The sequence below is a fragment of the Pseudopodoces humilis genome, chromosome 9 (assembly GCF_049639895.1).
Source record: "Pseudopodoces humilis isolate 2021_Gansu_Grassland_sample_001 chromosome 9, ASM4963989v1, whole genome shotgun sequence".
NCBI classification, from domain to species: Eukaryota; Metazoa; Chordata; class Aves; order Passeriformes; family Paridae; genus Pseudopodoces; species Pseudopodoces humilis.
The window spans coordinates 28,056,138-28,166,038 of record NC_142208.1 but is presented as its reverse complement, the minus strand read 5'-3'; the positions used below and the strand labels follow the sequence as shown (position 1 = coordinate 28,166,038).

The following is a 109,901-nucleotide window of genomic DNA, read 5'->3' as shown; positions in this document are numbered from 1 at the left end:
TCCTAAAAATCAAACTGACAGAATCCCATTGTTCCTCTCATGCCATCTGTTAGCTGCTTCTTTTCAAGAAGACAGCATTGCTTCCAAATTTATAATGTGATCCACCATGGATAGCAGAGACATTGGAAATGGATGGATGGAGAGGAGACTCGAGGAGAGGAGACTCGAGGAGAGGAGAGGAGACTCGAGGAGAGGAGAGGAGACTCGAGGAGAGGAGAGGAGACTCGAGGAGAGGAGACTCGAGGAGAGGAGAGGAGACTCGAGGAGAGGAGAGGAGAGGAGAGGAGAGGAGAGGAGAGGAGAGGAGAGGAGAGGAGAGGAGAGGAGAGGAGAGGAGAGGAGAGGAGAGGAGAGGAGAGGAGAGGAGAGGAGAGGAGAGGAGAGGAGAGGAGAGGAGAGGAGAGGAGAGGAGAGGAGAGGAGAGGAGAGGAGAGGAGAGGAGAGGAGAGGAGAGGAGAGGAGAGGAGAGGAGAGGAGAGGAGAGGAGAGGAGAGGAGAGGAGAGCTCTGTAATCACCAGCAATCACTGACTGGCAGTGGCACTGACTGGCATCTTGCTGAAAATGCTTATCCATTGCCATCTGGTCACCACAGTCAAATTAGCAGACCTAGAAATGGCTTTTTTCAAAACATCACTGTATTGCTATCAAAAAAGTGGTCTGGCAATGCTTGCTAATTTTCAAGAGTGTACTATTAGAATTGGTTGTGGGGAATTTCTGACTCAAACTGTTGATGAAACTTCTATTTTCTTTTCATGTTGGATCCTGGCATTCACAAAGAGAAAATTTGATTCCTCAGTGTGTTGCAATACCTTTCTTAAATACATGTTAATTTTAATGCAGTACAAGGTGCCAGATTTCATTTTCAGAAAATCTTGCTTGTTTTCAGTATGGAGAAAATTAGAAATATAGTAGAAATAGAAGGAAGTACCTTGCTTCAGGGCATGGAGTTGTTGCCACCTAGGAAAGGGTCAGGAAGGGAAAAAATTCTTATGTAGAATATGGCACAGATGGGAGCATGCATTACTGGGTAAGGGGAAGAGCCAGCAGTGTGATACCTGGAGCATCACTATCCTTTGCCCTGGAGACTCACTCTCCTCCTTAAAAACATTAATAATGGAACTGGATATTTACATTGGGGAAAATAAGTGTTTAACCACTGCATGCAGCTGCAGGATGAAAATGGGGAGTGCCTTTGGGAAACTGAAAGGTGAATGGTACAAACTAGAAGGCTCGAGGCAACTGAGTAGTACCTGTCTGGAATAATAACTGTGTCCTGTGTTCTGCACAACATCTATGAAAACAAGGCTGGGGTTTTGTGAGACCTGGGAGCAGGTGTGGGGATACTTTTAGGATGGAGGATTTAAATGACACACAATGAGTTCCCTTTTAGACAACAGTGGTTAGCTTTCCATGTATTTTGCAAGAAAGGATGGATGGTTTTGTTATGCTGTGAGGAACATGAGGGTAGGGCAGGGTGACTGGGCACACCACAACTTAATGGAATTCTGCAGAATAATGCATCTCAGTTGGTTTGATGCATGGGTTTGTTGGGATTTCTCTGTAATCAGGCAGAGATGATCTGTTTGCACACACTATATTTTATGAGTTTTAAACTTGAGGCTTATTTGTGTTGTGATACACAACAAATGGGTATATTTGGACAGTGGTGCTCATGTGGGCTATGCTCTACATGCTTTTCACAATTTTCTTCAAGCTTTTAGCTTAGATTGTAGCACATCCTTACCAGTTTTTTCTCTGTTCTCTAACAGTGATATCTTCTTGGCCCCTTGGTTGTTTTTTCGATTTCTCTCTTACTTTTTCTCACTCTGTTAGAAGCATTTGCAAAATCCCTACACTCACAGGTTTTTCTTACACAAGGGAAAAGTGTAAGCGTAAATCCTTTAATCATGAAATGTAAACAGTTGTTGGTTGGTTTCCATAACAGCAAAAATGGAAAAAGCAACTGTACAAGAGGTTGGTCCTTAGGAGTTTTTATTAAAATCTTGGGAGATTTTGGTGTTGATAAATATTTTCCAGTTTTCTTTCAATATTTTTTCCAAGCTGGATTTGTTACTATGCTGAATTTGATTAGCATGGAGAGACTGTATGAGGCAAAAGGCCTTAAGCCCAGGTAACTAATTAACCACAGGGTTCAGAGAAGGTGAACACAGATAAGGCTGGCTGAGTGCTTGAAATTTTACAGGCAGCTTTTACCAGTGGATAAAACTCCCCCTTTGTGTAGTGAATCAGCACCTTTGGGGCTTTTTTACAAACAGAGGGAAGATAGGCTTGCCATAATTTGTGCTGTCTGGCTTCCTGTTCTTCATGTGGTTGGAAGGGCGCAGTTTCAATTCAGGAGTGACAGAGGAGATGACCCTGACTTGAATGTCCCTAAAGAGGTTACTTTGTGTAACTAATATGTGCTTTTTTTACAATCAGATTGATGATGCAGATGTGCTTCAAGTTTTCTGTGCAGTTAATTCACTGAATTTAAGGAGGCTGGAGAGGTAACAATGTTTCTTCCCACTAATTTGCACTTTCAAGGTACTGTCTCCTTGTACTTTATGTGTAACCACAGTACTTTTAAACCACATTGATTAAGGTTCTACTGTTAAGTAAAGCCTTTTAAGATTTTCCTTGATATCAAAAAGCCTTTATGAGGCCTTACTAAAGGAGGAAAAAAGCCACAATGAGCTTTTAACTGAAGAGAAAACGTCTTGCTAAGATTTGTCAAGATAACAAACTTGCACTGGTTTTGTGATTTAATTCCTTGCATGATCAAAATGCAGTGCATACTTTGTAATGAGACCATTCAATGTTTATTTTTTAATAAACTCCCTTTTCTGTTATCAGCTTGGCTTTAATCCGGGGTGGTGAAGAACAGGACAGTTTTGGGGTCCTCAGAAATGGGAAAATCTTTAAGAGACACCAGCAGAACTGGTGCTCAATGGATGTGAGGGGAATAGTGTGGCTGGGAAAGAGAGTAGCTGTAGAGGACGTTGTGTCTTACCACACTTTTCTTGAGCATGCTGTGACTTGGGAGAAGCAGGAGAACTTGGAAAATGCATTTGCTGACTTCCAGCCAAGCTGGTAGTATCTATCACTGTGAAAAAAGAAAAGCAGGCTTTGTATATCTTGAAATGAAGTAGGATTTGTCTGTGAAATAAAGGGTTTTACCTGTCTGAGAGGCCTCTTGGAAGGAACACATGATCTCATTCCCTTCAGGGATGTCTGTATGCTCTGTGGGTGATGATGCATCCTGGAGTCCTCTCCAGATGATCAGTGCTTGGGTGACTCCTGGATGAATTATTTGTTCAGTAATTGCCAAGCCTTTATGGTTTTGTGTGGTTCAGGGATGTCCTTCTTTAACCACCTCTCTGAACTCATTGCAGGAGAGTCTTAAGCAAAGCAGGGACAGGAGCAGGTCATGCACCCTTATTCTTGCTGAAGTGTGCGACAAGGGCTCCAGCATGGCTTCAGACAGCACGGAGACAAAGACTGTCTAGAAAATATACAGTATGGTGACTCTTGGAGAAGATGAACACAAAGAGGAGACAACTGGTAGTGTGCCAAGTGCTAAATAAGGAAGGGACCACCCGGCCAGTGTGACCCTAATACAGGTCACTTGCATAAACAGAATGGCAATCTGGAACAAGATGCAAAGCTGTATAAGAAGGGAACTGGAAGCCTTCCAAACTATTTTGGTTCACAGGTGTGAGCAGGATAAATATTATTGTGATGTAACTTGGTAGACATAAGTCTTTCTTGATCCCAAAAAGAATAACATGAGGTAATTCAGCAGTTATTTTAATATAAGAAATTATGTTCTGGGGACATTTTTAAAAAATGAAAATGCATCTGTTTATATACTGATATTAGTTACTTTGAAAGGCCTTAAGTGTTTCCAGGACTTTGTGCCACTGCTCTTCAGATTAGAGACTCTATTTTTGGCACACCAGTTGCTGACAGTACATTGTGCCAATACATTGTCAGCATTCAATAAAAGTAGCAATAATAAGTTAAGCAGAACTGCATATCTCAATAGAGAGGTGAATAGGAGGCTCTCTAAGCATACCTAGAAGGTTTAGACAGAAATTATTTTGATGGAATTGTTGGCAATTTATAGAAAAGGGAAGTGCTCAGCAATATCCCAGGACTGCTGCAGGTAGTGGGTCACAGCTAAGAGTTATCTCAATCTGAGTAAAAGTCTGCTTAGCTGTGTCCCAGGGTTATGGAGCCCTGCAGCTGGAGGTATTATGATTTGGTGAGATGTAAATCTTAAATCCTGACCATTTGTAGCTGGTAGAATTTAATAGCTTCTTTTGTTCAGAGCAGACTTCACAACCCTAATAGCTTGCTTGAATCCTAATATCAGACATTCCTTATCATTTTTTGGTGAAGGAATTTTTATATTCTGATCTATTCCAGTCTGCTCTTGGTGAACACTGTTAAATAGCTGCTTTGTTCATTCAATTCAAAAGTAAATGGTTCTTTTCTGAAGTTTTTCCTGTAGGAGATAGAAGTTTGGATTCGTACCCATCATGTTTAGAACTCTTTGAGATAAGAGGCTCTGCCTCTTTCACGGTGCATCCTCCTACACCTGGAGATGGAGTGACAGGTGGATGAAAGAAGAAGATAGGAGAAAAGAGTGTGCTCTGCTCTGCTGATGTAATATACAAGGCGAAACTGAGCTGGCACCAAGAGAAAAAAATTAATGACTTTTTCTGGCTGTGAATTTCTACATCCACCCAAGGGCTATGAAGTTTCATACCCATCTCTGGCCTGTATCTCTGGTGGTACCTCCTTCTGCTATGAAGCTGCTCCTAAATACACAATACTCTCCCGTGAGTTTATCAGGGTGAGGAGAAACTAATGGTAAATTACTGCTGCCGTATGTACTTTTCATCCTGGGTTTAGGACAGCAAAACTGAAATACAAAATGATCAGGCTCTAACATTCACATGGATGTGATTTGTTTCTGTGAGTTCATTCTTCTATTTAGAGAAAGATATTGCTACCCTCCCTTCTGCACTGACACAGTTGCCAAAATAACCGCTCTTACTAACTGGCAGCTTTAAAAGCCAGCCTGCAGCTGACTTTGAAACAGAAGGTCAGCAAAGGGAGCAACAGACTTCAATTCAGAGCTTTAATGGGAGCCATTGACCACAGCAAAAGGCCTTGACTGGAGTGTCTAGAGTGTGCTTTGCACAGGCCAAAAAGTCACTTTCATATTCTTTGAACCTTTTGTATAAACCTATATATTTTTCACTCTGTGGATTTCAAGATGAATGTGCAGCCGTGTGCTAGATGTGGCTATGGGGTTTACCCTGCTGAGAAGATTAACTGTATAGATCAGGTCAGTTCTCTTTCTTTATCATTTTGGACTATAATAAATGTACAGATTGGCACTTTTAACACTGTGCAAATCTCTCAGTTCCAAAAGTTCTTTGCTTGTGACTGGGTTCAGAACTGAAATGAATTAATCACATGTATATATTTGAAGAAAAAATTAGTCAAATTCATTAAATGGATGGTAAGAATCAATAGTGAGATTTTAAACTTAGCAGAATAATAATAATGAAATACAAATCATGTCTGTTTGGTTTCTGTTTTGTGGCATTTCCAGACATGGCATAAAGCCTGTTTTCACTGTGAAGTATGCAAGATGATGTTAACAGTAAACAACTTTGTTAGCCATGAGAAAAAACCTTACTGTCAAGCGTAAGTGTATTTCCTTTTTTTTTTTTAAGCAGAGGTTTACTTTGCCTAGTCATTTTAACATAATGGAAGATCACTGTTTGGACTCAGTTTGTCCCATGTGTGATGTGAGATTAGGTATTGTCGGTGACTTAATGCGTATCTTTGGATTTACGTGAATCACAAGTAATGGGAAACTCTTTTTACTATGCATAAATCTTCTTCATTTGGCCAGTGTGCTAAAATATACCAAATTAAGTTCCATTTTAGTATTGTGGGAAGGAAATAAAGCCAAACACAAATTTTAGTGTTTTCCAAATCAGTGGTTAAGAGTTAACAAGGTTGAGCTAATCATAAGGAAAATGTATAAAATGCAGATTTTGGTGTTGGTTTGTTCTAGGAAGTTTTTATTTTATAATGATCAATTCCTGTCAAATTTTTCAGCAGAAAAAGGAGAGATGACAGTTGTTTTTTATTCTATTATTCTCTTTTGTTGTTAGAAACACAGCATTGATATGATGATCATTAAAATTAATTTTGCTCTAGGCCCCTACTCCCTACAATAATAACTTGAGTGTAATCTAAGATCTCTGTGTGAGTGGGGGAAAAGTCGTGTATAGAGGGGCAGAGGCTGATATTGTGTTTTTGAGTGCTTGAAGAGAACCTTTCTGGTGGGCTGTCTGTACATCCCTAATATCCTTTTACACTTTCCATTTTCTAGGCACAATCCAAAAAACAATGCATTCACGAGTGTATTTGAAACACCGCTAAATATGAATGCAAAAAAGCTGTCGGAAGTGGTAAGTGAGGTAAGAAGCTTGAGGGTTAAATGTGTTTGTTCCATATTTTGACAACATACTTATGGCTCTTGTTTTGTAAGTATAAATATGTGGTTTTTTACTTACCTTCCTGTGTTCTTTTAGATCAGTAAGATCTCAGCTGCGTTTGAATCATATTTTTTTTCAATATTATTACTCATGTGAAAGAAATCTTAGATCTGGATTTGCTTTTGCTCTCAGAAGGAAAAACCGATTTGAGCTCCTCACCTGTATATCTGATAATCTATACAGAAGCACAGTTCGCCTAAACTGCTCAGAGCTGCGTAAACTTAGTGACAAAGCAGGGTTGCACAACCTCTGGAAGCAATAACAACTCGCTTTGTGATCTCATCAGAACCCGTACCAAACAACAGATAAATTATAACTAGGTGGGACGCAGGCAGAAGTTCCCTTTTTACCTTGTCGAGTATTCCCGCCGAACCCGAGGTGGGAGAGCGCCGTGTCGGGGGAGCTTTGCAGGGTTTTGCGGGAGGTTTTTTTGGGGATGGAGGCGCGGCCACCCTGCGGGCGCTGCGGTTCCGAGTGCGGCCGCCAGGGGCGCTCAGGGGCCGCGGTCACGGCCAGCGCCGCCCCGGGATGTCCCGCAGCGCTTCCCTCCAGACCCAGCACCTTCAAACCCGCACTTCCAAAAATCTGGGGAAATAAAAAATACAAGGAACGACCAATAATCGACACCTATCTCACTTCTCTGCGTATTGCTGTGTTTTTGAACGTCGCGTCTTTCTACACTCTAAAATAACATTACCCATTGTGAATTATTTCACAGGCAAAGCAGTGTGTTCTGATGTGATTAGCCATCACTAAAATTAACAAAGGCGGTTGTATTTCATAGATTATGGCATGCTAAATTCATTCTGTTGTCCCGTATTAGCTGCGAAAACTTGATGCACATGAATAGCCTTTGTCAGACGCTGTATCATTTATCATTTTGTACAGCATTCTTATGCCTCAGTTTTTGCAGTATCATGGGCTGTAACAATTTCAGCAATGACTGTCTCACTTACTTTAAACTGTGTGTGACGGATCTGCTCAGGAATGAGTTTGGTATTACTGCAGGTTCTATTTCTGGTTTAGGCAGTGATATGAGACTGATACTTCCAGTGCATGTGAGTACACAAACCAGAGAAATTATAGCTCAAAGATCACTTTCCCTTGTTTTATACACCTTAAACACCTTTTGCCCTTTTCAATCACATAATGAGGTTCTGTTCCAGAGAGAAAATTGCTAGGGGTAGTAAAGAAGCTGATTCTGCAGTACCTGCTTAAAGGAAGTACTTCTGTAAAAGTTTTGAGAGCAGGAAAATCTTTCACTAGTAAACATATAAAATAATAATAACTTGGGAAAGTTTCACTTGCTACTATGAAGGTCTGCTGTTTTTATATTTAAGTTTATTTCTGATGCAGAAAATAGAATGTTTCTTCAATCCCAACATGATGTTCTCACATAAGTCTTATGTTGAGGCATCAGCTGGAATGCAGAGATAAAAATTAGGTCTCTCTATACAGAATTTCTGTGTTAGCAGGCAAATCAATCAGCTCTCTGCACCTCTGTGCTTAATTTATAAATGGGAATAATGGTACACGTGCTCAGTGACATTTCTGTCCAGTAGTTTAAACTTCCTACTCTGAGTTTTTACATCTGAAGAGTGAGTTCTATAACAGAGCTGTGATTTCAGTTGGATTTCTACATGCTTTCATGATAAAAGTGGCAGTAGGAACATAATGATCCAGGACTAAATATAGTAGTCATTTACATATGCACAGTTAGGATATGACACTGTGCAGGGAAATAGGAGAGTAGAATATTGCTCATTGGTAATAGTTTTTTCATCTAATGCATTGACACATCCTGCTTAAAATTTCTTAGGGATTTCAATTCTCATAGATTATCTCCCCCAAAGTATTATCTAAAGATCAAATTATTCTTTCAGAATGTCATTCCAGGTTTCAGGTGTAATATGCTTTACATATTTCCTTTATAGATGTGCAGCTCCTGTTCTGGCAGAAATCTTAGGTAGAGCTGGGTGTGGACTAGAAAGCAGAGTTTTGGCCTTAGGGCTAAATGCAATCATCACCTTTTTTTGTCTCCCCTCTCATTCTTCTCCAAAGGGGACGTGTGTTAGTAAGTACTAGCAAACTACTAAAACGAGTGTTTTTTTATCTTTTTTTTCTTTTAGATAAAATATCGAGAAGAGAGTGAACAATTCAAATCAGTCTTTCAGTGGGATGCAAGGTCCAGAGAAATTGAAAGTGTCTATAAAGCCCAACAGCTGGCAACCCAGGTATGAAATATCCCTCCCAAGCCAGCAGCCTGCAGGACAGCAAGGACTGGCCCTGGCTGTCCTGATTGTTAGGGTTTTAACCACCGCAATTCAATGATTAAAAAAACCCCTTTGCTTCTCATTTGGCTAAACTTTTCAAGGTGAAATAGCTCAATTATAGCTAAAGAGAGAAGAATCAGAAGGTGAGGGAGGAAGAGGGTGTCTAGAGTCAGCTGTTGGGGCTGCTGCATGTACAGCCATACTCTATGTGTCTTCTCTCTACTGGCACTGGAGCTTCACAGCAGGTGATCTGATCCCCAGGGGGTGTTGTTTGAGTTTCACTCCAGGATCCTAGATCCTGTCGTCTTGATGTCAGTTCTTGCTATACAAGTTCTGCCTTGGCACTCTGAAGGGATGTGGAATGTAGGCCTTGTGCTGTACAATTTCACTTCCACAGCACTGTATATTTCTTTATTTCTTTTTTTTTTTTTTCTGTCAGATCAGCTGTTTGAGTGTTAAAACCAGGGTGAAGATAGGTAGTTATTTAGTTCTTGTTTTGTAGAATGCTTACTATGCTGCCTATGAGGAAGGAAAGTCGTGGTACCCAGGAACAATCCCAGATCCTGAGATGGTCAAGATAACACAGGCACAGAAGGCTCTGAGTGATGTAAGTGGACTGATATTTGGCTTTATTTTCATGGTCTATCATATTCTGAAGACTTACAAATGCATCAAAAGCCAAGCCTTGGTAAAATGTCACCTCCAGCTTTTGCAGGAAGAATATCTGGAGGGTCTGCCTACACTCTTATCCTTGTTAAGATTTTGCCAAAGCAGAGACTGACATGTTTATTTCTGTCAACAACAATACTTAGCCATGTAAGCGATTAAAGTCACTTAAGAGTTCTATTGCCATCATGAATTTATATATTCATGTAGCTCAGAATCACTTCAACTGCTGACAAAACTGAGGTGATCTGATCCAGCAGGAAGTGCTCTTTCTCTCAGTAGAGCAGAACTCATGATGGAAAACGTGTCATATTTTCCACCTACCAGATATTTCATTGGCTGAATTTCCATGACTGATGAAAATCATCTCTGAACTATGACTGTATCCATGCAATGGGTTAGTGACCTAATCAATATAGGCAATTAACAGTGGATAATTGAGACGAATGAGAAATACTTTCTGTTGTATGTAGGAAATAGTTGTAACTAGCAAACTTATAAAGTTTGTTCTTTAATTGGTTTATTTTAAAATAAAGTAATAGATACCTTTAGGAATCACATTAAACTACAGTGGATTCTTCTCTAATGAACAAATCCATCTTCTAGTTTCAATATACAGAAGAATATGAGCCACGGAGAGGCAAAGGCAGTTTCCCTGCTATGATCACTCCAGGTTATCAGGTTGCTAAGAGAGCCACCCAACTAAGCAGTAATGTAAGTCACACGGGGTTTTAATTATATTTTACACCTCTGGATTTGTAGAATCCTGGGTTCAGGCCATTCACTTGAGATGTTAGATTCTGTGGTGGATATTTGTTATACTGTTACAAAGTGAGAAAATGTTAACATGATGCAGAAAACAGGGTTAATAAACTACTTGGCCTGGGAAGACAATTATATAGAATAAATTACAATGTAGATATTTCCTGGAAAATGTGGCAACTTTTGCCATAATTTATCACAACCTGAAAAAGATTGTGACTTGCTCTGAAATGTTCTTTAATTCATTACCTGTGCTTTCACATTATGGCTTTATTAATCTAATTATTTACATTTGACATTTTTCACTTTAGTATTTGAAATCAAATAGCTGTAATATTGAAATTAATTCATATGCAAGCTACTTTAAATTTATGCACAGAAAATTGATTATTTATTAAAAGAACAATTTACATGAAAAAGAAAAGTAAAAATAAATCCCATAAAAATTATTTTAAAGTATTGCATTGCTTTCTGCAGATACTATCTACATTGTCACTGCAGCGTGATCTTGGGACATTAATGACTATTCTCATTGTATTTTAATCAAATGCATGGCTCCCATAAATCAATTGAAAATTTGAATATCTGGGTCCATTTCTGTCTGTTTCTGGTATTCACTTTAAGAAAATTGGGTCTTGAATATATGGTAGCTTGACTGTGGAGAGTGGAGAGTGTCATGACTGCTGTTGCTCTTTTTCCCTTGAAGCCTTCTGATAAGAAATAAACTTTTGCTGCTTATTGTTTGTAATATGGATATATATGTTTTCCTCTTCAGGTGGAATATAAGCGTGGACATGAAGAGAGAGTTTCAAAGTTCACCTCTGTTGTAGACACTCCAGATATACTTCATGCAAAGGCTGGAGCACATCTTGCAAGTGATGTAAGTAAAACAGAGCAGACTGATCTCTTTTTGGCTCTTCAAGTGGTTCATAGGGTATTTATAAATTACTTGAAGATATGAACACAAAGAAAAACAAAAAAAATAATATTTTAAAGGCAGACTCCTTTTACCATTGAGCATTTAATTCTCTCAGTTACAAAGATCACATTCGATTTGAGGCCATTTTAAGCTATCAGAACAGAAGCTGAGGAACCAATCTGTTCCATACCCAGCAAGTGGTTGCCATGCAAAGTAAGGAAAGAAGCTGCCTGACTAATGTAAATAAAGCAGGCATCTTGCAGACACCTTAAGTACTTTCTTTAAGCAACCCTTTTCATCCCGCACCCTGAACAAGACAAAGGGGCCATGCAGAAGATGTGATTGTGTAGTTAAAGACCAAATTGCAAAGATTCGGACTCTGTGGTTCATCTTCCTTTTGGCAGATGACAACCATTGAACGCCTGACTTTGCAACTTTAAAGATTGATATTGTGTGCAATCAAGATACATTTGCTCTAATTCCTCCTGAACTGTCTTGAATTTTTACAGTTGAAATACACAGAAGACTTTGAAGAACAGAAGGGAAAAGGCAGCTTTCCTGCTATGATCACTCCAGCTTATCAAATAGCCAAGAGAGCAAATGAATTAGCCAGTGATGTAAGTGTCTAAAGCAAAGTCTCTTTTGGGGAAGAAAATTTTAAACTATCACACAAATTTTGAATGAAAACATACTGGCAGCAATTCCATGAACATGGCATACTGATCTTTATTGGCTTTCTTTTCCTTTCCAAACATAACAAAATCACAACACCCCTGTACTCTTTAATAAACACCATAAAAGGACATCAGTATTCTTTCAAAGTGTACAGTTAATTGTGCTTTGTTATTGGAAACTGAAAGAAAAGCTCTTTTTGTTGGAGAAGATAACATATGGAAGAACATATAACTCAAAGGAACTGAATTTAAAACATTGTTAAGAGTCAATGAGGAAAATAAGAGATCTGTAATTTTGAAGGTAAAAGCAACTGACTCTAAAACAATTACATGCCTTTGTTTGCCTTTGATCTGTGGAAAACCCTTCACTTTTGTCAGCAAACACACATGGTGATTAAAGGGCAGCATCAGGTTACAGGCATTGTTTTGACTTAAGTAAATGTAGTGCAAATCTTGGTCTAAACTTGAAGGTTGATTGCCTAAAATTCCCTTTATCATTGAAGATAAAGCATCTTTCAGAAACAAACCCATTTATTGATGGGGTTCAGATGACCCTGTGGTAAAAGTGTGCTCTGTGGTAACTGTGAATTTGAATTACAATCAGTCCTACTTTTTTAAACTGCTGGAGCACTGGGTATTAGCCACTGTCAATCAGGTGGTGCTGAACACACTGAACCAAGGGTCTGGGTTGAAATGGTGAGTCCCACGTTCCTAGTGCATTAATAAAAATACACCACTAGTTCTGTTTTTATATTGTCAAGCGGGCATATTTGACTTGTGCAGGTTGGTGGCAGCGGGAATTTTGACAATCCTTTATTGACAGCATGTGCATGTCATTGGTTGCTATTTATTGTGCAACATCTGTGTACCAGACTAAACTCACCCAGATTATTCGTTTCCTTTTTTCCTGTTAGGTAAAGTATCATCAAAGATATGAAAAAGAGATCAAGGGAAAAGCCAGCCATACAGCTGGAACAGATGTTGCTTTTGCAAGAGAAAATGTAGATCAATATGGACAGGTAGGCAACATCCAAGAGATAGCCATGCTGATGTTGATCATTACTGCAGCTGATTGCTCAAGGCTTTAGAAACTGGTGACACCTATTTTCACTTTGTTTTCCTGTGTGAAAAAACAAGGTTTCAAGGGAAAGGATGGTGTGCAAACAGCACTGTGCTCCTAAAGTGTCATGTATCTGTCACTGGCACCTAAAGATGTGACTACAGGGTGGCTGCACTGTCACTGCATGATCCTTATGGTGGGGCCATTCCTAAAGACTGACCTTGGCAAATTTTATCTGTGCATGTATGCACTCTTCATTTCTATTGTGGTGTTTTTATGTGTCACACTGAAATGTGCTTACTCAAGGAAATATTCCCATTCCATGAACAAGGAAATTCAGTCAGGAGAACTATGAAAGGGCTGTGAAGTGGTAGAAAGTTGGCAGATAGCTAGGTGTCTTTTTACTGTGGGTATTTTCACAAATCTCAGGAGCTTTGCAGCTCTAAATATGTGTTAGCAGCACTGAACCTCTTAGATACGCAATCTCTTGGATTTCACCTCTTCTACAAAAGGGGTATTATAAGCCTGACAAGCTGTAGCTCTGTATTTGTGGAACCAAATAGGCTTTAGTTCTGTTTGGTCAGTGGCATTCATTTTGCTTATGTTTCATTTTTTAGGGAATACGATTGGTTTTGTGGTCATCCAAAATGCGCCCAAAGTTATATTCCATTTAGGTTAGGGAGATAGCACAGATAAATACACCTGAATGCAGCTAAATGGAATTTGAAAGGAATTGAATAGTGTTGCTGCATAAAGAAAACTATATGGTTGATCTCAGGGGTTTTTGTTCTGCTCCTCAGTAGCTCCATATCCTTTGGAGAAATAAAGGAACAAGGGCTGTATTTTCCTAAAACCTTTGGTATTTTACTTTTCTTCACTTCTTCTGTCCAAATCTACATTTAATATTCTGTGGAAAGCAAACTATCCTTGAAGAATATGAGTTTAGAATTGTAGCAATGAAGCCTTCAATTAGTTCTGTCTTTTGAACTACTACAAGTTTTAATAGGAATAAACAAATAAAATTAATTTGAAAAAGCACTAATTACATTTCCAAGCATTAGAATGTTTCTGTTTTAGAATTAATTTAAGTTTTCTTTCTTTGAAAGTACCTTTGAAACTTTAGTCATGGACTTCAAATTCAATTTGAGTTTTAATCTTTATAGATTGGATACTGATATTAGTAGTCAAATAACACAGAGTCACTGAAATTAATGGATCTTTCTGAGTAAATTGTGACTTAACATGGGTAAAGGGATTAGATTTCTAACTGTTGAGATCATCAACAATGAATTGAGTGTGTATCAGACAGATATATATAGATATAGACATATATATGTACATGCATATTTGTATATAAAACATGAGAAAATTTAAGGAATCTTACTGTAAAATTCCTGTGGTGAACATCTGTTTTGTTCATGTTCAAAAACCTTAAGAGTGGCTAAAATAGTTTTATGAAACTTTGAATATATGCAAAATATTAGAAATTACGTTAAAATGTATTTAAGAGGGAAGCAAAAAACAAGCTAGTCTGGAGAATTCAAACCCTTTAATGGCATTTTAAGGAAATAACTAAGCTGATTAATCAACTATATTTTTTCTTTTCTATGCCTATTTATAGAACAATTTAATGCCATTGTAACTATGGCATCAAATTGTTCGCAGACTTGTGGCCTGACCTATTTTAAAACATGACATTGATGGTGCACAAAATGGCCTACAGTGGATGGTTTTGCATTGAGAACACACAAAAAAGATATCCCAGATATTTGTAGACCTATCTGTACTCTCCATGGCATTCTTGACATGCATTCTATTCATGGCACATTCTATTTTCACTCAAACTGCCTCTTTACTACAAAAGATTTACAAAATATTGCAGAGAAGACACATTACACTTTATCTCACTTGTTTGTGTTCTTGTTTGTACTCCATTTCCCCCTGATATTTTGTCATAGAAGGATTTGGGAGGATTATTGTCCATTACAATTAAAAAAAAAACTCCAGTACTTTGCTGTTAAACAATCTAAATGGCTTTCAAATTGTCAAATATTTACACATGACCTTATCTGTAGATGGATTTAAGTGTGTTACTTCCACAACAATTCATTTTTGTTTTTTAATCAGACAAATGGAATTTTGTGATTTTGTTCACTAAGGAGTTTGGTATTTTGATATCTAGGTGTCTCTGCTACATTTATTAATCCCTCTTCAAAATACATCACTGCACTGGAGAAGTATTATTTTTGATCAATTATGATGTGAAAAATGACCATGGAAAGATCAAAGAGCTTCTGTAACACCACAAAGTTAACGTTAAACTTGTTAACTTTAAGCAAGTCTCCTGGCTAACCAAACCATTAGGTATTTTTATAATATTCCAGGGGAACATGTATTGACAAACACAGAGGAAGCAGATATCATCTCTGTATGAGATGAGGTGAGATCAGAAGGGTATATGTCATTGTACACTTGAATGTCATCTTGACCACAGCTAATAGCTACCTAAATTTCTCTTGGAATGCAGGTAGCTTCAGAGGCATAGGTAATATAACAGGTCAATTTATTCTTAAATTTCAGTCATTTTTTCATTTAAAAAAAATAAAAATTATTGAATCCATGAAACTCCCTATGAACAAGGGTTGTCAGGCTTTGTAAAATAACCCATGGCCCTACCTGCTCATGTGTGATGAGTAAACACTCTGAATTTTCTTCAGGGATATATGGATGAGTTTGAGGAACGCAGAGGGAAAGGAAGCTTTCCTGCTATGATCACTCCGGCTTATCAAAATGCCAAGAAAGCAAATGAATTGGCAAGTGATGTAAGTATGAAACCTGAATCAATACAATTCATAAACAATTAAAACCAGCAGTTTGTCAGAGCAGTGCCTGGGAGGAGAATGCTAAAACTGCACTTGAGAAGTAAACAAAAGTGACATTTCTCTGCATTGCTGGGAACTGGATGGCTCAGGGGATTAATAATATCCATTAATAGAAGGGGGCACAGCTTCAACTTGCATGAGGGAGGAGATGGATGTAGCAACTAATGGGGATCCCTACTGTTAGGTTAACCCTCCTGGCAAATCTGCACCTGTATTATTAATGAAACCTTCAACTGCCTTAATCATCCTGTGGACTACTGTGGTATTCCCAGTAGTGAATAAATGGAGGATGAATGAACTGTACTGGTTTTGATATTTTGATGTATCACGCCTCTAGCACAAAGCAAGTCATATGGAGGAGGTGAAGCATAAAGTATGACACTGTCACTTCACAGAAGTGACCTTATTTCTGGGATGTGATTTTTGGTTTTGGGTGGTAAACTAAAGAATTGGCAAAGAGGTGGTGGTGTGTGATTCCTGCATCCAGCCCATCCATTAGAGGGCCTCATCCCTGTTTGGGGAGACCATTTCTGGCAGTGACAAAAAATGGGTCAGTCTGTAAGTCAGTACCCTGTGGCTGCTCCGAAGGGTTCCTGTGAGTGACAACTTTTGTAGTGTGGACACCTGTCCCCGATGGGGCTGTCTGAGCTGATGAGCTCAGTCTGTCTTCTGGAGAGCTAACAGATGGTTGAGTCTTTCAGCTTGTATTAGTCTGGACAAGACATGAGCAATAAACTGGAGTGAAAGGATCAGTCATGTTCTGTTACCTGAGCTTATCATTGAGAGAATATAAAACACCTCAAATCCTCTGTGACCAATCCCAGTTTGATGACAAACTCAGTGGTCCCCTGTTTAAACACGAAATATTTAACCTTTCCAGATAAAGATCACAGTTTCATAGGCTAGGTTTTGAAAATGCTAATGGTCAGTAGTTTCTTCATTAATTTATAATACATAGAGTGAAGAGGAGGATTGGTTCATGACAGTAACATTTGCACACTGTAGTACTTACCAACCTGCCTTATAGTTCCAAAGCCTGAGGAAATGTGTGCAGACTTGAAAAAATGCAAAAAAACATTGTAAAATGAAAAAAAAAAACCAAACCACTTTGCAATTCAGTTAATGTAAAATAATTTATAAAAATCCAGGTACTACCTCTCTTCACCCATCCAAATCCAAATTATGTCAATAACCTGATGTCTAAATTAAATTTAGAAATCCCTTATTTCAGTCTTGATTTTGTAGAATCAAAGGAATTATAATTCCCTTGAACACACTAAGAGTACAAAAAAATACAGCTTTTTAAGCAAGCTGGTTTTTACAAAAGGAAAATTTTGCAGAGGACTTGATGACTATCTGTAATTCTCTGACTAAAATTAAGGACCAAGGATTAACTTTGTTAATAGAAGAGCACACAAGCTCCAGCCAAGAATCTTCTAGTAATCTGTTCAAGCTATGAACAACAACCAGTGATATTCAGTCTATGTCAAAAATTTATAGAAAATTCTATCTAGTAAAATGCTTTGAGAGGGACTGTGAAGGGCTATGGGGTTATATTTGGGTTATTCAAGGTAGTAAACACAGTGTTTCAGCTTGGCAAGTTCCATTTAATTATCAGAGAAAGCACAGGGAAGATATTATCCTGACTCATGGAGCCAGTCTAAATAGTAAGGATGAAAAGGTGCACATCTATTTTATAATTCTCCCTATTTCTTTTCAGATAAAATACAGGAAAGATCTTTCCAAGATGAAAGGTGCAGCTCACTTTCACTCCCTAACAGCTGAAGACAACTTGGTCCTTAAACAAGCCCAAAGTGTTAACAAGCTTGTCAGTGAGGTAAGGGCTTGAATCAATCTCTTAACAAGTTTGGGAGCAGCTCATACAAACATTTGTGTTTGATGAGTAAGGACTGCAAGTTTAAAAAAAGCTGTTGTTCTTACTGCATTGTACATAACAAAAATCATCTGTGTGTAGCACAGCAACTGGAGAGAAAAGCTCAAGAGCAGATCTTCAGGTGCTGCATTCTGGCCCTTCCAATCATCTGTATGAAAGTGTGGGAAATTAACCCCAGGAGAGTGATTCTAATTCTGACCACATGGAGAATTGAATCCTGGAAAAAACCTTCCCCAAACCTGAATTGTACTTTTAGTATGATATTACGGTATAATGCTTTAGGATGAATTGGGTGTGTACCTTACAGTGTCTCAAAGGGTATTCTAATAATCAAAAAATAAGAACAGAGACAAAATTTATACCTGGTTATACATAAACCATAAAATATATAGCTGTTTATACAAATTTCTGTTTTCTTCCACTATGTTAAAGACTACGACTCACTGATAATTGATTCTTTTTCTGCTTGGTAAGGGAAGATTGCAAGAGAATTCTCAGTAGATTCTGAATTATTAATTTATTTATAGTGTCATATCAGCTATAAAACTATTAATAAATGTGAGTTTCTAGAACTTCCCCATGGCAGTTTCAAAACCTATACTCTTGAGATGTCAAAGTATAAAACCTTCAATAATGAAAAACCCCTGGAAGTAGGGCTGGAAGGGGCCTCCCGGGCCAACGATTCCTGGCTCCTGCTGGTTCGACACAGCATCGTATAATCCCCCTATTCCAATTTCTAGCCTGCATTTATTCCTGTCCACTTCATTATCAGTGTGTTTTGTGCTAGTGTTGCCCTTTAGTTTAAAAAGTTCTTCTCCCTGCATGGTTACTTTTCAAGAGGTTTACAAATACATCATTTTTCTTTTTCTCTGCCTTTGATTTCCTCGACTAAGCAAGCTGAATTCCTCTCATCTCTCAGTCTTTCACTGCAGCTGTTACAGGCTGAGTACATGTTCCTTAAACAGGAATAACTGTAAGAGTGCAAAAGCTCTTGCTGAGGTCTTGCTGGAATCTGGTGCATGGCACATTTGTACATGTTCATTTGCCCCACACCCACCTTAGATGTCTTTCTGTACACCTTCTTTGTATATCGTTGTTTTGTTAATAGTTTTTCTCCTGACACTGTCCTGTATACTTTGCAGAGGATGAAACTGTAGGTTTTTTGCCTATAAAATAAGAACTGAGTATATGAAAATTCTCTTCATATTAATTTTCATCATATGCCATCTGTTGAAAACCAATTATCAAAATCTCTGAACAGTGGGTCTGCCTAGTAAAAAGTGTGTGAAGGAACTTAATAGACCAGATTAGGGGTTTACCATAACTTCCCATTGTGCATTTTTGTCACTAAGGTGGAGTACAAGAAGGATCTTGGAAACAACAAAGGCTACAGCATGAATTACTGTGACACTCCACAATTCAAGAATATGAGCAAGATCTCAAAATTCACCAGTGATGTAAGTTTTCAGTTCTTTGTGTGTAGCTGCTGGAATCACAGGTCACTGTGTGTATGCTTCAGATAAATGTGTGCTGGTAATGTGATAATAACTGATTTTAGCCTGTTTTTGTACAACATTTTTCCTAGTGTGTCCTGATGTATACCTGGGGCTCATTTTATTTAGGGTTACCAAAAGAACCATTTGGAAGAGAGGTTACTAACCATGGACTGCTGATCTAGAGAAGTCAGTTATTGCTCTTGTCTGTCATGATTATTATTTATTTTATTGTGCATGTCCATTTCCTGACTAGTTAAGCAGAAGATACTTCACCAGAGTTCATGCTAGAGAGGAACATAATTACAGTGTGAAAATAATTAGTGTTAATAACTTTACCTCTTGGTGTGAAAATAATTAGTGTTAATAACTTTACCTCTTGTTTCTCATGAAATACAATTTTCTTTCATACTGCCTCTTACCATTCTCTGAAATCCCAGAGGAGTAAATATTTTGTCATACAGTAGAGATGGTGGAATGATCAATTTTTCTTGTCAAATCCCCCACTCTGGGGTTGGTGCACCAAAGATGCACCAAAACAATCCAATTTTGTTAATTTTTGAATGCCCAAATATTGGCTCCCTGAGACTTTGTTCTAGTATTTATTTCTGATGAAATGAAGATGTATCTTCTTTTTGTGGCACTCAGATGATATGAAGAGCAAGTAAATGATATCTTGTAGAGCAAGAAACTCATGGAGAGTTTTAGCTTATATTTTTTAAAGTACCAAGGCTGATGTGGCCTAAGGAGTTCCTGTATTAGGGCAACAATAGTAGACCAGAGCTATAATAATTTGTGTCTCTGCTGTAAAATATGGAAACTCTGAAAAGCTGAAACTTTAGAAGGAAAGTTGAATATATTTTCTCAGAGTATTTTTTTCTTTTTTTTTTATTATTTTTTTTTATTTTTGTGTGTTTTGTTTTTTTGTTTTTGTACAGCTTAAATACAAGGAAACCTACCAGAATGAGATGAAGGGTCACTATGTGGGTATTGGCATGGACAAAAGGATGCTCCATGCCATGAAAGTTGGCAGCTTGGCAAGCAATGTGAGTCCCTTTTAATCACACTTGTGTGGTTGTTGCTTCCTTGTTTTTCAGTTTTTCCAGAATTAAGTTGATAGAAGACTTTAGATCATACTGTACTGGGGATCTGATGGATAGATGTGTTGAGAAGAGGGGAAATTCTGGAAACCCTTTTGTACTGTTTTATGGCTCACAGTTTAAGCTGTTACATGGCTGTTTTATGGCCCACTGTGGAAGAAGTTAAAATAAGAAATTTCAGTGATCTGGCAACATACTGAGATCCTTCAATTTTCTTTGACATCAGTAGGATGCTGAAGGTTGTTTGCCACCACCCCCAGGGTCAGACCTTTGCTGAAAAAAACAGTCCTTAATGAAGATTTCTGGATTCCAATTTAATTTACTGGGTTAGTCAAGAAGCTATTTCATTACATACCATTCCTTCAAGTACATTATTTACAAATCTGTAAGAAGCTTGAGAACTAAGCAGAAAGATAAAAGAGATGTGTCATAGGTGGAAGTTAAGTTAATGCTCCCACTGTTGGCACTGGATTAATTGAGAAGCTGAAAAAGAATCAATTAGTGGCTAAACTATGCAAATAATTTCATTTTCTTTGTCACTCATGACATTGAACTTACTTTGTTTCTTGTATTTAATATTAATATTATTGTTTCTCCTTTCCTCTTGACTGATAATTATTCAAACAAATGACAGCTGAAAAAAAAAAAGAATGATTTTTTTTGTTCTCCTTGTGTTTCAGATAGCCTATAAGTCTGATTACAAACATGATGGTGTTGACTACAATTACCCAGCTACTCTCACTCCTTCATACCAGACAACAAGGAAGTTGGTCCCTTTGAAAGATGTAAATAATTTTATGTTTTTGTTTTTGTTTCTTTTCCCCTATGACTTGCATAGCTCATCATCTCTCTGTAAGAGAGATTGTGATAGATTGCATGTGTCAAATGATGATTTAATGGAAGGACCAAACAGCCATTGCTAACAAAGTTAAAGCAAAAAAGTGCAGTGTCAAGAGATCTCAGAGCAGTAGGAAGGGCTGCCACGTCCTGCTGCTGGCTTCAGTTCAGCACAGATTGTAGAGTGATGTGAAATCTGTGACTTCTGCCCTAGCCCAGCTCTGTGCTGCAGAAGTCCCACCGTCCTGGGGCAGCTTCAACAGCAGCAAAAGCACTGACAGCACTGAAAGGACAGGGGGGCTAAAACAGCTTTTGTGAATCCTTTGTGAATTCCCTGAGGACAGGGAATGTGAAGCTCCTTGGAGGGGAGCTGGTTGGTCACAAAACCGTGCCAAGGAGGAGCCCCTGTGCCTGGGCTTGAGTTGCTGCTGGAGCAGTGTGAGGAGGTTTGTGTACTGCTGTGGCTGTGTGTGTCCTTCAGAGAAACGAAGGATGGCAGCCTGTACAGCTCATGATGCTTTCATCTCTCACAGGCATTAAAAGCTTGACTGATCTCCTCTACCCTGTGACTCAGTTAGGAGCACAGTCACCAGGCATTGCTTGTAAAATCATCAGGAGGAGAAGAGCAGCTCTGCAGGGCATTTCTGACTTCCTAAAGTTTATACCCCCTGTCTTTACACTGAAATTGCAATAAACCAGCAGCAGTATGCCTTAAAGAGGTCATTAATATTATGTGAGATTTATCTGGATCTAAACACCTCTTCCAAGACAAGGATGGCAGCATGAAGAGCTACAATTGGGAACCCTGGTGTTTTTGAGGAAGTATTTGGCATACTTCAGCTCTAAGATGAACTATTGCCTCTATAGCAGTAATTTCAGCTTTGCCTTTGTAGAAGCTGAAAACAGTATAATTCAGTGTTTGATTGCTTACTCATGCTCTTAAAGAGTTTAAGGTAAGCATAAATTCATGTCCAAAATGTAAAAAACATTTCAGCAATTCCAGTGGCTTTACAACTGATAGTCAGCATCAGGGTTTGAAACACATAATTCCACTGGCCACAGAGACTCAGTTGCACCAGTCCTGATCTAGGATTTTGAATTAGTCCCAGGACTTGTGTGCTCCCAAATAACCAACATGCTTACTCAGAACTCTCTTTGGAATACAACTCCCTCATACACTAAGAAATCACAAGTAGCAAGAAATACACAGTTAAAAAGAAATGATCCCTTTCCGTGGAATTAAAATTCTCTCTGTCTCTGAGGAAGCAAATGCTCTGTTTTAAGTACTTTGATCACTTTGGACCTGTGAGATAATTCAGGCCTTTTTTCCTAGCTTTTATCATTCTGGCAAAATGAGGAAGTTTATATGAGGATATGGGAGATAAGAAGGTTTGCATTGAAATAGTTTCAGTAACTCAAAGTCTCTAGAAATATGCTCCACTTTACTGGAAAGAAGTGTTCTTAAGAAACTAGTTTTAAGCAATGTGATTTGCAATGTTTGCAAAGTGGTGATTAACTACAGTGAATATTAATGAGGGCCTACAGAGAATAATAATTGTGTTTTGTAGTATAGCAATGAGTCCTTTTGCAGCAACAGGTTTGAAAGGAAGCTTCATATGATTTTTTTTATCATACATAATTTGGGGCTTGAACATATTTAATAACTTGTTTTTTCTGCTACCATATTAATGTGCTAGTAATTTAGTAGGCTCCAGTCCTCTTCATGGATGACATTAAAATGACTTTTTTTTGGCACTATAAGTACGCATTTTTCTTTTTTCAACATCCTCACAAAACTCTGACCACACAGGGAAATTCTGTGGTTAATTTATTACATTAAAACTCAGTAAACAACAAGTATAAGAGAGTTCATTTGTGTCAGTGGTACACTGGACAGACCTCTTCATAGTTACAATAATTCTTGTCTGATAAAGATAAAAATGGACAAAGTGATGGTTAAGAATATGAGTTTTATAGCAATGATTTGGAGGATTTTATAGCAGTGATTTGCAGCTGTTGCTGCATCTTTGTAAGAATTTGTGGGTTTGACAGGAAGGGATTATAAATGAAGTAATTTTCAGAGTGGAATAAAAACTGTGACCTCAGACAGGGAAGCTTTCAGAGCACTAACTCAGATCTCATCCAAGAGATCCTGGCATTTTTCCTCAGCTCTAGTTATTATGGTTTAAGTAATATTTTATCCAGAGTATTAGTTATCAAAACGACATCTATTTTGATGAAGCTTTGATAACTTCTAAACTTCATTTATTTTGATAAAGTTTGACCATTTCTTCCTCTACTATTTTTTTTTATTATTTTAAATCAGGTAAACTACAGGCAAAGCATAGACAAGCTGAAGTACAGCTCTGTTGCCAGCACACCACAAATTGCTCAAGCCAAAATAAATGCGCAGCAGCTCAGCGATGTAAGTTCTGCCAATTTTGTTTACTAGAATGATGAGATAATTTTATTTCATAGCATTTGTAGCCTTATCTGTTTTATTCTTGATAGTTCTTCAGCAGATTCATCCCCAAACCAAGAATACATATTGAATGAAATCACTTTCAAAAATGTGGCAAGCATACCAGTAGATCTAATATTTGTGTCCACTTTTAAGATTTGTATCAGTGTGCTTTTTTTAAGAAATTATTTTCTGTGTATTTATTAAGGGAAGGTTTAAATTACATCTTTTTGGGCTTAAAGATAATCAGTAGCTCCTTTATTTATAGAATAAATTTCTAATTCCTAGTGCTTAAGTTAGCCTTATTGCCTTCATACTTGCATCACAAATTCTTATGTGTATTTATAATTTATGGCAACAATAACCTGAAATTTAACAGCAGTCAATTAGTCTAATGGTTATATTTTTACTAAGTTAAAAATAACTGAATTTCTTGCTGACCTTTTCAACACATGCAGCTGAACTACCGAGCCCAGTATGAGAAGACAAAAACAAATTACACTCTACCTCAGGATGTACCACTGTTAGTGAAAGCAAAAGCCAATGCTGAGTTATACAGTGAGGTAAGTCAAGCCTTGAGGAAATACTGGCATTCATGATGCTGTTTTTAGACTGAAATTAATATAAAGATGATGGCACTCTTTCTGGAAGCATTTAGCATTTATCATTCATCCTTGTACTAAACAAGAATAACGGTACCCAGAATAGACAGAGATCCAATTTCAAGGACAGTGAAACCCTAGACATTTTTTTCCAAGATATTTTCAGATTATCTGAATTTCTTTAAATCAGTAAATCAGTATTCACTCCACAAAACTAACTGCTTCTGAGGTGACATTTTAATGAAGCACCAACATTTGCACAGCTCTAGTAATTCAAAGTCCAGTGAAGTCATTTGGAAAGAAACAATGACTTCAGCCAACATGGATCAAGCCCACTATTGCTCCATTCCTGGCAGGATTCCTGGCAATAAATAGTGATTAATTTAAAGTCTTGTGGGTTAAAACCAAGTGCTTGCAGGAAAAGTTGAATTTCTATTTAATTTTTAGAGTATTTTTCAGGCCTCCATTGTCATAGATACTTTTGGAGGAAAAAGAACCCAAGACAAATAAGGGCAAAATGAGGAAAAAACCTCCAGATATTACTGGTGTAACTTTTATTTTTTAACCAGTTTCACGATTTTTTGTGGTGTTCAGTTGTCATTACTGCAAGTTTTTTGTGTCTTGTGTTCTTCCCCTAAGTTTTATTTAAGTTGCATTGGCAGAGTGTTGTGGAGGAACATTTTTTGTGACTGTAGATGTCGGGATGTATGCTCTTTATTAGATACTGGTAAAATATAAACATGTGAAAAGCCAAATCCAGAAACTGGGGTTTCCTGAAAACCTTCATTAGGTGCATGCAAGGTATGGATGAAGGCATAGCTGATCTTGCTTTAATGGAATTTCAAGTGGAATATTGAAAAACAGCTTAAAAAAACTATTACTTTAAGTTCCACTAACTTTCAGGAGTTAAATATGTGTTTCTCATGTGTCCCATCAGTGTTTGTGAGATAGTGAGTTCATGGGTGTGCTTTTGAAGGCAATCTCCTGATCATAGGGGCTGCTTCACTGACCTCTGCTTCACACTGTGGGCTGGTCTCAGAGCACACCAGCTGGATTCCTTTTGAACGCTCTCCAGGAGCTCATGTAAAGAACTGCAGCTTCAAATTCAGTGCATGGGACTTGACTGATATAATTTGGGGATGGGAAAGAAAAATCCTGAAATGAGTGCTGTGTTGTCTGGTTCTTAGCACTAACTGTTCTGCCTATAGATCAGCTCCTATAGATCTATACTATTTGCATAGGTAGACATAACCAGAGGCAATTTTTAAAAACCCTCCCTCCTGCATGTCTCTCTGAAATTGAGAATTATAGATGGATGTTCTGGGACATTACGTGCCTGTGAACTCCAAGAATAAAATTTTGACTCAATGCTAGACAATTAATTAGCTGAAAAAGACAATGAACCTATGACTTAAGAAGGTCCCAGTTTGCGGACTGAGCATATTTATGCTTCTGTTTTTCTCTGAGTCATTTCCATGTTTGTTTGAAAATCCTGTGTGTTTATGTGTTAGTGACATGTTGCTGTCTTTCCTTCCTCAGATTAAGTACAAAGAAGGCTGGGAGAAGAGTAAGGGCCGGGGCTTTGAAATAAAACTTGATTCTCTGCCTTTACTTGCTGCCAAAGCTTCAAGAGATCTTGCCAGTGATGTATGTTACATTTAGTTACCTGGGAGTTACTCTTTGTATAAGTAGCTATAGCACAGGGAAATAAAGCATAGCTCACTTCATCTGGATTTTTAAATCCTGCATTTGGCTGTCCATCTTTCTCAGTGGCTAATGAAGAGTTGGAAACTTTCTCAGATTCTGCTGTGAAATTTCACTCTCCAAAAATTATTTTTTTTTAATCATGTGTACAGGGTGAGGCAAAATTTACACAATAAACCCATAGAGAAATTCAGTGTTTTAAATTGTTTATAGCCTCAAAAATAGTATTATCATCTCCTACAAAGAGAATGCATATTTCTTTAGTCTGCTTCCTTATCATAAATACATGTATATAAAAAAAATTCCAAACAAAATCTTTCTAAACAAGTTATATCAAGATTTTTAACCTGTGGAGAGGCAGAAAAAGGAGACACTTTTTCTGCAGCTGGAAAGTATTCAGCAGTGGTGGGGATTCTAAAATCCCACCTCATTAAAAAATTCAAGCCTTGAATTCCTTGCTTGGATTGATTTCTTATCTTTACCTCTAACAGCCAGATAATTTAGCTAATCAGAAGAATTAAAGTTTGTAAGCATATTCACCTCAGAGGGATGAGCCTTAAAGAATGAGGTTAAAGACCTCATAAATGAGACTGACCTTGCATCTTTGTAATTTCTAAGAAAATTTGGGAAATTTGAAGTGACAGTGAGAGAATCAGACTGAGCTGTTCTAAATTTTGATCATCCAAATCACCAGTGAAAAACATATTGCTTATCCCATGGGTAATTGGAAATAATCTTAGATTTACGCTGTTTTTTTGACAGATTAAATATAAAGAAGAATATGAAAGAACAAAAGGAAAAACAACTGAAACCAAGGATTCAAGACTTTTGCACTCTCTGAAGGTGGCCAAGATGAGTAGTGAGGTAAATTATTTCTCTTATTCAAAAGGTGTTTTTCATAATTAGGAAACTTTCAGCAACACTATGTGATCTACCACTGTTACTGCTCTCACTGTAAGGAATTATTGGAAGCATTTAACAAAATTAGCTTCCTTCACCATCTGTTAATCTGCAATGATTGCACAGCAGGGGATTTTGGGCAATGGTATCCTTATTTTGGGGCAGGAAAATAACATCCTGTTAAAACCTCAATATGAATAAAATATCATATTAAAACCTCAATATAAACACTTCTACAAAGAGCTTTCAAGTCTGTAAGGGTATGTTTAAAAGTGAGATGTACTGTAATAGGAAAATGTTTCTAGAATCTAGAAAATTTATCTTGCCATCTGTTTTGTCCCTTATAGGACCTGATTTCTACATGTGCTTGGGGTTTTTGCCTAATCTGTGTAAGAACCCAAACAAAAGGGGTGACTTAAGATAGCTTTGAAATATCTGACACAGACAATCTATTTAAATCCTCTTTCTAGATTGCCTACAAAAAAGGTTTTGAGGAGAGCAAGGCCCGTTTCCACCTGCCCATGGATATGATAAACCTGAGGCATGCTAAGAAGGCTCAGGCACTTGCCAGTGACTTGGATTATAGAACCAGACTCCATGAGTACACTGTGCTCCCAGAAGATATGAAGACCAAATGGGCAAAGAAGGCCTATGATCTCCAGAGTGATGTAAGATGATGTACACCCAGCTTAACCATTAAAAACAGTACAAGAGATTATAACTTTTTCTATTTAATGTTAGTTCTTGTTTCATATGAACACTGTCTGATTGTACTATGGCTTTTTAAAATGTCTTTGCAATGCCTTTGAAACTGGAAAGGGTGCACATGCTCACTTGCAAACATTATACTTGTGTTCCCTGTGCCAATAAATGTAATTTTCCTCTGCAGCTCCAATATAGGGCAGACCTGACATGGATGAAAGGAGCTGGATGTATCACAGAAGGAAGTCTTAATATACAACAAGCCAAAAAAGCAGGAGATTTAGTCAGTGAGGTAAGCAAAGTTCTGGGGCTTCTGTCTCTTGTTTGTTCAAAGGTTCATTTACACTTATTCATTCCATTACATTGTGTGGAATAGGTAAGGGATTCATAACAAGGAGTATCTGAGAAATGGAAAAACTGACGGGCATAATTTAGTTATTCTACAGTTTAGAAGATCCTGGGTTAGAGATTAAAATTATGTTTTCCCTTGGTATAATTATAAAAATAATCTATGAGGTAGAAATCTCTGTAGTTGTGCTTCCACCTCTTTTTGTTCTCCTATTTTGCAGATCAGCATTGAATTTCCATTTTCATGTGCTGCATGATGTACAAAGAGGCTTTAAGGAGCAGTATTTAAAAATTAGATATTTGTTAGCCATAGTTGAAAATTTCCTTGCTCCTTGGCAAGTAGGAGCTGTGACTTTACTGGCAGCTCCAGCTTTTCCTGCTTTTTATTGCTTTTGCTTTATTAATTCATGGCTTTGCACTGCCATTAACCTTATGGAAGTGAACTTTCTCAACTTCTTAGCTATGGTTGAGCAGTCTCACTAATGCTAGGAAAACCAGAGAACATAAAGAATAAATTGGGGGAAGTTTGACAAGAAGGATAAAATCCCACTTAGTTCTGGAAGGAGGAACAGAAGCCAGTTAGTTACTGGCGATCACACTCTCTGACACCTTGGGTCTCTGACACCCTCTCAGTACTCTTACAAAGGGGAGAAAATACATCTCAGAAACAAAAGAAGAGCAGCTACCTCAGATCTGGTGTCTTGCTACAGGTAGAGTGACATCTGCTTGTGAGGTGTGCTGTAGTAATAATCACTTCCACAAATATTTAATCCATAATGATCTGCCTTTTCATTCCAGTGCTGTGCAAGGCCAGGAGATGGCTGACAGTCACTTAAACTGGAGACTGGTGGATATTATTTTAGAGATCTCTGTTGCCATACAAAGCCTGGTGTTTTGTCATTTCTTTGCAGGATGTCACTACATTGTGTTCCATGCAATGTGACAAAACATGCTGTTTTTAATCTGCCTCCCTCCCTTCCAGGTTTCTAAAATAAAGCGATGAGCACCTCTTTGAAGTGCTGCGTGCTTTTTTAACTTCTATTTTGTGTTCCCCTAGCAGAGACACAGTGTAAACTGATCTGTTCACCCATCAGTTCAAACAGAAGAATTTCTCTCCTGAAATGCCAGATAATGGAAAAAATACATTTACACCCTTTCTGGGTGGAGTGCCCCACTTCATGACTGTACTGGTAGAATAAGAATTCAATTAAAGTGTACAAGAAGTGTTTGCTTGGTCTCCCCTGTCACACTGAGGTCTTGAAACAGAGTCCTGCATTCCTTGTACTATCTCAAAGAAAGAAAGAAAGAAAGGATGCTTAGCTTGCTCTCAAATGAGTGGTGCAATAGGCTGAGGCAAAGACAGTAATTTAAAACAGGCCTGTTCTAAAGCCTTGTTAAGTCAATTAAAGTTTTCCATTCACTTTGGTGGTTTCAGATGTAAAACAAAATGTAAAATGGAATGAAACTATGGACAGTCTTATTTACCAAACTAAAAATATTAGTCTCTATGCACATTTGTCCATTCAAATGGATTTTATGTAAGTAGTGGCACCAGAGGATGAATCAAGAACAATACCTTTTCCCATATGTGAGACTTGAACCTTGTAGAGGCCTCTAATAGCTGTTCATCCCAGAAAGGATTAACTGCAATGTCTATGCCTAGCTCTGCTTTGAAAAGAGGAAGATTTTGAGAGGATGGGGAAGATTTTGAATTCAAGTTAATTTTCAGGACTCCGAAATTGCTTTCTCTAGTTTAATTATCATTTTAATAATTTAAAAATATCTCAGTAACATATGTTCAGTGATTTGAACCACCCTTGAATGTGCTTGAGAAGTCTCTTGTAAGGAAATGAGATAATAACACTGACTGTGTGGCTTATCAGCTCTCTTGGGTCCTGACCTAAGTCACACTCAGGTTGTGAACACCACTTGCTGGTTGGTGTGCAACCTAGGTCCTGTAAGATATGTAGACAGCACATCTGGCACCAAAGATATCCATGCCTGCAATGTCAGCAACAGTGCATTTGGCACACAGCTGCGCACTGCCCTCCTCACCTCAAAATATCGGCAGTGGGCAGTACTTGGAAGCTAATCTTGTTGATACCTGTGTTAAAACTATCTTGGGAATTTACAGGGCTCTTTTGGCTCTATCACTCATGTATTTTTTAAAAGTGATACATTTTTGGGGGAGGGCAAGTACTGTAGAAAATTTTGTGTAACTTGCTTTCATTTGCTGTAGAAAAAGTACAGGCAGAAGGCTGATGCTCTGAAGTTCACCAGTGTGGCTGACAGTTCTCAGATCAAGCATGCCAAGAAAAGCCAGGAACTTCAAAGCGATGTGAGTCCTTGACTGAATTTGTCTCTTTGCAAACAGCTTAGGCATAATGTGGTCATTCCTGACATATGTACACCAGTGTGATGGCAAAAGAGCCCCCAGTCATGAAGACTTTCTATATATAAAGTTTCTTCAGATTCATTCTAACAGGTTTTATTTGTAAATTTGATTAATTTTCTCCTTGAATTCTTTGAACAAGAACAACAGCAACAAAAATCAAGCACCATTAGGAATGGGCTCCTGACTCTTGTTAGTTGTCTCTTGTGTGCTGGACAAGCTGCCTTTCTGTGTGTGCTGAAATCAGAATAGTAATCATAGATTTAGAGCTTTATAGTAGGGGCTTATTTTTCTGTGGGATGTAAGAAAAGCAACACTTTGTGGAATGAGGCATATTTTCATAGTTTTTGAACAGCTCCTCCAAGAACTTCATGGGCTAAAACAGAGCAGTTAATCTCTCTGCTGTGGTAGCCCTGGGATATAAAATGGGGATGATTTCTACTCGGATCATAAAAGGTCCTTGATGTTTTCATTCAAAGTTGTAATGTTAGTCCTCACTGGAGTATTGTGTCAGCAATTACATTTAGGTCACAAATGTTCTCTGAAGATTCACTTGCTTAGTGTTCTTCATTTCATGCCTACAATTCTCTATGTCCTATTAAAGACTTTCATTCTACCCAGGAAGTAAATGCTGTTTAACATTGGGTGAAATATATTCTTGCATGCATTTTGCATAGAGTATGAATTGCTGTCAGCTTTATAGCTAGATAAGTAGCTAACTTTGGGAAATAAAATGAAAGTATCCTGATATATGTGCTGTTTCACTGCTTCCTTGAAATTTAACCATGAGCAGTTTGATCAACCTCCCTCTATAAGTCAGTTTTTACCTCCATATTTAACACAAAAGTTCAAGATGCTAAAGAATAATTTTCCCAAATAAGTTAACCCTTACAAATCCTTGAATATTTGGGGTGTTTTAACCAGTATTCCTTCAACATTAAATATGGACTACTGCTTGTTGACCCTGTTTTTCTTTCTGTGGACAGGTTGCCTACAGGTCAGGGAAAGAGCAGTTTCTTCATCAGTACACCATCAGCAAAGACGACCCTGTCTTCATGCTGGCCAAAGCAAATGCTGCCAATATCAGTGAGGTACTGTGTCATTCCCTCACTTCTGTGAATAGTTCCAGCTGCTGTGAAATACTTGTTCTGTAGGTAAAGGTTATGCTCCTTCTCAGAGAATGTCCTCATGTTTTAGATAAAAATACTTGAAATTTAATTCCATGCTCTTAATAAATTGTAGTCACATCTGCTGTTCTGAAGACTTGCCACTTCTAGAGTTTGAAGCTGTGCCTTTTTCACATGCTTCCAGGTGAGTGGCACACTGACAATTTCACTGGAACCAGTGAGATATTGGGGTTTCAGTAACCACAGTGTCCACAGTTAAAGGGTGTAAAGGAAGAAACCAGGAGCTGATCTGTAGCCATGTGGCTTCTGGGCATGGAATGTAGAAGGGACTCATTACTTGAGAGCTTTCACTGTGACTATAGAACAAATAGAATGGATTGATAGTAATAAAGAAACGGTGCTGTTGTCTTCTCTTTAGAAACTCTACAGGAGTAGCTGGGAGAAGCAGAAGGAAAAAGGATTTGTGCTTCGCTTGGATGCTTTGTCATTCCTGACAGCTAAGGCAAAGAGGGATCTGGCAAGTGATGTGAGTATGGACTCCATCAGCCTTCTTTTTCTTAGGACAGCTGACAGCCCAGGTTGCTGCTAGTGTTGGGGATGTGTCACATCTGTTTCAGTGCCCTGAGCCATCCTCACTCAATTCATGCTAAGGAGCAATGGAGGAGTTGTCTGGGTGATTGGCATTCTGTAATTAGACAGAGGGTTTGCTCTGAGCAACTCAGAACTTTTCCCCACATGCTGACTGTGTTTTCCTATTCTCACTTTGACCTGAGGGTGAATTTTAGAACTCAAAATGAAATGGAAATCTCCTGTGAAACATCGTAACTTAATACATCTATGCCTGGCCAGAAAATTCCTGAAAGAACCTTCTGACCTCCATGCCTGAAGAATGTTGTTTTTGCTAGAGAGAACCAAAAAGAAAATATTTCTTGCAGGTTTTTGTAAACATATTATTATCAAGAAAGGACTTATTCTTTATAGACACTAATTTCTAAGGCATTCAAGTTCTCTTTTGCAAACGATCTTCCTACTTGCTTGTACTGAGGACCCAGCATGCCACACCACTGACAGACCATTACTTTACTCCCAGTAGAGTTTTCAGTTTGGCAGCTTAAATCTCTTACTCTTGGTCTGTTTTCTTCTTCACAGGTTAAATATAAGGAAGGTTATGAGAAGATGAAGGGTAAGCTCATTGGAGTAAAAGCTGTGGAGGAAGATTCGCAGATGGCTCATTCCCTGCAGATGTCAAAGTTGCAGAGTGATCTGGAGTACAAGAAAGCCTTTGAGGGCACAAAGAGTCAGTTCCAGATCCCCATGGATATGGTTAACCTTGTTCATGCCAAAAAGGCTCAGAATCTGGCCACAGATATAGGATACAAGACATCTCTCCATCAGTACACAGCTCTGCCTACTGACAGGAGGGTGGCATGGGCCAAGTGGGCCTACGGATTGCAAAGTGATGTAAGTCCAGAGCTTCACTTATTTCAATACCCTCTCATCCAGCCCTTTTTCAGCCCCACTTAGGGCTGACTTTCTTCAGACATTTATGCTTGTAATGGCATGACATCTTTATGCACCTAATTTTTCAGCTATTAAACAGTGAATATTACCAGTAAATATTAACCATTTATTTCCTCAAGAGATATATTTAAGTTGTGCAGTGTTTTTGAGGAGGGTTATAACTCCTCATACAGGCATGGCTTCTTCAAAGCCTACTTCAAATGCTAATAAAACACTAGGATTCCTATATGATGTACATTTATTTTTGCTTCCTAATGTGCAGGGAGGTTAAATAATGTACGGTGCTAAAATTGGTGATAAAATTCCATATGGAGACCACATGTTCAGCTGTAACCGTCAGATGAACTGTCTGATACTGTAAACAGTTAAGTTAGACTTTCCATTCTGGGACTGTAAGTCTGAACTTTTCAAGGAAACTGAGATAGAAATGTGTGCAGGCCTTGTTGAGGTATGGCTGCTGAAACTTTTGTGACATCTCTGAGAAACCTGAGTTACAGCCAAGCATTTGAAATTCAGTACTGTTGCTAGGACAGATTTTGTGAGGAAAGTGAGAATTGCTCCTGTACTCTTCTTCCTTAAAGACAAATGGAAAACCAAACAAAACAAAACACTTTCTCTCCAGTAAAACAAAAGGTTATGGCTTGGGAAATGCTAAGTATCATTTTCTTTTTATTGCAAGTCATGGATGATCTTTTAAGGAGTGTTCTGAAGTTATAGAAAAAATTGCAAATATCAGTAAGGTGTAGACCACTTTTTAAAATTACCTTGCAAGGCATATTGCACAAGTCCTGGTGAATCCTTATACTTCTATTTCATTTTGTATTTTTTTCGTTTTCCTTGCAACTATGCAATAGTGAATAAAACAAAAGCAGGTGCTAATTTGACTTCATTGTTGTTCCAGAGGTGTCTGAATCCTTTAATGGCATTTTAAGTGTATGAACACCAACAATAGGACATTTTCTTTCCTTTGTCAGAACCGATACAGAGCAGATTTGAACTGGATGAAAGGAGCTGGATGGATAGCCACTGGGTCATTAAATGTGGAACAGGCTAAGAAGGCAGGAGAACTCATTAGTGAGGTGAGATTTCATGACAGCATGTAACAGAATTTGCTGCATAATGCGTGCAAAATGTCTGTATAAAATTAAAATAATTTCCACTCAAAGGGGAAAGAAAAAGGCATACCACATAAAAGCCCTCAAAACCAGGGATAGGACTGGTAATTAGAGGGAAACCGGATACCAAACACATACCAGTAGGAGTCCATATAGCCTTTGCAAAAACAAAGTAGGTGACAAATGATATTATGAATAATAATGGCAATCAAACAGTGCTCAATTGCTACCCACTAGCCTACCTTTTTAATGAAGCAAAACAGGAGAGATGATGAAAAGATGGAGCCATTGGACCCAGAACTTTCTTTTATAACAGATACACGTTTCCTTCTTGCTCATATTTCATATATATTCATGCTAGCTATTGAAATTCATATAGATATCTGTCTGTAGCTATCTATCAGCCCAAGTAGTTTTCATCCTTATTTCTCCCTAAACCAGTATCACTTAGAGGAGAAGGCAGACTCTAGAATACTTTGTGCCTGTCCCATGAGGCCTTCAAATGAAGTTCTGGTGGAAATGGTTAAAAGGTGCATAGTATTCTGTTTCTGTTATTTCAGATGTAGTCCTGCTGGCCAAATCTGTTATTGTAAGAGATTGAATCCTGTGATTTTTCAATAAGTATGATGCAGGTATCATGTGTCCATTCAGTCTGCGGTGTCTCAGAAAAGTACAGTCATCCTTGCACAACTGATTACTAACACAGTTTTTTTCCCCATGTAATTATCCATTGTGAAGAAGGATGATTTTTGAGACACAATAAATGAGACCATCAGCTAGTGTCAAGCAAGGTAGCTTTATAAAAATTGATACAGTAATGCCATCTGGAATAGTAACTGTGAATCTGTATAGGTATTCCATTTGAATGTTACAGTAGTGAGAATAGCTGAGTAGAAATTTGACCCCCTAGATTGTTCATCTCAACCTTTTTGTGAGTACTAAGTAATGTTGGGTTTCTATGAGCTTTGTCCTTTCTTACATATAGTGACTAGTCCTTCTAATGCTGCTGCAAAACAATTACCAGCATACAAACTCTAGCCATTTTATGCAGAGGTGTTCTGGTCAACTGCTTTGTCTCCAAATCTGATTAAGACAAGGCATAAACCACTTTTGTTCCCTGTTAAACTCAGTAAGATTGCTCATTTTTAAGATATTATTTTTGGAAACCAAAACATTACTTATAAGTAATTATTAAATATTACTTATAAGTAATAATACTTTATTATACTATATAAGTATAATACTTTAAAGTGCTTATGTTTTATATTGGTATTTTTAGTCTTTGAAGGGTCAAGATGTTGCTTCAGATAAAATTCTGTGGGTTGCAGCTCAGTTTAAAGGAAAATGACGAGCCATGAGTTTTTCTCAGGCATTTGGAAAATTTAGTATGTGCTATTTGGAGAACTGGTAAGGGTATTGATGGATTTAAGACAACTCTTGCAGGAATGGAAGCTTTTAGTGACCTGGCCAAATGGAAAAAGTGTAATTTTTCCATTGAACTGGCTACACTTTAATTATGTATATATAACAAGACCAAGAAGATCTCAGAAGCTACTATGAGTCCTTAACAACAAGCAAAATTAATAGAATTTTCCAGAAGATGTGCCATAAAAATTAGGTACAGTTTCAAGGACTGCACAGATTTGCTGCAGGTTTAAGGAGGTAACCTAAACCCCTAAACAATAAGTTAAATAGCAGCCATTTTTAACACACTACAATTGTCTATTATTTTTTGCTTAAAGGAACTATAAATTAAAAATACAATCGGTCATACTCTATTTGAAGTAATGTAGAAATGATTTTAAAATCCTGAGTTCTGGAGTATTTAGGTAAGCAGAACCTGATTTTGAAATATTTTTCCTATATTTAAAGATTAATATTAATTGGCAAAAGGTTATTGTTAAATTGAAACAAATATTAATTTAAAAGTACCTAGGACATAAAGATGAGGAAAGAGGAATAATAATTATGTTCACAAATTCACTCTAATCTCCAGCAACCTATGATTTTTCTCTTTCAAATAGCATGAAAGAGCAGCACAAAATTCACAGCTTTGATCTTTTTCTGCTCAACAGAAGAAGTACCGTCAGCATCCATATGCTTTGAAGTTTACCAGTATTAAAGACACTCCTGAGATGATCCAGGCTAGAATTAGTTATAACCAGGCTGTGGATGTAAGTTATAATGTATATACATTATGATTATAAGAGTGGTATCCTCTTTGAACGACCTGATTGAAGCACTGGCTTTCTCTCTCTTTCTTTCTCTGAGATTATCCTTGGAAACTGTGAAACTTCTGTATTCTGGTGTGGTGCATCCCACAAAGAGCATGTTTCTAACTTGGACTGGGAAGATATCCCACAGAAGTGAATGGGATTTTCATACAGAAAGAATTCTGTCCCATTTATTTTCAGAAGTAAAATTTAGGACTAAGGCTGACCTTTGGCCTTTAAAGAATTTTGGCCTTTTGATATTCATTAAGGAAGAACATGTTTGGGGTTCTTTCCCCATTTCAAACAGATCTTTCAAATTTCAGTTTCTGCATATTCTTTGGAAACAAAATATAAGGCAGCATGACAAGGAAGGAAAAATAAATTATTTCAAGCTGTCATCCTGCTGAGAGAGAAATCCAGGAGGGGAAACCTTAAAGGGAAGAATTGAGTCTGTTTGGTGTTTAAACATGTTTATTTTTAATAGAAGAGCGATTTAAAAATATTGTAGACTTAACTGGGATAATACAGAAGTGAATAATAAGCAAAAGTCACTCAAAAAAGACAAGTTTCAAACATGAGAGGATGTTTTATTGTGAAAATAGATATTTTTAAAGTGAAGGAGAAGATGAAAGACTTTGTGTAAAACACATGCTATTGTAATACTTTTGGTGTCTGTGCCTTTGGTTTAATTAATAAGATCCAAAAGGCTTACATCTCAGGCAGGATAAATATAAGTCATTTTGTTTCACTGAGCCACAGTCAAAATCAGTCTGGTGCTCTACTTCTTCACACATGGAGTTCTCATTAATTTTCCTCTTAGAGAGCTGCAGTACAAGTGGGCCCAGCTGCTAAAGTAGTGTCAGACAGGTGAAATGGAGGGGTCCATTCTAATCTAGAGGGTCTCGGGCTCCCCTGCAGAAATAATAGCCTGGGAAAGGCAAGCCAGGGGCTCCAGACATAGGTCATCTCTAAGGCCAAAAAAATGTGTCTCTCTGTTCCCATTTGAAAGTTATGGTGTCAATGTAAGAAGAAAACCAGGCTAGCAAAGAAAAATAATACGGAAAGGAGAACTCTGCACGGCCATTACAGAGGAAGGTCCAGTTCCAGTTAATTGCACAGAACTCCTCTTACCTGTCTGCAGACATCTGAAAGTTATCTGGTCCTGGGCCAGCTCTGTGTTCCTCCTCCAAGGGTTGATATGAGTGGCACACACAGATATCTCTTCTGTGATGGGATAAATCACCTTCTGAGATGTTTAAATCTCTTCCCATTGACAATTGAGAACCCCTTTGCATCTAACTCTGGACATAGATTTGGAGTAATTGCAAAGATAATTACCATCCCATTTATCTGCTAAAATTGAACACCTTTGGAGGAGTGTTTGGGGATCTTCAGCTCCCTGTATTTTTCAAAGTGGATTTTCGAAGTGTTAGTGGGCTAGCTAATATTACTACTATCACTACTAATGAGCAGTGGGCTACTCATGGCTGCACACCCTCAATCACTACTGTTTATTTTTCTTCTCCCTGCTCACATATGTTAGAAGTTTTATCAAATTAATATTCAAATATCTGAATTTTCATATACATTGATTTACACACTCAAAACTTCAAGGAGCTCTTCTCTAGCATACTCTAGATGATAAGTATATCATACTCCCAAAGGCTTTTGAATCCCTTTTGACTGATACAATTACCTGTATTTATTAATGCCTCTGCTGCTTTTCTGTAGTGTTTGCTTTCCATAAACTTAATTGTTAGTGTTTTTGTTTGAACTAATGATTGAACATTTAGAGAGTACTTGCTACTGAAATTCATCTCTGTTTGCAGAGGCTGTACAAGGAGCATGGAGAGAGTATAAAGCATCAGTATACACCAACGACAGATCTTCCTGAAATCCTTCAGGCCAAATTAAATGCTATGAATATCAGTGAGGTAAAAACCTGACCTTTAATATTTTAAAGGAAAGTGGAAATGTTGATAGTGCTTCACTGTTTGTTTTAAACAGGAATTCATACTTTCTTTCCTTTCCCCAGAATATGATTATTCTATGTTCTAAATATTTCTGAAGTAATGTGGGAAACCAAACTTATCCAACATTAGAATGTTCTCACCTACATTAGAAAATGAACAAGCAAATAGTCTTTTATAATGGACATTTGTCTTGCAGTAATTCCTGTTGTGCATTGCCAGTTTCATTTGTGTTTGCCCTCTGCCTCAGAACAGAATGAAAATCATGTGGAAACATTTCTAGGGTCTCAATAATGCTGTGATGTCAATCCTCTGAACAGCAACTATTCTTTATTTCTCTCCCATATTTCCTAGGCTCGTTACAAGGAATCCTGGAGAAGGATGAAGGATGGTGGCTACCAGCTGAAACTGGATGCCATCCCCTTCCAGGCAGCAAAGGCTTCGGGTGCAATCATAAGTGATGTACGTGAACATACTGCTGGTATTGTCCAGCGGGGCATGTCAGTCACTCCAGGCTGTATCTGCCCTGCTGAGTGGCTCTTGATGGAAACAGCATGTCCAGCCAGCTCTGCATCTGGGAGACATCTGGTCTCGGACTAGCTAGTGGTTCTTTTGGAGGTGCAGCCACAGCGAGGGGTTATTGGTAAATAAACAAAGGCAGGTTTGTGAAAGCAAAGATGAGCAGTTTACCTGCTGCAGTGACTGGACAGTCACAGGGATTGCAGTTGGGTGAGGTCTTCCTAGAACCCACTAAAGCTTCATTCAGATTTATTTTCACACAGAATATTGTCAGAATTTACTGTATTATGAAAACACTCTCATTCAGATTTTAACAACTGGACTAATAATTCTCTTTACTCCTATTCACATTTCTCTTCCTACTTCTTTTTTAGCACAAATATAAGGAGGCATTTCAGAAAATGAAAGGGCAGATGGCTGGCTCGTGTGGCCTGGATGGTGACATTCATATTGCTCATTCAGTCCATGCAACATCTCTGCAGAGTGATGTAAGTACAAGGAAAAGATGGCATTCTTGAATTGATTTCCTAACGGAGCAGTTCATCAAGGAAGATGCATTTAGCTGTGGACTAGCTGTGGAACAGCCTACCTATTTAAAACTTAGGGCTTTCTGTCCCACTTTCCAGATATTTTAATATAATCGTGATATCCTTGCCATTCGTCTACGTTATTTACAGTAACATTAATTTGACAGTAAAAGAAGCCTGTGTTCTAGCACACTCCCCTGCTTCATACCACTGCTGCCTATCACAGAATATTTTACACTGTGAAAGCACCACTTAGAGGCAGGTATAATTGAGAATTAGCAAGTAAATTAAATTAGTTATTCAGTGTTTATTTTCAATTTATTGTTTTTCTGAAAGACCAAAGGATGAATGAGTTTATGGAATTTCAAGTTGGACTTTTGTGGCTGGGGAAAGACCATGTTCCCACCTGGTCTTGACATGTGCTAAGAATCACATAATTTGTTATTTGCTTATAAGAATTGTAACTTTTCAGTGCATTTTGAAGACTGTGGTTTGATCCAGAAAGAAGTGAAATATACGAGAGGGTGTTCATGGTTCTCAGAAGTGCTGGTCTTGTAGTGCTGGCAGGCTCAGACAAACAGGTAATAGAAAGTGTCTGAAGAATTCATACATCTGCCAGGTTACTCTAAGTCATTTGATGACCACCAATAACTGTGGATGTTCATTATCCTGATGAACAGCCTGAATATATCAAATTTGTATAATCTGACTGAGAAATGTGAAAAATGAAAAAGATTTCTGCACCGTTCTTCTCCTGGACAGAGACAAGAAGTAGAAAAAAACCACAAACAACCCAGCACTAAATATTAGTCTAAAATTATGAAACTAAACTGGCCAAATCAACAAATATTTTGACCCAAGAGTTTGTTCTAATTCTAATATAAATAAGGCTGCTTGCATGTTTTACTCAGGCAGCAGCTGCTTCTTTATGTGGCACTTTCTAAAAATGAAGTGCATTAGGACTTCTCTTGCCACTTTGCTGAATTTTATAGATTCAATGTATCAAGTTTTAAGAAGAAACTAACTAATCTCATCTTAATTCAACATAATATAGATGGCTACTTTTTGATGAAGAACAGGCTGCCACATATTCTAATTATAATTATTGATCTTTCACAGTATGGTTAAACAAGTTAGGGAACTTATTTTAAAAAGAATAATTTATACTACAAAATGGAAGAAATATGAGGAACATCTCTTCTGATCAAAACCTGAATTTTAATTATTTTGCTGTGATATCCATGTGATCTGTTTCTCATTTGATAGGTGAAATACAAGCAAGGTTTTGAGGACACAAAGTCTCACTTCCACCTGCCACTGGATATGATACAGTTGGTCCATGCCAGGAAAGCCCAGTTGCTGGTGAGTGAGCAGGAATACAGGCAGCTGCTCCACCAGTACACGGCTTTGACTGACGATGTGAGGCTGCGCTGCGCCAAGAACGCCCACAAACTGCAGAGTGAGGTAATTGCAAATTGGAATTGGTAATTGCAAAATGTCCAGGGATATTTCTCTGCTGGCTCTGGTGCAAGACAGTCCTGCTCCAACTCGTGGCAGTTGGCAGCATGTGATTGAGCGGCTGAGGAATAAACAATGAACAATGGCTGTTCCCCCTTAATTGCATGGAATGAGACATTTATCTTACTGGGCAGTGGAACAAAGTGTTGACCATGCTACACCAGAGATAAAGTCCAGTAGGCTTTGATGATTGGGTAGGGAAGGGTTTGCAAGTGAGGTAAAAATGATTGGTAAAAATACCCTTGTTAAGGTCTTTCCAACAATGCAAACCCTTTACCAACTGGTATTTACAACTTAGTTTGGATCTGGGTGAAATTTCATGTGTACTCTCACAAGACAGATTTGATTTGTAAGACACTTACAAACTCCAGCCCAAGGTGTAGCCACTTAAATTCTAAGGATAAGCTTAACTCCCTACCTAGTCTTGAGTAAAATTAACTAAATAATGCTTTACAAATCTGTAGGCAGAGCCTTGAGCAAAGGGCTTTTCATAGATCACACTGCCCCTGCAGACCTCAGGAGGGGCTGTATCTTAAAAACATACCTGGCCACAAAATGCTACTGTATATCACCTTAACACTTTCAGCCAACAGACTTAGAGGTGACAGACTGTGCCCAAACTAGTGCAACATCAGATGCCAGTTGTGTTGCCTTAATTTGGGTGGAACACACATAATCAGAGATTCTAAGGCAGGTTTCCATCCATTCTACTCCTCATCCTTCTCATTATAAAATGAAATAATATTTTTATAATCTATTCATCAGGAACCTATTGGTAATTTTTGAAAAACTAATATTTTCAGGGAGTCACTGCTAGCTGTGGTGGTCTGAAAAATGTTTTAATGAAGTATATGCAGTGGTTCAGTGCTACTTTTTGTTAGTGTTCTTTGCTTACATTATGACCATTCAGAACTGTTAAAAATCAAGGCTAGTTTGTTTGCAGTTTATCTTACTTAAAAGAGAAAGGATGTTCTTAAATACTGGTCTTATTTAATGTATATTTATAAATCAATAATATCTACCTGTGATTTATGTATTATATATGAAGAAAATGCATGTACCTAGAAAAGTTTTTTCTGAGGTTACAAATGAAGTTGGGAGCTGAAGCAGGATTTGGTGTTCATGAGCCTCGGCAGTCCTCAGAATCCTGCATCGGTGCTGTAGATCTGTTAGGGCTGTATTCACACAGACGTCCATAAACACAAGATCTTAGGGCAATGTGTACAAACTCTCTGTGGTAGATACTAATTTTAATGGATTTATTGTATATTTTTGGGTGAATAAATATAGGGCATCTCAAATGCAATCTTGTAATTACTTCTGCTTGGTTTTCCTTAGAATTTGTATCGGTCTGACATGAACTTTATGCGAGGCGTTGGATGTATTACCCCAGGGGCCCTGGAGATTGAAGGAAAGAAGAAAGCTTCTGAACTCATCAGCGAGGTAACAAAAGAGGGTTTTGATTTCTCCACTATGAACAAGAGTTTGCCAGATGTCTTTCTATTAGAGTGGGCTGGCAAAGTGACTCACTGGATAATGCCAGACTCCCTCCCCTTGTGTTTGATCATTCCACTCGTGTCCTAACTGCAGATGGGTGAACCTGATGGAATTTTAGTCTTTGCAAACTTTGTTAACTTATTTTTCAAATCTTTTCTCCAGTGTTCCAGACCCAGGAGGTGGTAATTTTATGTTATTTATTTAGGAATTTGAATGGGCTTTTTCAGCTAAAAATAAAGCTGTGCCTATCTGTAATAAGTACCTTGTACTATTTCTCCAAATATGGAATGAGCTGTGCAGTGCCCAGAATATTACATGGTCCTCATCTCTACTACTTCACAGTCAGTTTTTCTTCTACTGTTTTTGTGTGCTATTGTTTTTTTGTATGTTATTGTTCTCTCTGTAACTGGACTTTCATTTCATCTGTCATGTTCTCTTTGTACAGTCTCTCCTAGTTTCAAGTCTTGCATCTTTTGCCCATATTCACATAGATGTGAAATAAGGAAAAGTAGGTGTTGTGTTCTAGGGAACAAATCCCTGCTTGCAGTGTTCTCATAGTTGTTTTATTCACAATTCAGACATCAGGACACAGGCCAGGTGAAATCTTTTTTTTCCTCACGAAAAAATCCAGTGGGCTTGTGCAGCTCCTTCTCTCTCTGGACTGCATTGCCTTTGCTGTAATTCCACTACCCTGGGTTAATGACACCAAGGGATGAAATAACCTCATTACTGTTTTCAGCATATTCAGCACAGCAGCGTCTTTCACGTCTTATTCCTTATTTACTTTTCATTTCCCCTGTGAGACTTGAATGCACCTAACTCAGAATAGCAAAAGGTAAATTAGTCTAAGGATTAATAGACAAACTAGAGTTTTAAGCACAAGAAGCAGTACTAGACCAGTGGAACTGGAAAAAATTCCCTTATTTGACAAGGCAATTTACTTATTCTGCTCATTTTTCTTTGTGTGTGAACTCAGAGTAAATATCGTCAGCAGCCACATTCCTTCAAGTACACATCGGTGACAGACTCTCCTGGCCTCCTTCATGCAAAATTCAGCAATATGATTGCTAATGAGGTAGGCTCTCCTAACGTGAATCAGAAAATACGCTTTTCAAAATGCAGCAAGCTGGGGATGGAGAGCTGGGAAAGAGACAACATTGTTCTGAAAGCAAAATGCATCAAAAAAAGTGAAAGCATCACTGATTTGTGCTTTTTGAAAGTTAGATAATTTTTTTTTTCTGTTTCCAAACATTTAATATCATGTTCCATTCAATTTCTTTTAAAAAGCTCACATAGTATCCATACAACAGAGTTCTATTATCAAGTTTTTTGCATGAAAAGGACTCAAAATTCAGGACTGTGGGGTGTTCTAGAGGGAGCTCATTTGCATAGTATGGTTCACCTTTGAGGGCTTCCCAAAGAGCCTTTTCTTTTTTAGAAAAAAACCCTACTTTTCTAAATTCTTAAAACAAGACACAACCTATAAAAATATTAACAAAATAATATATAACAACCTGAAGAAAATATTCAAGTTAGAAAATATGCCCAGTCTACCAGAAATACTTGCCTTTTTATTTCACACGCATTCATGATGCCCTTGACATTCTTAGGTCTACTTTTGCCCTGTTGAGAATGTAGCAATGCAAGGCTGAGAACGTAGTGGTTTGGGCATCATCATATATTTATAAAAATTAGTGTAAATGTCCTTCATGCCCAGCAAAAGCCCCACATCTTTATGTCCAGAAAAAAAACTTTGCAATTTCAATGATCTACTCAGATGTTTTCAATGATGGCTGACTAAGTTGTCACAATCATTAACAACTTAAGTACTGCTGTTGTATAATTGAAACAAGAGAGAAAATGAATTTCAGTTGTCTCTTTGATCTCTTTCCTAGCGCCTGTATAAAGCAGCAGGAGAGGACAGTCGGCATCACTACACACCAACGCTGGGTCTGCCAGAGTTTACACGGGCAAGAATAAATGCAGCCAACCTCAGTGATGTAAGAATTTGCTCTGTATTTCTTGCAACTTATTTCAGATGCAGGATGAATTGTGCAGTGGCAAGGAAGATGGATAAGCAGAGGAAATCTGAGGTCTATTCTATTTATGCTTTCCCCTATTTGATTATAATGATATTTATCTCCATTAGCATACGTACAGTTGTGTGTAAATTAAATCTACATAAAGAACGAGACATGTTTTGTCTGAGTTAGTAGGATTTCCCAAAGATAATTTAAAAAAAAATCCTTTGATTATAAAGAATGAGACTGTAACACAGAATAACAAATGAAAGATGGTTCCTTTGTTTGTTCCTTTGTGCATTTAAAAGTAAAGCAGCAGTCTACATGTGCCTTTCCTACTTTAGGCAAAATACAGAGAATCTTGGCATAATCTACGTGCTCAAGGCTACAAGCTGACAATGGAAGCACTCCCGTTCCAGACTGCCAGGGCCTCCAGAGAAATTGCCAGTGATGTGAGTTGAATGATTCAACCTCCCTTCTTGCCTAATTTCTGTTAACTTCATGTAAAACAATGTCTAAAGCAGATTTTACTGAATTAAAGCAACTCCATAACCATGTGAGACAAGTGTGAGACAGAATATATTACTTATGAATGAGATTCTTTGTGTGAATTAGGAAAAAAAAGAAGAGGAAGAATCGCTGCTAATCGGGAACCACGCCAGGTTAAACATCTTCCAGTGGGAAATAGCAAATGAATTAAAGTATTTGCAAACTGAAAAAGCAGGGATTCTGCTCTTTTTCTGGCTTTTGGCTCCTCATATTACAAAGTGCGCATTAAGTCTGTCCACTCTGTTTTGGGCTGACTTTTGGAAGTGTTTAGTGTCTCCAAATTGAAATGAAGTTAGAAAAAGCTGAAGTTTCTTTGAATCTCCAAAAATCAGGAGTTACCTGATTAGGAACTCCTAATCTCGTAGTCGAGTTAGGAAGTGAAAATCAGTGCCAATTCCTGTAAATATGTATCCCCTTAACTTCTAAAATAGAGAAAACAAGTCATCTTATTCTTATAAATCTCCCATCATTTGGATTGTTGTATGTTGTATGTATGGTACCCATTTCTCAGAAAGTCTAAGTTCATCCCTCCTTCACAAGATTTTTAATAAATTCTAGGAAGGTGGAAAAAGTCTTCATTTTGTGTAGTATTTAGTTGCTTACTTCATCTCTAATGTGATAAAATATGAATATATTTCACATGTGTTTGTTTAATGAAGCAACCATTTCTAGTTGTAATTTATAATATGTACTTAACCATATTTTGCAGAGTACTTTTGGTTACAGCTTCAGATCTTCTCTAGAGGGTACAAATCCATAATAGAATTACATCCACTTACAACAAATCTGAATTTGGCCCTTCATCTTGGAAGCACTTTATAAACATTAGATGCTGTAATTTAATCCCTGCAACTCTCTTGTGTGGTAGATAAGTGTTATTATCCCATTTCAACTACATTATGAACTCTTCAGGGCCCAGGCCTTCCCTTTAAAGTTCTAAGCACCCTGTTGATGCTGTATAAATAAGCATTATCCTCATCATCACTATTTCACAGAGAGGATAAATGCAAGATCACAGGGAGAGTCATAGTCCCAGCTAAGATGAGAATGAGGAATTGCTGGTTCTTATTCTTTCCAGGAAAACTGAATTTACTCTTTAAAATAGCTGGGTGGCATTTGTAAATCTGAAGGCTACGGAGTGCACAGTGTTCCGCTTTTGTACAGAATTTTTTTTCTTCTGTCTTTTATTTGTTTCTCTCACATTCTCATTCCTAGCGATGGGAATAAAATTCTCAGAGAGATAATAAAATACATTATTTGAGGCTAAACATGATCAATGTTTTAGGCATACTCAGAAAATGCAATGAGATGCACTTAACTTTAATGTTGCAGATCCTGTGGTATTCAAATTTGACAGCAATGAGATATTCAAACAATTGCTTTCTAGTGCTACGTACCTTGACTGGTTTTACAGAAAACATAGATGTTTCAGTAATTTATCTTAAGTTAGTTATCTGGAATAGCTGGTCTAAATTTGGCACATTTTCACTTTTACCCTTTTTCTAAAATTTTTAGTACCAATATAAACACAATTTTGTGATGGAGAGAGGAAAATGCATTGGTGCCAGAAGTGTTCTGGATGACGCCAGGTTGCTGCACTGCTTGCATGCTGCCAAATTACAGAGTGAACAAGAGTACAAGAAGGGATCCCAAGACGTGTGGTCTCAGTTTCATCTGCCCATGGACATGGTCAATCTTGTCCATGCCAGGAAAGCCCAGGCCTTAGCGAGTGACCAAGACTACAGAAAGAGACTCCATGAATTTACAGCACTCCCGGAAGACATGAAGATGAAGTGGGCCAAAAGAGCCCACATGCTACAGAGTGAGGTAAAATCTTTCTTGTGGAAGATTACCAGCATGTGCTCCTGAGCCTGCCTAGAGAGGGATGGGATAGGATGTGAGGGAGAACCTCAGTGCTTGGCTCTTGCCTTTAGAACCCCCAAGTCAGGAGTCCAGACAAATGGTGATGAAGGTTTTGCCTGATACCCTCACTGCCAAGTAGAGTAATGTACAGCACACATGAGTTAGTTGGTTGTCATGTCCTTTTAACATAGAGGGGAGAACAAAAGTGAAAAATGGATGATTAGATTAAAGTCACACAGTGAGATACCATGACTCTGAAGTGAAGTCAGGATTGTTGGGATTGCAGGCACTTTTCTGACTTTCACTTTTTATTGGGTCTGCCTGATTTTCTTTAATAGATTAGGAAGCAAAAGCAAGCCTTTAATGTGAGTAAAGAAAGAGTAATGTGTCCTCCTAGAAATGGGGTTAACGAGGAACCATGAACCAGATAAAATAATTAGTATTCCTGACTTGAACTCACCTCATAAAATTATTTCAAAAGAGGTTTTTTAACGCCCAGTACAAACAGGTTATTACTTGCTGCTTTGAGTCATACTAATTCACTCGTGGGGCCTTCTCTTGTAACTTGCATATGATACATTATTTAATTCCTGGTGGAACGAACAAATGCAAACAGTTTGGCTTTACGATCTGATATGTGCATGGCAAATGAAAAACCTCAAAATGTGAATATGAACCGGGGAGTTTTTTAAAAAACCTTAATAGCTGTGGATACAAAACTGATAGTTAACGATTTTAATTTTTAACAGCATCGCTATAAATCAGACCTGAACTTCATGAAAGGAGTTGGTTGGATGGCTCTGAGATCTCCGCAGATAGAAAGTGTAAAGAAGGCTGGAGAGCTCATCAGTGAGGTAACTGATAAATCTTTCATGGGATAGCAAGTCTGTAGGAATTGTTTACCATCAAGGCTCCTTGTTACATGACACTTACGAATGTAGCTTATCATTTCCTTTTGATGTGGGAGCCTGTTTATACAAGGTATAAGTTACCAAGAAGCAGTACGGGAGATGCAAGTCCACTGTGTGACACCTGCTGAATATTTTCCATTCCAAATGAAACACAGGAGTATAAGCAAAACATGTAGCAATAAATAAATGCAGGAAACTCCATTATGAAATTCTAAGCAGGTGGTTATGGAAGTTGTATAGAAAGATACAGCACTGACAACCACACTGAAGGGACATTTGCCTGCTCAATATCATGCATTAATGGAGAAAAATTATGAGCTGTCAAAAGTGTAGTGTTCAAAAGCTTTTTGCATGTGAATTTTTAGTGGGAAGTCCTTTGTGCATACACACACATAGACACACACACAAAAAAGTTTGGTGCCTGATACAAAGGCATCCCCAGTCCCTAGCTGAAAGAGCAACTGAGACTAAAGCAGAACAGCGGCTTCAGGAAAAATGTCTTTTATGTTTTACCCCAGTTATCACACTCTTGGAATTGTCATATACCATTAACAGAAACATCTTGTGGGGTTTTTTTCCCTTTGTTTGTTTTTGCTGCTTCCTGCCCCTCTCAGATAAACTACCGTCAAAAGCCAGAAAGTCTGAAGTTCACTGCTGTGGTTGACTCTCCAAGTTTGATTCATGCCAAAAACAGCTACCTCCAGTGCAATGATGTAAGTTTCATTCTAATGTATCACTGATCTTAACTTTTGCTGTACCATAATGCAGAAAAGAGTTGATCTTGACATTGCTTCCAGTATCATCTGCATTCAATGACTTTTGTCCCCACAGAGACTGTACAAGGCTGGAGGTTCCGAAGGCAAGCACAGGTACACCCTGCCTCCTGATCATCCTGATTTTATCCGAGCCCGCCAGAATGCACTTTACATCAGTGATGTAAGTAAACCTTCTCCTTTGGGGAGCTGACTTGGTAAACTTGTTTGGGAATAAAAGCTTTCATGTATGTAGAAGTCAAGTTCTCTGAGCCTGACCAAAACTAAAAGAAGCCAGAGGAAGTGAACAGCCAACAGGTTGCTAGGTTTGGGCTGGAGGAATCGGGAAAAGTCTGCTAATTTTCCTTTGGAGCATTCATTGAATTTTCTAGGGCAGTAAGCTATTATTAAGGATTTCAAACCTTCATAATAGATATGATTAGTTACAAATTAAAATCTTTTTGGTTTTGTTTGGGTGAGGGAGGAGGGAGAGTCCTCTTTCCTAGACTATATATTCTATCTTTCTGAAGCTGCAGCACTGTGTTGAACTGATCCCTTAGGCATAGTTGTCATCAATCTGGATGTAACTGAATCAGTGAGTGGAATTTGTTTAAAGAGAATTTGTTCCCACATTATCTCACATAGAGGAACTCAGTCTATTCCTAATGTCCTGTTTGCTGAATAAATAGCTGTTCTCTTTACCTGTAGGGTCAGAATGACCTTAGTTTGTAAGGAGCTTTGAGACAGGTGGAAGAAACAAGTAGAAATTACATTTTTGAAGTAACAGAGGAAAATGTAAAAAGGCAAATATTGTGTACAAGGGCTGCACACAAATGAAATGTCAGCCCCATTAGCAGGGTGTACAGTGATGCTTACATTGCTTCTGCCCTGGCTGGCTTGCAGGATTTCTGGCATCTCAGTTTACTTTCAAATTTATCAATACCTAGCACTACATTCACCAGTGAAACAGAAGATTATCTTAAAATGTGGAGTGGATTTTGTGCTTCTTTTCGTATGGTCACAAACCCCAGAAGGGATGAATCAAAGACTTACAAAATGCAAATGAATAAAATAAGAAAGGGACAGCCAAAAGGGTCGGCTAAGATACAATGTCTGTGTAGTAGGACCTACAGACCGGAACCTATTTTAAGAAAGCTACTAATGGAAGAAGAACCAAATCTAGAGCAATTTCTCTTCAGGATGTAAATGTGATTCACATCCTCAAAGTCACATTAAATATGTTAGAACCGGCTGTTATTCCACATGAGTTAATGAAGCCACATGTGGCTGGGGATAGAGACAAGGATCATTTGAAAAGCTTGAAATAACTGGTATTGAAATTATGATGCCAGGAAACCCAAGACACTGTGAGTGGATGTATCAAAAGAGAGAATAAGGGCAATATCAATGCAATATTGATGTGACTGATGCATCACAGTTTCTAATAGAAATTAAATCACATCAAAAACAACCACATTCAAGTACAAAAAGAAACCCTGGTGGCACTTTTCAGATGAGGCATTTTATCATTATGGTGAATAGAAAAGAAGTTGAAGTGCTATAGAACTGGATCAAAACCTTGGAGATGGTACTGATGACTCTTGATACAAATAAGCCCAGTAGGATAAAACATTTATTATTGTAGTTATGGGACTGCGTTTAAGAAACTGCAGGGGGAAATGACTGTTTTGTTCTTTTCTTTTCAACACAGAAATTGTATAAAACATCTTGGGAACAGTCAAGGGCATCTGGCTATGATTTTAGGATTGACGCCATCCCATTCCAGACAGCAAAGGCTTCAAGAGAGATTGCTAGTGATGTAAGAATTGTTCTGTTTCAAACACTTCTCAACCCTCTTCCCATGCCACCCCATCCTGTAAAAATGGGTGAAGTCTGACATGCGTGAACTTTGTTCTGGTGTGGAAAATTGGTGATCCAATGAAACAAAGTGCTGGTTAAGTGCAAAGATTTCCTACTAAAGGCTACCATTAATAATGTCCAATACCAGGCTGTTCTGTCTTATGTCCCAAGAGTTTTTCTTGGGAAGAAGACATATTATGATTTAATCAAATAAAATAGGCACTAGACTATGAATAGTTAAAGCATGGTCTAGGATAAAGTGGGTTATCTTTGAACAAAGAAGACCACAGCTGGCAAGAAAGCTAAAGATGGAGGAGCTTCATTGGTTGAACTGTGTATTGTGTGTACCCAAGAGTGCAACAGTAGGGGGATCTCTGATTACTTTTGAGAGATGAGCATTTTGGGCCCCCTAAGTCTTTCCACTTCTTTAAAAATGAGCACAAAGGTAATTCTTCTAAAGTGTCTTGTTAGATTAGGAGATGTAGTTTGATATCAAACAAACCCTTGGTCTTTGTGCACTACAGGAAGCATGACTGATAGCCAGGAGAGGATAAGTTATTTCATAACAGAATTTGAAGGTAATTTGAATGTGAAAATGAGATTTTCCTCTGCACTTCCTGCAGTACAAATACAGAGAAGCCTTCCTGAGAGACAGAGGCCAGCAGATTGGATTCCTCAGTGCAAATGATGATCCCAAAATCAGACATGTCCTCAGAGTGGGGAAACTCCAGAGCGACCTCCAGTACAGGAGTGATTATGCCCTAAACATGGCGCAGTTCCAGAGTCACCTCAACCAGCCAGGATTCCTCCATGCCAAGAGAAGCCAGCAGCTTGCAAGCAATGTTAACTACAGGCAGCCCTTGCACCAATACACCTGTGACCCTGAGCAGCTAAATGTGAAACACGCAAAGCAGGCCTATGAGCTGCAGAGTGATGTAAGTGTGGCTGAGCATCATGGTCCTTCTCAGGCCTGGGGGCTATCTGTGCAATTTCCTTTGCAAACCTTACCTGCCAACAAAATCACCTTGAAAGAACCACAGTCTGCTTGCTAAAAATGAATAATTTGTTTATTATTGACTCTGCTGCTCCTTTATAGCCTTTCTCTTGAACATCCAGGTCATGCGAATTGGTTAGAGCTCAACAAAATAATACATCCTGGTGCATGTTTCATTCTCTCAGGTAAAATACAAGTCTGACTTGAACTGGCTCAGAGGCATTGGCTGGACTCCCCCAGGTTCCCACAAAGTTGAAATGGCAAGAAGAGCTGCTGAGCTGGCATACCTTCGGGAAATGGGATTGCTGCGTGCTTCTGCTCAGTACAGACCTGTAAGTAGAGTAAACCATTCTTCTCACAAATCCCAACAGCTCTGCTCCTGACCTGCACACATCCTGTCTAACACTTTTGAATGCTCCCTGGAGTCTACAGTTCTCCCTATTATCTGAACAGGATATGTGTGCTTCCCTCATGAAACTTTGTGCCTTAGTGTACATCTGAATTTGAAGGAACCACTAAAGGGCATTCACCAGTGTCAGCAGTGTCGTGTCAGGATGTGTTTTCCCCAACTTGTGGATGATGTCAGATCTCCAAGTATCCCAGTACCTCTGAGGAAAGCAGAAGCAGAGGTAGAAGGGACTCCCTATGCAACTCCCATTCCCTTTTCCTAATTTTATCAGGATCCATGTGTTGCCATGTAATTCCGTGTTCCATGTAATCTCCACTGGCAGCCGTATTGACGGGCTGAATGTAGGTTCCTAACAGCTTAGTTTGTGCTGTGGAATGCTTTCTGCAAAGGGGCAATGCTCCAGCCTCCTCTGCCTCTGTCCAGCTCAAGGTTAAAGATATTTCAAGCAGGGATCTTCCAGGCCTTCTTTCTGCCTGCCTCCACAGGAATGAATCCCAGTCTACAGCCCCTCTTCACAAGAGAGCAAAAGTCCATGCAGGAATCTCATAGCCCTTACAGTTAAGAAGCATTCAGCCACAATAAAGGAGAAGCACTTCAAATACTTTGATTATTTAATTGTTAACTTTGGTAAGAAGTCAAGCAATAATCCAGACCAAGAGGAACAGTACATGTCCATGATTTACATTCCCATCTGAAGTTACTCAGGAAATAAGTGAAAACTATGGTTGGGTAAGGGAGGCAATGGGAACTGTAGGTAATATCTTCAGTCAAAGGTGTGATAATGGTCCCAGGGAAACCTACAGGTGTGCAATCCATCTGCAATTCAGGTGTTTGCTGTTTCCTTTTTATTTAGGGTTCAAAATAGAAACTAGGACTTGAGCACATTCAGTCCTTTGGTATGTGAGGTATCTAACTTACATGAACAGGTCCATTTTTGCACTTCTCCACAGCAGAAATTCATTCAGTGCAGAACAGTGATCTAGATTTTCCTCATAATTTTTGCCAGCTGTGTAATTTTGAATATGAAAATATTGTTATAGAATAATAGTTAAAACCCTCCCCTATCCACTGGCTGGTTTCACAATTTTTTTGGGTATGATTTTACAGGACCAGTTGGAGACAGAAGGATCTCAGCAAGTCGGAGTCAACCCTGATGCTTCAGAAATTCTTCAAGTCAAGAGAAGGCAAATGCAGCTCTACCAGAAGTAAACAGAAACATGACATAGCATAAATAGATTTTCACCTTGTCCTGCAAATTCTGTAGCTTTTCCAGTTTTCTGGGAAACATAATAGATGGCATTTAAGAATTTTTGTTTTAACAAGCAACCAAAACATTGCAATTTATAACTGATCATTTTATTTTTGTGTGGATACTTTGTGATTTACCACTGAATATATTACAGATTCTGCTATTTATTTAAAGCTGTAAATGAAATTAGTACTAGATGACTGGCAGGCTCAGCTTTGTACTACAGATGGTAGAATATGAAATAATTTGTAATGAATAAATCAGGTGACTCTTATTCCATGTTTGAATTTTTGGAGATTTTTATGTTCCTGGAATATTGGCACCATTGACCTAAGAGAGTACAAAAGCACAATTCAGGTGGTTTAAGAGATGAACGAGTCAAAGGCCAGTGGGAGAAAAGTTATCACTGACTTGCCAAAGGCAGGTCTTCTAGCAGACATCAGGGAATCTTCTAGACTATCAGGACATTCTAGACTATTCAGGCCACAATTAGTTCTTCAGTTTTTTTCAAATCTTCTAAAGTGAAAAATCAGAATTGCTCTTTGCAATGGGGGTAACTATTGACAGATTAGGCAGCTGCTTAGAGAAGGTTGTAAACCCTGGAATTCAAGTGAGAGTGACATTGCTACTTTGAGAAATTGACTCTTCAAAAACAAATCTATTCTTTATATCCTGATTTAATAGCAATCCCTTGTTTTTCAAGTTTCTGTGCAGAATCATTGGGCAAAGTTAACTCGATCTGACAGGTACATCTTATGAGAACTCTCAAATTATCCAATGGCTTTAGACAGATTTTTTTAGCAGCTTTTAGTCCTACTATGTCTCACTGGTTAAGCACATATAAACCATTGTAGATCTGGAGCATAACATGTAATTATTCTCTAGTCAGGAATAAAGTAGATAATTCTAGTACTGAAGGTTTGTTTGGTTTTTCAATCTGAAATGCATCACTAATTAAATTTGTAGTTATTTATGTACGAAAGGGCTTTTAAAAATAATTGTCCTGCCTGATCCTCCCTCCTCAGGAAATTCCAATTGCTGCAATCTTGTAAACTCAGCCACATGGCGATTCTTATGTGTGTGAAAAATGGTACTGGCTTTAAGAGCACAAATCAATAGCTTTGAGGTGTCAGGGTCCAATGAGTGCAGAAAAAACACATCTTAGACAGGAGTGTGAGGGGAAGAGGAAATGTCTGGCAGCAGCTGAGCTGGGAGAATTTTCATGGCTTGAAAAGCAGATCTAGAAACATGGTATCAGGGCCTTTGACTTGTTTGGGGAAGAAATGGAGTATCTTTGCTTTCTGATCTGTTTAGCTACAAAACGTGGGTTTATTTCAAAGCCCACAATAGAAAAACTGTCACTGACATTCTAACTAACACTCTTAAGGCTATTTTCAAGATGATGATGAAGGATGCCCCATGTAGGCCATGAGAAAATATCAGTAATATTTTTGGTCAGAGATGAGGCATTTAGAGTATTAAAAATAGTAAAACTCTCAATCTTACCATTTGTCATTCCAAAGCTCTCTCCTAATGACGTGACCTTGATGAAGACTGAATTACATCTTTAATCCAGCCGGCAAATTTTGTCACCTGGGTATAAACTCCTGGCTTGTTTTTTAACCCACATCCATCACCCCAGCTCACAAGGCCATATGTGTAGTAGGAGCCATTTTCTACACATGTCAGTGGGCCTCCAGAGTCTCCCTGATGAAGGAAAACACACATGTTCAAAATATGAAGCAAAATAGCAACTAAGGTCAGAATGCTTCTCTCTCATCACAAGACTTTGAAGCTATAATGGTGTTTTTCCCCTAACAGATGTACCATCAGATGCTGCTTAGCCCCTAAGTAGACTTACAGTTCTGTGACCAAATGATACCAAACTTTTTGGATGTAAGTTTTAGGTTTTTTTTCCAGTCTGTGACATAAATCTGACAAGGTCACATGAAATTTCTGAGTTGGGAAAGTGTCAGGAATTTAGAGTCTGAACTCAGAAAGATAAAGATGTGATCCCTGGCATAAATGAAAACTTAAGCTGTCTCTCACTCCTCAAAATAGTCTTATTCTGAGTTGCTTGGTCTCTTTTTTTTTTTGCTTTTTTATGATATATTGTTGAAAATATGATTTACTGTGGTAATTTTCACCTTAGGAAGTGTTGTTCAAACTGTTTCCTTTCAACAGTGTAAGTATAAACTTGTTTCACATTTTTGTTAGCTGTAATGAAAAGAAACATCAATACTGATTCCCTGCAAGTCTTAGCTCTGGTAGTGAGAATCAGATTTGAATTGGCACTCAAGGCAGAGGCCATGAAAAAACTGAGGAAAAAAGGAGTGAGTGTTCAGGTTACTATGACAAACTGCCTCAGAAGCCAAGCTTTCCAGGCTGGTCTCTTGATTCCACAGATCTGCCTGTGGGTGACAGGGGTGATATCAGCTCTAAGGATGTACAACTCAAAGTATACTGCAGAAAGGCTGTTGAAATACACTGAAGTGAGAGCAGATACATATGCAGCACATTGCCAAAGCTCTGCACAGCCTGATTCTTTAAACATAAAAATTAGCATTCAAATACAGAAAAGGTAACAGACAGACCTCACAAGAATCGATTCCGGGTTTCCGAAGTTTTCCTGCACAAAACATGCTATCATCCAGTGTGTTATCATGTAGTTTGGGTTCATTGCATTTCCTCTGCGAAATCAACTTTACATTGGCGTCTAACAGCTGATGGGATTGGTCATCTATGGGATGTGCACCAAAAAAATGGAGTCACTTTCTTCCCATCCCTGTTACATACTGTCTTCAAAATACGATCTTGCTTTGCAGACAGATGGGACGGGGGAAGAGCAGGGGGGATGCAAGTGCTAGCCTGGGAAGGAAATAACTATCTGGCTGAAATTATAAGTTTCCAACGATTTGGATCTGAAGTTTCACTCAGGACAGAGTTGTTGCCCAAATAAAAGTGAAGTCACGTGTTCAGAACTTGGTTCCAATCAGCTCTCTCTGTGTAATCCTGCTTTTCCAAGGTGCTGGTTGTCTGCAGCTCCCGGAGGTCCCCATGGGACTTTGAGCTGCTCAGCACTTCCCAGACTACTGGTACTATTAGATGCTTTAGCATGCAAGCTAATGAAACAGATGAAAACTGAAAATCATACAATATTTAAGGGCAATGATTAATTACAGTGAATCTAAAGACATAACGTGACATCTAAAGGCAATAGCCTTAGTTTCAAAGTACTACATCTGTAGATAATTAAAGGTGGTTTATAAGTTTGGTTCTGCTTGAGTTTCAGGAAATATTCCATTTCTGCAGTGATTTCCTGAAATGCTAATAATAGTTCTGCTCAAAGGAGGAGCCATCTAGTTCGAACACGTAGAGAGTACTTGATATTCTTTTTTGGGGGGAAAAACCCATAAAATCCCCCTTAGCCTTTTTAAGGGAGACTTTTTATTTGGAAATTTAAAAAAAAACGTCCATTAAATTCTGTTGGTGCATTCTGATCAAATGAACACAATTGTCTTGTGGACTTCAGTGGGAGTTATATCATAAGGGAGAATTCAGTCCTGTGCATCATATCAGGCTGTATCAGTAACAAAGCACCAGGACACCTACTGCAGCCTCAGTGACAGGTTTTCCTTCTGCTTCACAACAACACATCAAACAGAACATGAGAAAATGCATTTTTCAGAAAATCACCATTATCTTTTTTTAAGCATAATAATTTCTCCCCTTAGGAGTTACCGTGGGCAAGAAAGGTTTTTGGATAGAGCTGGTTGAACTTGAAAAGCTTGGGATTTTTTTTTTTTTATTTTTCAGTACATCTGAAGGTCCAGATGCTGCTTCTGAAATGCTTTATCTGACCCAATGGGCTGGAAAAGCATGTGAAAATTCCTGTCTTTCTTGGTCCTGTCTTGAAACACACAAGCTATACAATAGCCTCTCTTGATACTTCCTTGCTTCTGCAACTGGCTTCAGATGAAACCATGACATGGAGGGTCAGATGGCTGGCAAAAAAAGGCATCATGCATCAGACATCTTATCAGAACTCTGACAGGTTTGGTTGGTTTAGGAGCTAGAGATTTCTGCTAATGAGTAATTTGCATGGCATGTCCTAGCTGACCTTATTTTTGAATTCCATGTCTTGGTTTCACTAGTGCCTAGGTCCTCATTTGGGTCTGGCAATGACTACTGAAAGTAGCAGCCCACCTTGCCACTGGAGTACCCACCAAAACCCAGTTAGCCCACAAATACCTGTCTCTGTCTGGCCCCATCCAGATATGAAGCAGGAAGTCCCAGCAGGAAGGAAGAAGTCAGGGACACATGCTATTTTCACATACTTTGTTTCCACTGCACAGTAACCATCAACAGGCTGCAGTTTAAGTAGTGCTGGAGAGGAGATAAACATTAACAAAAAGTATTTGGAGCTAATTTTGATCCCTAACCATTGTTAGCAGTGTGTGTGCAGCCCCATGCAAAGCAGCATGAAACCAACATTCCATTTTCCCCACCGTGCTGGATCTGTTCCCATTGTTTGACTCCTCCTGAGCGGTGACTTCTGCCTGCCCATCACAATTTACATCCCAAGATTCAAATGGGTCTAGATCACAATTTGGCAGGATTATTTCCAGAGCATAGTCTCAAAGAAAATTTTACATTGACTTTAGTAGCGGAAAAGCACTTCAAACAACAAAGGTTATAGGTGAACCACGTGAGTATCAAATAAAGGATTTACCAATATCATTGTATAGGATACCACCCTTCTCTCTGTATTCGCCATGTAAAATTATTTGCACTGCATCAAATATTTGCTCATGGCGCTCTTTCTTCTTGAGGTTTTGCTTTCCAAGGGCTACTTGGATCTTAGTTTCTGGGTTTCTGGGGGAAAAAAAAAAAAGACATTAATATACTGACATTTCTTTATCAGTGGTGGTGAAAACCTGCACTTTTAGTAACAAGAAGTCAAGATATTTCTTCCTGTCATAAAACTTGTCCAGAAGATTTCCTAAAATCATTATAGGAAGGCTTAGACAGGAATGCAGTGGTGCTGGAAAATACATGTGCTCTTAACTTGTAGCAATCATGAAATAAAGTGATTTAAAGCTGCATGTACATGCATTTTAGGGCAGAGTAGCAGTGTGCACACAGTCTATTACTGTGGCAGTGATGACGAGTGGCAGCTCATGTAGCCATGGGAATAGAGCTGCTTGCCATTTTCTGAGAATATTTAAAATCATCTGTGTTGAAATTATTCCCAGTGTGTAATTTACTTGTTTCCTAGGGTGGTGGTTTCCAACTGATTCAATGCAATTGTTGGAGGAAATGTAATATTCTAAGCTAGCTGACACAGAAAAAAAATAAAGCTAAGAGGATATTTTGACTGTTTTGAAGAACTTAATTCTGATGTAATGTGCAATGTTGTTTATGGCATCCCAATATCCCCTGAGTTTTTCATAGAGTTCTTTTACATATTCCAAAATCTTGCTACTTTCCTCCTTTTTTTCCTCTCACCCAACTTCTTTAGCTCATTTTATTAGAGTGGAGCCTAAGTTTGTCATTTCAGCAGGCATCATTTTCAAGTATATAAACAGTTTTATGTATGTGTTCATTTCTCTTTCAGTCCATATATATTTTCCTTTCAATTTGACTCCTGGCAGTCATTTTGATTGCAAATAATTTCGATACCAAGCTGCCTTTACTAACCATCCTGATTTTTATACATTTATCTACCCTAATGATAGGACATGCACCTACTCAAGGCAGTGTGCAGCAGTAAGAACCCAGCACGATTTAATTAGCACTCCACCACAGAAATGTTCATTCCCATTTGGAGTCTGTCTCTGTAGAGATGCCATCCAGGGATGTTTTCCAGCTGTAGCCTTGGATCCACCATAGATCTTCTTGACTGTCCTATGAACTTCAGGTTGTCCACATATTTGGAATATTTCAGGGGGGTCTGTAGGGGGTTCTGTTGGGGTCTCTTCAGCTGCATTGGAAGAGACAGCAGATGTATAATGCAGAGTTAATATCAGACTGGAAGAGTTAAGAAACAGGGAGTCACCTGCTGCGCTAGACAGCCTACAGGCTGTCAAATCACTTGCTTCTAATTCTTTACCTGAGCAGGGTGAAACATCACAATATTCCCACTCTATTTCCTCATTTTTTCTGATGTAGCACCAGGGTCTTTCATCCTCATCAGGATTCCTGAGGGGAACAGTTGAGAGAATCAGCAAGTGGGAATGGGGAAATCTCCATGAAACCAGTGGAGAAGCTGAGGATTCTTAGAAAGAAGCCACATGCTCCCATATAGGAGATGAACTTCCAAAGATAATATTTCATAAGATTTGACAAAGAAGATACCTGAGCAAGGAATAAAATACTGCCATATTACTATTCCCATACCTATCTTTGCCATAAGAAAAAAGTGGGATTGGTTCAAAACAAAGAGGGCAGCCTCTGGAAGCCTCACATCAGCATGGTTAGAGAAGACATCTGTAACATCCTGGTGCTTTATGGGCAGGCAGTGTCTAGAAAGATGTAAGATCTTAAGACCATCAGTTTCTCAAATTCATGAGCAGTTTGTCCTCAGGGATCTCTTTGATACAGAGCTCTACAGCTGCTTCTTCAAAATATTACCTGCAGAAGTTGTGATCACCAATGCCATATGAGTCAGCATCCTCCATAAAGGCATTAAAAGGTTGGTCCAAGAGATGGTGGGAATTCCAGTGCAGGCAGGTCCTGCCATTTTCTGCTTGGTTCATTCTTCCTCTATATGTAGAGGAGTCCTCTTCATAACAATCATATGGTCCTGTAGAAAAACAATGCTCATATGAAAATGACTTTTGTGTTGCTTCTTGCTCAAAGTGGTTCCTCTTTCAAATACAGAAAAAGGACTCTTCCTTATCCTACATTTATTTTATGGAGGATCAGAAGAACCTACTGGGCCAAGTAGTTATGTTCCTTATTGTACACAGGCCAGAAATTAGAGTAATGTTCAAACATCTGTCCACCTTCTAGACTGATTGATTTCAAATTCCACCCATCAGAAGCAGTCCCCTCAACCTGGGGAGTCACAAGCAACTGGGCAGGCATCTTTACTACATCAGATTTTGAATGTTTAAGGTAAACTCAACATTTCTTCCCTTTGTGACATGTGTGACCTCTGGGAAATGTACACACACTTATTGTATACCAGTGGGACCTTGCGAAAGCACACTTAGGAAACAGCAAGATGGGAACTGTTTCAAGTCCCTCTTCCAGCAGTGGCTGCAGAAGTCAGCCTCTTCCTCTGACCCACTCTCCAAGGAGGCTGCTGTCCCGGTGTAGTCAGGTTCTTGGAGCAGTGACAGAAAGTCACCTAGGATGCTACAGGAATAGCATCAGGTAGTCTGGCTGCAAGGGGAAGCCAGCCCTCTGCTGTCTGGAGGTTCACCCCTCCCCCTGCAGAGCTGAGACGTACCGATCTCGCAGAATCTCCCTCTGAACTGTTCAGGGCACTTGCAGGTGAATTTTGATCTGTATCTGTTTCGAATGCAGGTGCCTCCATTTTTGCAAGGGTTTGGACTGCACTGTTTGGATGCTGTCAATGTGGAAAACACAGAAGAGCCCTGTCAATGTGCTGATCCCTACACAGCCACTCGCATGCCCAGTGGAAACTGGGGAGACCTCCCACTCAGCCTGTTGGCTTTGAATTCTCATGAAATCTTGTAAAATGCATATCTCTGGGGGTTTTACCAGTGACTGAACCACTTGATTTGCACCACCCTGCAAATCAAGCATAGCTCAGCAGTATCCAGGCCCAGGGATGGGAGCTGCAGCATGTCTAGGGCAGGATCACCCTCTGCAGTAGGTGATTTCCCACTGCAGACTGGCCATGGTGCTGTCCCCACCCAATTTGTGCCCAGCTGAGTGCTCACCATGCTGACAGGAGGGTTTCTTGTAGGGAGGCTTGCAGCTGCACTTGAAATAGGGTGGGGTTAATATAATCAGGCAGTCACCAAAGTGGCAGTTCTTCTCCAGACACGTGTCCTCCACTGTAGAAAATACACATAAAGTACATCATCAGCATTTGTGTGTGCATAAGAGGGTCCTTGCAGGGATCGTGGGCAGATGCATTCCCTTGACACTCCAAGGGTGCTTTCATTTGGCAGATGTGGACTTGGGATCTCACTTCTTGTTCACAGTATCTATGGCAAAAAAGCATCTCCCCACTGCCCACCTTGCAGGGCACTCTCTGCACTCTTGAAATTTATTTTACTGGATACTCTTTAGGCAGACTTTGGCCTAGACGATGTCCTAAGAACTATGGACATGACTGCTGTGTCAAGTGCTGTCAGAACACTCAGCTCAGCAAACAGTGGGTTTATAAAGTTGCAACAGTAGCCAAAATTAGGAGTGTATGTTAGCAGAAGAGCCATTACCTTTATCACATGTAGCCCCACCGTATGGTGCGGGGCAGTGACAGCTGAAGTCACTTCCTTTGGCCTCACACGTACCACCATTCTTGCAGGGGTTGGGGAAGCATGAGTCTGCAGAGGTAAGGATGGAGATCATTCAGCTTCTCAACCTTCATCACCCGCTTTTTCTTCTTGCATTTTGTGGTTGCAGGAGTCTGTCTTCCTGGGCACAGCATCCTGTGTAACAAGTGCTGGGCTTATCTCAGCACCCACAGGAGCAGTATGAGTTGCTGCAGAGTTTATTCCAAGCTGAAGTGGCTCAAAGCTTTGGGTCTAGAGGTCCTCTAGTCCCCTTGCCCTGTTACAGAGTTGTAATGAGGCGAGTGTCTCCCTTTGATCAGAGATAGATTTGCCTCTGTGGCATTGCCTTTGGTTGTCTGCCATCATGCACTGAATCTGCAGTGATGTGGATTTGGCCTTGTCCTGTTTGGAACACAGCATTAAATCTCCCCTGGAAAAGCCATCCACTGCCATTAGACTCTACCATAACCCTGGGTGGCTGTTGCCTCAAGGGAGCTGACACCTGCTGAAAGTCATTCATGTGCTGCTCCTTACACTGTGCTCAACATCTCCACTGCAGTCCAGGCTGCCAGGAGCAATTGGTACTGGAGACAGCCAAGAGTCAGCTCTGCTTGCTTTGTACCAGGGGATAACTCAGGAATGTTACAGGCAACTTCCCTGCCCTTCCTTTTGAGTCCCCTGGGCAATCTCAAGGATCCTTTCCTGTTCTCCTGAAGTTTGGCAAAACAAAAAAAGAAAAGGAAATGAAACCCCTGCAACTGATAAAAGAAGAAAAAAAATAAAAAAGAAACCTGCTATACATTTGGTTCCTAGCATAAATACAGAACATATATCCCATGAAAAACAGCAATTACATCTTACAGTGTCTATAGACAAATAAGCCTGTGCTTTTTTTTGTAGTAGCAATCAGAAATGTTCTGCATGATCAGAATCCATCCTGTGAAACCTGGAGATAAAACACAGGATCCTTACAAGAGAAATACAAAGAAGAACACTGCAAATGATCCTCCTAACTCATTCCTTTGATGCAGGCATTTTGAGAGCAGGCTGGCAGCCAGGCCTGCCACGCTCATGCTTCAAGCACAGGGTTGGGATTTTACCCCTTCCTTGCCTTTCTGCCCACCCCTGAGAGGTACCTTTCATGACAAAGAAGTCACCTAAAGATGTCTCGAACCAGCTAATTTCCTCCGAGAGCTCCTGCTGGAGTTTGGTGTCCTGCTCTGGTTCTATATAGTAGTAGTTCTCATAGTCATCAGCCTCATCTGCAGGGAAGGATGAGAAGAGAGTGAAAGAACAGAGGAATTAAAACTGGAAGGAGACAAGTTATGAAAGAAGTTATTCCTGAGATGGACAGTACATTTCCCTTTCAGTTTATTTGGGATGTCAGTGGGTTTAGGGACCATCTTGAGGACCAAAGATGCTGTTCAACTCTTCCTTGGCATAGGCAGAGCTCACCTAGTGCTCAGCATGGCCACCCTGAGCACAGCTGGCTCCAGTGGTGCATCCCCTCGAGGGTGGCACTGGGGCTCTGGCTGCCTAGCTGACTCCTGTAGGGACAGCCAGGATGCCCCAGAGGGGATGCAGGCCAGGGCTCCCCAGCAAAAGGCACAAGGAGCCCCCCAGACAGGGTAGATGCTGAGGCTGGTACCAGCACAAAAAGAGATTCAGGTTCCTATAGGAAGAAAGGATTTTCTTTGTACAGCAGCTTTGCTGACCACTTTGCTGCAGGATGAGGCAGGGCCCTCCGCAGCACAGGGGCCCCTCTGTGTGCGGGGACACAGAATCCCATCTCGAGAGCAATTGCGGGGAACAGAGGCACCTGCAGGACTTTGTGACTTCTCACCCACACAACAGCCTTCGAGGAGCAAGGGTCCAGCCCTGCAGACACGTGCTGAGGAGCCCAGCCCTGCCTGTGCCGGCCCGCGGCCTACAGGAGCCAGTGCCTCACGGAGCCCGCAGGGAGCGTGGCTTCGCCAGCCATGCCAGGGGTTGTTTGCTTAAAGTGGACTGGCAGCTCCTTGCACAGGTACAACTCTTGCCAGTGGAAGCCACTCCAGTGTTTCAAAGACAAACTATGGTAATGAGCAAAGCTAAGCTACGTACAGAGACATTTTATAAAGCTCTCCTCTAGGGCTGGGCTGATGGCCCCATGGATAATGCTCTGCCTTGAACTGATTATCAACTGCATTATCTTAGTTTTCTCTCCTCATTCATTCACTTGCAGCCTTTATCTTTATTCTTTCTTTGCTTTTGAAAAAAGAAAGAAATTCCACGTTTGTACAATGGGTGTTTTATATTTCATATTAAAATAGAACCGTCTTTTTTTCCTTTTTTTTTTTTACATGCCAACTGTAGTTTCTCACAAAAAAAAAAAAATAGAGTAAAGTTTCACCTCATTTATTGCTATGTCAAGTCAAGACTCCTTTTCCTCAGCTCATTATTTCCACAGGAGCCGAGTCTCGACTATGTGCAAGTGTTGCAGAAGTATACGCCTTGCTGAGGAACAGAAGGATCTTGCTGAAAGATAAGGACATTGTCTACACTGAACAAAATTAAATTTAATGTGATGTAGTTAAGGAAGAAAAACAAAAAGGAAGTTTTGCCTGAAATGCATCCTCCAAGTTCACTTTGTTGGAGAGAAGATTTTGCAAACGACTTGAGGTTGAGGGAACTGACTGAAGTAGTCTGACTTTGTATCCCCTGTTTATTTTCAGAATCCTAGAGGGGCATGCTGGCTTTTATTCCACAGATACTCTCTGAAGGATAGGGTATTCCTTTTTATGAAAAATATACCTGCTAAAAGTTATGAAGGATGAACAGGGAAGTGATGGCTGCGAAAGGCGGACTGCAAATATGCCAACATGCTTTACAGAGGCTGGTGAGGATTCTTCTGAAGCAACAGAGGAAAAATAAATGCCCTGAATGAGTGCAAATTGCTAAGCCATTGTGGAATCATCTACTCTGGTTTTTAAACAGACTGCTTAGTGTGTGCTGTTTAAAATGATGCTACTGTCACTTGATTTTTATTTGGCATGATTTCTCAGCAACAGATTAATCATTTATTAAGAACACTTATATAATTACTTGACATGTTATGAACTATTTTTAAGTTCAGCTCTTCTGCAAACAAGATGGCCAAGAGGTAATTTGCATTTTGCAAGACATGCTTCTGGTGGCTCTGAGAGGTTTGCAGGCACAATCTCCCATGTGCACCGAAGGGGCAGTTTTGGGGGGGCTATTGCACACCCGAGGCCAGTTTGGAGCCCAGCAGCCCTCAAAGAGGGCAACTTCAGGTAACCAGGGCTGAGGTAAAGCAGGAAATCCTGAGAAATCTCAAGGGCTGGCAATTACCATTTCAAGAAATTTAATTGCCAAGGCATGGAGTTAAGTGTGCATGTGGAAAGAGCTCAGAAGACATCAGCAAACTCTATTGGGTACCCTGTCCCCCATGTGGATATGGGAGACAGGAAGCTGAGGTTACTGGCCAGGAGACCAGTCAAGGTGATGTAAGAGTGCAACAGATCTGAGAAATGACCAGCATCCCTGCTTTTCCCATTCATTCCCTCTTCATGAAACTGAGAAACAGATACAGCTCCTACAGGTCACATGAGTGATGTTTCCCATCTCCCAGCTATTCCATGTCATCTCCAGCTGCATGAAGCAGTGAAAAACAAAGACCAGAAAACTCTCACTGGGGCATATGATATCAAACTAAAAGATGTCTTCATATTTATCACTGTTTTGACACTAAATAACTATTTGGCTTCCACATCTCTTATTTAAGAAGTGCTCCCATTCCCATTTTTTAAATTATTCATAACAAGGCCTAGGTTTAGTAAAGCAAAAACAACACTTTTTTATCTGAGCACATAATTAAAGCACAAAGTCTGATACACTGGTTGATTTAAACATATTACTAAATCAGAGTGTTCGTTCTTTGTAAGTGCTGGAAAACCTTAACATGCTTAAAAAAAGCAGTGATCTGACATTTGTCACTGAAATGTGACTATTACATGAAATTAAATTAGACATCCTGCATGCAAATTTTCAAAGAATAACTTTCCCCTGTGTAGTACAAAAAATCCCCCCATAATTGATAGACAGAGATTGACTTTTAAAGCTTCAAATCAGCTTTGAGGTCTGGGTGATCTTTTAAACTGCACAAGCTTTCATCTGCAGTTTTTCACATTGCCAAGAGCTGTCAATCAAGCAATGGATTTCTGATCAATATCCCCTTGTTCATTAGCTTACACTGGCTCTCTGTTACGGAGAGAACAGATACCCCAATGCCGACAGTCACACTGTTTTCAAAACCTTTCCTGGATCAAGTGATGACTAATGTTCCAAGTGGGAAAGTGATGCATTAGGATGCCATCGGGTGACCTGAATTGCGAGGTAACTTTGTTGGACTGCAGTTGTCAAGATGAGTGATGTGCAGAGTTAAAGCCTATTGCCAACACACATCAAGAGTGCCAGAAAGTACCCAGCATTTATTCAAGCTCTCTGATCCTCTGGAGACTGACTGAAATCTGGCCTAATTTAAGCAGGATGAGTTTTCCTACCACCCCCTTAAATACTTTTTGTCCCCAGCTCTGAGATTATTGCAGTGTTATTTTTATGAGGCTGAAATCCTGACTGTATTTTAAATAATGAGATATTCCCCATTTACTTCTGCAGAGATGAGACCTCACAGTATTTCTTCCCTTCCAAGCGGGCTGTGGCTGGGAGTAGCTGCAGCTTCAGAAGGAAGGGAGACCAGCTAACAACAAAGCCAGAAAGCCTTTCAAATAGTTTTGTGGCTGTTACTTAAAAGCAGTTTTGCAGCACTTTTTTCCTTAGAGGGATGGATGCGGGGTGAAGGGGAATCGTGATGGCTGAAGGAGTGGAGACTTTAAGGGGGATGGGGAGTAGGAGATTATAGGAACAGTGGAGGGACAGATGTAAAGACCATATACCATAAGGCAGGAAATGAATTAAGAAATTGTGAAAGGGGTAAGCCATCAAAAGGCAGATCAACCAGTTTGCCCACCAGCACAAGGCTGTGTAAACAGGTGTGTAAACCCTGAATCAAGTGCAAGACTGTGGCCAAATATTGGCAGAACCCAAATACTGAGCTCAGACACAAAAATGATTTGGAAATTTGTTTTCTACACACAAGTTGTTAGGGCAGCAGTATTGATTTGGGCACTGCTGTATGAGCGACAAGATTTCTGGTTTGACCTGAAAGCCCAAATACCACTGGAATGAACAGGACACCAGGTGAATAATGAGTTCATACTAAAGTCCACCTTATTCTTTTGCGGGAAAATGAGCAAAATTATTGTAATATATCATTAAATACACATTATAAACTCAGGTCTAAGAGTCATTGAAATCAAGAAAAGAAAGAGCAGGGCTTACCTGCAAAACTACTAAACATCAATAAAACCATAATCTTCTACATGGACCATGTAGGCTGTGAAAGGAATACAAATCCTCACACATCCTACACATCCTCACACAATATTCATCACAGCTTTTCCCTTATCAACATCTTAATGTGACGCAGCCTTTAACGATTTTTTACTTGCATGGGCTTGTTTTTGAATATTCTAGCACTTGGGACAAAGCCTTGCAGATATAAGTTCTACAGTTTAGTTGCATGGTGCAAGGGAAAATCTGCCTTCATTTATTTGACCTCTAGTTTTCATCCCCAGCTAGGCTCTTTGCTTATCCTTCTGTGAGGTTTGCAGCCCAGCACCATGACCTCTCCTCCAGACCATGGCCCACTGTGTCCCCCACGGGTCCCCAAAGCACATGAAGGCGGAGAGTGGCAGAAAAGTCCTGGCTAGGAACAGAATTGAGAGTTCCAGGTGTGGTCCAGGAGAACCCTGTGATCAGATTTACATTGGTACTGCTGTGGCACCTCTGTTTATGGCTCCAGTATGTCAGACACATTCCTGCTGGGACATGATGCAGCGTTGTCTCCTGCACTGACACAGCACACATGGAGGTCCGAAAGCACTCACCACATTACTTGTCCAAAGTCAGACTTTCTACTATATCATAGGCCATAGTTTAAACTCAGCAAGGTTCTCCATGAAGTTAATACAATTCAGCACAAATTAATTCAGTTAACTAATTCAGTTAACTAATTTAATTTATTCATTAACTGATTCAGCCACAATGAAGTACATTGCCAGTCTTTCAGTTTTGTGGCAGGCAGAAGCTGAAATGAAGAAACTGAAACCACTTACCTTTCATCATGTTGGCCCAGAAGGAAAAATGGGAGGCCTGCATGAGATAATAAAGGTCAGAGAGTCATTTTCTGGCAAAAACAAAAGCCAGCATAGAGCTTTGCTTACAGTACAAAGATTCTGTTTGCCCCTAGTGCTGGACATCCAGATAAGCTCCCACTTTGGAGCTAACTAACCTAGATTTTAAGAGCTCTTTGAAAAGAGAACAAATTGTCAACAGGCCATGGGAGCAGTCTGGATTTTCTGAGCATACAGCCTAAGTTGCTAGGCTGGTCTGATTTGGGGAAAACCTGACCTGAAGGAGTTGTCTCTTTGTTTATAGGTGATGGCACTCTGGCTATCTGTCCAGCTTCTCAGAGATGCTGACAGAGGCCACGCTCCAGCTGGCTGCTAAAGCCAGAGGCTGGGAGATGCCTATGCACAGCAGAGTGCAGCATGGCCCAGAACCTTACACCTGGTGCACCCTGTGGAACCTGGACCCCTGAGCTGGAAGGCTGTTAACAATCTTTGGATGTAGGAGAATATTTCTGGCACTCCCCAGGAGGAAATGCCACGTGTCCCACCTCCAACGTGGGGCTCCAGCCTTTCCTGTTTGGCTCATGATCAAGGGCAAGCAACAAAAGGGAACAGAGGAAGACAGAAAACAGTTCTTATCCTTTGAAGAGTGTGAGCGAGGTTTGTCTGAAAGGGAAGGCACTGACTCTACACCAGGGCGCATCCCCAGTGTGACAATTTCTGTTTGCTTTCCCTCTTGCTCTAAATCCCAGCTGAGAACAGGATTACCCGCCTGCAGTGAGGATACACATGCTAACAGTGGGTGTAAAGGAGATTTGAAGATGCTATTCTTCATCCCTCACATAATTTAGGGAATAAAATGTATTTCCAAACAATTTAACACACATACAAATAAAGACAGCATATATACACACGCAATTATTATGTGCACCTATGCATTGCTACAGATACAATTAACTGTAAATATATGCCCTGTTTACTCACACATTATATATAGAAGAAAGACATTCTCAGATAACGCTGGTTGAGACTAAGTACAAATGAATCAGAAGCAATGAATAAGAAACAGGACAAAATAAAAAGCACAGAATTCACATTTGTGAATATTATCTGGAATATATAAATGAGCTTTTGCTTCAGGCATGTTTGCGTCCCTCTTGTGTTTGAGCCAGGGAGAACAGACACTCCAGTTCTCCCCTTCCCCACTGACTTTAATGAGAGCAATGTCCCCTGAACCGCTCAGCAGAGCCCTTTCCCAGGTGCATTTGAGTGAGCCACACACATACAGAACTAAATCCTTTGCAGCTGGAAGGACACACATCCTCACACAATTGCCCCTCCTGAATGAGTGCGGAGATGATGGTAAATGAGAAGGCTGTAAAAGCTCTGTCCTTGGTGTATATGTTTCTTGAGTGCAGGTACAGCATTCGTCAGATCCTTTGCCAGACCCCAGCAGAGACTATATAAAGCAAAGGTCTAATTGCTCCATTTACAATTAGTGGTAGTGTTCATCCATAAACACAGACCAAAACATTCTCTGCAAATGTACTCCTTTCTTTTGGAGAAACAGATTAAACAAAGAACAAGGAAGCAGCACTGGGAGCAGGATGATGCAAGAAACATTTCATCTCATTCTCCAGCTCTCTGTGCTGCCCTTTTGTGGTGTTTGCCTTATGGACTGGAAAGGGTTTGGGTCTGAAAGGTTTGACTTAGTGGGTTTGCCCCTGCACTTGGGGCAGCCCTTGGCACCCCAGGGAATGCCCGAGGGTTTCAGCCCAGACTGAGGTGCACCAGGCTGTTCTGTACCTCAGTTTCCCCAGCTGTAGGGTGGAGATGACAGTCTCACAATGCTCATACCCCAAGGAAATAGGAAAGATGAGAGATGCAGCATTCTGCTACATTACTTTCTCTCCCAGGTTATCAAACTGCCACTCTGTCCAAACATGAGTAGAGCTGACCACAAAAAGGCAGGTACCCTAAACTCCCCCTTGCAATAAAGTGGTGCCCTCAGCAATGTGCAGGTCTACAGTATCATCCTTCAGAGCAGGCAATGGCTTCGTGGCTGGTGAGTGAGTCCCAGATTTTGATTCCTGCTTTTGGATGAAAGCCTCTGTCTGCTGCCACAGTATAAATATTACTGGGAACAAAAGCTTCTGGAGCACCCAGCATAGAGAGCCCAGGAGTTAAATGCAATCTTTACTGTAAGGCTCCTGTATCTCCTTTTGTGCTGCAGCTCTCCCTCGTGTGCCTGTCACAAGCTGCAGCAGCAGAACCACAGGGGACAAAACCTCTGGTAGAGCTGACTTCTCAGCATGGAGGGTTTTCTCCTCTGTCCTCAGGTCCCCTGGACTACTCACCAGACCGCACTGGTTTTGAAGCATTTTCACCCCTGCTAGGAAGCAGAGGGCCAAATTTTAGCTTTTTGACTCATGGAATGAATCTTTCTATGGTGGTGTGCAGCAGAGGAGGAGGAAGAGCTCACTCCTTCCCTCCTGTGTGCTGGAGCTCTCCCCATCATCCCTTCCAGGAGAGGATGCGGGATGCAGGATGCTGGATGTGGGATGCAGGATGTGGGATGCAGGAGGTGGGATGCAGGAGGTGGGATGCAGGAGGTGGGATGCAGGATGTTAGACATGGGTACAGAAGAAGGATATCAGGAGGGGTGCAGAGGGTGGGGGGTCCAGGAGGGGGCTGCAGGAGGGAGCGCAGGCAGGGGCAGGGGAGGCAGGGCCTCCCGCCTGCAGTGCCGTATTGCTAGTGGCCAGCAGAGGAGGATCTTGTCCTTCCGACGAGGTGCAACACTGAGCCCAACGAGGAGCAGGATTTGAACAAAAGGAAGGGGGGCGGGGGGAGAAGAAATTAGGCTGTGGGGTTGGTTTCACCAAACTCCTTCTCCTTGCTGCAGCTCGACACCGATACTTTGTGTGCTCTCTCACAAGGGAATAAAATCACTGGATTCTGTTCATAGCAGTTCTGCAGCAATGAGGGACAGAGCTGGAAGAATTTGCAGAGAGCAATCTTAAATTTTATTACTTCAGGCTCATAAAAAAGAAACCCTGCCAAATAAAAGATAAAAGAAATAAGAAAATAAAAGCTAGGAGGGACATTCTACATGAGTACCAGTGTACCACTGACTATGGAGCCAGCTACATCTATAGGGCTCCTAGAAAAAAATTATGAAATTCAAAATATCCAAATTTCACCTGACCTTAGTTGTGTTTTGTCACTGTAATGATTAGCACTTCACTAAAACTTAATTCCTCCAAAGAACCTTCAAAATTTTGCTAAATAGATTTTGTAATGATATTAAACATTGCAGATACATGATGCACTCAATTTTTTAATTTCAACTCCTTCAGAAAGAGAGACTAATGAAATGTAATAGATTTCAAACAGGAATGACAGAACCATGAGCTTTCTTTATCTCAGGGTGGAATCCTATGGCTCTTTATCAGACAAAAATGTCCAGTTAATCTGTAGCAATTCTTTCTGAATAAACCCAGGAAGATCTGACCCCAGATTCAAGGGAAATTATTTACAACTGCCAAGGGCATTTGCATCTGATCCGTTTATTGTGTCTTGGGTGCATTGCTACCTCTTACTACAATAAAAATGAATCACTAAAACACAAAAGCAGGTGGAGAAAGAGAGCAAAAAGGTGACAGCCCAGGGTTATGTTGTGAATTTACATGTGTGCAAAACAGACTTCCAGAGAAAACAGTGTAATTACTCAAGCTTGCATGACGGAGTAGCAGGAAAGATTAAAATTAGCTCTATAGATACACACACACCGCAACAAAGCACTACAGGAATTTCAGTATTAAACTGTATTGGTAGGAATTGGCTTATTCACTCAAGTGCATTAAGTCCTGCAAATTCTCCTGCAACTTGAAGTGGCCTCTGAGCAGAAAAACAAAGAGTATGCTTTCATTTGTTCATCTGTGCAGTCACAGCTTTGCAGCCAAGAAGGCGGTGGGATGGGGTTGAACTGGAGAATGAAGATGGATATTTGATCAACTTCCATCCACAAGTGACACAAGCCATGAAGGAGCCATGAGGGCAGACACAGCTACTGCCTTCTCATAGTGAACCCCTTGATCCTGCTGACAGCTCTCAGTAGGAACCTTTGTCTGGGCTGCTTGCCAAAGGAGGAGGGAATCGACAGTTCTGATGCTCTTACAATCGGCCAGATTTTTGCCTGCAACCATCTTGGGTAGTGACAGTCTTTGAACTTCAAGGGTAAGTGGCTTTTCCAGCAATGACATTGTGTTTCTCAGCCAAGGCCATGGTTGCAGTATAATGAAAGAAGGGCATATTATCATCTGGAGCACACATGCAACACATGTTGTGTTTTTAGCTTGGGAAAACATTGTCTGAAAGGATTCCACCAAAACCTCTGAGTTCTTCACTTCTCTGCTGACAAGACATCTCCTGTCTCTACACTGAACTGCAATTTGTTCACCAGAGTAAATGATGTGTTCCTTATCAACCAGTCCCAGAGTACCCAGAGAAGTTCACACTTAAATCTTTATTTTGCTGATTATTTAGTGGTGAACCTTTCCCATGGTAGCTCCTGATACAAAACCCACAGGGATCCAGGAAAAAAAGCAAGATCCTTCAGAGGTACTGCTGAGACCATCTTGGTCCTCTGCTCAGGAGCTACCTGCTCCTGTTTTCTAAGAAATCAAAGTTTCCAAATTAATCTTTGCTCTGTAAGAGGTGGCCTGGCAGCAGCTGGGTGTTTTTAAAGCTCACTGGTGGCTGAAATGTGCTCATGCTCCCAGGTGGAAAATGGGGTCAGCCTTGGATGCCGCAGCACAGGGAAGGTACAAAACATGTTTCAGGCTGCCGGAGCCAGCTAGTCACACTAACACGAGTGCCTGTGCTATCAAACGCTCCTGTAGCCAGTACTGGGAATGCAGGTTATACTGCTAGACTTAAAGCTTATGCAAAGTCATTAAGTCCCTTTAGTTCCAGGGGATATCAACCTGCACGCTGCAGGGCATAAGCTGATTGCCTTCGGGGGTCAGTGAGGAACGCTTCCCTCTCTGAGAGCACGGTGCAAAATTAGCTGGGGGCGCTCCCAGGGCTTTGTTGCTTTCCTGCTGCATCAGGCAAATTTAGGCGAGCACTGTGGCAGGGCATTACACCTGATGGGCCACAAATCCAGGCGGGCTTGGCAGCATTTGCTTCTCTTCGCAGCGATCGGTGCGCAGCACAGCGGAGCGTGAAGCCCCGGTGTGCGTGGTGCAGCCCTGCGGTGACAGTGAGGGAGCAGAAGTGGGAGTTTACAACAGCAATGGATCCATTGGGGTTTAGAAAAAGATGTCAGACAGAGGCAACTTTGGTACACCCTAAAATGTTGGACTCCAAGCACCTGAGGCAAGGAAGGACCTGAACTGATGGCAACAGTATCCTGCTTGCTGTGGGCCAAGAGGGAGATAGGCCCTTATGATAAGGGTTTCTTTTTTGCAATTGTTTGATTTTAATGTGATACTTCTAACCTTCCCGTTCCATTACTAAGTGCACTTGGTTACTGGATTGGGCAAGGCTTTCCATCACAACTAAGTGGACATCAATTTTCTAAAGTTCCAAAGTATCCAGTGAAGAGCCACCTCTGCTACCCTGACCCTTGCAAGTCTTCCTCCCTGCTGCTGGGGAAGTTGAGTTTGCAGCGATATCTGATACAAAGAAAAGGCCTGATCTGAACACCTGTAGATTTAAAAATAACTTTTTTTTCCTGTGAACATGTGCTGAATCACTTTAGAGCACTGTTAGGTGGGAGCTGCAGCCTGGTGTAGGGGAAGGGCTGTGACAGCACTGGAATGTTGTGGGATCCAACTTTCTATTGTCCTGTTCCAGATTTCTCTAGCCCAGCTCAGCACAGCATTTAAGCATATCATTTAAATCTGAGTGCATTCCAGAAAAACTGCTTCAGTACAAGTCTGGATAACTGAGGATATACAGCTCAGTTGCAGCAGTGTTCTTTGGCTTTCTCTTTGACTAATCAAAGAATATTTAGCAATACCTTGATGGCAGGCACATTTCTACTACAGTATCTTGCTAAGCAGAAGTGAAATGGAAAGTGGGGGAAAAGAAACCCAACCCAAGAAGACCTGCCATGTCTGAAGACAATCTTTGGTGCAGTTGTTCACACATGCTAAAGGACCAAATTCAGTGCTCACTGTGCAGCTTGATGCCTTTTAGGGAAATAGCTTGGATTCATGCAGATGGAATTAGTTTATTTTCAGGTAGTAAGAAAGAACTGAATGAAAATTTTTGTCTTAGGATTCTGCTCCAAACCTGCCAAATCTATGAATGTCCAAGTATTTTCTTGTTCTATTGTGACTGACTCAGCATTAACTACTGCTTAAACCCATGTTTGACTTCTGCTATATTTCACCAATCACCAATAATATTTTTAATCAGCTTATTACTTAAAAGAACTTCTAAAAGCAGATTCAGATAAAAATTATGAAGATCATTTGTTCTAGAACAGGATGAAAATAGGAATTTAAGGGTGTTTTCAGTGGTTTCAGCAAAATGCAACATCTATTATTTTTCATGCAAACTATTTCAGTGCAATGTTTTCTTCAGGACAAATCATTAAGACAAAAATATCATCTCATAATTTGTTTGTCATGCAATGGTCACATCATGGCAACTCATTTCCCTCTTTTTTTTTTTTTTCTGGGATCCATGCCAAGTGCTAAGCCAGAAAACCTTGCTATATTAATTATGAAGAAAAAGCATGTTTTATTAAAAACTAGCCTGCTGAATATTCTGTCGTGCTGCTTTTCAGTGACAGCAGAATTGCTTTTGCATTTTAGCAATGTTAATGAATTTTCAGGGGTGGAGGGAGATGTACTCTACATTTTCCATAGCAATTTTTAAGGCAAAGTCAGATTAGGACTGTCAAAGCATTGAATCAATCTAACACCTAGGACTAGTTAGAAAAAAATCTGGGCAAGACTTCATGTTGTCTAAGACTGGCACCACATCTTCCTAACTGAGCATGAATTAACACTGCCAGATTCATGATGAAATTATTTGTACTAGATGGTGATCCCACAAAGTCTGTACAACTGGCATTTAAGTACCCTAGAGCTGATCCCCTCAGTAAGATGCTACCTGTACTACTGGATCAGTTGTGACATGGCTCCTAACGCACTATTAATAATTACTCTGTTGGGTTGTGAAAATCACTGATCTCAAATTCTAGACTTCTTAAAAAAATCTATGCCCCATTAAACCCACTCATTATATATTTTTCCCAAATAATTCAAATTAAATAGGACAACATCTGAATTTTTGCAATGCATGTCAGCAAATATGAACCTGCACAAGTAGGAAAAGTCACTAAGAAAGCAGATGTTTAAAAGAACTTCAGATTCCTTCATGAGAAAGTCTACTTGATTGCTTGGAAGAACAAAAGAAATTTTTTTAAAAGTGACTTTTAACTTTCCTTTGATTACAAGTCATTCTTCCAGTCTTCTTTAAAGAGGAGATGAATAGATGTAGAAAAGTATATCAAGCTCTGCCAGAGCAGAGCTCTGGTCACCCCTAGCTGTGTTGAATATTTTGCCATTAACCTTCCTCCCACATTAGCGACAACCATAATTCAGTCATTCAAAACATGTGGGTGGGGGAATTTTTACCTTTTACAGAAGAGTTTGCAGGGCCTACCTGACCTGTTTAATCCGATATTTAGTCCATTCAGAATGAAGACTGGAAATTAGGAAGAAAGTAGTTACAGTGAGGGTGGTGAGTCACGGGCACAGGTTGCCCAGGGAGATGGTGGATGCCCCATCCATGGAAATACACATGGCCAGGCTGCATGGAGCTCTGAGCAACCTGGTCTAGTGGAAGATGTCCCTGTCCATGGCAAAGGGGATGATCTTTAAGGTGCCTTACAACCCAAAACATTCTACATTTTTAAGATGAGTTGCCCATGCTGCAGCCCAGGGTTTTGGGGCATTTCTTGGTGCCCAGGGCTAGGAGAAGGACCATGCTCCCCACCACAGACCACTGGGAGTGGTGTGGTCACTCAGTGTACCCAGAAGAACCATTCCTTGACTCTGTAGATGTCTGCTTCAAAAAAACCCCATGGGGCTTCCCTCTTATGTTGCATTAACTTGGTCGCTTCAGTGGCTTGAAATATAGATACAGCAGAGCTGGCACGTGGAAAAAAAAAGGAGAATAACAACATACTCACGCCCAAACATGTAGTTCCTAGGAGAATAACCAGTGGAAGAACCTGAAGTGTCAAAGCAATGTTAACCATCCTTGTTTTTTTCTTGAAATTTGCTTTTTCTTCTTGCCTATGTATTTTCAGACAAGCCACAATCTTTTGAGGTCGAGCTAATTCAGTGCAAATAATTAACCGTGCTTCAAATATTGTTTAATGTTCAACAGATTGCCTTGATCAAATAAATGCATCCTATCCAGATAATCACTGCATTGACAATTGGCAAATGTTTCAAATCAGTAAATAACAAGGATAGGAACAGTATAAATTAACAACAAAAACAAGCATTTACCTTATTATTATTAGAATAATCTTTCAACTACTATTTTAAATTGAAAAAAAACTATGAATCATACTTACTTCTCTCCCACCTGAAAACCAGTAAGATTGTTACATAATATATGATTTTTAAAAGTATCAAAGTATGTTATTTGATTATTTTCTAAATCTCAGACATGAATTAGAGTTCATGTTTTCAAGCTTTTTTCCACTAATGTGAGAACCAGTATTTATTTTTTTTTTAATAAAGAATCTAAATTCTTGAGTTACCTCTATTCTCCTGAGGCTGAAGCATTTGTAACAACAGTAGCAACTCAGGAAATCAGAATACTTCTGCAAGAATAAACACTCTCTGTGGAGGAAATGCTGACAAACTTTCTCTTAACAGATATTGTTTGTGTTGCATGTTACAAGAACAAATGGAGTGACCATTCTTTCTCTGAAACAGTTTAGAACCTGCAAAGGACGAAGGTGATAGAAATAGTGTCCACATGCTGAAATATGAGGAAGAAAACAGTGAAATCCCAAGGGCTTCAAAATTTCCCATCCTGAATGTGATTTTGTGGTGAAAAAGACTGTTGTGAGCACTTGATGTATAGTGATAGGTGTTGAAATTTAGATGCCAGAGAACCTTGTTTCTGGTGATTCCTTACCCTGGAGCACAAACATTCCTAAAGGAGATTTCATACACCAAAAAATACACAAAGAATTTTGGTATCCTGACTATTCCACATGTGCATACCTTAGGCAGGTGTCTACAAGTAACATGTGTTTGAGACAGTATGTTGGTGGCCAGCCACAAATACAAGTTTATGAAATTCCAGATTCTTTAACTAGTTAGGAAGACAGCAAGATAAAAGGAGTTAGATAACACGACTTTATGTAATGTGTCCTTGAGTAAGCTGATTTGCACTGAATTTTAATAGAGCTCTGATTCATCAAATCTCAAACAGAATTAAGGTATGGACTGGATCCTAATAACATCATGCTTTATATCCATGAAAGATAAATTAAAGGATGCAAAACTGCTATTGACAAACATTGATTATATGTACTTTGATGGACTTTGAAGTTGTGCCAGATGCGTCTTGTCAGCCTCCGAAGTTTTCTTTTAAATCTCATTGCATAAGGCTTTTACTTTTTAATTATTTTTCCCCTCAGCCTCTTTGATCAAGAAAAAATGTAGATCATATTTGTGTGATGCTATTTCCTATGCATTTTATTTAGATATGCCCTTGTGCACAGCTCATGATATGTAAAAAAATGTTACATGGCACCTAGTGATCTTACCCTGCTATCCTGGGTGCTATTTAATACTCAATTGACCTTCTTGAGCTGCTGAGTGAAATTGTGCCATGTGCAGAGAGCTAGCACAATGCTCATGGTCCTTTTATACCACAAAAATCTATATAATTTGATGCAAGATAGAATATTGCTGGTGTAGTGCAGGACTTAAATATAGGTGTTCTTGTTTTTTTGGGAATTGACTATTCCCTGCATCTCCAAGCCCATCTTAGTGATCATGGTTTGCACATCAGACATGAAGTATTTCTCCATGACAATTTAGGTGTCTTCCAACAATAAACATGGAGGAAAAGAAAAAGATAAAAACCATCAAATCCTTTTAAATTGAGAATAAATAGATGAAAACAAAAGTTTGGAGTACTGGATCAGGACTGTGGTGGGTTGGGGGTTTTCTGCTTCACTATTGATATTGCCTTGAACAAATCATTTCTCTCAGTACTCCATCATTCCCATCACAAGAGTGTAGCTAGTAACTTCTCAATTTTCACTATGTCCTGTCTGTTTAGATCATAAACTCTTCTAGCTCACTATTTTTTCCTGTATTAATGAGCAGCTCCAGGCAAAAGGCATGCCCTGTCCTAGCTGTGATTTCTACAAAGGAAGGAAAAAATAACCTAAAAGACTGTAGTCTCAAATGATTTATTTGGAATTAGTACTGATTATTATACTCTGTAATGCTTGAGCAGTTTTGGTTGCCAGAATAAACAGCAGAAACATTACTTTGTCTTTTTTTTCCCCCTAAAATGGGAATTTCCACTGAAAAAATATTACTCTTGGATATTTTTCTGCCACTGTACAGATCATTTGAATTCTGATTCTGGAAAGCATTTCAAACCCTTCCTGGCTGATAACTCTTCTCCATTCTCCAACACAAATGAATATTCTGTGCTGGATCTACCTCTATGTGTCTGGTGTACATGGATTATCATGCTGTTAGATGTACCAACTGCAGAACTAGTTATTAACACCAGAATAAACAAATCACCACAGCTGTGAGAGGAGAGAAAATTCCAAAGATAAAAGCAAGATGAAAACATCTACTATAGGAATTTAACAAAAGCAGAAGTTCTAGATACACTAACTGACATCAGCCCACAGGAGCACAAGCCAGGCCCTTCAAGGGTAAGAACATCTCTCCTCAGAGTCAACAGCAATGCCATGGAATATGCATGGATGCTTTGACTTTGGTCTTTTACACTGCTACCATTTTGTGGTTTTCTTTAATTAACCTAATAACTCAAAAGCCCTACATATGTTCATGCTTCCTATTTACTGTTCCCTCCATTTCCATTAAATACAAGCCCTTTTCAAGCTGCAAATGAAAATGAGAAAGCAGAAGCCCTATTATTCCTCTTTGTACAGAAGGACTGGAATTGAGAGAGAGTATGGGGAATTGACTTTTATTATAAAATCTGGAAAGTGGAGGAGGGGTATTCTCTATGAGAAATTCATCTTGGTGCAGAAAGCCAGCATGAGGTCTAGACATCCCTTAAATCAACATTTAAAGTGTTGTGGTTGCTTCATAATTCTCTCTAGCAGCACATTCCCAGTGATGGTTTCATTTCTTGAGCTCAGATCAAAAGCACAGTTAAAAATTTCAAGACAATCACACAAACAAAAATCAGAGTGAGTGCAGGCAGCAGAAAGTTCTGTTGGACATGCAAGAGGGCTCTTCCCTCATCCATTCTGCTGTAACCCAGAAGTAATTCATCAAAGGTTTTATGCTAGCTCAAAGCTGGTGCAAAAAGCTGAGCTGGTTGGAGAGAGAGAGACAATCCCACCCCAGGGATGCACACCAGGACCAGCTGCCTCTCTCTGACACTGGTTTGGTACCAAACTTTTCCTCTGAAGCTGCATAAACACCACCTTGAAGAACAACCTGCCACAGTGGAGCTTTGTCCACATGCTCAAAGACTGACAGACACCCGACTAAAAGATTTCCTATCCACTTCTGGCCTCTTGGGTGTTCTTTTAAATCTTTCCTAGAACAGCTCCAGATATTCTTGTTAGCTGTGCTGCTTTCTGAGCCCATTTCTGTGTCTTGGAGCTGCCTGCTAAAAGCATTAAAATTGTAAAGTGGTGGATGAAGGAAGACAGTTTTGCTTTCAAGCTGGAAAACATGCATCAAAGCCCCTGTAGTAAATTTACAGAGTATTAAAAACAAACAAAATCTGACCGTAGGGTAACATCATTTTAGGAAAGATGCGATGGCCTACCTCAAAGTCTGCATTTAATGTGCACAGCACTCACTTAACCTGCCTAGGCTATAAATCCCAGGGGCCAAATTCCGTCCAACCATTCTAAAAAAAGAGATATTTTTAGACTGCAAAGGTAGAGCTAATATAGTCTCTCTGCTCCAGTTACCAAGCACCTCCTCCACAGGCCCCATTGGTCGTTCTCCGGGCGAAGTGAAGAGCAGGAATGTTAATCCGAAGGAACTTGTACAAGCAAAAAACTTAATAAAATAGGACCCCCATGCATGCTATTTTGCATGCATTTAGAGGCAATCACAAATTAAACCTGAGTTTTAAAAAAACCCAAGACATGCTTCCAATTTACGTCATTATATAATAATTACTGAAATTTTTTTAATAATTTTTTTTTTCCATTTGCTGTAGCGTTGTTACTTTAAAGAGGAGTCACACATTTTTCATCCAGTCATTTGTTTTCAGGAAAGGAATCCAACAGACAATCATACAGTAATACACATAATAAATATCTGTGAATTCTTTGGCAGAATAATTTAATATGCTGTTCAATGAATTGTCTGAATGACTGAAATAACAGAGACAAGTAACTTCAGGTGCAAAGATGCACAAGTGTTATGAGCACAGCTACGCAGTTCTGACAGAGCCAAAGAATTTTCCTTAAGAACTGATATTTAATTCTCCTAAAATGTTTAGATTTCCTTGTGCTGCACACTAAATAAGTATATGAAGCAATTTTAAATTTTCATATATTGTTTAATGGTCATTAGTGCATATTCATGGTTATAGTGCAGAATTATTCATCTGAATGGCCAGCTGAAAAGTTGTACCTGGTGGTAGACCCTGCCTTAGCTTCTTGTTCTCCTTGTGGAGGTGGTGACATGAGTAGCCTTATGTCCTGTTTATCTTGGTTTCGTGTTCAACTTGGCTGGCCTGCTGTGATAAGCAGGGCCAATTTGGTTGAGCTTAAAGATGATGATTAATTTCAAGCTCAGCTTCCCCAGGTTACAATTCCTCTTCTTGTTCCCTCATCTCAGATCTATACTTTGACCTGAATTTTTTTTCTGAAAAGCTATTTTTTTTCTGTAGACACTGATCCAGTATTCAAGCTCATTTTTAACATAGTTGGAGTCAAACAAGTTATTTTTTTTTAATTTAAGATTCTGAATCTTGTAACAGAAAAACAGAAACAGCACAGCATTGTTTGCACTTTTCTCTGGGTAGCAGTGGCAACCACAAGTAAAACTGATCGTGGTTTTTATCAGACTTTCTCAGATGAGTAAGTTGTCTCTTGAGCAGCAATGCTACATGTGAGCACCAGATCAATAACTGCAGGGGTAATAGTTTGTAAGTTAGTCACTGGAATTGTGAGCAGATCCTAAGGGATTTTGTGTCCCATTTCCACTTAATTCCTCCTTACCTTACTCTGAAAGCTTCAACCACTGTTCTTCACCCTAGTTCACTGCATTCAGCACAGTTTGCCTGCTTCCCTCTGGTCCTCTTCAACCAGCCTTTTCTTGGCCAAGCAGCTACCAAATATCTTTTTTTTACCTTTTCCAATCTCCAATTTCTGTTCTCATTGCAATCAAACCTTGCGGGCTTTACAGATAAGCTGACAGACGGTACAAAGAACCAGACCCAGTAAAAGTGATGGAAGCAAGATATTTGCAGCCCAGTGGGTCTCTGTGCCCACACCACCAGCACAACCTTCAAAGGGCCAGACAGGGAATGGACAGACTCAGCACCACGAAAAATCAGTCTGGGGTTCATGAGGGAAATGCAGACAGTGCCCAGTGAGGCTTCTCTTGGTGACAGCCAACAACTTTATCAGCTCACTGGAAAGTCACTGTGGTTTTCTCACTTCAGACTCTTAAACCAAAAGTTGAGCATATTTAAGGTCAAGAAATTCTTATATGAGCCTACCATGACAATGTTTTGTGATAGCAGCTGTCAATTTCCTCTTCTCCTAACCCCTGGTAATAACATGAATATTCTGGTTGACAATCTTCCTGTAATGCATCATGGTCTTCCAGAAAGAAGAAAAGAGGCAAGAGTCACTATGTTCTTAAGAAATGCTTCACAAGAAGGATATCAGTGAATTTTTTTGGCTGTTGTTAAAAAGACATTTTTGAGAAAAAGTTGATATTTTGTGTGTAAAGCAGCACTTTTCATACAGTAGGTTTAGACAGGACCCTGAGTTTTCACTGCAAATTTTGAATGTAGAGGTGCCAGTATGGGTGGCAGCACATATCAGTACTTACATTAAAAGAAATTATACTGATGTTATAATAATTCTTAAACCAAGTGTTGAAAAACTGAATAATTTATTGTTAAAACTAATGCAAATATGCTCCAAAGTGAAATGGATTCCCGAACAGCCTGATCTCAGCCCTTTAGTGACATGTTGAAGACAGCAAGGGTTACATTATTTTAGTCTGTGGTCTGCTATAACAGTACATGATTTCTAAAAACTGTATTTATTTCTCCTTTCCCCTTTTCCATGGTGCTTCCCTAGAAGAAAGGTTTCTCCTCACTGACATCCTCACTTGTGTACCTGAGTGGGACCACAAAAACCAAAGCAAACCACTCTGAGGGAAGGGTCTTCACCACCATGTACAAGATGCTTTGGAAAAGTGCTTCAGGAAGGAGAAGAAGCTGGAAAACCCATTTTCCCTGGCCACTGAAGCTGGTCCTGAAAAGGTGTTTCCATGGGGGAGCTGCCCAGCTCCTGACATTGCATCAGCAAGGGAGTCTGACAGACAGACACTGCACATAAATCCCCTTTGCTCTGAACATTTTTGGGTCCATCCTTCCAGAAACCTGCCCCATATACTGGGTGCTCAAGTAAATTCTAGAGGAAGGAAAAAGCATGTCTGAAGTTACCCTTTCCCCTTCCTTCTCTACCCTTCCCTTCCAAAGATGTGCCCCCTCCACGGCCCATATTTCCAAACTTTTTGATTCTTTGATTTTCGTACTCTGAAACAGCATCATTGAATTTTGCTTAGTTAAGGCAAGACGGCTCATGTCAGAAAATGTTTGCTAGATTGGGTCTCATTTTGTAACATTTCCCCTCAAAAGATGATTCAATGATGCATCTTAGAATCAGATTCCAGAGAGGGAACTAAAAGAAACATCAATAAAAAAAAAGAAACTGTGAGGAAACTAAATATAGAACAGGCCAATATGAATTAAACAACATCCTAGAAATCTTCACACAATAATTGATTTGCTCATTTGTACTTCTTTCTATTCTTTAATCTTTCAGCAGGGCTTCAATCCTCCCCCCATTGCTTTTTTAATATTCTCTGTTCATCTGTTGTCTACAATATTGTTTCTGATCTCTCTCATCCCATCAATCATCTATAAAAAGAGACTAGTCCACACACTCTGGTCTCCAATCCTAATGACTGTAAAGAACTAATCACCTAAACTGAGTGATGTTCATTGTTGTAAGTGTCTCTTTGATTTATTAAACATCTCTGTATAAATTCCTGCATGTTTTGCAAGTTGTTTCCTAGAACCTGTATGAAGGCACTTTGAAATCCTAAAACTGTCTGCTTATGGGGTTTCTGGTTCACCTAATAAATGGATTCCAGTCATGAAAAATGAGCTTTTACCTAACTGAAAGGACCACTCAATTCCAAATTCAGGTCAGAGCCTCAGTTTGAGCTTCCCCTGAATATACAGCAAACTTACAAAGGCGGCTCATATACACTTTATATTAATTTGAAAATACTGTGTGCATTGCTTTGGGGTGTCTGCCTGCTGATGGAGAGCCATAGACACTATGGAAATACTCCTAATAATGGCATTTTCCATAGCTGTCACTTCCACATGCTGCTGCAAGCTCTTCAGCTGAGCAAGTGGACTTCCAATCTGATTAATTAAAGCTTAAGAACTGAATATGTTCACAGCCTGTCCTTGTCAAAGCGGTGTTCTCAGCATTGCACCATCAGTGTGCAGCCATCCCATGCAGTGACGGGGTGGGATTCCAGCTCTGAATCAGGGATTTTTCAACCACACATCGATGGTGAGGCCACTCAATGCCCACCAAGGGATCTGGGTGTCCCCAAGGTTGGGGATTCTCAAAAGGGTGCAAGATCCAGGTTTTGAGAACTGCCTCCCCATCTAACCTGGTCTCACTTGAAAGGAAAAGATTTACTAAGGACAGAGCAGAATTCAACACGAGCAAGGTGTGTCTGAAGATTGAGTGAGGCTTTTGAAAGAACTCAACATGAGGTTCTCATGAGCTAATTGCCAAAAATGGGAACTAGATAAAGCATTAAATGGGCACAGCTGTCGGTAGAACCACACTCAGGGGACAACACTCAAAACAGAGGACCAGTTCCACCAAAAAACCCTCTCTGCGCTTTTCATGCTTTTTCACCAGCACCTTAGGGTGCAGGACTAGAAAGAAAAGGTATAAAGTGTTTGAATGAGGCCATTCTGGAAAGGATTCTTTGCCAATGAGAAATCCACTCCCCTTTCTCATGCTGGATTTGCACAGAATATCGAGTCACTGCTAAAAATAAATGCAGACTCCTTAATGTTCACCCCAGTCTTTACAGCAGTCCCTGGCTAATGAACCAGCCACTGCTACAGGCGCGTGAGTTTCATGCATTGATTGCCTTAGTGCCTCATACTAAGTAAAAAGGACGTTAATAATCTTATTATTACAGAAACATCATGGAAACTCATAAATATAGATTCAACAGTTAACATCACAAATCTCTGAAAACCCTTTTTTCAGCACAGTATGGGCAGAGTAATGCTGTCAGGAAGAAGAAGGGGGAAAAAGTATGTATAAATTATTCTATAGATTTGCCCACTTTTTATGTTTACAAAATGGGCACTAATGCCTTGCAGATTTTGTGTTCTGTAACCACCAGCAAAACAGTCTCCTACAGCCTTCAGGTTAGGGTGCATTGAGCCAGGCTGGTAAATCTTGCTTTGGTATATATTCCTCATATGGTTTTCCTTTTCACTGTCAGGTTAGCAGATCCAGTGTTACTCTTAGAATGAGATTTTGTTTCCTTACATTCTGTTTAGCATGCCAAATTTATTTTCTGCCTGTATGTCAGGATCTCAAGTAAACATCAGTGTTTTGTGATTGCAGTTGTCACCTGGAGTATCCACAGAAAATTATTAACTTCCCCACAAGTGCCCAGGCTCAGAAAGGGCTGCAATATAAAAACACAGCAGAAGAGGGGTCTTTTCTCTCGATTTTTTAAAAAAGGAAATGTGAAAATTATATTTGGGGGAAAAAACTATTTTCTTTCCCCAAGTAACTAAAAAACAAATATAGATAAAGGACATTTAGATTTCTGTTCAAGCAAATATTCAAGGACCTGATTAGTGACGTTTATAATGTTCCCATTATCTGTACTATTATATATATATATATAGATATATAAATATATATATGTATAGTTGCCGTAAAAAGATATTTCTATTAATATTAGTTGAGAGCACTCCATTCCCCTGTTACAAGAACATAAATAAATAATAGCCATCTGCAACACTGGTGTCAGCATCTTTATCACAGGTGCTGATTTGGGCTAGATGATTTCCAAACTCTCAGGAAGGAGGGATTAATTTCTATTCTGAGAAGCTCCCATGCAGGGGACCATCACACAAATGGACAGAGATTAGGGACAACCGAAAATTTCCACCTGTGTGAACTCCCTGCACCACAGAAAAGCTTGCAGGGAGAAATGTTTTCAAAGAGCTTCAAAAGTAAAGCACAGGCAGGGAAGGGGCTTTGGATTGTGAGGAAAAGATCAGCAACAGGAGAGCTGAAAGCTCACAAAGAATTTAGCCCCCAAGCAAGTTTAACCAAAATGTTTGCTTAGAGTCATATCTGACCATTCTGCAGTTGGATCACCGAAACTAACATCATATGCTTGAAATATTTACTGATGATGGGCTCTGTCTACAAATTTAGTAGCAATACTTTCACTGAGAAATGATCTGCGATTTTTCTCTGTACAACAATACTGGCAGTTTCAAATCTATTATCTCAAAACCTACCTCAATAGTAAATGATTTTTTTTCCTCTAGTGTCAAACAAATGCTTTCCAAATCTCTGCAGGATAAAAACAGTGATGATTTAATGTGTTTTACAATCCACTGAGATTTAAATATGTCAGTTCACCTAGGAATGGATATTATATATTTTATATATATATATATATATAGCAGTGGTTTGGGAGAAAATCCTACATCTTGAGGAAAAGAAACAAAGACCTTCTTTTTCTGATTTGTGTGTGTTGTTCTGGTTTTATTCTCTTTTCTTTTGTTTTTCCCAGAAAGATGGTTGCTGCTTGTGAGGCACCAAGCAGTAAAGAAGACTGAAAGCAGTTAGTCTTGGTGGAGGTGAACTGTACGGTTAGAGGGCAGAAAAGGAGGTCAGAGGTATATATGATCAATACAATATTGCACAGGAATTGCCACAGCGGACACCTCATGCCTACTTTGTGTGAGCACTTATAAATACCTGTCTGTATCACCAATCCCTGGCTCAGCTGAAAAAGGTTCTGTATCTTTGACGTGAGGCAAGAAGATCTCCATCCCCGCAGTTCTACTGAGATTACTCAGCTGTGAACAGATAACTCGATACAAAGAAGAGGAAGAAAAAGCAAGGAAAAAAGTAGAAGCAGACAATTTCATAGAGCCCAAACCAGACAAGACTCTCTCTGATGACCAAGGGAAAAGCTTTGATAAACGGTAGGGCAGCTCCTCAAATCCAGGTCTCTGAAAGTGGGGGTGGAACACTGCAGGAAATAATATGAGAGTCCCTGCTGTGGGAGTCAAGGGAGACAGGGAAAATAGTTCAGGTAATAAAAAAAAATGTTAATATTACAAGAGTGGAATGCATCTGAGTATAATTCCAGACTTTTAAGTTCGGTTTTCAAATCTTGGAGAAAGAAAGAGGCGGCCTGCTGCCGTCTCACTAGTTTGTCACATTGGGTTTAAGGTGTGGAATAAATCAAAACTTTTTTTCTTTTTTTTGGAATGTGGTACAGAGAAATGCATTAATAATACATGAAAAAATGTTCATCACGTTGGTGTGCATCAGTGGAAACACTATTTTAAAGAAACTATGAGCAACACATGAAAAGATTTGACCTAGGTTTCACTTCTGATGTGCCAGGGTGGGGGCAAGGTGAGCATTTCTCTTACCTACTGATGTGTTACATCTGTGACTTCCTACTTGGGTAGAGAAGTTGGGTTCCCAAAGCAGGGATGATTTTTTTTCCCTACAAGCAAGCAAGGAAGTTTAAATCCTCTGAGCCATCCCCTCTAAGTGCGTTCAAGAGGAACAGACAGAGAAATAAAACAAAACCTCCCAGTTAGCTGGTAGCTGCCATGCCTTTTCTTCCTCTGCATGCTGAATGTTTGAATGTCTAAAGACTCTGATGTTTGCTGAGAACAGCAGTGGTATTTGTGCTCAGCTCGGCACTAGTGCAGACACGGGACACGTGCACATGCCTATATCCTGTGCCTTTCTAAATGCTTGTGATTTCCTTCCCTTTAGCTTCCAGAGACACACTTAAAAAAAAAATAAATTAAAAGTATACAATTTCTATTTATGGAAGAGCACAGCTGCAATAAATATTTGTTTCTAAGATAGATGAATATATCAACAATCACAGTATGGGAAAGATCAAAGAGAAGACAAGATAAACACAAAAATGTTATTTGTGATTTGGATTGTGGTAGAGCCCAAATGCTCCACACAAAAATGGGGCTTCCTGCCCATTACAGTCTATGCTGCACAGGCAAAAAGTAGAATTTTCTTGTCCTCTGAATCACCAGCAGTCTTAATAAGCAAATTTAACCCAAGGGGGATGAAAATGGATTATTCCTGTTGGTGATCTCAGAGTGAGGAAATGCTCATTTTTCCAAGGCATCTCTGGTAAACTTGGTTTGCAAGAGCTGCGAGCATCCTCTCCTCATCTGGAGATGTGCTTATGAGAGATACCTGGGTTCCACCACCCCTATGGGGCTCTCTGTCCAAGAGGAAACCCTCTGGAGCCCTTGTGCTTCAGGAGTGCAAGAACTTTGGTTCCACCAGCTCTTCCATGAGTTCCCTATCCTCTCAGGGCTGGTCAAACATTGTCAGACCAGACAATTTCCTGCACTTAGTGGTCACTTGGCGGACAGACAGAGTGAACAATAGATGTGACTGTGCCCCATGGACATTCTTGCCCCACTCTCCAACACTTGCTGGAGGACACCTCAGCTGTGCCTGGACAAAAAGAGAGGACAGGTGAGTGCTCTGCATCCTGCTTTGCATGCCCTGCCAGGAGATCCATCTGACAGCCATCACAGGGCTCTCTGTATGCATTTCATTCCTCTCTCCCAGCTCCTCAATCCAGAGGTTCAGGTGAAGACTATGAGAAAGGGGGAATTTGCTGCTCCAGCAGACAGTCATTGCTATCCCTATATATGCCTTCAGCCTGTTGTCACCATCTTCATTTGTAGTTTTATGAACTACTTTTAACTCATTTAATAGACTCCCACAATAGGAAAAGAGGCCCTAAGGAAAGAGAATAAAAGTTGTTACTTTGCTAAGACCTTGCCTGGCAAATTTCAACTCAAAAACCCCAGAGAATGCAGAAGAGATTAATGAAAATGCTGAGAGTCACCATAATAATTCCAACTACCAGCACCAGTGTCAGCAGGCTCAGCAGGGCCTGTCATTAGAAAGCCCCCTTTTAAATGGGTGTCCCTCCTATTAGTTAAATTATCTACACTGCGGCGAAGAATATTCCAAGGTGACAGAAATCGGAACAGTACAGGCTGCTAAAAATGAAAATCAGATAATTGCTCATAAATTACTTCTAGGGTCTTTCAAGATCTTTCAGTCTTGCTGACTGAAAGGCAAGTCATTTGGAATGCAATAATTAAAATAAAAGCTGCAACATACAGAAAATGTGGTTGGAATGGAGATATTAAGAAATGTATTGTACCTGCATAAATTATCATCTGGTTTTTGATAGCATCTTGAGTTCCCTCTTATTCTCCTTAAAAAGCAAGTAGAGATGAGAAGCTTGACATGGAGAGCACCTCTGGCTCTGGTCCCCAGTCTCTTCCCTGGATCTTCACACGTATTCCAGCCAGGGGTAAAAAGGGTCTGGATATTATTGTCTTTTCTCACACTTTCTCCCCAGTGCTGTCTTGGTGTACTGCTCGGTGACACCCGCCCCGACACTGGGGACCATCAAACCTGCAAGGGCAGCCCAGCAGTCCTCAGATCCCCTCGTGACTCCAGCCCCTTCAGAGAATGGGCTGCTCACATGGATTGAAGGAAAAACCCCAAATTTCCTCCCTTGGGATGGGACCTCAAGACTTAACCAGGAAATATTTTAAACAGGCGGCCTTTTCTCCTAATTTGTCACATCTGAGGGTAAAATTAATGTCACTTGGTGCTCAGCAGAGCCATCTCTGTGTTAGTTTTTTTCAGTAGATTTAGATGAAAGCTGCTGAGAGACGGAAGGGGTGCTCTGATGAGCTGAAGGTCAAGACATTGTCACCTCTTCAGCTGTATTCTCTCTCCTTTTTCTGATCATCCCACACAGCTACCAACTGTTTGGAAGAGGATATCCAATCCACTCCAGAAAATGTCTGCTAAAAATCCATTTGACACTCATTTACTGCTGACCATGTTTGGTCTAAAAACATTAAGAAACTATTTCACCCCTCTTGGCATTTATTGGACTACATGGAGATATTTTTTCAGACTTGTTGTTTTTTTTTTAAAGCCAGACTGTATTTTGTTAGTTGCCCAGAGGATTTCATGCATGGGCTACTCTATAAATAAGACTTATTATTCCCCAGTGACAAATGCAATTTCTTTCTCAGAAGTTCCATAATAGCTCATGTGGGATAAACAGGAGTTTTCTGATAGAGTTAAATTTCACAATTAAACTGGAGACACTTCTTGCTATAAGAGGGATAGATAACCAGTTTTTAAACCACCTTTTAATTGCTGAGGACAACAAATATTCTGCCCATGAGTTGCAGCTGGGTAGTGAGAATGGGATGACATCAGTCACCAACTGTGATGCTCTGTGGTTCCCCAGAGAACAAAATTTGGTTCCCCTAATCCAATTTATAGCTTGGAGGAGGTAGGGTAAGCTGTAAAATCTACCAGGCTAGCATAACAGGCTGGCACTGTTATCCTGAACTCAGTAAGGCCTAGGACTGTACAAGCAGCTGAAATTCCCTGTGGTGTTCAGGAAGAGGCAGGACAAATTCTGCAGGACAACCACTGCAGCATGGACAGCACAGTCTGTTTGCAGCAAGGAAAATACAGGATTTTTATCTTCAGGGCTCTTTGTCTGCACTTTTTGCCAAAAATAAATTAACCCCATGTACATAGAACAAATGTACATATATTTCAGGTATTCTTTCATGAATAAAGGATGCCAGGTCACCTAACCTCCATCCAAATGAGTGGTGCAGGAAGGGAGAGAGGAGAAGTGAAGGTAATTTGACATTACAGCAGGGAGGAGAGAGAGGCTTACGCATAACTGAATCATCCAACAACCCAATCTGGCAGCCAATAGCAAATATCACACAAATTCACGTGATTTTCATCAATCTGTCCTCTGCTAGAGCCCTAGCACTGCTGGAATGTTCTCTAGCTGGATCTCAGAGGCATTTCACAGTGGAGCTGTCACAGTCTCCTGCATTCCAGCATTGATCTCACTGCAAGGCTGGACCTCAGCACAAAGGAAAGGAAAGGGATGATTTTTCCAATCACGACATCACTTCCCCACAAAAAATGCTTTGCCCCAGTCCCATCACCTAAACCTCTCTTAATGCCTGGTGGTTTAATACATGTTCAGAATTTCCATTACAGTGAGTTTTTACCATTCTTCCTGCTTTTTAGTCTCAGGAAATACTTTGCATAGGATTCAGGGCATGCAGGTGGGAGTGTTCCTGCAGCCTGACCTTTCTATAATCTGTAATTCTCAGTGGCCATGGTTTCGCCTTTATCTGGAAACTTATAGGAAAAAATCTCTTTTGGAACAGTGAGAAAAAGGCTGATTAAATAACTGCCTATCATCTTCTGGGATGGTTATCCCTCAGTGAATGCCTGAAATCAGCAGTCAAGAACAAATACAGAGCTCACACTCCCATTTTCTGACTAGATCTCAGTGTTACACTGAAATGAAGCCAGTTATCCTGAGTGGCACCTGGGCCCTTTGGAGCTGGGCACAAAAGGCACCGTGGGTCTGGTGCTCAGAGGCAGCACTGAGGTGTGTGTCTGCAGCACACCTCTCAGTCTTGTCCAGGGGTCAGAGTTCCTGTGCTGAGTGGCCAGGGCTCCCACTGAATGCCCTGGGATGGGCTGTGTGTTGGCAGTGTGTAACATGTATGTGTGTGCAGCCCAGAGGAGATCAGATAGATTTGTAGGCAGAGGAACTCTGAAGTTTCCCTGTATGGGCATCCCCTAGAGAGCAGACGGAGATCTGGCTGCAGAGCTGGTGCTTCATGAGTCTCTGTTCCTGCACTGCCAGTTTCATGTGCTCCTCTTACATTTCCCTGCTCCTTCACCACTCTGCTTCTATATACTTAATGTTGAAAAATATTTACATGAGAAATGTTCTAAAGGGAGAGAGGTTAGCAAAACTGTCAACTGGGCTAAAAATATTAAGCAAACCTTTTCCAGCCTCCATGAAGTAATAGATTTCTAAAGCTGCTTACTCAGGACTTCTAGCAGGCTGCTGTACTCACAGGAGGGTGTTTTCTTTGCTTATTTTATGCATCAGTTTCATGAGAATATTTGTTTGCTTCTGTGGGTGAAAAACATATATTTTCTGATGGAGATTACTTACCTCAAGGAAAAAATTAGATGTAAATCTTCAGCCTTGAGAACATTAACTTTTTGTGCCATTTAGCTAGAAAAATCACAAAGTCATAGAATCATAAATACCGTTATGGAAGGGGACATTAAGGATCTGGTCCAACCTTGCTTGGCAAAAGCACAGTCTAGACAACATGCCCCCAGCATCCTTCCAATTGAATCTTAAAGTGCCCCAACACTGGGGAATCCAAATGTAAAACCATACCTACTCTTGAGGAGTTTCTTCAGGCTGGAGCAGATACATCCTCCAAAAAAACTGTGAAAATGTGTTGACATTGATTGTAATCTCAAATCTTGATACCTGGACATGTATTAGACCAGGTCTGAGTGCTCCATTCAAGTGTTTTTTTTTGGTGGTAGACCTTGTTCTCTTTCTCCTTGGGTATAACTTTTTTTCCTCCAGCAAGAGCAGGATCTCTGCCTTTCCAGGTAAGCATGCAGCCACCTAAGCCTGTCTGCCCCAGTAAAACTGGAACTGTTTTGACAGCTCTCCTACAAGGTGTTCCTATGTTTTTTGATCTATATTGCCTCTGCCCAACTGATCAGGGCTCACCCCTGAATGAACTGGACCATATTTTTGATGAGGAAACATGGAAGGTAGAGGAATGGGTATGCTGCTGTGCTGGCTGACAGAGGACAGAAGGAATAGAGGGAAGAGGGAGGGAGTCAAGCTGCCAAATGCAGCTGCAGCATGTGACATTGGGACAGACAGCATAGAGGGGACAAGTACACACGGATGGAGCAAATTATGCAGTTTGTTTACTCTGCAGTGATGAAAGAGAAAGGTCAGTTTCTACACACCCCAGCTCATAGGCTGGCATATATGATTCATATATATGTATTTAAAGTCTTCTATATCTCTCTGGCTCAGGCTGCCACTCATTTCTAGGCTTCTAACAAGCAGGCTTTTGAACAGCATTCACGCTCACTTTTTAAGTTTCGAAAGAAGCATCTCTGGCTGTAGAGGCTGCTGCTAATGAGAGATGAGGCAGAGTGAGGAGACAGCACTACTCCAGGTTGTCTCTGTGTTGTGCCATCCTGTGCTGTGTGAGCAGATGATAGCAATGCTATCATTGCTTTCGTTGCTCTGGCTGCACCATATGGGTCAGAGTCTGTGTTAGCACACAAGTAACCATTAACCTGGCCTTTGCAACCGGCTTCCAAAAACATCTCTGAGCATTCACCTTTTGTTCTGACTATAACAGTTGCATTCAAGAAAATGTCAGTGAGCAACAAGATAGGGTTCACTAGGACAGGAGACACAAAAAAGAAAAATCATGGTAACACAGAACTCACCCCAGTCTGGGCAAATAAAGAAACTCCCTCTCACCGCCTTGTCTGTGCAAAGGGAGCTGCCTTCCAACTCAGTCACAGCAAGGGGCTGCAGCCACAAAGTCCCTCAGCTCTTCCCACCACTGGGCACACACCTGGCATCTGTGTGGCAGGAACTGCAGGTTTTTCTGCTCTGCAGTGGGAACACCTACTGAAATGGGTGCTCAGCATCTCTTGGTCCTTTGGGATTTTAGTCACAAAGCAGACGAGTAGCTCCTCTCTCCACATCTTTAGACTCAATGCTAGAGGTACTTGAAATACTGAAGACTGAAAAGAAGGTTTGTACTGAATGGTACCATTTAATGATTCACAAAATACAAGACTGAGAACTGTGTGTGCACACTTTTATATTAGTAACATAGCAGAGCTGCTTGACCAGATGTCCCAGTAGAAATTTTGCCTGCTTCTGTGACCCCATCTGCTTCCCTCTGCCCTTTTCAAAGACCAGATACATTTCTTGGCTGGAGAAGTTGGGAAAGTAGGCAGAAGTAGCAGCTACCTCCCTGAGCTACCTCAGTTCCACTGATACATCCCACAGAAACAGAGAGTCACAGTGCCTCTTCTCCTCCTTTTTTTTCAAAAACATCTTTATAAGAAACTTCCCCACACTTGGAACATCAGTTCGGTATCAGCAGAAGATAAAACCAGTGATTCAACAACTTCTTAATGGGAGACTCCCACACCTTTGAAGGGCACCAGAGGAAAACCCCTACCCAGACCTGGTATGGCTTTGATTTGCTGTGTCCCTGAAAATAAAAAGTCATGTCTACATAGTCTCACAGAGACACAAAAAATAGAAGGAAATATGACTCTTGCTCAGTTAAATTGTTTTTAAAACCTACAAGTGCTTTCCACCAGCTGTTTCTTTCTCAGCACGAGGCTTCAGGGGCTGGGCGGAGCACTGCTTGGTGAAATGGATACACTAAACTTTGAGCAAAACCCCTTCTCATTTACAGCTCTCCTACCTTCAGCAGAATTACATCAGGGATCTGTTCCATCTGCGGTACAGAGCTGTGCAATTCATACACCCTCCTCTGCCTTAGAATTCCCAAGCTGCACTGTAGGAGCAAGGAAGCAATAAAAGACATGGTGCACAGACAAGGCTTACAGTCTGCACTCAAGCTCAGGTGCTGTAAAAAATGCCTAGCTGAAACAAAGATCTAAGTTCCACATCATTTATTTAACTTTCAAACATCATATCCTAGGTTTTACAGTGATGGGCACTACAGAAAACACAATGAGAAATAGATGGGTAATTATGGTGGGGGTTTTGACTTTTACCATCATCTAAAACTGTAGTAAAGTCAGAAGACACAGGTTTATGCTTCTTGAGATACGTGTTTAAATCCAGTTTGTGTCATGAGTGATCTGAATGTAATGGTCACAGCTTGACTCCTAAGCAGTCTTAGATAAGTGACTGAGATTCAGAATTAGGCACAATTTTCTGTATCAGAGCACGTGTACTGCAGTTTGGTACAAATCAGTGTGACTGGCAGCACACTCGACTAGGAGAGAACAAGAAACTTCATTTCTGAGAGAAAGTTGTGATGTGTGCGGGATGCTCCCTGGGCAGCTGCCCACAGCCCGGCTGCTCCCGAGCCTGCAGCCGAGCGCTGCAGTTTGACAGAGGCGCTGCTCCGTTTGGGAGGAAAGGAAGGGGCAGAAAGAAGCAGCTGGTGGGGGGGAAAAAATGTTATGAGAACAAAACAGACATGAAAGATGTTTTAAATGGCACGTATGTATAGATCACAGGGGAACTTTGAAATGCTCGATGAAGTATTGAAGTAGCCATCACACAGTCCATAACCCCTGCCTGTTAGAGAAGCCCCACGCAGGCAGGTACGGCTCGGGATGCAGCATCCTTTGATGCGCAGGTTGGCGGCAGGAGCGTGAGTGACCGCGGGGAGAGGGACCGGACCGAGGGACCGGACCGAGGGACCGGACCGAGGGACCGGACAGAGGGACCGGACCGAGGGAGCCGGGCCCGGAGCGGGCTCAGCCCCGAGCAATGCCGCCGGCTGCCTTTGGGCTGCCCTTGCTCCCGGGGAGGCCGTGCCCGGGTGGCCCTGGCCCCGCAGGGGTGGCCGGGGCACACGGACCGGCTCCCGGCCCAAGGGGCCGCCCCAAGGCCGCGATGTCCCCGGGGCTGGCGGGGGCTGCGGGCGCAGGGGGTGGCGGAGGTCCGGAGGCGGGGGAGCCGCCTGGGACATGCCGGGGTGGCGGTGTCCCCGGCTGTCCCCGGCTGTCCCCGTGCCCCCGAGAGAGGGCCACGAGAGGGCACAGAAACACCAGCGGAGCGGCCGAGCGCGCTCGGCTCCTGCGCCGGGCGGGGGCTCCGGCGGCGCCGCCGCCTTCCCTCTCCTCACAGCTTTCCACAAAATTCCAGAACAAAGGATCAACACGAGGATACCTCATTGCGGCGCGTTCCAAGTGCCCCTCACCGGCTCTGAAACACAGCCGGGGTGGGTAAATACCCGACCATGGAACGCTTCGTGCTCCGGGAGCTCGTAAGATGAAATCAGACTTTCTGTTGCGGTTGTTTCTCAGGCTAAAATAATAATTGTATCGAAATTCATTTTTAATTAAACTGTTTGGTGCGCTCGGGGAATCTACACTGGCGTGTATGGAGTGCCCATCATTGCTGTATCGATGGGCTTCATCTGCACAATCAGTTAAGCTTAGTATATTTTAATTGAAATTCTTTCAGTCTTTCAGCTGTTACTTCCCCCTTCAGATTATCATTCATATTATAGCTGCATTTCATTCTTATCCTATCCTGGGTGATTAAAAGAATTGTTCTGCCATTATATTTAATGCTTCCCTCACTTCCACAATCACTTTTTATTATAAACTCTAGCTGTTATGAGGGAATTCGGTGCAAATCAGTTCACACCTTTTTGTTAGCTAAAAACCAGATGTAAGAAACCCCAGCATTAAAAATATGCAGAAGCAAATGACTGTCATTCTTGATTACTGAAAATATGCCACTAAGATAATATAAAAATTTTTAAAATGTAGCTGGAATATGCGAGATGTAAGTACTGAAATAATTTTAGCAAAAAATATCCCTAACATTTCCAGGAGACAACCAAAAATCAAAAAGGGAATGAAAAGAGAGTCTGTTACTGTCCTGTTTTTTACACAACACCTTTCATTTTACTTCATGTAAATTAGGTTTCTTTTTAAATTTTTGTTGAGCATTCTTACCTCATCTTACTGTGAGGAAAAAAAAAGGAAAAAGAAAACTAGGAGATTTACAGGTTTCTTGTATGAAAGTGAAAGGTTAAAATTGAAATTATTTAAGGAAGAGAGATCTTGATTTACCTTTCTCCAATAAACCAAAATATTAACTTAGAGTAAAAATAATTTCTGCAGAGAGTTGTTCCAATTAATACTCTTTTAAGATTGCATTTTTTACTGAAAATGTGTTTTTTAGTCTCTATTTGATTTTTTTTTCTCTCACCTCACCAGTAAGGCAGTATTTTCAGTTTAAGGCTTGGTGCTGAAAGCTGCGATCCTGAACAGCCTGAATTCCCAACCTCTGTTAGAAACAAAAGTGACAGGATGTAGAGGGAAGCTCAGAGAAAGGAATAGCATTGGAGCTTGATTTTACTTCAGTGGGAAACATGACATAAGTGAGAAGAATTAGTGTGAGTTTTGGAGGACAGCAGTCCACATCCAGTGCTGACAAGGGAGAAGACTTAACCTAATGGTTTATTTCCACACCTCACAGCCATGAGCCTCAATAACATCCACCACATTCCCCCTGAACCAGGCATTTATTTCAGTTTCTGAGAGCTAAATTCTTCCAGTCATAACAGCATCATTCTGGCACTCAGTATAGACCTGCACCTTCCATCAGGAGCTGCAAGGTCCTGTTCAGATGTGCTGAGCAACCCATGGTCACCTGCTCAACAGGGTTACAGGGAACTTTGCCATTGGTATGAAAACATTTAGACCTCAGGAGTTTTTATCTAAATCCAGATCATTTATGTGAGTCTGTCTATGTCAGTATGGTAAGGGGAAAAAGAACTTTCTCTGAGAATATGTATTGCCTGGTGATGGCTTCCTAAGTAAAAAACAGGTTTTCCTCTCTTGTGCTAAATTTCAGAAAGCTTGTACCTAGGGGCACCTTTTAGTGGCTTACAGATAGGCTCTGGCAAATTTTTTATTGTGCTTCCAAACAACTGATTTGCATCCACGTTGTGTCTCAAAATACAGAAGAAATAATTAAACAGATGGGGAAAGTACTTGCATATATCATAGCAGCATATACTCTATATGATTCTATTATATATCTGTATGTGTATGCATGCATGGAAATTCTGCATCCTGCAGAGTGGGATCAACTCCCTGGAAATGCACCCTGGTTTAGTTTTGTAAATTCCTGGTTGTGATGACTGAGGGAGTACAAGACTCGTCTGGCTCCTGGGCAGATGACCGGTCTGTAGCACGCTTTGTGTTTTCCAGCTTTAAATCTCCCATGGCCCATAAAGTCCTTACAAATATTTCCTATTGTTCCGTGCAGCATCTCGCGATGCAGGGAGAGCTGATCTCCTGAGCGATCCCCTCCCACCGGGCTGCCCAGAGGGGCAAACCCGACCTCAGCATCCCCATCTGCCCTGGGACACACCCGGAGCTCTCTCCTGCCCGCTGGGAGCAAACGCCAGCCCAGCTCCAGACACACTCTCCTTCGGGGAGGGGGCAGAAAAATATCTTTTCAAATTCACAAGGAAAATTCGACTTCTTCCCCCATGTTCTTCCCCCCCCTCCCCAACTCTTTTAAATGTCAGACTCCTACACAGTTTCTTTGAAAGTTTGAACAGTTAGTTAGATCAGTCTGGAAGCAAAACAAACCATAGCACATTTCACCTTTTGGAGAACTTTCCAGGAAACAACATGCATTTCAGAGCGGTGACGATTCAGTGTTTAGCTCTCTGGGGTTGGGGTGTAGATCTAAAAATTCAAAACATTTTTTTGTACATCTGTGTTGAATCAGGGCTTACTTCTCATTAATGTGCCTGAATTTTTAATATTAAATTATTTTCTAAATTGAGCACTTGTATTTAGGGACATCAGATGGAAATGTAGTTCTGCTCTAACATTGTTCACTCTGCTTAAGATCCAAGTTGATGGGGTTGAAAGGTTTCTGATTTTTCCTTCAGCCGTGTTTTGCCTGAGGTACAGCCTGTGACAAGAGAGCATAGGCTCTTTGACCTACTCGTGGCAATTTCTTTCACTGCACATGAAAGAATTAGCAACACTGGGAGATGCTTGAGCTGCTGCTCTTTCCCTGGTGCTTGATGGGAAGTTCATCTCCTCTCCCTCTCCTGCCTGTGGGAGGCTGGGTGCTGGAGCATCTCAGGCTGATGGTATATGAGGCACAGATGAGATAGGCTTCCCAGGCAATAAAGTGCTATGGGAGATATTGGTCTGATTTTGAGCCCTGAGCTTTGAAGGGGAGTTTCTTCTGCTCTATCTTGCACTCAGAACTTAGCCAGAACAGTGAGATCACCACATAAGTACTGGCAAAAGTAGTGGATGCAGTGCAGTCATCCCCAGCACACTTTGTGAGGAGTCTGTAAGCAGCCAAACGCACCCAAACACAGGGCAAAAATAAAGGGAGACAGAGGAGGGAAACAGGTTTGAGTCTTTACTGCACCTGGAAACAAGAGTAGCATGTGTTTCCCTGTCCTCCACTCCCCAGAGCAGCATCAGTCTGGAGCTGAGCTAGCAGTTAGCAGTCTACCAAAATCACCTCTGGTGAGCACTGGTTTTGTGTGTGTGTCATTACCCCAACAGCATCAGCTACAAGGGTCCCTGACATTTTTGGGGTGCACAGGTGGACACTGTTGTGCTAAAGAAAGAGATCTAATGAGCAGCAGTGGATCTGAAGGGCCCAGATAATGATGCATGGCTGAGGCAGACAAGGCTGCTGGCTTGAACATCATACAGGCTGTGGGAAGTGCACAGCATGATGCTCCAAGCACGGTTTGCTAACTGCTAAATGTGGGTTAGCCTGTTTATACCATATCCAGAAACCAGCAGGATACTGTCCAGGCAGCAGGCAGGGCAGCAGGCTCACACAGTCCACACCAGGAAAGAGAGAGGACAGCAGCTATGTCCAGGGGAGTGCATAGGGCAGAAAAAGGTCCTGCCTCCTTAGACAAGTGAAACCACTCAATTTATAACTGAGGAGGGCTCGACAGTGGTTTGAATTCCCCACGACTTGTCACTGAATGACGTGACTCCCATTCCTCTGGTTCAGGGCTGCCACAGCAGCTGGCTGGGAAAGCAGGGTGGGGCAACAGGAGCACCCTGCCCTTCTGTGGGACCTTCACAGCCAGGGTGGTCCTGGCTGGACTTTATGACACTTTTTTTCAGATGTGCTAAAAAAAAAAAAATCTAAAAATATCTAAACATCTAACTTTATTACAATTTTTTTTTTTTGAGGTGAATTGTGTTTATACCAAGTTTCAACAACTCAGTTTATGGCTGGGCAGCTGAGGGCATAGGTGGGCAGCTGGCAGCAGAGAGGCAGCATGCTTGAGAGAAAAGCTGCCTTCTGGCAGAACCACTCGCATTGCCTGGGATGGTGGGGTGGTGGGAGATGCATGACAGGGACGTAAAACACAACTGCACAACACTGGTGATCATGAAATACCATCTCTGGCAGCTCTGTTTGCCTGGAGATGGCAGCTGAGTCCACCTCCACAGTATTTTCAGACAGTTTCTTGTCTGCTGTTTGTAAGCACTGAGTTATTGAAGAATTTTAATATTTAATTTTTTTTTAAGCAATGCATCATAAGCCTTAACAACCTACAAAACATTGTGATTTCTCTATCTGGGGCCACTGGGTTTGCCCACCCCACGTCAAACTTTATCCCCCATCATCATCCAGCAGCAAGAGGAACAGCCAAGGGCATCCTTTTTGTAGCCCCCAAGCCTGATTCTGTGACAGCCTAATGTGTTGCCTTAACTCCTGGCTCTCCAACCAGAATCCCCTCAGCTCTGAATTAAAGAGATGACAGAAGCACTAAAAGGAAGGTTCCTTCCGTAACAGCTGTGACTTCAGAATAAGTGTTCTCTTCTCAATATTAGCAACACAGAAACTCTTGCTACGAAGCTCAACTCTGTGTACAGTCTGTGTATAACCTTTTAAACAGCTTTTGCTGTAAAACACAAGTCTGTGTTTGCTGTAACAGGAGCGTTTCATTCCTCACAGTAGAATAAAAGAGTTTGCTGAAAGAGAAAGGGCATTGCAAGTCCCTGCTTTGTGTTCTGAATTCTTTTCCAGCATCTTCCTTTTAATACATCGCAAAAGGGGGGAGAGAAGGAAAAAAACACACATTAAAAAAAAAAAAAAAAAAAAGTGTTTTAGAGTGTTTTCCCAAGAAATATCACACGCTGAATTGAAACACCTTATCTACAAGGAGGTCCTGGTGGCAAGTGTAGAAGCAACACAGGAAAAAAATCAATACAGCCTGCAGAGATTAAAAACTTACTGGAAAAACATAAGGAAAATGTAACAATTAATGCCAGTTGTACATATAATACGTGAAAACAAAGTGGAGAGGCATTAGTCTCTACACACAGATCTATTGGATAGGTAATGCTTTTATCTCAACTTGAAAATGGAAGCTTTATTAGACTGCTTCCCATCAGGAGGCATCATACCAAGTACAGTGTAAGGCTCTAACTAGCTGAAAGCCTCTTCCCCCACACCTTCCATCCCAATCACTTTGCATACCCGTGAAATACAAATGGCTCAACCTCAGGCTGAGGTGGTGTCAAACCAGGGTTCAGCTTTACCAGCCTGCATGAAAACACCCACTCCCCCTCCAGTGGAAGACAGGCAGCAGCTGACCAAGATGCCTTGCAAGAGGTGGGAGGTTTTTGTCTGCAATTTAAAAAGCCCTTCCATGATGCTGCAGCTAGAGATTGTCTTATCACTGCACTGTATCATTCTGTAGCAGCTATTAATGTATGCCTGACTTAAATAAAATGTCCTACACAAGTTTCAGCTGTGGGGGTGTTTTGTAATTAGTGTGCTCAGGCACAAAAATCAGGAAGATATTTAAGGTGTGGCTCAGATAAATGATTCCTCAAAACTCCCTCCAGCAGCTTTTCATTCATACAATAATTAGATCAAATATTATCATTTAACCCAGTATCTTGAGTGTAAATCCCAAGAAAAGGCATTAAACAGCTCTTTCTCCTAATGTTAAAATACACTCCTAATGTTAAAATGCACTTTGAAGTTTAAGTAGAATATTTGTATCCTCAGTTTCCTGGATCAGGAACAATAAAGAGGAATGTCCCCTTTCACATAGCACTTACAACAACACAAGTTTCACTAAAACTGCACAAGTCTCACAGCAGGACTATAGATAAGGGTAAGCATGACATAGGTGACAATACTGGAAAAATACCACTTTAAGCTTCCTTCTGCTGCCTTCACATCAAAATAAATCAAGGTTTACAAGTTTACTTTTAAACCCCAGAAACCATAAGTAAACTTATGGTTTACTCATCCCCTTTCTGACACCAGAGAGTAGGGAGGTAGGAACAGGGTCACACAGGTGTTGGTGGGTTGGACACCCAGTGCTACTTCAAGGCAGTGAAAGAGCTAAGCTGACTAAACCATCTGAGAATTCTCCCAGTGAAGGGGCTTTAAGGACTATGAGACCAAAAAACATCGAGGCCTCTAGCTGATGTTTTGCACAATTTACATCCAAATACTCCCACCATACTCTCAGCATTGCAATGAGTTCAGCAACGTAGCAGCATCTTTAATGGAAGTCTGTGGTAGACAGACACAAACAGGAACAGGCAAAGAGAGAGGTTTCATGGAGCTGGGAGCTCTGTTTCACACAGATTTCATAAATGGCTCTTGGAGTTAAGCTTGCTTTTTGTGGCAGGGGCACCTCCTGCTTTGGCCAGGCTCCCATTTTAGCATCGTATAAATCCAAATGGATAAAGAACATACTTGGGCACTGGTGTTCCCAGTGCAGACAGGCTGCTTGCCAGCATGGATAAACAAAAGTACTTTTCATTTATTAGTTACTAGTTTTCATTCAAACTCCCAGAGTGCCGATTCTTTTACTTTGGACCTCATCCCATGCTTCCACTGAAGCCAGTTTAAGATTCTCCTGACCACATTGAGAGCAGATTCATTTGGAAACCATTTGAAAGGCTCAGCTCTGCCATTCTCACACAAGAAGGTGTAAAGTGACTTCAACAGGTAACTCCTGAGAATGACTTTGCACAAGCCAAATTCTCAAGGTTTTAATGAGCCTTGGATAAGACCGATAGCTTTTTTTTCAGTAATGCTGTCCACTCTCAGCAATAAGTAATAAACATTCCCAACACCCCATGAGGCAAGAAGCCAGAGCTGGGCCTACTTTAAGACATATAAACTGCAGAAAAGCTATTAAGGCTTCATAGCAAGCCAGTGATCCAGCCAATGCTTGGAGTACAGAAAGTCCTGGCTTTTAATGCATATGTGAACCTGTTAGTGCTAAGGTTCAACTTTTTCCTGTCAGTCGTCTTGAGTGTTTACTAAATCCAGATGGCCTGAGGAAATAAATGAGATTAAAAAGAGTCTGTTTCATTCTCACACTTCCCAAAGCCCTCTGCAAAAGTATTGTGTTGCCACAGATAACACATGTACGCACAGGCAACGGTGCAGCTATTACAGATGTGCTGGGGACTTCTTTTACCTTGTCCTCAGCGGAGCTTAAAAGCCTTTAACACTTCCACACCCATAGAGAAAATGAACATGACATTCTGCTTTTGTTCCTATTGACAAATGCTGCATATTCTCTGGTTTTCCAGAGAAACTGTGAATTTACACATTTGCACTGGCCTCTCCACAAATCCTCGGTGGTATTTCCAAAATGGGAAGGGTGGGGGGATCCAAACCTCTTTGGAAGATAGGAAGGACACATATGGGACATGGGCTTTGTAGTGATGGAGAGGTGGCAAGTGGAAGCACTTGAGCTCTGAGAATCCCTACCCTCACCAGAGGCAAAAACCCCATGGGTTTGGTTAGTCTAGAACTAAAGAAAAAAGCAGAGAGAGCAAAATCTTTCACATGTGAATGGCTGTGATGAAAGAGGAATGAGTGACAACCCTCTGTGATCCACAGAGGCATAAAGATATCTTAAGGTTCTGGGCCACCAGGAGCAGCAGAAAACTGTAGTGTGCCCTTGATGGAGCTGTTAGGGAAGATATCAGAAAGGATTTAGGAGCTGCTCAATCCCAGAAAGGATTTAGGAGTTGCTCAATCCCATCTCAGTGAAGAAGGATTAAACAGGCTCCCAAGGCTGTGCCACAGAGGTTGTACAGGGGTGAAATGAGCCCAGCTGCCCTTTGTATGGGGTGCAGCAGTAGAGGTGAGGCTCTTTAGAGCCCCAGTCTGTAAACCAACACCTGGCCATGCTCCACACTGGCCCACAGGAGAATGACACTCAGGTGTATGTCCTTCTGCAGGGAGCTGACCACGCAGGACTGAGCGCTGCTGTGCCTCAGGACACAGCAGAATGGGATGCATAAACACCAGGAAGGCACCCAGGGTGCTGGAAGAGTGAGGAAGAGGATGCATTCAAATAATTTCATCTCCCACACAGTGCTTGTGGGCTTGGGCTAGACAAGCTCATCTTTGTACGAAAGATTGGCAAAATCTTGATTTTTCACTTTTAATAACTACTCTTTACTAGTAAGTCCTTCTCAGATCTCCTTACCTATGGCTCTCATCCTTCTTCATTTTAATCTGATGAAACATTTCTCTTTGTGTAAGAAAAAGGCATCAGGTGGAGAGTTTCATAAGGATGAGAGGAGGGAATCGTGCTTGGGGTAAGGGGTTGTGGCTCAGGGAAGCCCAGATCACTGCTACCAGAGACTGGGATGGGTCTCCTGCTTGCTCCCCACTTCAGCTCTCTGCCTGCAAGTCAAAGATAACAGAGTTCTTTTCTTTCAGCCATTTATCTGGGAAGATTTGGGGTTACTACACATCCAGCAAGAGGTGGCCCAGGCCTCAGCGGAGATGCCGGCACTTTACCATTGTACAAACAATAGCACCTCTGAGAAGCAAGCCCTTGCTTTGTATATTTACTTCGTTTCTTGTTCAAGCTTTGTTAGGGAACCAAGGCACTTAGGCTGGTTACCAAAATAAAGAAGTGCTATAAAAAGAGATCAGCTCTTGCAAGGAAATCCAAGCTGCAGAAACATGAACAAAGATCTATTGAAAGGCAGTGTTAAATAAATACAAATTAATTTTGCATAGTTCCATAGTCCTTCAGTCAATAAATGCCCATTCTCATTATTATTCAATAACATTTAGCTAATATATTTGGATTTGCAAGGCAAACATTTTCAAACATTTTTCTAAATTAGCACAAATCTTCTGCTTCGTCTTTTCTTCATCTACTGTCAGCCGAGCAAATAATCAGAGAACAAATAGTACTCCGCTTATAAATTCCTCTTGCCAAAGACTCGACCTCTAGAGACTTGACTTCACATTTGCTTTTCTGTAGAATTTAACAAAATTAGTCAAGCGCGATTTGTTGCGTGTTTGTCTCTTTTCTAAAGCTCAGAAATGTCTAGCTCTGGTGATTAAAGGAAGAAGGGAGATTTTACTAATAATGTTTAAGTGGAAGGATATTAGAATGCAAGAAATATTTATTAACATCCACCTGTAGGTAAATGCTTATAAAATTTCATCTTCTGTCAAGGTTGAGGTCGTTCCCACTTAATGCCACAAAGTCAAAAAATAGGGAACAAATCCTCAGATTCCACTGCAACTTCCTGGCTGGGCTGTAGGTAGGGTAGGCCAAATATTAAATTCCATAGCAGAATAAAGCTCAAAGCACCTGCATGATACGGCCCTACCCTGAGGCACAGACGAGCCGAGATGATTATGTATTATCAAAAGCTCATCCATTCCCCTCTTTCTCATTAGAGCCTGAGGAACGTAGCCTGGCTGAACCATTTGCTGTGTTGGGTGCAAGAAGGAGGCATCTGCATTTCAATAGGGTACTTGTCAAGGCTGACAGCAGCTGGAGAGCTACTTGATATAACCTGTGTACTCCAGTTGCCACAGCCCTACAGTATGTCTCTTTTTACTGCCACTGCACTCTCTTGTCATTTGGAGGCCTTGCAGCACGTGAGTCCCCTCGTATGGGCTCCAACACCTCAGGAAAGGAGGAGCAACACAGGCCATGGCCAGCTTCTTGAACATGGCTGTACCTTCATTTTTATGAATCAGGCTTTCTGGTCTTGAATGATAATAAATGGAGGATTTGGAGATCAAAGGTAATTTGATTTCTGAAAGAGAGCTGTGATCTGTGATAAACATGCTACCTGTGTTCGTTTCAAGTCAGCAGCATCAGGGAAGTTATACAGTTATTGCACTGTTGCTTCCCCTGTAAAGACAAGAAAAAGTCAGAAAGTGGCAGTCCTGCTGTGCTCACTTAGGAGGGGCTGTCCCAGCCATCACACAGTGGGAAAAGTCAGCAGAGCAATGAGGAGAACATTTAGGGAGAGTCCTGACTGTCAACATCCAGCAAGAGTGGCAGACACTTAACAAGTGAAAGAACTATTTGGTTCAATGGAACAGAACATTTTTGTGTAGAAAATTCATACCTGCTACCTGTGTTCATGGTCCTATCAGGAACTGTGTATAATAATAAATATTACCCCCAAACCAACTAGACTGACATTTGCAACCATGCCAGCTCTAATGTGCTGCATCTAACCCAAAAAAGATTCAGCCACTATTTTGGCATTTCCAAAAGATTAGATAACTGTGGAAGCAGTTAGCCTCTCTTTTTGTCAGCCTTTGACCTGGTGCTAAAAGGAGCTCCTGCTGAAGTATGCTGACACCCTGTATGAGTGAACCCTCTGAATTTCACTAGAACTGGAATCAGCACAATGGACAACACCACTGTTCACCATCAGATCAGAGTCCAGGGTGATCATATTCCATTTTTCTCTATGAAACTCTAAAATGCTTAATTCAAACCAGTATTAACACTTGCATTGGGTGAAACCAGGGTTTGTAAACAGTGTCCAAGCCAGTATCTACAGTCAGTTTCTCTCTGGATGATTGGAGCAGAACAGCTAATAAAATCTCCTCTGGAGGCACATCCTAGGACCAATCACTTAGTACCAGCTGCCTCACTATGTCTTTCTTTCTTCATTTCAATTTCTTCCATTTTCCCATCTACTCATTTTATTTTCTTATGCCCTGCATTTCCTTCTACCCCTTCTTTTTGCGTTACTTTTCCATCACCACCTTTCGACATTCAGCTTATTGTCTTCCAATTCCACTCAGGGAAAAATTAAAGTTCATGAACAACATGCCTACAGGCTCCTTCAAATATGGCTTATCTCAAGTGGTCCATTTACCCCTTGGCCATTTAGCAATACCTTCAGAAACACAGCAAGTTCATTCTCTGAAAGATATATGAGGCAAGAATAGAGATACTGCCTGCTTAGTGCATGTGCACATTTATGGGCAGTAAACTCAACAGGGAAGGCTGCCCTGTGGGTAAGTTCACTAAGGCAGGGTAAACATGGCAATCAACTTTGCTTTTTGCACTTTTTTCCTTCCTATGCCTGACTAATGTCCTTGGCCTGCACAGCTTTTACACAATGCTGTCTATAGGTGACTGTTTCACCATTCTTCATTTGACATCCACCCTCCTTTCCTTACAAAAGAGTTCTTAGTTTCCAAAAATTTAATAAACAACTTCTCCCCTTCTCAAAACACATGGGGAAAAGAGATTTCTTGTTCTTTTCACTATGTAGTGCTGAGATGCTGAAGGGACAAACAGTTGGGATCAGCATTGCTCATGTTGGAACAACCAAAGAAATGTATTTTTACACTTTGAGACAACCATTGTTTTCTGAGCAGTCTTCTGCATTTAAGAGACCAACTATGGAAGCAGCTGCTATTGTGCTACTCAGAGAAGTTCAGAGCTACACAATTATTGTAATCACTAAAGCCACCAATAAGTAAAAAAGAGTCTTCTGAAAGACAGAGCAAAAGACTCACTTGCACAGTGAAATTACTCTTCCTGACACAAGTCAGAAGTCAAGACAGGTTTGTTGAACTCCATTTCACACCCTTCAAAGACATGAGTTCCTGGAGCAGTGCAGCTGGGCTTCCAGACACCACAGCTTGTGTCATTCCCATGACCAGCAGTGTCCCTGCATGCTGGCACACCCAGGAACCCTGCTGGAAGGTGAAAAACAAATCTGGGAAGTGTACAGTAGCTTCCTTGATACTGGAAAAATTTATTTAAAAATAAGATAAGCAACAGGCATCTTATAATCATCCAATAGTCAAGTCCCTCACTGCATACAGGACTTTTTCAAACACATCTGGATGTCCCTGAGACACCACTGGTGGGCTCTCAGTCTCTCCTTGTGGAAGTCTGGAATTCAACAGCTGCCATGCTCTAAAACAAAGATGCAGGTTGGCCAAGATTTGCCCTTTTGTGGGTTTTTCTGGGTTTGGTCTCCCAGCAAATCCATCAACCTGTGCACACTCCCAGAAAGGGAAGCCCTGCAGAGAACATCCTTTCTGGCATTCCCAGATCTACTGATGTAGAAACCATTGTGTGCTGCAACAGATGGAAACACACAACAACTCCTGGCTAAGAAGCACGCCAGAACACTGATGAAATGTTCAAAAACCTTTCAATAGACTTCTGCAGCTGGATGCCTAATTCATATTAGTACTTTCAAAAACTTCACTCTGTGTTTCAGGTAAATTCAAAAGATATTGGATCTAGTTGTAATCAAAACCAAAACTTTGAAACTGGGCCTATTTCCACTGGCCTCAGCAGGATTTGGATCAGCCTGACATTTATGTTTGAAATAATGTATTTGAGAGCCTGCACTAAGTGAGCCTGTTCTAAATATTACCTCAATCATTGTTTATATGGAATTGTTGTGCTCCTGTAACTTCACTGAGCATTCATATACTACCAGAATAGCCACTCCTTTATGATTCCAGCTGTCCAACTCCTCATGGCAGGTAGAGGTACCTCTCAGCCAACTGACAGCTGCAGATGATTCAGAAAGGATTCAACTATTTTAAATATTTTTCTTTCAAGGATGAAAATCATTTATCCGCATTCTTCTAAACACAAGCCTTTTAGTTTTGGGTAGGATTTCTTTGTTTGTGGGGTATTTTAATTTTTTTTTTTAATGTCACAATCGGCCTTTTCGTTCTTATGAAAAAGAATATTAGAAAAAAATCCAAGACAAAATAACCTGCTGCAAACTTTGCCATGAAAACCACCAGAGGCTTAGTCAGCTGCTCACAGGGAGTTAAACTTGCTGGGAGTAATTACTAAGCACTTTCCAAAATAAACATGTAATAAAAATAAATAAAGAAAAAGTTTGTCTGTCTTAATCTGTCTGTGTTATCACTATGTTTGCTCAGAAAGCTTCTGTAATTTTGATTATGTGAAAAATAATTTCTTTGTCCTTATGGACAAAAAGCCTTTTTCAGCTCATTGTACACTGGAAAAATCTTGGCTGTAAGGTGCTTTGTAATTTAGTTCTGATATACACCTTGGCTAACAGGTGTAATTAAAAACCCATTATAATCATCCAACAAGCAAATCAGAGCAGTCCCAAGAGGAGCTGAGCTGTGAGAGCCTCTATTTATAAAATCATATTTAATGTAGTCTTATCTCTACACTGAAAAAAACATCTGTTTAACATACTGTAAACAAAAATATTAATGTTCCCTGGCCTTTTTGTCAGAATGACTTATGACGGGATCTGCCACACATGCAATTAAGGTGTAGCAGAGGAACTGCCTAATTTCTAAGGAAACAACTACAAAAACATTGTGTGTTTGCTCCTGGTTGTTACTTTCAGCTCAGGAGTGAGAAAACAAGGACTGACAGGAGGAGCTGGGAGGATTTAAGAGAGGCTTGGTCAACAATGTGCAGCCTCTTTGTTTTTATGTCTCAGCCCAGGCATAATAGAGGTGGCAACAATCTTTTTCCCTATGATTTTGTCTTCAGATTGCAGGAAAAATACATGTTACCTCAAGTGTTAATGAGCTCAAATTAAAAATAAACCAAAGACAAAAAAAGTGCAAACAAACCACCAGCAGCACCATAACAGAGTAATAAGCATATTTGCATAATCCAGTCTCTCCCATGCATTTATAGATAACCACATCTTATATCCAGAGGATGAGTTGCAGTTTGTGCTACCACCAGGATAAAAATGGGAATATAAGCACTTTATGGTTTAAGAAGTTCAACTAAAATAACACAATGAGACCAACAGAAATTGGCCATCAACCATTGTCAATGTCATTCTAGGAAGGTCAGTCATAAAGTCAAACCTTTTCCACTGCCCCTGTGAAATCAAATCCTCCACAAATACATTGAATCTAAAACTGGTGGATAGACAGTAAGCTGAGTGCCAGGATCAGGATGGACATTGATGAGTGGTTCTGCACTCAGATGCTGCTCTCCCTGGGACCAGGACACCTCCAAACTACACCACAGCATGGCAAAACCCAAGGTGTTCCACTAAACAGTGGCAAACCCACCAGCATCAGCAGCTGTGTTGCATAGTAAGATTTCCTGGGAAACTTCATGGACCAGTTTGAGATATCACACCTAAATTCTTGGATGTATCAAAGCCCAAAATAAGGACAAAAGCTGGAAATGCTCTGAGCAGGTAGAGTCTGGAGCTCAGCACTGCCCATGCAGACACAGACAGGGGTAGCTGGAGCTCTGCTGGGAACCTGGGCACCCTGAATCACTCACTGCTTCTTGCCAGCCTGGGCCAGCTTCCATCCAAACCTGGTATGTGGGCATTCTTTCTATCCTGTGTGTACTTATTATCATCCTCTTGCTTCATTTTTGTCCCTTTGTTAGTTCATACAGACCCATTGCAATACTCTGCTAGAATAAATCAGCTTCCCTTGAGGGATAAGGCTCTATTTCTCTCGTTTATTGTGGCCAGGCTTTTATAAGGGTGGATATTAAATGCATCAATAATTATGTTTTTGAGGAA

At 40.4% G+C, this 109,901-nt stretch overlaps 2 protein-coding genes across 5 annotated transcripts; one reads left to right on the top strand and one right to left on the bottom strand.

The window, feature by feature from the left end:
* The first annotated feature begins 5,096 nt into the window (after window positions 1-5,096).
* On the top strand, window positions 5,097-53,143 carry NRAP (nebulin related anchoring protein). 2 transcript variants are annotated; one of them, XM_014250259.2, is made up of 42 exons: window positions 5,097-5,357; window positions 5,628-5,722; window positions 6,420-6,507; window positions 8,715-8,819; window positions 9,361-9,465; window positions 10,131-10,238; window positions 11,062-11,166; window positions 11,715-11,822; window positions 12,794-12,898; window positions 15,657-15,761; window positions 17,542-17,658; window positions 19,068-19,172; window positions 20,147-20,254; window positions 20,989-21,093; window positions 23,472-23,570; window positions 24,065-24,169; window positions 25,748-25,855; window positions 26,675-26,776; window positions 27,283-27,480; window positions 27,702-27,806; window positions 30,102-30,200; window positions 31,241-31,345; window positions 31,800-31,907; window positions 32,531-32,842; window positions 33,877-33,981; window positions 36,093-36,191; window positions 38,060-38,164; window positions 38,555-38,662; window positions 39,094-39,207; window positions 40,513-40,710; window positions 42,103-42,207; window positions 43,238-43,336; window positions 44,157-44,261; window positions 44,627-44,734; window positions 46,347-46,658; window positions 47,444-47,548; window positions 48,220-48,318; window positions 48,437-48,541; window positions 50,069-50,176; window positions 50,841-51,152; window positions 51,397-51,543; window positions 52,728-53,143. In XM_014250259.2, exons 1-42 carry the CDS (start codon window positions 5,286-5,288, stop codon window positions 52,827-52,829), a joined length of 5,208 nt encoding a protein of 1,735 aa, XP_014105734.2. In that variant the 5' UTR covers window positions 5,097-5,285; the 3' UTR covers window positions 52,830-53,143. The 2 variants fall into 2 exon arrangements, with proteins under 2 accessions (XP_014105734.2, XP_014105735.2); XM_014250260.2 differs by lacking the exon at window positions 36,093-36,191.
* HABP2 (hyaluronan binding protein 2) lies at window positions 52,214-75,949 on the bottom strand. 3 transcript variants are annotated; one of them, XM_014250262.2, is made up of 14 exons: window positions 75,810-75,949; window positions 67,580-67,616; window positions 62,480-62,605; window positions 61,287-61,394; window positions 60,783-60,899; window positions 60,326-60,445; window positions 59,503-59,674; window positions 58,982-59,070; window positions 58,621-58,852; window positions 57,602-57,744; window positions 57,121-57,255; window positions 55,464-55,609; window positions 54,376-54,576; window positions 52,214-52,816 (listed from the first exon to the last, which is right to left on the bottom strand). In XM_014250262.2, exons 1-13 carry the CDS (start codon window positions 75,876-75,878, stop codon window positions 54,400-54,402), a joined length of 1,671 nt encoding a protein of 556 aa, XP_014105737.2. In that variant the 5' UTR covers window positions 75,879-75,949; the 3' UTR covers window positions 52,214-52,816; window positions 54,376-54,399. The 3 variants fall into 3 exon arrangements, with proteins under 3 accessions (XP_014105737.2, XP_014105738.2, XP_087916086.1); XM_014250263.2 differs by having other exon boundaries at window positions 62,501-62,605; XM_088059960.1 differs by lacking the exon at window positions 52,214-52,816 and adding an exon at window positions 52,955-53,199.
* Window positions 75,950-109,901: the final 33,952 nt, after the last annotated feature.

What these genes read in the sequence shown, in the direction of transcription:
- HABP2 (XM_014250262.2), bottom strand. Translation starts at nt 75,878, where the DNA reads ATGGTTAACATTGCTTTGACACTTCAGGTTCTTCCACTGGTTATTCTC. An exon ending in TGACTTCTTTGTCATGAAAG is followed by an intron (nt 61,395 to 62,479) that starts GTACCTCTCAGG and finishes TTACCTCTGCAG; the next exon opens with ACTCATGCTTCCCCAACCCC. An exon ending in GAAACCCTCCTGTCAGCATG is followed by an intron (nt 60,446 to 60,782) that starts GTGAGCACTCAG and finishes CCACATTGACAG; the next exon opens with CATCCAAACAGTGCAGTCCA.
- NRAP (XM_014250259.2), top strand. Translation starts at nt 5,286, where the DNA reads ATGAATGTGCAGCCGTGTGCTAGATGTGGCTATGGGGTTTACCCTGCT. An exon ending in AAAAAACCTTACTGTCAAGC is followed by an intron (nt 5,723 to 6,419) that starts GTAAGTGTATTT and finishes TCCATTTTCTAG; the next exon opens with GCACAATCCAAAAAACAATG. An exon ending in GCCAGGAACTTCAAAGCGAT is followed by an intron (nt 30,201 to 31,240) that starts GTGAGTCCTTGA and finishes TTCTGTGGACAG; the next exon opens with GTTGCCTACAGGTCAGGGAA.